The 119,244-nt window shown below is 33.8% G+C and overlaps 6 protein-coding genes and 1 non-coding gene across 14 annotated transcripts; 4 read left to right on the top strand and 3 right to left on the bottom strand.

Annotated features, from left to right (window-relative positions):
• The first annotated feature begins 4,487 nt into the window (after positions 1 to 4,487).
• On the top strand, positions 4,488 to 85,144 carry chas (chascon). Of its 4 annotated transcripts, none has more exons than XM_053753327.2 (12): positions 4,488 to 4,713; positions 19,965 to 20,068; positions 31,412 to 31,448; positions 31,682 to 31,851; positions 32,999 to 33,068; positions 33,496 to 33,671; positions 73,596 to 73,748; positions 74,166 to 74,267; positions 74,479 to 74,629; positions 75,029 to 75,115; positions 80,206 to 81,427; positions 83,479 to 85,144. In XM_053753327.2, the coding sequence occupies exons 2-12, from the start codon at positions 19,985 to 19,987 to the stop codon at positions 84,656 to 84,658; spliced, it is 3,432 nt and encodes a 1,143-aa protein (XP_053609302.1). In that variant the 5' UTR covers positions 4,488 to 4,713; positions 19,965 to 19,984; the 3' UTR covers positions 84,659 to 85,144. The 4 variants fall into 4 exon arrangements, with proteins under 4 accessions (XP_053609302.1, XP_053609301.1, XP_053609300.1 ...); XM_053753326.2 differs by lacking the exons at positions 4,488 to 4,713; positions 19,965 to 20,068 and adding exons at positions 20,893 to 21,072; positions 30,960 to 31,332; XM_053753325.2 differs by lacking the exons at positions 4,488 to 4,713; positions 19,965 to 20,068 and adding exons at positions 20,893 to 21,072; positions 30,943 to 31,332.
• On the bottom strand, positions 71,729 to 73,384 carry LOC128674624 (N-terminal Xaa-Pro-Lys N-methyltransferase 1-like). Its single transcript, XM_053753328.2, has one exon. It carries the CDS (start codon positions 73,382 to 73,384, stop codon positions 72,680 to 72,682), a length of 705 nt encoding a protein of 234 aa, XP_053609303.1. The 3' UTR covers positions 71,729 to 72,679.
• Positions 85,145 to 86,268: 1,124 nt separating the features above from the next.
• Positions 86,269 to 91,652, top strand: LOC128674803 (BTB/POZ domain-containing protein 6-like). 2 transcript variants are annotated; one of them, XM_053753706.1, is made up of 7 exons: positions 86,269 to 86,682; positions 87,100 to 87,304; positions 87,881 to 88,126; positions 88,323 to 88,422; positions 88,575 to 88,591; positions 89,156 to 89,463; positions 90,042 to 91,652. In XM_053753706.1, the coding sequence occupies exons 1-7, from the start codon at positions 86,417 to 86,419 to the stop codon at positions 90,169 to 90,171; spliced, it is 1,272 nt and encodes a 423-aa protein (XP_053609681.1). In that variant the 5' UTR covers positions 86,269 to 86,416; the 3' UTR covers positions 90,172 to 91,652. The 2 variants fall into 2 exon arrangements, with proteins under 2 accessions (XP_053609681.1, XP_053609680.1); XM_053753705.2 differs by having other exon boundaries at positions 86,270 to 86,682; positions 88,575 to 88,804.
• LOC128674804 (BTB/POZ domain-containing protein 6-like) lies at positions 89,582 to 98,161 on the bottom strand. Of its 4 annotated transcripts, none has more exons than XM_053753709.2 (8): positions 97,799 to 98,160; positions 97,125 to 97,329; positions 96,452 to 96,679; positions 95,984 to 96,074; positions 95,237 to 95,463; positions 91,767 to 92,071; positions 91,250 to 91,376; positions 89,585 to 89,897 (listed from the first exon to the last, which is right to left on the bottom strand). In XM_053753709.2, exons 1-7 carry the CDS (start codon positions 98,056 to 98,058, stop codon positions 91,250 to 91,252), a joined length of 1,443 nt encoding a protein of 480 aa, XP_053609684.1. In that variant the 5' UTR covers positions 98,059 to 98,160; the 3' UTR covers positions 89,585 to 89,897. The 4 variants fall into 4 exon arrangements, with proteins under 4 accessions (XP_053609685.1, XP_053609684.1, XP_053609683.1 ...); XM_053753708.1 differs by lacking the exon at positions 89,585 to 89,897 and adding an exon at positions 90,805 to 90,945; XM_053753710.2 differs by lacking the exon at positions 91,250 to 91,376 and having other exon boundaries at positions 89,582 to 89,897; positions 97,799 to 98,161.
• Positions 98,162 to 99,553: 1,392 nt separating this feature from the next.
• LOC128674876 (UDP-glycosyltransferase UGT5-like) lies at positions 99,554 to 103,253 on the top strand. The gene is made up of 5 exons (XM_053753856.2): positions 99,554 to 99,683; positions 99,767 to 100,004; positions 100,492 to 101,090; positions 101,260 to 101,482; positions 101,724 to 103,253. Exons 1-5 carry the CDS (start codon positions 99,681 to 99,683, stop codon positions 102,233 to 102,235), a joined length of 1,575 nt encoding a protein of 524 aa, XP_053609831.1. The 5' UTR covers positions 99,554 to 99,680; the 3' UTR covers positions 102,236 to 103,253.
• Positions 103,254 to 111,513: 8,260 nt separating this feature from the next.
• On the top strand, positions 111,514 to 113,195 carry LOC128674934 (uncharacterized protein). The gene has a single exon (XM_053753944.2). It carries the CDS (start codon positions 111,788 to 111,790, stop codon positions 113,057 to 113,059), a length of 1,272 nt encoding a protein of 423 aa, XP_053609919.1. The 5' UTR covers positions 111,514 to 111,787; the 3' UTR covers positions 113,060 to 113,195.
• A 111-nt stretch (positions 113,196 to 113,306) lies between these two features.
• TRNAA-AGC (transfer RNA alanine (anticodon AGC)) lies at positions 113,307 to 113,379 on the bottom strand. The gene has a single exon. It is a non-coding gene; the product is annotated as a tRNA-Ala (tRNA).
• Positions 113,380 to 119,244: the final 5,865 nt, after the last annotated feature.

The following is a 119,244-nucleotide window of genomic DNA, read 5'->3' as shown; positions in this document are numbered from 1 at the left end:
GCAAGTGGTTAACATCTTAGATGGGTAGATACATTCGCCGCTAACTCTTTTGTAATACTAGACACACTGCGTAATGGAGAGGTGAGGATAATGTTGTGCTGTGTATTTATCTAATATATTTATTTAAAACTAGCTTTTGCCCGTGACTTCGCCCGCGTTAATTTTCCGGAATGAAAGGTACTCTATGTCCTTCTCCATACTTCAAACAACATGTATGCAAAATTTCAAGAAGATTGGTTGAATAAATAGAGCGTGAACAGGTAACAAACAAACTTACTTTCGCATTTATAATATTAGTTAGGAGTAGGATAGGATTAGGATTTTATCCTAAAAAAATATGCACAGTGTTTAAATTCCTTGCAATTGCAAAACAGTGCTGGGTTAACATGTTGTTGGTACAATCAGCTTCAAAATCAAACTATATTGTATATTGTGAAATAGCGATAGTTTTAAACATTTCTTTTGAAAAATGTCGTAATGCAGAAATTTACGTTGCTCTAGAGCACGGGTAACTGTAAGTCCATTATACAAAAAAGAGTTTTTAATAATATTTTCAAACTTATAAAAGTATGAATCTTTAGTGAGAAGCCGCAACTCCTCATCGTGTGTACGCGCACCTTAATGTCAGTTGTTACGTTATTTATTACTGTATTGTGTCAGGTGTTTGATCAGCTGACGAAAGTGACGTGTTTCTCAATGTTGTACATCCAATTGAACATGGTTATTATCAAATGATGATTATTAAAAATGGCAAATGTTTTCATAAAATACAAGCTATTGCCGGCGGCGTTCCACTTTCTCCTATCTCCACACCAAGAACCACCCCAATCCAATAGTCCGTTTTGACATGGAAAAATGACAAACAAACACTGTCACATTTATATAGTATAAATTTATTAGTAAGCATGGATATTCTCTTTTCAGGGAGATACATTTAAAAACAAACGTAAATCATTTATTGCTGTGAATGCAAGTGACCTCTGCTTAATATTTAATTTATGCATGTATTTTGTATATAGTTATTTCATTTTAAGTGAAATTTTAATTTGTTATGACAATAAGATCTTGGAATCGAAGATCTTATTGTCATAACATTGCTAATCTATACTGAAGGTTGGTGATAGTGTAAGTATTTTAATGGTCTAATCCTTAAAAGGGAGCAAAAAAATTTGCTACATTTAAACTTCAAGATTTAATTTCAATGTTTGTAACGCCTTTATAATGTAATTATTTAAATGTGTTCTTTAAATTGATACTATAAATAAAGAAACTTGAAATAAATAAAGAAATAAAAGAAATATGCACTAAATGAAGGAAGTCATTTAACATACCATTTACAACCTACAAATTGAGAGAACAATTAACTTTGCTATGATTTTGTTGATTTTATGCTGAGATCCGGACTAATTTCGATTAAATGAGTTTTAACGTTACGTGATCATAAAACTAAAAGCTTTTAATCAAATAGGTATAATAACGAATTTGATTCTCTTTCACTAGAAATGACGTGCAAACTAATCTTGTTATTCATAAAAAAAGTGAAGGTATATTTTAAGCTGAAGTATGTTTTGTCAATATTGCATTTTACAAAAATACTTTCGCTTGGAGTATACTTGATCTTTTTTATCAATGATAGTGTAAATCTATAATATTGTTTATCAAAGTTTTGGACAAAACTGTTTCGATTAATTATTTATATTTTTCACTATTTTTAGTATTGCTCACTACTACAGGAAGAAAATCTGTGAGCAATAGCCACTTAATGTTAGTTTATTTGGCGCTATCTCGGTTAGACTGCAACGTGTACGATGTAGTATTTATTTGCCATCTAACAGTTGGAAGCTGTATCTCGACACTTAGTATTGAATATACAAGCGAGCCATTATTATTGACATAATTTACTGCTAATTGCAGTATTGGATACTGTGGATCGGGTAAAATATGTGTACATAATCATCGAGAAACAAGAATTTACAATTTATATTGAGTTCACGAGAAATGTAATATTGATACGATGTTGTACGAATGGTGCTGTTTATGTGAATTTTTATATAAGAGAGGTTTGTATATCATCACATATATATAATGAAAAGACAACTATCACACTTAGGTACCCAGGAAACTATTTGAGTTGTCCCTCGTAAAAATAATGGTTAGAAAGCTTTTACAGAAATAAAGAGAGTACTATATTTTATCGCGTTATATTATATGTAATTTAACTGAATAAAAGGAATAAAGATCCTCATATAAAAAAAAACACTGACAAAGATTTATAAATATATAACAATATGTATGTGCTGTATGGTTTTCCTCGATGGTTAAATTAAACTTAAGGTGAAACCGTGGGGTTCGACTAGTGTCTCATAAACTCGATAATTAACCTTCTCACGCCAGTCTGTCTCTGTACCAAGATCAAGGATAAGCACATCAATTCAAACGACTGTAGATGGGGCAGATAACGATTTCATTATAAATTAAGAAGGATATACAAAGTATATTCTCACGTTAAGTAACTGTAAAGTCTTTTACACGAACATATAGTGTATTATATCTATCTGGCATTTTATCTACGAAATCGGGCGGAATGCGAGTCGAGTGGCAGTTGGCGAGAATGATGGCTGAATATTATGCGAGTCGCCTACACTCGTAGAGTCAATGTATTTTTCTTGGTTTGTAAGTAGTAGATCGTGATTTGAAAATAAAATACGACTACGTTTTACGTGTGCTTCGATCATCAATACCTATAAAAGGTCACAGTTGTAAACTTTTCGTGATGGAGTAAACTCAAATTGCTATTTAAAATAACGTGCGTATTCTAGCTGCTTATCATTCTTTCCACTTCACTTAGGTGTAATTAGGTCAAGGAATTAATTCCTTCTTTTTCTCTTCAAGAGCCATGCTCTTGTTAGCAACTTGTTCTTCAAAACCGTGCAGTTCTATACTCTATTCTCATCTAAGAATAGAAATTCGGATACGAAATGATTTCTTCCGTTAAGTAGTCGTATATGCGCGCTCTATATAAATTAGTTACTCTAACACTCATTGGCTTGCATCTGGGCTGACAAATGTGCCCGGTTCACCCACTAATATGAAGGTGCTCTGGTTTGTACCACGCACTGTTTTTACCCTTGTAAAACAGATTAACAGACATGTTACTCTTTACGGTTTCATTAAGAATTATAACTAACCGAGAGGATATGTCTCGAGCTGTCATTTTTTGTACGTGAAACTTTTTTGGTGGTAGAATTACAATTCCATCAGTGAAATCTAAAAATCGAACCCCGGACCTGGGAGCTTAAATGTGATTATGTTTACTTTAAGTGTAATTATACAGCAGTGACATATATAAGATGAGCAAAATATTTATGATAACAAGTAAGATTTTATTTAAATTTTCCATTTTAATTAACACTTTGAAAGGAAGTTAAAATCTACCACAGGAAATAAATAGCAAAAATAACGACCCGTAAACGTTAGACAATGTCACATTCTTAGTCATTATAAGAACGGAGGTAGCTTACCTCTATTCATATCGATGATTCACTGTTTACTTTGCCGAGTATGTTTTAATCGATAAACTGGAGAGCAAGATTTATCAAGATGACTTCATAAAACGATTGACAAATAACGTTAAAAGCCACAAACCTGTTCAGCCAATCCAGCGAAACCAGATATCGTTACCCCAAGCGTTTTAGACAGACAATTTTGTGGACTTCTTTGGAGTTTTTGGTTGGTTACATTGTCTTTATCTCTCTTAAAAGTATTTTGAACACAGTTTAAACCTTTGTAAATATGTAAAAATGATAGGCACTACGCCAGCGAAGGCATCGATGAATGGTTGTCAGTAGCTTAAATCTACATTACCTATTAATAAAAATGACAATCACAAATAGTTGCTTTGTCACACTTCAAGTAAATACTGTGTCGTGTATCTTTGGTATGTGGATACGTTATGAAATTTAGTTGCGTATTTTGAAGTGTTTGGTGATATCGAAATTTTTATAGGGAGTGGTTTAATTAGGGTCTGGTGTATCTTTCTACTCCTTTCGTAATATGTGTAATCCGAAGTTACTTTGGTACCGAGAATGTTAGGTATGAATATAAAAATAAATCGTTTATAGTATAAATATTTATTTTCCACGTAAACTTAACGATATACTGTGAAATTTTAAATGTTAGTTAAATTTGTGTTATTACAGTACTTTCATTGTTAAAGAAGTAAAAGTATTACTATTAAGATGCATGTAAAATTACGTGATGTTAGGAAGTCAATAAATCGATGCACGATTTGGATTAAATATCAGGACAAAGCAAATTCCGAGTTACTGTGTTGATCAACATGTTGATAACCCATTGTCATAGTAAACAAGATTAAATCGTGATGATTAAACATGTGGCATAAAACATGTATCCACAAAAGGCTGCGTCCACGCAAGTTTTTGGTCCTTGCTCCCCACCACCGCGCGAGGCTATGTTTCCGTACTATGTCATAGCTATCTCTGTCGACGGCGCGCGCGCCCGATCGACCTTAAACGAAACACCATCGATTCATTTTACGCGCTTTTCTGAATGAAAAGTGTACGAAAATATTAAGAAAAGTGTCTTAGTTTTTGTGTTGTTACATAAATTGATATTGTTGTTGAGTATCGTGTTATTGTGACAGTTTAACAAGTGTTTGAGTTTCGCCGGTTGGCGAGTACAATTTACATAAAGGTAATTATGAGAATCAATAATATTACATTAAAGTATTTACATAGAATATAAAATAAATTTTTTAAACCGAGGTTCAGCAGCCAATTAGTAATGCAAAATACAAATATTTTGAACGTTGTTTATGTTGTATTACAATATGAGACTGGTGAGACGAGTATTTAGGTATTGTATTGATTATTCTTTTAAAATTCGTGATTGGTCGTTTATTTTTATACCTAAAAATATAATGAGTAATATATTTTTGGGTACATCTACATTTTTCAAAATAATATCCACTAGACGGGTTAAGGCATTAGATAACTATAAACATTTTTTTAAATATTTTTGGTTTCTTTGGTTATTATTCGTACTGAATTTACCTAAATTATTGAATTTACATAGAAATAATACATCATAAAATATTTTTCAAACATATCACCATTTTTTTCAATACTTTCAATATTTCATTATCTGTTTACGCAAGATGTCGCTACACGCGAAGCAAACCAAACATGTGGATGCGCATGCGATTACTTACACGGTTTCAGCAGAATAGTAATGTCTGATTAACATCACAATTACACCAGTGAAGGGTAACTGGAACAAATGTATGCTATGATTACAATACATATTGGTGATTTCCAAAATTCCGAACCATTTGTTTATATTATTGTTTCCTCTGAAAACTTTACCTGAAATTTACCCCATCACGTGGTTTCAATGCATAGCATATTTGGATCACACTATCTATATGTGAAAACCGAATGAAAATCCGTGGTGTAGTTTTTAAGTTTATCGTGAACAGATTGACAGACGTGACAGAGGACTTGTTTTATAATATGTAAGGATAAGTATGTACTTAAATATATAGCAAGTTAAAGAAGCCTATATTAAAATCGGAAGCGGAGGTCTGGAATGTATATTTTTAGACAATTCAATAAAAAGTTACAGAACAATAGCTATTGTGTTCTAATAGCGTTCAGCGTTTGTGGAATTATTTCAAGAGTTTTCGATAAACATGCAGTGGGCAGTACTTATATGCACTGACATTTCTTGTAAGGTGTTTGGCGTATCATGTATCTGACCTAGATTTTATTTTATTCATGTTAACTATTAACGGTGAGGAAGCGATGGTGGTCCTATGGTTAAGACGCACGAATGTGAACTGAAAAGTCCCAGGTTCGAATCCTTCTCGTGCCACATGTTTGTATACTAACCTGACTATAGAAGTTTTTATCAATAACCACTTGCATCCGATGAAGGAGAAATATCAATATTTATCATTTAGTATGTAAAATAAATAATGTAAACCACTTAGAAATGTATTGTGTGTGTTTCACGTAATGCAACGTCCTCAGCCACGAGGAATACGACTATGAAAGACTATAAAAAGAAGAAACAATAACTAGGCGTTACTTATTTGTCCAAATGACGCAAAATGTCCAAATAGATTTTCCGGTGAAGATATGGCATGCTTGGCAATGACATAACTTACCCACATAAATACATAATAAGACTATGTTATAACATTCATACATGTATGTAGGTGTCGTCCTAAATAGCGACGAAACTAGTCGATTAATAAAGTATTAATTTGTTATATTGTAATATTGTTGTTAATAATTAACTTTATTTACTGTTTTAATACTATGTGAGTGACATTCCTGCGAGTTAAGTCACGGTAAAACGCTCGTTTATGCGATATTTTATATGTTATACAAACGGATTTTCACTGAAAATATTCTCTGCATTGAAAGTAGGATAAATCCATAGAACACTAATTGACATATTCAACAACCTATATTATTTCAATATCTATGGGATTCTTATTATATAATGCAATGTTCACACATGATGATGTACTGTGATGATCAGGAAATGAAAAAATATGGAGGTTAAGTATTAACTTGCAATTAGTTATTGCAAAGCTACTAAATTATGTCTTATCTCATAGTCTCGTCGCGTTATAAAATGTTAAGTAGGCATTCAAGTGTCAAGGAATAAATAAGGAAAATTCTTTAGCAAAATTAATTCAATATGCGTGCGGAATAACAAAGCGGATAAATATACAACATTTATAGACCGATTTTTTATTTTTGGAGAGACGATGAGTTGGGTTATCAGAAAGCTATGTTATGACGCACTATAAAAAAATAATAACAAATATACTTTATTCGCTCTTTACAAAATTTGCTTGGTCTATGTGGAGATCTTGGATCTAAAGCTAAATAGATTTTTTGCATTGGACGATACAAAACCGTGCGGCACAGTCTATGAATTTGATATATGTGGGAACAGCTAAAGTTTACTGGATACTATTATTCGTAGACATATGAAACAATTACATACTATAGTAAAATGTATAATGTTATCACTGGCACTCATTCATTATACTTGCACAGAGAATGAGCTTGAACACGATAGGCAGTTACGAAATCCCATGTGGTTGTGACACTACAATTTGATAATACAGGTGTGTTTGAGATCGGTATAGTCTTTTATGTTTGCTGTATGGATATTGCAATAGAAAAGGAGTCTATGTTTTAATAGAAATAATATTTTAATACCGAATATTATTTATCGGGTGAATTGTTACATACTTCAAGAGAAATCGCCGTAATTTTCGTAGTAGGTACATATAAAGAATATGTTCCTAATCATCCACCTAACTACCTTTGATTTTTCTATTTCTACAAGGAACCGACCGAGGAAAGTGTAATTTTTGTTTATTGCATTTTTTTTTTCAATGTTTCAGTTGTTTTAGTTTTCTTTCTGAGTCGTAAGTCATGGGAACAAATTGTAATAATTAAACCTCACTAATTACTATATTTATTATAACAACTCTTGTATATGTGTGCTTGTGTGCATTTCTTTTTATGTGCCACCTTTTCCTCATTAGTTAATATTCACGTAATAAATTGACGCAACCGGATCTGTCGGCCTACAAACTTTAGGAACCATCAATCGCAAAAGTTTTTCTTTTATTACAACTGGAAGACACACGCTAATTGAAAAATAATTAGGAAACAGATTTCTAATACGATCGATTGAAGGATACTGCCTATAATTTATGTACTTTTCTTTGGTTATTGACGCACGCGAATTGAAATATAATTTGTAGGTTTCCCAAACAACTAACTTCAAGGTTACGACTGCAAATAAAATTAATGCATCCTACTTATTACTAAATCCGCAAAAATATCCTGATAGTGTATTTACAAGTATAGTAGATTTGTTAGTATTACATACTCATATTTTATGAGTATGAAATGTATATTTCAAATATACATTTCACACTCATAAAATATGATATACGTACTCAATATAAAAAAGTTACCTTTCTCGTCAGTCTGTTTCTACTATGAAACCACGCAACTGATTTTAATGAAGTTTTCTTTATTTCCGTACGTTTATGCATAGGTACATAAATGACCAGTTCGCTAGACTAGTTACTTAAAACGATTAGTTTATAATGTTACCTTATTTATTTCAAATATTATCGATACATTGTTTCATAAAAAGAATATAATAACATTACATCACACAATTATTGAAATTACACAATTACCTCTTCTAAACAAGTCATTATTTTCTGATTATTGTATGCGTTCAGTCAGTAGATCTACAACCATTATACTCACGATCATTTAGGTATTTTTACAGTCGTCTCAACATTGTAATTATTTGTCTGTCTGTATATTGGCTGACAAAAAATGGACACAAAACATGAGTAGAGGCGTTATTATATTAGATTGAAGTTTAATGACGGACAGAGTTTGTCAGTGCGCCTACGCATGATAGATTTCACATAGGGCGAGTTTACTGGATCACTAACTTATTAAACTCGTCTAATCAACAATACTGTTATAAAAAGGAATATCAGATGCATTACGATATCAAAGGCAATTGAAGGAAAATGTTAGAAAAATAGATAGATAGTGACCGTATGTATTCTAAATAAAATATATAAAAAAACTAAAATAAAATGAAAGACGCATAATACAAGGCATTGAACGAGGAGGATTAACCTAAAGTACTTACTATTGAACGAGGACAGTTATATTATTTTTCTATTCATACAATTTCTGCATTTAACTAGACCAGTGTATTGTTTTATTATGTCTACTGAAAATAATTTTGAGTGACTTCTATTGTGATTGGAGCATTGATCTTGAATGAGTCAAGTTCAGATATATAATGTTCTTAAGTTTACTCTAACTAATTTTTGTGACTTAAATGAATAAGAAAAATGGAATTCGAAGACCTATCTCAGAAATATCTTTAAATTAAATATAATTAGAAAAGTGTATCAAAAGTACTTGTGTCGTATTTTTTGCACATTTTTTGGTTACACGTATGTGATATCAACAATAGCAGCAAAAACTGTGGTCGAAATTAAATGTCTTGCTTTTGGACGTCACGTGGAGCTGCACACTGGAAAGCAAAAAACGATATCATACGACGCTCAAGTACTGTTAATTATACTAATTCTGGGAATCAATATGATGATTTTGGAAGCTAATTCCGACTAATTCTTTTAAAGTGTAATATTCCTTTCATAAAATTTGTAAAAATACTAGCCATTTTTTCCACGGGAGCAGTTATTTTTCCGGGATGAAAGGTATCCCATATCTGTACTACAAACTACATGTATGGAAAATTTCAAAAAAATTGGTTGAGTAGATAAAGCTTGAAGAGGTAACAAACAAAAAATTCACTGATACAAAACAAATAATAATAATATAACTCATTGAGCAAGGGCGCAAAAATGCTAACATGATGATTAAAATTTCATGGGTCAAAATTTCTTATATATTTTTAGAATTATTGCAACTGTTGCTTAACAGGAAAATGTTGTATTTTATGACCATAGCTCATAGACACTTGTCAATGTTGGACAAACTTGAGTCACTTACATCCGCACGTGATAGATAAGCGATCATTTCTCAGAAAATTTACTTTAATTTATATTTGAAAAAAAGGTAGACTATGTTTGGATTCGGATCTTTAACCATATTCATGACAAATTTAATAAAGATCTATCCAGCGGTTTAGCCGTGAAAGCGGAACAGACAGATATTCACATTATAATATTAGTATGGATTTGCTAATTTGTCCACTTAATCCTTTTAAAAAGTTACTACATACATATTATAAATCCTGTTCATGTTGTATGTGTAGATAGAAAAAATATCCTTATTGTAATTCAAAAATATAACACCTTGACCGGGACCTAGATGTGGTGATGTGCCAACATTTCCCCACTTTCATCTAACCGAAACTACAAACACACAATTGGTCAACAACTTAGTCGTAGTTGACTCTATCTATTAAGATTTATTTACACAGATATGCTAAAGCATTAACGGAAGATACCGTTCCTTTGTCTACTAACAAACATAGATCATTATGATTGTACAATATAAGTTAAATCGGTCATCTCATTTGATCTGAATGAATGGATGAAAATCTGTATTTTATTTCCAACTAGCTTTTGTTCGCGAATTCGCCGGCGTGATTTTCCACGGCAGCAGCTATTTTTTTGGGATGAAAGGTACCCCACGTCCTTCTCCGTACTTCAAACTATATGTACGTATGCAAAATATCAAGAAGATTGGTTGAGTAGATAGGGCGTGAAGAGGTAACAAACAAACAAACTTACTTTCGCAATTATAATATTAGTTAGGATTCCCGTGGAATATTCTTTTGTAATGTTTCCCTACAAGGAACCACAAGGAATCTACACACCAAATTTTATCTTTCTACGGCAGTGCATTGTCTGTCAGTGGCGGAAGAATTTTATTCATATTGACGATGGTTGATGATTGATTTTTAAGAGTTCTGAAAAAGAGTCATTATACTTAATTTATTTAAACTTACTAACATTAGATATATGTCGTGGGTGCTACGTAACGTTATTCCGAGTTCGTTGCCTTCTTGCTTTGTGTTCGATACGATCTTGACTCATCGTTGGCAAGTAGTTAGCTGCATGACTTACTTGCTGATTTTGGTTGGTTTGTTCAGATTCTGTGGATATTGCAGTAACGATGGTTTTAAAACTTTGGAATGTTCTGATGAGTTGACAAAAGTTCTGAAGTATGATATGACAAAATTGATCAGTGAAGTCGAAACTAGATATACCTATTGAATCGTATGTAGCATACCAATTGGTCATTCATACGTAGTCTTTAGGCTACCCCTGCGGAAAAGAACAATATAAATTATATTTGCAACATTTAAATTGAAGTAAAATGCTACAATGGAGCTTTACTTCTTCACTTACGCTCTGGAAATGGGCAGTAGATAAATAAAGTAAATTGATGTTAAGATGGAATATATTGAATTTGAAGAAATTTCAAAAAATATTCAACGTAATTATTAATAACTTAGGATTAGGTTAGCAGTCTAAGTAGCTTCAGGTATTCTCTTGGCAATGTAATAACGACAGCAGTTTAGCATGCCAGAGGAAGAGTTATCTCGCACGAAATTATCGCTGTGTTGAAATCCATCGATATACTTCTCCCTCGGCAAGTGGCCCAGGGCAGATATTAGAGCACATTCCTTGTTCGGCCGCAGCAAGGTGACTAGTGTTGTTACGTTGCTTAAGAACACGGATTGCTACTTAAAGGGCAATAAACCATAGAATAATGAAAGTATAAAATAAGCACAATGTCGTACAGTCACTAATTGGAATGGATCTCTTTCTCTCTCGAATAAAAATAAAAATAATTAAATTTAAACACACTTCCGCGTACAACTCAATAATGATTTTAGCGCTTGTTTGTGTTGAGTTTCAAACACAGGAGCTAATACAGAAGCTAAATTGGTTAAAACATACCGTTACTAGGTACCGAATCAGTTTCATACATTATTTTAAGGTTCTTATACAAATCTGATCCTCCTTAGATAGTATAGTGGTAAAAAGTTGACATGTTTTCTGTCCTCTGTAGGTACGCGTCCACTAACTCTTACCAACATATACTTGGGAGTTAAGGTTTTCGATGATCTAAAAAGACATTGTATTGCAATTTACTTAATTATTTCGTTTTATTCCACGCATATGAAAGTATATGAAGTAAATTCCAGATCTATGTTTTCTTTAATTTGTAATTAAACTGTAGCTTTTAGAACGTGTATATATTTTATCACTCTGTATGCCAGGTTTATTGTTTTGTATGGCTTTGTATTGATGGTTGATTTATTTCCATTCGGAATGTTATGTTTTGATTGAGGTTTGAGGTTTTATAAAATAAGTAACACATTGAGGATAAGTTACGGGATATTAGAAGTTAATTTTAGTTGATCTTAGTAAAAAATAATTCTGTATCTGATAGTGATACAAAAAGTAAATAAAAAATATTAAAGTTGATGAAAACATAAGTTATTAATATCAGAACTTGCAAAACTAGAAATATCCAGTATTTACATACATTATCCGCATCCTAGTGGCTCAGCTAACACTAGTTAATACAATAACGAAGACATTTGAATAATCGCAGTGCTGGACAAACATAGTTAATGGATGCTGTTGTGCTCGGGCAGGAATTTCAAAACGAGTCGGTGTTATTAGCCGGATATTTATTGAGCCTACTCTTGATTGCTGCAATATGTTTTGAGGTGTAACTTTTTTTTTATTTATAAATAATATGTAAATAGTATGTTTTGTGGTGGTTTAACGATAAGGCATCCCATAATACGAAAATATAACGTATACAAAAAACTAGAGACCTGTCCCGGCTTCGCCCGAGTAAAAAACCATCCTCAGGAATCACATCTATCGGTGAAACTGCATGAAAATCCGTGCAATGTTTTTGAGTTTATTGGGAACAGACAGACAAACGCGGCAGAGGTCTTTATTTTGTAAGGATATAACTAACACTACATGGGGACCAAGCTAATTCTTCTTCTTGCAGTGCCTCTTATTCCTGGAGATTTTCGCTTGGCAAACTCTTCTTTTTCTTCAAAAATCAACGCCCTAACTGCGTGAAAGTTTCTATAAAAATGTTCCGTCTGTTTCGCTTTCGCAGAGTCAGTAATTCACGTGGGGGAAGCCGCAAAAGCTAGTTACATGATAAATCAGTTGTTCCAATGCATTGGATCCCAGGACCTTCGGCCGTCTGGTGACCGCAGAAGGCCTTGTCTTTGTTTTTGCTACTCCACTACTCAAGCGAAACCGCCTGATTTGTCTACCTTTAAGTCTTGTCTCATTGTCTAATGTCAAAACAAAATCATGCACAGAATTGCACTTTTGAGACAAAATTATTAAGTACAAAATCATTAGTAGTCAAGTGGTAGCCAATCATTATTATTTTAGTTACGATATTTATATTATTTTTATTAATCCTGTCATGATTAATACAAAAAATATAAATATCGTCTGCTGCATACCAGTTAGATATATTCCGTAAATTAAAACATAATTTAAATGATGCTTCATTATTTTTAAGTACACAAGTTTTTGAAAAAAAAAAAATATGGGTACAGGTAATGTCAATGAACAAACTCATGGTCGTTGCCAGTCTGCCTGAGATTCACACCAAAGATACGCGACATGCTTTATAAACGACATCTGTTGATGTCTCATGCGCTATTCCCGTCACGTCGCCGTGTCGCGGCCGTGTCGTCGTCAACTCAGTGTCGAGGCTGTGGCCTTTCTTTCTTATCCAGTGTGTTATTGTTAACACTTGTGTCAGATATATATATACGTAGCCATCGCATCGTCATCGCCATCTAGTGACGAGTAATCGCCTGCACACTAAACGTCAACCAGTATGCTGGTTCCTTCACAACGTTTTCCTTCAACGAAAGCATATGGTGGCCAATGAAAACTAATATTGGTAAATTGGTTTACCAACTCATGCGACATGAGGAGGATTTTAACCTTTCAGATCGTAGGCAGGCGTTTAACCGCTAGGCCACCACCGCTTGCTAACTGGTGTCTTGAGAAACACACAGCTACATGGAATCGCGAAGGCCACAGGTCTGACATTTGCTCCGCATTAGGAATAATAATGAGACTTGAAGGTTACTCACGGGGTAAAGAAGAAAATATTTTAGGTCTCAAAAAAGGTTGAGTTTAAATTCGATGCATTCAGTACCAAACAAATAATCGGTGCATCTCTATATAATTATTAACACGATTTCTCATACATATTTCAAGACAAGACCCGAACAAGTTTTATCTAAAAAGTCGTTATTGAGATAAAAAAGAAAATGTATATAAAAATGTAATAATTGAGATATGTCCACGGAATATATTAGACGGTATAAATATAAATTGAATTTTACACTTCCAATAGAATTTGAATAAATTTTGAATTAATGAGACACAAAACTCTGTCCATTGACACTGTTGTGTGAATTTTAAGCATTATTCAAACGGTATCTAAACCCGAACATTATAAATAAGCCACCAAGACTAATTAGGCTCATTTACAAAATTGCCCAATAAAAGTCGTGAAGTTCGCCATCAGTCTCTTTTTGTTTAAACTGTTATCCAGACATTGATTGACGTCACAAGTTGATTCATTATTACTTGGCAGTAATTTACACGATTTTTTATTTTAGATGCAAAAAACTAACCAATTCACCTAACAGATTTTGATAATATAAGTACTTTCAATCAAACATATTGAATAAAGAAAAATATGAAATAAAATAAGACACGTTTTAATTCGATAAGCACTGATTAATAATAAGTTGTGATATCGTGCACGATTATTACATTATTTAAAATATTAAATTCCACGATTATATCATTACTGTTTTAAATTTATAGCTGAAGATGATTTCTATTGCGATTTTAATGCAGAAACTTTAATATTATTTATCCTTAAAGTCTGCGTGATCTTAAAATAAATGTTAAATGTAATTATATTATAAATTCATTTTGCTACTTGACTTTGAATTAAATATTGAAACTTGGAAAACCGTACTATTAAAAATATATAAAATTACTATTACTAACCTATATATTATTCAAATAATGATTTTGCTGAGAAGTTCCCACGTATGATAGATGTAAGATATACAGTGTAAGATGATCTCTATCGTCACAGATATCAAGCGATCTGTCAACACTGGCAGGGGTCTCATTATCCTGGGCAGAAACTAAACTTGTGCAGCTAATAGAGTCAACACGACGACGCTTTGACAAAAAGTTTGCGTAATCAAATTACGTAACTTGCATCTTCGATGGTTGATAAAAACCCTACATTATCTTACATCAAACGGTTACTAATGATGTCCCCAAATCTTGGAAATAGGAATAGGCTTTCGTATCCTTATAATGATACGTAATCTTTTATTATTTGCCTTCATACATATACATACTAATATTATAAATGCTGTCTGTCTTTCTGTTTGTAAATCTGTCAGACTTTGACGGCTAAACCGCAGGACTTTGTTGAAATATGAAAGAGACATAGTTAATTAGGAACAGATAAATGACCTGAGGGCAAAAAGGCTATGGCGTTTGGAGCTGCGGGCAACAACTAGTATTTATAAGAAAACAAATGATAAAAAATTATGTTTCATTATAAATGTTGTATAATTTTAGTAAGAACTTACCAAATCATGCAAGTACCATTAGTTCATCTAACATATCACATATCAAACAAACCATCATAGATATCTCTTATAGTTTGTACATCATCGGACACACATGATAAATCTAAATGAATAAATCAAACACTTGTATTTTGATGGGTGGTGAAGCAATGTTGAGGAATGTTCACAGTAGATGACAGGATAATGACAGGCGGATGAGCTAGTCACGAGCCTTATGTAACCAAGGGACCAAATGTCAGACCCTTCACTGCCCAGCGAGGTGTACCTACCTTTTCACCGAGGAATTATAGATAGACATAAAAACTAAATATTCGAACAAATATTTAATAGGGTAAGAAAGTTACGGAAATAGACGATAAGTATATAGAACATAAAACCAGAAAATATATTTTATTATTTCTACATAAAAACATACAATTTCAAAGATTTGAAAAAATAAAAAATAAAATAGAACCGATTATTTAAAATAGATTAAGAATTTTTAATGTAAAATTATAAGGTATTATTTTGTGCATTGTATTTTGTGAATAAATCGTACATGTATGTTTAAATGCAATAAGTTTTTTTTTTTCATTATAGAAATCACAGGCATCAAGCAATAGGGAATAGAATCGTAACATCAATTGCCTGTCATTTATATTTTGATACAAAACCTCGCTTGATTCACTCTTGTGATTGTATTATTCTGTGATTGCCAAATTTTACACAGACACGTACAAATCAATGTTTTTTTAAAGTCTTGACTGACATGCATTGTTTGCGTTATGTGAATGTTCGTTAAATTATCTTGGATTTATGTATCGTGGAATGTAATATTTATCAATAGAGGTTAAAGGCGCAATATTCAATTAACAAAGAATTCAAATTATTGACACTAATATTGTCCACTAACAAATATCGTATAAAAATTTTGACCTAAAGCAATATTTTACAATCGACGCAAGAAATCAGTTTGTACACGATTTTTTTTGGAAGCCCGGAGTGTAATGCGGCTGGGCATATTTTTACAGAGCCTGCGAAAACTCGATTTGTATATGGGAGTCATAAATATTAATTCCAGAAACTCTATTGTGCAGTCCAAACCTTATAAATTATTCATCGATTCGAATCTTATATCGACGAGTTTGGTGAGATTTCGAAAATCGATCGCGCTTGCCAATGATTATTTTTGGTAGTCAATTATATTTTATTGATATGTGGCTTGAGACATTGAAATAGTCATTGATATACACCCACACTTCCAAATAAATCTTTAGCATATTGTTACTTCTTTTAGTGAGACATTTTTATGATCTATTCTAAAATGTTATTTAGATGTAAGCATTTTCATTATGGGCATTTCGATTTTGGTATATTTTTTGGAGAATTGCAATATTTATTATACTACTTAGTTTATATTTTTCTTAGCTTTAGGTATATGTATGTATGTATGTTCACAAGCTTCCAAAAATAATTGACACTGATCAGCGTCCATATTCACTGCTTCCAAATTAACGTTACAGCCTTCACGCTTAATTAGTTCTATGAATCGTGCAATTAAATTTACTGTGAGGATGTTGTAGTTTCGCAAGCAACATGCACTCCTACGCATGTATCTGTGAGAACCAGTCGGAATAGGGACACGCCTGGACCTTTCTGATACACACTTGAATACTTATTACGAAACGATAACTGTGTAATTGATTGCGCTTAATAGTTATAGTGCTGACTTCATTCATTTTGTCTATAAGTCGTGAAGTTTCCTCGCGTGATTATTTTTTGTTTCCTCAATATTGATATGATTAGAGGTCGTGTGATACAGATACCGAGATTTACTTTTTGGCACTGACATGTAAGTATTCAAAAGTATATTAACATTGTTTCGTCCCGTCGTTTTGTTATTAAACTCTACTTAAAAAATCAAATACATTGCATTCTTTAGATTTCGGGCCAGTTTAGTTAACAAATCATGAGTTTTATTTATTTTTGGTAAAAATAATTGTTTTGTTTGAACCAATATAACTTAAACATTTTGCAATACAATTGAATAATTAATGATAAATGAGATTGTTATTGGCTTTGTTCTAATTGTTCCAGAAACTTCCCACATAAAACTACCTTCCGAAATCATATTGCGGGTACTTTTTACCCACAATTCAATTACTGGATTATCATTTTTTATTAACAAAAATTTTTTTCACTTCAAAAATTATAAAGTTTCATACATACTCACGAGCCCTGTTTAACCTCTTTAAAGTTGCAATTTTCAAAATCCAAATAAGTAATGCTATTATTTTTTACTAATCCAAAATTTAAATCTAAAATTTCACGTATCTCACTTCAAATATACAACCTCTATTTCACCCCATTAGGGATAGAATTTCCGAATATCCTTAAAAAATATATTCAATACAATCCAAAAATATTTCACTTATTTTTTACAGCTGTTATCTGTATATTGTTGGCTCTATGACCAAGCAGCGGCGCCATGGATCAGAAGAAAGTGTAGCATTCGGCAGGTTTCCTTACTAGGCGTGAGGTCGCTCTGAGTCACCGCGGCGAGGTCTTGTAGGGCAGGAAGGCTGATGTCGATGTGTTTACTTGCTCTAAGTGTATTTTTACCCACGATGGAATGAAGTTTGTAACTGTGTGCGCATGCTAATTTTGTTATATTTAAATGTTTTACATAGTACAAAGTTCAACCTCCGTATGCATATCAAAATAAAAATATGTGTTGTTGGTTGTGCAACTATCATTTTCAACTTTGAAGGTTCAAATGTATACAGCCTCTATCAAAATTAAATTAAATTTTAAAACAAGTGATTTGTTAAAGAATCTTATTGGTAATGCCGAATTATTAACCAATTTGGCTTTTATATCGTGTTTTATGTTTTTATGTTTATTTATTAGTTGTAAACATACATGTTTTATCTCTAAAATGTACCGTAGCTGTGTCACTTTTAGCTAGTTTAGTGATTTTTTTAATATTAGGATTTCTTAGATATGCTAATTAAACGATCACAAACTTGTGTTCATGCTGACTCGTTTACTCAAATAGCTTGTAACTTACAACTTCCTTCATAATTTGATATGAATTTGAGTTTACACGCAAGTCGATTCCAAGCTAGAGCGTTTGAGTAAAAATATAATCTTTTATGTTATTTTAATGCAAGTAATAAATAAATCTAGGAATGTTGTGATTATATTTAATGTCTTATAAATATGTTACGGTTTCATGCTCTATAAGGTTGTGGTAATTTAAATACGCAAATGTACGTAATCGGGCAATGGTTTTTATTTTATTTTAATAGTTCTACGACAGCTGTTTGAAATCATTCTCCTTTCTTCTTGGGACATCCTAAAAAATGAAGACATGTGAAAATGTATGTTGTATTTTTTGTTTGATATTATATTCATTCTTTTATAAAATTGATCTCCATGTTATGTCTCTGTGTAATGTAGTGTTAATAAAAAACAACTTTGTAACATGAACTGGTTAATACTTACTATATTTCTTCTAAAAAATAAAAATAAAATAAAATTAGTGAGGTCCTTTTCCATACACTGTGGGTTAAGCAAACAGCTTATTATTATAGGCTTGTATTATAACTATTTTTATTAACCCTGTTATCAAATGAGCGATATTAATTGACTTGACTTAAAAATGACTTGAAATTTCGTAGAAATTTGGAATATAGGTGTTTACGTGGCAAACAATCGGTCTAGCTAGATTCTACGTCTGGGAAAATAGATTTTTCCATATTTTCATTAAATATCGAGTTACTGAAACGATCAGACATTGTAGAGCAGATCCCAGTTAATGTGGTGTCAACACAGGTTAGTCACGGTATCTTCGTTTATGGTAATATCTATTTATACAGTCGACACTTCGTCGCCATGCAAGGTCAACTAACACACGTCGTGATGGATCGTCTTAAATCGATTTCCACCACCTAAGATGAAAATATGGCATACAATTTATGATTCGCTTTACGAATAATAGATAGATAATGAAAAGTCATTATCTATATATTATTCGTAAAGCGAATCATAAATTGGTTACAGGAAGGTTTAATACAAAAGTGGTCAAGGTTTTTTATTGAAATAACTATTAAAATTGAAAATATGGACGAATTTTAAATCTAGCGAAGCATAAAAATATAATAAAATTAACAAATTATTACAATTCCATTGGAAGTTTAGAGGTTCCGTAAAGTTTTAAGTTGTTAATGGTTGGAAATTAAAAAGAAGATTATATAAAATTAGATGATGACCTAACCGACCATTATAACAATTTACATTTGAAAGTTACGTTCGTTTCTGGGTGGTCCTAATCCCAAATAACCCAAACTCATTTGATCAAGGACACAATAATCATGGCTAAGCCTCATATTATTCCAATACTGTTTTTTTTATTATAACGGTGGTACAATTATAGTAGTCTCGTTGAGATTTTACTACATTAGATCAGAGGTTAATTGGGCATTTATTAAATTTCAAGTTAGCAATTTATTAGTCATATTTATGTCATGTATTCTAAAGGTTCCATACCTAAAACCAAGTTTTAAGGATTCACTGGTTATTGTCAAATCAAAGTGGAGTGACTAGAACAGAATTCAAGAAAACAGTTTATCGCTATCTCAACATGTTGGCAACGCACCTGTGAACCGTGTTGCCCGATATGCTATAAAAAATCATAAATAAATCAAATATGTTCATTCCAGTGGTCGAGTGATGGTCTGAGATGCCGATCACCGCGCTGTCTCGGGACTCGCCGCCCGCGTCGCCGCCTCTCCAGCCAGTCTCCTACGAGGAAGCCTTAGCTACAGTAAGATTTTCTTATCACACCATAGACTTAGTTTCGCTATAATATCTGCTATAGCTCCCGAGGGAATTTAGGTATAAAGATGTCTTTAATCGAAAATATATGTTTTACCAAATGTTACCGACTTCTGTATAATTAATGTATGCATCCACATCGCCTGGCGTTTATTATTATTATCTAGATCTACATGCAATTTCCACAGTAAAAAAGCGAAAGTGGAAACAGTTTTCAGTGATATTTGATAGTAATATTACTGATACTTCAATTTCACCAAACATATTAATTGACTTCGTTGAAATTTTGATTACAGTGAGAACATGCTTTAATTCTGCTAAATGAAGACTGCAGACTTTGTAGGAATGCCCTCGAATTCTGTTCACACACTTTCACTTGAACTATTCCTTTCTTCTCTTCTGTCATTAATTTTGTGTCATCGTTCTGCTCAAATAACTTTGACATAAGTACCTTACTTTTTGTGTAAATTGGTAAATTTTTGTTGATTGACCCGCTTTGATGTCAAATTTTAAATACATTAATATAGCACGTGAAATTTAAATCTAATTACGTATTTATCAAGATTAAAAAATTGACCTCAACCTTTTCAACTGCCTATAATGGACCAGGCGGTGTAATGTTCAGAATTCTAGTGGCCTATGCGAGCAAACACAGCAATGTTTGGAGGTGATTCTTACACATTGATTTGCTATGCTAATTCTTCTGCCTTGACACGCGATTTGCACAGATATTGCCCAAAGCAGACGTTCAATGGTGCAGACCTCAGTACTGCATCGACTTGCCGCGTCGATTGCTCCACTGTGTGAATGGAAAATGTCCATAATAAGGCAAACGGACGTAGAGTACAATCCACCTGCATACAATAGCTTGGTAGTTTAGTACGATACACAGCATCCGACGCGCGGCTACCTCGTGAAACGTTTTTCAAGTAAAAATATTCGTCGCGGAATATGTAATGACATAAGTGCGAAGTGGGTGTTCGTTCGATAGTGGTATTGAATTTTATTGCGTCGTAAAAATCGATGGCTATTTGTTTTCTGAAAAGTGGTGATCGTTTTGTGTAAAATTAGCGTGTAAAACGGTGTATTGTGTGTCCTTGATTTTAAATACGATCCAATTATATTCAACTGTGGGTCAATCAACAATATTCTCTCGAATGTGGGATTGCAAATTATTGACCGCACGTTAGTTTGCTTCAACATTTTAGACTTAGAGTACTTAGGTATGTCAGTTGTATTTCTGTAAGACAGGATCGTAGAACTATTACGTTCGTATAGGTTATAGTGTTTAAGTTATATGCACTAAAACAAATATGGAATTTAAGGATTATTTTTAATCAGAATTCGTCCTTTCATGAATATGTAGGCACTTATTTACATTTACAGTTATATAATTATTTAGACTAGCTCTGGATAAAACGAAATTTAAGGAGCTGAATAATTAAGTAATGAATAAGTACATAAAGAAGAAGGGTCTTTAATATAATATTTATTTAATCAGCTATTTTTACCGAAATAGATATATAACTAAATCGTCAAATCATTATTAAATAAAAAATCATCTAATGATGTCCTGTCCTTTATCGCTATTTATCAGTAATAGTCCTTTTTGCAACTCCATCATTCAATACTTTTAATTTTGACATTGATTTAATATCTGTGAGTATCAAATGAAACGACGAAAGTTATTCTACACTTGATGAGATATAAAGCTGTCACCATACAAATAAGCTGAGCGCGTAAATTATAGTAAAGCATGAGTGAATTACGATGATAAATCGGGCATTACACAACATTGCAGGCTGTATACTGCACATGAACCTGCCCATATCACTTCTATTACCACCGCATAGTGGTCGATACAGTGGAACTTATATGCAGTTGAGTGTACATAGCGACAATTTAAGAATAGCCGGTTCACCTTGCTTGCGTGGGAGCGCCGTTTTATATGTAAATACTATACGACTACCGCATTTCTAGTTCGTGATTTGGCATTGTTTATACCCTGTATTATATATTATATATAGTAAATACAGGGTAAAATACAGTTTCTTTTATAAAAAATGTAGAATTAATAACAAATAAATTATAAAATAGGATTTCTGAATTTGCCAGCAACATTGCTTCAATTTACAACGCATATAAGTTTCTACACAAGCTTGCAAGGTTTACATAGGCGGAAGATTTCGTATGAATGCACTAAGTACCATTACTTACAACCATGTTACTTGTAGGATATTGTTCGACATGGTCTTAAAATGACCTCATCAAATATCTAGGGAACAAGAAGATTTCAGCCTTTTGGTGGTCTCAACTTGAGATCAGCCATGTTCGGTATAGTTAATACTAATAAATACATAAAACTAGCTTTTTCCGTGAATTTGCTTTAGGTTTTCACATCGGGACTTTCTGGGATGATATGTATACTCAAAATTTCATTAGATTGGTTGAGTTATAGACCAACAAAAAGAAAAAAAATAGAACAGATAAAGCGGAAAAATATGAAACAAATGTACCTACACTTTCTATTGACTTTACTTTATTTGACGTCGCATTTACAATATTGTTAGTAAAATGATAAACTTTATTAGTAAAATAAAATAATTGCATCAGTTGAAATGAAATGATGAATTAACTTTTTTTCTGTCTAGAATATATAGATCTGACTGTACAGTATATTGTATAGTCACCTTACTGTCGGGATCGCCTTGCGGTGACTCACTGCGATACACGACACCGCTTGCAAGGTTCTACTACCGAGAAGGATAGGTGTAGCTGATCTTTGACATCAGACATTTGCCAAGTTGATTTTATTCACATCAATATTATAAGAAAAAACGGCATATATGTATATTGTAATAGAAAATTCCCGTAGCACTTTCACAATTATAATGTCATAATTTGGATTAAATGAAACTATTTCTCTGGTGTTTGTCAGCGAATATTTTCTTTTGATAATATAGTTTTCTAGTTTCCTTTCCTGAAACTTTTTCACATCTCTGTTTCATGGCTTCTATTTTAGGCGCTCCTTTTTTGTGGCCTTTGAATAAAGACGCACATATGAATCATTCACACGTTCGACGTCCGAATTGAGTAAGAACAATAAATACGGAACAATAAAGAAACAATACATATTTATCAGTTGCCTTATTACAAGTTACGTCGAAACTAACCAACTGAAATGTAAACATAACGGTTAGGTACTTAGCAGTTACATTACATATTACTTTTTGGTCTCTCTATTGTAAGATTATTCTTCAGGTCACTTCGATAAAAGTATGTGGTATTGTATTAATTAAATCAGTGGTCACTGCGCTGTTTTATTTTAATGCTCATGCATGCATGTAATAAAAAAAACGGGTTGCATTCCGGGAGTGCCGGCAGAAGTGAAAACTGGAATATTAACGTCATACATTTTTAATGTCTTTCGAATTTTCGATGTCCTGACGCGAGTTTTTAATTTTTTACCCATAACAAAAAGCGCACAAGGCCGCTAAAGAAGTTTTCATATAAAAAAAGATATTCAATAAATTTACATGGATAGATATTGGCAATCGTGGTGACAATTTAAATTAATAATCCTCGCCATTGAAATATCCCTTGGCAGTGCTACATCAACTTGGTCAGTGATAGAAATGCAGTCTATAAATTGTAACACAATTATGAAATGATTACATCGCATTGTATAAATGGATCATTGAGTTTAGTTATATCTTCTCGTACTTATATCAGTTTCACGCAATAGTAGTGGTCTAGTTGTTTCTGTTTATATTTGCATAACTTCTATGTAACAAATCGACCTTTAAGTAATTGATTGGTTTTGATTGTTGGAGCTGGTTTAATCGCTGGCTAGCCCTACCTAAGTACTGTTAATTGACAACAAAATGGTTTATTTGTATTCTATTATAGCATTATGACACGAACTAGCGACAAGACTTAGTATGAAAATTAAAAATGTATATTTATAAAATTATAACATATATATATAAATATATATGCAGACCTAGTTTTTTTCTGAGTCGTGTAGTTCACACCATAACGGGCATTATATACGTACATGCCAAAAACCTTGTACAAAATAATCTACATCAACTATTGAAATATAATAAATTTATTTCAGTAATATATATCTGCAAACATTAATAAATTAAAGTCAGGTGCTCTGAATACCTCTTAATTATTTGAGCGAACATCAATTACTGATAATTATTCATGTACATCCGACAGCGAATGATTGTGTATGATTACAGTTATTACAGATAGGTTAAGAGATTTTAATGATAATGATGCAATGTTCCAATAGTGAGTCAAAGGCGCAGATTGCTGTCACGCTATAGTAATGTTTCCGTTGTTACAAGTAGAGGCGTCCTACGTGGGCTGGGGTCTTACTTACAGCGGTCGCAGATATCTATTGTTTTAGGTGTAGGACATGTAAGTAGAGGTAAAGTTGCAAGCAATGATATCACAAAACTAGATTGGAAAAAGTTTATGTGAATTATCTTACTTTCTTATATTTAAAACTACCTTGTCTGATTTACGTCTCACTATACTGCTTTGGAAAGAAGAGAAGAAGTAGTGATATGTTTATTCACTAAATGTGTCTACGTAGTGCAAAAATATAGGTGTAATACCCGTAAATATGGGTGTTCGTAAGGTACATTTATAAAAGCTCTTAATCAGTCCCATTATACGAAAAACTGCCTATTATGGCACACACATGCCAGTAGCATGTGAAAAATAGAAATGTTACCCATTAAAAAGCAAGGTTGAAAATTGAAGAAGCTGAAAATAGCTCGCTGGCTGCAAGGCTGGATGTCAGGTGGCGAGTGAACGGCCTTGCGAGCGAAGGGTCAGGTGGGCCGGTCAATGGGCCAGTTTACTTCACAATGCTCCTCCAACCACTCTCGGTTTCAAAAAGATTAGAAATTATGAAACTTATGCAATCGATTCCTATACCATTAAAAGTATAGTACTTCAAAAATGAATGATCGAGTTGCGCTGAGGTCAAGTTGCAAAGATTGATGGGTATAATAAATTGTATTTCAACATTTATTTGATTATTAGCGAAGTACTTAACGAAAGACAGAAAAAAAAACAACATTTTAAAGCTATTCCATCGGAATTACAAGACTGTCAATGGTAGTGCAGATGACATTATATAGGGAGGTATTCTGGGGAACAACAAAGGAAACAAATATTTTTTTTAAATGCTAAAAGCACTATTTTACATCTTTAAGAGAAACCGATCCATTTGTATATAGGTATATCTGATATATGCCATATGCAGGTATTGCACGAGTAGTTTATGTGTTTCGCAAACTTAGGAGCAAAGCCAAAGGTCAATGTTTTCCGTAATGTATTTGTTGAGTTTCCCACGTAATAACATTGTTCTTGAGTAGCTATTTGTAATGAGGACTGACGTACAGAATCATAATTTATAAATGCTTTATAGCCCACGGCTTCGCTCACGTGTATTGATATTTCATACTATTCAAGATCTTCATTGTAACACTACAGTGAAAAGGTATTTATTTGTAATTAAGAAAGTAGAGGAATAATTAATAATATAAAAAAAAAACTAAAATTTGGAATAATTGACACTGCAGCATAAAATAAAATATTTTTTTTATCTTTCAAGATTAAAAATAGAATAAAAAATCAACGTTTAAAATAATTATTTAAGTATCGACAAAAAGAAGTTTGACGCCCTGCAAAGGAAGTATTGGAACATAGTAATTTTTCCTTGAAAACTGAACTTCTGATTTGATTGATTTTTCCTTTAAAAATTAGATAAAGAAATTGTCTATGTAGTTTTTTTTTTTTGCTTTTTTAATATAATGTCTCCATTTGGATATATTTTTAGGGTAGGTTGTAAAAGTATAGATTGACTAATAAAAAAAAACTACGTAAAAAGACACATCAAACGCAGACACGTCAAATTATTTTATCTTTGATGAAATGGATAAAAACACTGGATAGACTTTTAATTCTAAAAATAGAGTAAATCTCTGAACTTGAAGGTGCCACTCCTTCCCTACCCGCCATTCTATAATTTAATAAAAGTTCGACCGCCGACCTTTACGTAGTCAAGGTATCAGTAAATTATTCTCGCTACTATTATTTTGGTAATCCATCTATCTATATTTAGCTTGACCTTTTTATTTGGTAAATGAGCCACTTATCACGATATTACTTGATATTTGAGTTCCTCATAAATTATATTGATTCATATTGATATTTGGTCATTTGCGACAATGGAAGTTTTTCGGATGAGATATCATTGGATATATGCGGCAACCAGTGATCAACAAAAAAGAAAAATATATGAATGACGGCAACCCATATCTTTGATAGTGTTTAATTTAATTTCTACATTGTTCACTAATACATGCCTCATGCAAGATCTCGGCTCCCAATTACATTTAGGTGTGCTATCAATTGTTTAATTTACGTAATCAATTCTTGTTTTATTAAATAAATAATTCACCTAACTCACACTATGTACTGAGCAAAAGCTATTGTGTCTTTCATTTACAGATTAGTTATATATCTAACTAAAACCCGTGATGTTGAGTTACCGACAGTTTTATTAAATTCCGTGGTAAGGTGTAGTAACCGTAGTAACCGATATCAAGACCTTCCTATGTTATATTTTGACAGCTGTCAATCCAGTTTCTGTCACCTTGACACGTACAATATCTCTCACTTTGCAAAATTGATCGATTACTCCGACAGGTAGAAGCTTTTGTCCTATCGTCTGTATGACAGGCTTAACGCCCCAGTCCATTACCACTGAGATCTTGGTATGATAGTGAATAATAATCTACTTACAGTTGTCACGTCATTAATTGGTAGCATACTCATAAAAAGACAATATATTTAAAACTAGCTGTTTCCCGCATCTCTCGTTCGTAGCCTATGTTTGTGAGCTCGGGTCATTACTATACCTACTTATTCCAAGTGTGACAGATAGACAGACTTTCGCTATTCATAATACCTATTCCAGTATGGAAGTATGTACATACAGCTGAAAGATTGTAGGGAAAATATATAATTGGAAAAATAAATTTTACTCTGGTTTTTATCTAATGGCAAGGTAGCTAAAAATGAATGTACGATTTATCTGATTCATAAATACCGTCGTTCTATAAGACAATATAATGTACTTAATGTTTTATCGACAAGGGCGTAGTACATCAATTGGCTGAAAGCCAATACAGAAACATGTCGACGTATATTAATGATGCTGACTGTACGTGAAGTTAGACTTAACATAAAGTTGGTTACACATTCATAACATTAGGTACACTTGCACCCACTCGGCATTATTTGCTTTCACGATCTTTTACTTTACTTTATCCTTACATCAAGTCTTTCAATTTTCCACCATGTAATTAGATCACGCCACTTTTATCGCCGAGCAATCAATAAAACTTTTGTTTTTATCTTTTGTAGTGGTAGTTTTGTTTGGTATAATCTGTTTATCTTAAATTAAATATTGGATGTCGATTACTTGTAAGTAATTATTTTCTTTCTTGCCTACCTGTCATTGGGTTTTATAGAGAAAATGTTAGATGAAAAAAAAATTGCTACAAGAAGATTCAAAAGCAATAATTTAATGTTCAGTTTAATGCTCGTTTTGTGTACGTGACCAGTCAAAACTCATTTTGATTCAAACCTGACCAGACGAGACATAAGATCATGTACATTGGAGCTTAATAAACTCTGTATTGTTTCACGTAAGCGTTTGGGCAAAATTGATGGTCGGGGCAGATAGTTCCCGGATTGGCCGCGGGCTCTCGCATGAATGCAAGGTCCGTGTCCGAGTTGTTTTTATTAATTGAATGCCATGAATCATATCCCATATCCCATTCTACAGCGATACTGTAGGTCATGTTCCTAAATATGAACATAGGTAATTCTTATGCACGTCAATGGAGGCAGATTATATCATTGTTAGTTGATAGTACATACGTATATGGCCGCCATAGCACGCATGCATACCAGGTTTGGATGTCTGTGGACTCTTACTGCTCAATGAACCTATATATATAAATGCAACGTATTAAAATTGCGTTCATATTTTAAAGATATATAATACCTAGCTAGATTATATTATATAAAGTTGAAGTGACAATCGGTAATATCGTTAAGTTTATCGATTTTTGGAGCCTAGGTGTCTTGCGATCAGAATAAAAAAAAATTGACTTGCATACAGTACTTGAGATTTAATGTTTCACTAGATAGAAATGTATATATCTATAAGTGTTCACTTTAACAAGTTTAGTTATGAGAAGAGAGAAAGAATAATCGCGCGGGAGCTTATATACCACTCGGGGGGAGGTATGAAGCGGGCGGCGGCATCTCGGGGATAGTCAACTGGACGGCGCGAACATCGATATTTTCATCCAAACATTAGTCAAGTACTTACTTACTTAATATTAGCTATAAGTACATTATTGTTTTTTAAACTTCGTGAATTTGTTTAGCTATGTCATGGTTAAGAATACATACTAATTACCTATATAAATACAGGAAATCCACCAGCACACTAGTACTAAATAATTTTAATGCAACACGCAAATTTTTCATTCACGCTATGATAGAATTGCATCCTCATGAAAAAGAAGAATTAACTGAAAACCTTGAAGGATAACACGCAAAGTACAATATGTACATGTAAATAATTGCAATGCATTAAAAATGTATTGTGTAGCCGTAGCCCATTTGAGTTGCAACTAAGTACGTCACTGAAATGAGTGCATCCACAATGCACATGCGTCTCGTCTCGTCGCGCTGCGTTGCCCACCGCTGGACAAGGGCACAGCCTTGACTTGACACGTGCATAATGGACCTCATTACGCCATTTATACTATATTCATATGGTATAGATCCTCACACTACGCGTCTATATATGTAGATGTGGTATGGTATGTCATTTTCATTTAATAAGAGCAAGTATAATTTAGATTTTCAACATGGAGAATTTAATCATAGGATAAACTAGCGACCAATTTAAACTTGGTCTTCAAGTTTAAAAACTTTTAGTGATGTTTGTCCCGTATGGGAAAAACATGTGTATCTATATCAATATGTGTGCAAATGCTTTAGAATTATAATAATAACGAGTAAATATTATATATTCATACTTAGAGAAAATATTTGTATTTTTGTTTGTAATGAATTAACTCAAAAATTATTACTGGACCGATTTTGATGAAATTTGGGACAGAGACAGACGAAACCTTCAGGAGTAACATAGGCTACTTTTTATTATGATTTCACAAGAGCGAAGCCAGGACGGACCTGTGTATAAAAAAACCTAATTGAAATTATGTCCTGCACAGTCATTACTCTATAAATCTTGTTTATTTATCTTTTGCCCCTTTCATTCCATATATTATATTTATTAGGTACTTGTTATTGTTCTAATGGCAAGTCCGTTCCTATATATTGTATAGCACCAAATAAATAATAATCATGTCCATAAATCAATCAGAGTATACCCGGCCGTGACCCGATAGCGCCGTGACATCGACACCATCCATCAGCTCCCGACAAATAACTTTTTTATTAACAAAAGTTTTTTTAACACAACTACTTGGCGCTAGTATCAGTTAATCTAATTATATTCTTATATAATACGTGTATATCACTGTCATTAAGTTGTTAGACTTCTATTAAATGTGCAAAAAGCTAATAATTGAGCTCCACAGGTCACAAAAACAATTACGTACTTTGTTTGCCTTGGCGCGATGTTTTTAATTTGTTTCTAAATATAAATATGTGAAACATTGGAAATTGTGTGCTAAAACAAAAACAGATGTTTCTGTATCTTATTATTTTATTACTCTGAAACACTGCAGTAAATATTTTCGAGTCTATTGCTAAGCTAATGTTTTGAATGGTCTTTTAATAGGTAACATTTTAATTTGCACGTCGTCGCGAGCACTGAACATAACTTCCGGAAGATTCAAAGCACGTAACAATTACTCCATTACCCCAGAGATTGACATAAATATAGCTTCCTACCCTATCCTCACCTATTTAAATATATTTGATTATATAATCAATACTTTCCTTTTACTTACCTGTTTATGACGTGACAATTTCATTGATTGGGATTGGACCGGACTTAGATACAACCGGCCTGAAAATAGCGGCCCAAAGCCGCGAGGGTTTCCGTATGCTGACCTCCAAACTTCAATTCGAAGATGGCATCCCATGATGATGATTATGAAATGGGATTAAGATTACAAACATTTATGAAATGGGATTGGATTTATTAACGAGATTTATTTAATTGCTTACCAAGACACAGTCCTTTTATCTACATTTTATATAATTAGTTATACTACATGGGGTTTTACTTAAAAAAATATATTAATTTTAACTAAACGCGTTTGTGTCGTTCTTATGATTGCTACGAGATTTTCTTTTAATTATACTGCGGCGCGAAGTTATTTTTCAAGCACGAAAGGTACACTATGTCCTTGTCCATACTTCACGTATATGTAGCACGTAGTTACGTGTATGTAAAACTTCGTTGATGTTTTGGTTGAGTAGATAGAGCGTCTATGTGAAGTTATATTTTGGTGTATTAATACTAGCCCTAAAAAGTGAATATCGTGATAAATCCACATGTAGCTCTAAAAGCCGTACACATGTAATTTAAAATATGGCATTCTAGATCGTTAATTAGTGAAAAGTAATATTTGACAGTTATTTCCCGGAATTGAAGCAATAGACAACTAACTTGCGGTCCCAACGGAAACGCGGCGTGCGCCCAGCATATTCATCGAACGTGCCGGGTGCCAAAAGAAAATGATAATCCACACAAGCATTACTTATTATATATTGCAGCTAACTTTTTCCCTCAGTCAATTCTAGTCAATGACTTAGGACGCACGATTTTCCGTCTTGTGATTCGACATAACTTATTTCATGAGTATTACTAAATTAACGATTGATGCTCTGAGTGGACATTAGAGACAGTGTTTAAAAATAAATATAGAAGTGATGTGCGACTATTTATATTTTAAAAACATATTAAGAAATATACGTTTATGAGTTATATAAGTGTTGGTGTAATTTTATTCACGATATTCTCTTAATTTATGTACTTTTTTTATGGTGACCGTCTTCGCATTAAGTGACCATGGCGCCATCAAGCGGCGGCCGCGAGTACTCCTACGTTTTCTCTCTGATACGTCAGAAACTGTAGACAGCGACTCCGTTAGTTATAACTACTCGGTAAGAGATGTCGCTAGTATATATAAGTAAAAAAAATAAATTTAAATCACAGAAACTAATGTAAAATTTTATATTTCAGGCAGAGCCGGGTGACACAATAGCAACAACCAAAGAAGGTAAAATATTTTATTTTATTATTTATTTATCAATTAATAAATAATTCTTTTACAAATATTTTTTATATTTATTATATTAATAACTATAAATAAACAAATTGCAATACAATATGTTAACAATCAAAGATAAAATGTTGTTTCTTGTGAAAAAATAAATCCAGCACACACCTTTTTTAAAACGAATTATATTTATTCGAATGACATATAGGTACTTTAACTTTTTTATTTTCCAGAGGAATGGGTGACTCGCAAGAAGAGTGAAGTGACAACGACCAGACAGATAGCGACTCGGGTGAAACGGGAGCTGGTGTTGGAAGATGGGCGAATTCTGAAGGATTCCGGGCCAAAAGTGTCCACGTCGGTCAATGAGGACACTCATACCACTAATTTCCAACAAACTGAAGTTAGTAATACTATTAGTATTTATTTTACTTATATTATGGATAGGTAGGTACATAGCAGTTACAGAATTAATCATTGATTAAAAGTAGCCCATAAATACGCCTTTCATGTTTCTCAGTAATTAGTAATTTATTTGAAATTTTGATAATTGCGAAACGATATACTGCAAATTAATTATATAAGCAGGGTGTAATACTTTATGATAATACATTATATCCTGCTAAGTATTATATGCAATAAATAGGAAGAACAAAAAGTTGTAACCCTTTTCCAATACAGGAAGTGATGCAAACGTAATTTATTTTCTATAAAGAACATGATTTAAAAATGAATAATCTAATATCTTTTTACGGTTACCTTATCAACCAAATTAATGGATATTACTAGATTAATATAATAAATAATACTTTCCTTACTATTTTTTGCAATTACATAAATTTTGAACGGAAATTAAATTTATGAAATAAGTATAACAACAACTTTCGATAAATTGACATAATTAGCTACGTCGTAGGTTTTTATACTTTTCGAGTTCCATCTTTATGCAATTCCAGGTTTTCGTCTACCCGTGTCACATAATGAATCCAGCAAGGTTTACATGATTGAGTAACGAGTGGCTATCACGAATAAATTCTATTTATTTGTTTTTCGAAGTATTCTTTGGCCATTCTCATAAATAATGGTGCGTAGGGTGCGGGACAGCTGTAATGTTATTAAGAAAATTAGGAAGATGGTAGGAGTAATATTGCATTGTTCTTCATCCAATACTGCAGTGACAGACATGTGCCGGTAGTTGTGCGACCAAGGCGGCAGTAACATTATTTGTAGTACAAAATTTCTGATGAGTTTTGATTTAAAACTAAACCATAATTTAATACAAGGTTATCCTGACATATTATGAAAAAGAAGTCTACCTGTCGCGTCTGTTTGTCTGTATGAACGGGATAAATTGAACTACCGGACGGATTTTTGTACGAGTTTCACGAAATTTAGTATGAATTCTGAGAAAGATTCATGTTATTTAAGTCTATATTTAGAGCAAAGCCAGTACAGGCCGCTAGTGTAATATAATTTTAATTTGATAATATGGAACTAATTGTTGATTTTATTATTTATTCCATTTTATAAATTAGATAATGTGTTTACAGCACCGAGTGCCCGACGAGGTCGGTAGTGATGCGCCGGACCAAGTGGACGGACCCATCGGCGCTCTCGATGGCAAGTATTTATTATATTCTTTTTCTTGTTTGTAATTTCTTTTTTTCTCTATAGAAGCAACCGGAGAACATTCAGAACAGAGAGAGAAGACTTGGAAGTCTTCTCTCTCTGTTCTGAATCTTCTCCGCACTTCTCTCTCTGTTCTGAATGTTCTCCGCAATGTTACCCATAATCAGATGCATACGGACCAATTGTCCACACTTTTCTTTACGTCCACTTTGTTGAAATAATTTTGTTATACATGTCACACATTATTTATAACTAATTTTGAAAATAATAATGAGATGAAAAATATCTGAAATCGATTGAATGAACCTACCCTAATTGAGCCTCTGTCTATCTGTCTACGGCGGGGGCTCAATTCCCGCTCGATTCCAGGATGTTTTCATCTCATTATTATTTTGAAAGTCCATTGTGATTTCGCCAGACGTGGTCGGCGAGCTGGCCCCGGCGGGAGTCAAGGTGCTGGTGTCGTCCAGCGTGGTGCCCAACCCCGACGGCAAGGTACGCGAGAGTCGCGACCTGAAGGTGCTCACAAAGAATGTGGTGGAGCGAGTCAAGGAGACCGAGGAGAGGTTCCACCGCGGAGATACTACTCATGAGGTCAGTTTTTGTCATGACTACTACGGTACTTTTTCAATAACATGAGATAATACTTTCTTGTATTTTTTAAATTTATGTGTGTATGGTACTTATATTAAATTTTGTACAATATGCTCGTCACATAGCAAACAAATTCCAGGAGTGCTGCCTGCGATGGTACGGCCACGTATTGCCAAATTACGTAGGGGACACATGTGTGACTATGTCGCTCCCATCTGGCCCTAAAAGGGGCCAACACATGAAATGTTAGCTTGATGTCATCAAGTATTATATGCGTGCCAACGGTCACGAAAACTAGGGATGCCGACGACCTTGCGAAAAGAGTACAAAAAAGTAGACAAGCGGACCCTGGGCTCCAATGCTCAACGGATGCGGAAGGAACCGGGAGAACGCTCAGATGAGAGAGAGAATTTTGGTGCAATAGTTATTAAAAAAGTAAACTAGCTTAGGAACGCGGTTTCACTGTTCCCGTGGTAAAATGTATAAAACTGAATACCAAACGAATATTGGGTGCATCTCATAATATAACATGTGCTAGATATTTCATTCAAAATATCACCGAAATAGTCTTAAATTATCATGTGCGATTACTGCATATACATTGCATATATATCCGTACATTTAGTAAATTATATATTTTCATACTAAGTCTTAACCCACGTACTATAAATATACATAAAGCATAAAGCACGAAACGCATCGACCAATAATGTATCATACTTATTGCTTTAACACGAGATTAGCAATTTACGAATGCTTTTAACTCCACACTGTGATGATGCGACCTATCTTCTCAGTGGCGTAGCTACCTAAGGGCAAGATTGTTATATACCGAGGCCTTAAAGCTCGGGGGGCCCTCGAATCCTGACCAGAATTTTTTAGATCGCATATAATTTTTAATAGTTGTGATCGAAATAGATCTGGGGCCAAATCTATTTTTAATTGTTATTAAACTCATCATTTTATATAATTGAAATAAGTGTCACTTACGTGTAATTTTCGATGAAGATATATTTTTGACTACAGTTCCAATCTTTTTAGATCCAAATCGTCGTATTTGAACTTCAATATATATTTGTCACGTTAATTTTACAGACGAATGTAACTTTATAACACATCCTATAACTTAACGTGTCCGTAAAACAATTAAGATATAATATTACGTCTTATGGGATAGACATAGCTTAATTTTGCGAGACTCGCCACGTTAGTTGTACAACGCCACGTTAGTTTTAATCAAGTAATTAAGCAGCTTTTATTGGAGTTTCCTTAGACATTCATTGCACCAGGCTACAAAGCTACGCCACTGTATCTCCCCCATAAGATGTAAGGACATCACGATACAGGGAGAGGGTTCGATTCTATACTGAAGATAAGGGATGATCCACGCTAATGGAGTGGGAATAGTCTGGGACCTTTTGAGCTATTCCTGTGCATGAGGACTTATTTTTAGCTCATTGACTTGACTATTTATATACAGTAAATATTGTTTTAGAGGCATGTACATATGTCTCAAAAAAATATTGTCAGGGAATATTTTTGAAATACTAATTAAGCTTAAAATATTTTTGTACAAGTCCAGTACTTAATATAGAGATGTAGATAATCTGTGTGCGTTTAAAGTTACAAAACATAAATATTATTAGTTCCATGACCTTTTACATTTATTAGAAATCTATTGAACATTGCACACATAGTATAGCGTATTCACGCGTTTATAGAATATAGTATTTATTTCTTGAACCATAATAACTTATCGTTAAGTATTTAATCATAATACGGACAATATGCCCGATCGAAATATGATTCTCGTCATAAAGTTTATGTTAATTAAAAAGTAATAAAGCTTTTGCACGCTTTATTTACAGCGGAAATGAGTCGTAAAAAGCTGCTATTGATGAACCTTTAATTGCCGTCCGCTGTTAATGACTTGTTTTTACTGTTGCCAATGTCCTTGATTACTATAAAAAAATATTTTGACGTGTTGAATTAAAATAAGTGTTTTTCAAAAATATGGTTACATGCATATTTACATTGCAAGTTAAAAAAAGCTTGAAATGATCGAAAAATTAAAAGTAATAAATGAAAAATTTAATAGTCTGAAAATAAATCTAAAAATGGAAGCATGTAGTCTGACAATAGTCTGAAAATATTTAAATCATTTATGTTTGTTCTGACATTCATTTTAATTTTTATCTTTTTTAACGAGAAAAAACATCATTTATGGTATGGTACAACTATTTTTTATTACTTTTGGCCTTTTAAAGCTACTTTGTAAAAGCCTTCTGGGAAGCCTGTCCATCAACGTTCACAGTTTAGTGGCTCCCATTAACATTGTGTTTCCAAACAATCGAATCATTGAATGCCTGTTTTACACGTTTCAAGACGTGAGTTCCGCTGGCTGAGGTCGCCCGTAGGTCTGTTGGCATTTCTGAACAGGTCATGTAAATTCTGAAGGCTTTGTGTTCATTGCGAGTACCTAGCTGCAATATTCAAACAGCACTCGAAGTTAATATGAAATATTAGCGAATGAACTTAGAATGTAGTCCAAGGATAAACCCGTTGTAGATATAGGAATATCTCTACATTTTAATGAAAATGGACGATACAAGATTGTGCTTAGTTCTCTATGATGCCGCGGAAGCCGCAAAGAAAAAATACTTTTGAAGATTCGGCTGTTGTACGACATCCACGGGAAGATTGGAGTGGTTCTATTCTAGGGCACACACAAGTTTGTTCTTAGTCGACGTAATAATGCTTATTTTTATACCCAATTTTCCCTGAAGCCCAAAGATAACACTGTATAAAATAAAAAACAATAGCAAAAGACGCGTAAAATAGAGCGGCTTTTATTCAAATGAGCGGCCATATAAATTGACGGTGATTCTGAAATTATAATTTGTTCAGATACAGCGCCGCGGGCGCTGCGCCTACGCCGCTTCGTAAAATAGCGAGAGTGCACAGTTAAAGTATACTTTGTTTACTTTGCTATTTTTAACCTAGCTTGTTAATTTTGCATTCAAAATCGTCCGAAAAAATAATATACTTCAATGTTACAAACGAAATTAATACATTTACTACGAAAAATATGGCGATTCCTCATAAATCTTGTTCTACATTTTACTATTATTAGAAACACAAATACAAGTTCTAATGTTATAATTCTGTTTACAAAATAATTTCATGTTTACTACTACATACTATTTGAAATATAATTTCTGCATTAGTTATGTTTTGTGTCCACTCTGCGACCACGATACACTTTACCTTTCATTTATGTTATTTTGATACAGATGCTGTGTCAAATGAAGATGTCGGAGTAAAAATTGTTAGCAGGATAGAGTGGGTGTTAGTAAATGTTTTGCTGAATAGAAATATAAACGGTTTATATATAGCTTCAGCCAATACAATTACACGATTCCTGAGTTAATTTTACGGTTATTTGGTATTTTTATATTTCAATGGAATATTTAAAAAAAATAGTAAATAATATAAAAATGGTGCGTAATCTATTTTTCTTAAAAAAAAGAAATCCATTTTAATTTTCGGAACGTTTTCTAAGCTTTTCAGAGAAAAAAATTACAACCTTGTGCATGACTCAGAGGAATAATAAAATATTTTCTGCTATTTTGAAATGTCGAGTATTGTTTGGTTTATTTAATTGGAAATTTGGATTGAGAATGGTAGGTGTGTCCGATGACTCAATAATCGAGATTGCTTGCTTGGACCAGATTCAAATCACAACAAATGCACGCATCAAATGCAACTTTACCAGAAAACGAGATCCGCGTTACAATTGTGCATTACTTAATGTTAATTACATATATATTAATAAATATTACAATCGATAATAATAGGTTATCTTCACAGAATCCAACATTTATTGTTAACTATGAGTCGTATTACATTACAGATCAAAGTGTATAATAGGTTCCAATCATAGCAACTCAGAGTGTATTGTAATAAGTTCGTTCCACAACCGATTTTATTATTATTTATTATTATTAATTTTATTTATTTATTTAATCTTTATTTATCAAAATGGCACAAAGGGCTGAGTACATGCTAAAAGCATTCTCAAACTTCGGGAAAAACTGAAAGATTATTAACTTATTTTTATTATTCAGTTTTGGAAGATAGCTGCAATTAAATTAAGTATTGAAATCTTCATACACCACTTACCCATTTTATCGAGCATACTAGTATTTACAATGCAGTCACATTGAAAACTATGTTCAATAAAAGTGATCGTCGCTATTTTCAAATGTAGTTGCGTCGCTCGTGGCAAATGACTACAAATCCAGACATTTTATGGAGCCTACAGTTCTAACTATTTTACTCGCTTTAAGTGCTGTCTGTGCATGTTTATAGTCTAAAAGGTTCCTAGAGGCTGTGGCTAATTTGAACCCAAAAATGGAACGCCTGTGCATGGCGGCAAAATCATTTAATATTCTACCACATGTAACGAAGAGTTAACAACATCTTGCCAATTTTTCATTTGGTATTTGTTATTTATTATTTTATATATATTTAGGTATTTGTTAACCTGAAGAAACTGAACAATGTCGTTTTCTGATATAGTTGCGAACTTGCCATATGTAACCTGAAATAACATTCAAATAATACTAAACATCTATATAACTCTGCAATAGATATGGTGTGAGTTATTTATTGCATCCGTTTGTTATTATTTATTTTACAACATAAAGCGAAGATTTTTCTAGCATACCATTATTTCAATTACGTAGAAAATTGTCAGCGTGCGAGTAAAAAAGGAACAAAGACGTGTAATAAGCCTGGTCTTTGCTGGCTCGATTGGAACACTTGCAATCCCAATACACCTATTTTTTATTCTCGGCAATTTGAGCTCTAAGCATTCTACTACATTAGCTAGTAATTTGACCTCAGAAACATTAGCAGCACAGAGCCGCGGCCGCTTTCAACACGGATGGTAATAAAACCACAAAATATGCGCTTCGATTTAGAAGAGTGATGCCCATTGGATGCGGCCTCTTGTGGCGCGGTGACCGGTCACGTGATGTCATAGACTCTAAAACGATCGTATCTTGGTCGGAGGCAACAATAAAACAAACCAAACTTATTTCATTTTATCACACTTATTTTTTGATTTATGCGACATTCGCAATAAGCAATAAATTAAAGTTTCAGAAATAGGTGTAGGCTTGAAAAATATACCTCATCCAGCGAGTCTTACGCTAGTTTATTTCGAGATTATAACCTGGATGAGTAGCCCAGGACCCTGGACAATAATTTAAGATGTTTAGATAGCATCTACAAGACCTGCACGGTGTGCCTAAGAATTCATGTGATCACCTTCAGATCCAATCTTAGATATAGCTTTACAAGGTGATGTTAGGAAAAATTATCTCCTCCCTCGAATACTGTATAGACTATACCTATACGTTGTAGTGATCTTCGCGACTTGCGTGCTTATCGTGACCATTAGTTTATTAATATTTATCGATAGACCCTAACTGTATCGTTTGGTACAATTTAATAGCAAGGTTATGCGGTATTTAATAGTTGCTCGTAAGGCTATTCAATTTAGCGCGAATGACTCGTTTGATATAGAATGGTTATTATTTATTGGCGATTGCGATCATATAATACATGAAAATACCGTTAGGTGATTGGCTGGATTATTTATGAGTGCATGGCTGCAAATCCTATTATTTAATTTATTCCGAATCTGCGCGAGAAAAGGTATTTCTACCTTTCCGGAACGTATCGAAAATTAATAAAGCTTTTGTAATCTAGATCGATTTATCGCGATTATGACTACCTTGTATATTATATTTTATAAAGTTCACACACTGATCGTATGATCAGTGTGTGAACTTTATAAAAATTACCTCTATGTAATTTATATATTTCCGTCAACCAATAAACATGTCACTTTTCTGCTGTATCTTTCGGTTCAATTTGACTCTTTATATAGCAGCAAGTAAGGCAGCGAAAAAAATCTCTTCTTGTAGCTGGTTAGGTAAATTAGATTACCAAAGTGGACGAAGGGAGGAAGTGGAAATAACTTTTTTGTAAGCAACTGGCTACTATTACCATATGTTTGAGTATATATTTTTTCCAAATATAAACAGTATATTGGTGATTTATTGTGATTTTAGCTCGAATACAATGTGTCAATAATGTCGACGGTTGGCCTCTGCGCAACCTCTGTATAACGGGGCAAAACGACCGTCACAGGTCATTTTGCACTTTACTGCTTTCTGGTGTTCACAAAAAGTTACCTCGATAGTTCAGCGGTCCATGTATGTTCTTCAGATTTCTGGATGGATGTCGACCAGATATAAAATTATTTATTCAGAAATAATATTTAGGCCAGAAACCATTTTAAATACCTATAATTATTATTATAAAAATATATGCAAGACAATTTCCTTAGGAAAAACAGAAGGAAATAAATGTAGCAACCGCCAAAAGCTATCTCTGATATCAGGTAAATTGCTGCGAAATTAGCATGATGGATTTTACCGAATAAGTTTCCGAACTGAACTGAACGAAATGAACCGTCATTATACCCTTAAACCCAGCTTGCATTTAATCTCGATTTTAGCATCTAAAAATGAAGCACAACAAAAAGATTAATCGAATACTTGCGTGAGTGAAGCAATTTAGCCCACGATGACTGACGATGAGTCTATCCGACAATAAGTTACAATATTTAAATAACAGAAAATCTCTATCCACACAGTCACAAATTGACTATGAGTAATTATATTTTTAATGAAGAGTAGTGATCTTGCTATTTGTGCGGTCGGTGTTATGAAATAGAAATAAATTAAAAAATAGCAAAAAAGGAGCGAGACTAGCTTCAAAGGCGGCAAATGTTAAAAAGCAATTTAGTTACAATTAAAATAATGTAATAATAAGTAAATGTTGTACGTGGGAACATATAAAATGCTTATCAATAAAGAGATTAAAATAAAACATATTCATTTAAAATTATACGTAAATATGCGCAGTAGGAAAACTAAACCGGTGGTGAGTAGTATAAACTTGATACTGTGAATGAACCAGTGGTAGAGGCGGCACATCATAGCCGGCTTTTACTCGGCTATTAAAAAGTGAATTCAGGCGAATTGCAAAAACATGTAAGCAATTAGAGTTAAGCACCAGGTTCAATTCCTTGTTGGCCGAGCGAGGGGCGGGGGGCGGGAGTGACTTTCCTATTCGTAATAGAAGAGCCGACCGGACCATACGTTATTATCCATTCAAACCCGACAGATTGCAAGATATGGTCTATTTAATAATATAGGTACCGAGATCCAGCGCAGTCCCGGATTCGCAGCTCGTTCCAGCTTAAACTGCTGTAATGTTAGTGCGAGAGCGTTAGCGGTATCGTTAGGCTTTATTGCTCAGATCGTGTTAAGAGATTTGGATTTTGATTTCTGGAAAACTGTTATTACTAGCCGGCTCGATTTCCCGGAACAATTTGGGTCGAGCTGGTGTGGGTGTGCTTCCTACAAAGTTAATTATCTGTAGCGGCCGCTCCTACGTATCTCGACCGTTTAATTTTTACTAAAACATTTTACTCTATTTATCAAGTTTTTAGATAGGTATTTTGGTGTATATCATATATTTTTTAAACTTATTCACAGACTATTGCTGCTTTAGGCTGTCATCGCTTTAAATGTTTGAACCAAAGATTTTATTTTAAGAACAAAATTGTAGCCGATGAGTGTTTTGACCTCTAGCCATTGTTTTGACCTCTATTTCTATTGCCACTATTTAAATGTATGCTATTCTTATTTTTTTCCTCTGTTCGATTCTGTTATTTGACTTCTTGAGTTGTTATTCAAGTTATCTTGAATACAAGATGGCCAAATATTTTTCCATCTCTCGAATGTATAATTTCTTTAATGGTCTAATACTTCTAGATTATTCTTATCTTTAGTATATTTTAGTTCATTATAAAATGTCTGAGATCGTTACCCTTGAGTTCTTGCCTGGCTGGCACCACGCCTATGCACGCGTGCTTCGGCAATATATTCCGTGAGGATGTACAATAGTTTGCGCGTCAAACACGCTCCTTTGTGCGCCTGCGCCGTGCGTAGCTCACCGCCGGCCATTCCCGACATTACAACGATATTAGGGATTTAAAACAGGACGTGAAATTAAGATTTCCATTTCCTAGCATAGTAGTTTTATCACATAAAGCAGACATACAGACAAACTCGATTTCATAGTAATGTAATTTTTGATACTCTAATTATCTTCTTCAATTAATGTCCAAATAGTTACTTGAATGAACGTATAATAAACTTATAACACCGGTGACTGACAATAAGCTTAGAATAATTATGGAAAACTGTTTTTTTAATAAGCGATTGAACCATCTTGCCTACCCTTCTCTACCCTTATTAAAGTTAATACCTGGAATGGCACTGTCGATGGTAAACATACTAATTCACTGATTGCTACTCTCTTGTAATCAGTGACTCAATATGCTCAGCTCATAATAAAATAGCGTAACTAGCAACTCTGTTTCATTATAACATCAGAAGAAGTATCATTTATTACTCTTTGATGAGTTTATTTTAATGTTCTTGGACGTCTTCAAATAGTAATTGCCAGAAGCAAAAATAATGATGGGAGAACTTAATAAAATCCAGTTAATATTAGAGACTTTCATTTCGTACAGTCAACCGCACGTCATCTTAATGAATATCTATGCGTGTCGGTAATAGCGACGAATTTGGAATGAATTTGGGTGGATTGATGAGCTGTCGACTGTACTTCTCTATTATTCTAGCTTCTATTTAATCTTCTATTCTGTTCAATTGTTATCAATTGGCATATTCCCATAATCGTTTTACATAACAGTTTTACTAGCTATTCATCAAGTTGATATAAATGACCAGCAATGGTCTCGAGACGTCATAAATTTCTACACTTCCCGAAGCAAGCTCGGGGAGTACGTGTAAGCAGCAAATAATTGTAACACCCACAGAGGTAGCGGGTAATATACGAGCTACACAGAGAATAAATCTCGATTGAGACTCGACGAGATATCGATCATTATTCGTGTTTGAAGTGATTCTACACAACGAACCTTTTCTCTTGTTCAAAATCGAATAATGCATTGCTAAAAGTGGTAAAGTTTTATTATATTATGACCTACTTAAATGACTTAAGCAAGAAGTAGTATGCAAGTTGCGTGGTAGGTATTTATTTTGTTCTATTTATATTTACTTTGTGGTTGACATTTCAAACACTAATCGAATAATAACATGCAAACAATTTCTTTTTTACCTATTTATAAAGTATTATGATGTGTATGTGAAAGAGTATTTTCATAATATCACCAAGTATTTCGATGGATTTTACCATTTATTGGATTATTTCATCATCATTATCCCTTATTTATAAGGGCGTAATGTGATGCGTGAAATGCAAAAGGGAGTCAAAGGTTTTTAGTAAAATTATAAACCTGATATTTAAATATATTTTTTTCAAAATGAAAGTGACAATGAAATCGAACCTCTTTTGGTATAAATCGCGGTTATAATCATCGATTTGCGTCGAAGTTCGTGTACACATCGTTGTGATGTCTTAAGTTGAATATTAGAACAACGCTTTTAATTATAACCCTTGACCCGAAAGTAATAAAGATCAAATTTGCGTATTAGGTTGTTCTGTGCAATTGTTTGCAATATAAAGTAGCATTATGACCCGTGATTGTATGTCATTTAGATTGTAAGGTGTAAATGTAAATACATAATGTATGAGGTGGTGGCGATTAATATACTAAGTGTAAGTTAATTTTAAGTAGGTAATAATACCTACCTAGAGAAACAAGTCTTCATTTGATCTAATCAAACTAACTTAGACATTACGTTAAGTTTTGATGAGCGCAAAGCTTACTAGATTTTATATGCGATTTTAATAGTCTCTACAACAATTTAAACAGGAACATAAATATTTATTTTTGAACTTTAAATAATGGTAAAGATTCTTCGCAAAGAATATTTTTTTCCTTGGATTATGCAGCTGGTAAGCAAAGAATAAAAAATTTAATAAATAGAAACAACTACCTTACCCTACCTTAATTTAAGATTTTGTTAATGACCGACGTCGGAAGCTCCGACATTCGTATACAAAGAATAATTAAAGCGTTTCAATTTCTACGAGTAATTCAGTGTACAAAAATGCTCAACATGCAAGCAATTTGATCCATCATAATTAAATGAGTAGACAATGAGTTTGCCACAATGGCGACCCCAATGTGTCGTGGAAACTGACACAAGTCTGCTTTCCATTAGTATCGCGTATTCCCGCCTTTCTTCTTTTCATCGGTGGGTGCGCAGGCGCATTGTGAGCTCAACGAAAATTGCAAGTTGAAGAGAACGAATTCCCTTATCGAACATTATATACCACAATTGATATGAAAACTAAGCTCTAGGCCTCCTTATAGCCCCATACATCGACTATTATCAGCGAGATTTGATATACATTGTTTATTTGTTCTTTGCATTCACACACGCTCACATTATAAATTAATCATGTGTACATTGATTAGGTTGTACTGCGAGCATGGCCATTAAAAGTGTTGAAAAAGCATTTATATATTCGACTCAACACGATTGCCCAGATTAAAATTCAGAAATTCTGAAGTTGATAGTGATTAAAGTAGTTTAGTTTCTATGACACATTACATTTGTTAGAAATTAATAAAAATTAATAAAGAGTACAGTTAAATTGCGAGGAAATGCACAACATATGAATCAAGATTAAGCAATGTCGAATAAAATACAGGTTAAATAAGGTCGATGACACAACAACCCATGAGATTAGATAACATTTAGTAGTACAGCGCCTTAGACGTTGTTGGGTACAAGGCAAGAAATGCTGCTTGTGTTACAAAACCCTTGTTTGAGGAAATGCAGAAAAAGTGCCGACATCTCGACTTATTATATTTGTGGAGAAAAGTTGACAATTAGCATGATTCTGTCAGTTTATGACGTTTAGGAGTTGAATATCAACAAAAATGAAAGAAAATACTTTATTTTTCACGTTTTTATTCTTCAACATTTTTTAAAACAAAATACTCGTGTATTGTATACATTACACGAGTATTATAGTTGAAGTTGAACTATATCATGTACTACTTTTGTTAGTAATTTAATTAACTATTTGTTCGTGTCTCAGTTGATGAAAATAAACTTCTTATCTATCTATCTATCTACATTTTAGGCCATTTATCACTGTAGCACTGAACAAAAAGAACATATTTTTTATTGTACAGTTGTGTGTGCTCGCGTACGCTCTGCATATTAGACCACGGCCAGAGAATTAACTCAGTTTCGACAAAGACTCGGACTGGAATAGTGGAGGGGCGTGGGACCGCGCTGTAGTGAATTGTACTCTCTTTTAATTACAAGAACTAGATCAACGCACCTTTATAACATAACGAAGTCCATGTTAATTTTAAACTGATTGGCAATTATTATTTAATAGACCAGTTACGTGGATCGATAAACTTTTTACAACAAGCGTGATTTATTGCTCTCTTTGAAAGCTTTGTTTTTAGTGATATTGTAAAGCTGTGTGTGAACACATGTATACGGTATTTTTCATTCAATACAAACATGTATAATAAGAGCAAGAACTGAATAAATGCATTTGAGAATGTTTCTTCAACATCGTAGGATAAGATATAGATATCACGACAACAGTTTCTCAGTAAACCTCACCAAGATAAACACACTAGGTTTAATTATAAAATTGTCCCTTTAAAAAATATAAAACAGAGGAAAAAACTCGCGAGATACTGGCAAAAAAGCGAGACGCATAGGCTCGCACCTGCCAATGGCACGTCGAGATACGGCGTTTTATATTTAGAAACCACTTTATTTAAACTCGCCGCCGAGCTTGAGGCTCCTGATAAAAAGGTTAACTTAGTGCTGTTGCGGTGCATGCTTTATTAAGAACCATTTACTTTTCACCATGATTGTATCAATCGACCGTGTGATCGACCGCATGAACAACGCTGGCTGGAAAAAGAAAAGAATCGCAGCATTAAAAATGAAATAAAACGAAATTCGAAATTTGAAAAAGATTCAAGGGTATGTGCATCGCATAAATAAAAAGGCGAAGTATAGAGATGATGCTATAGTATGCGTTATCAGGAAACTTGGAGTTATTCGAGGAGATAGTACACGGCCTCGCCGCTTTGGGTTCAGTACTCGGCAGGCCAGCGCGGTGAGAGCGCGTTGTCTGCGCCCGTTGATGTCTTCTACAGCTTTCCGGCTAAGCTTAAAAACCTTTATATAAACTTAAAGCACCATTCAGTGATGTATTAAATACTTTTAATGTGACTGGTGATTGTAATAGTGATCTTTTTTCAAATCAAAGTGACATTTGATACTGTTTTGACTTTTCAACATCTTCGAAAGTGAACTTTGGGTGAGTTATTTTACTTTGTCATTGCAAATGTTGCAACAGACTATAGTAATAGAAAATCAATCGTAATATTAATAGAGCTTTAACTTTGGTAGGCATGGAAGTAATAGTAGACATAATTCTACGTATAAACTCTTAAAAATTTCATCGAAATTATTGATGTAAAATGTAAGAAAATGTAAGATCCAGCTTAATCTAAGCTTCTGCTTTTGTTTTCCGGTCGGCCGCAGGTGTCTGGCCGGATGCCGGCGAGTGTCCAGCAGTCCACTGGCTCGGCCAAACCAGACGGTTCTTAGAAACCTTTGAGATGCCGCGTCTACTCCTTTATTTGTGTTCTATGTAATTAGTTCTTTGCAAATTATTGGGTTAGTGCCTACTTTTGTTTTCTCGTTCGAAAACAAAAGATGATGTATTACAGCAGTTTTTCGACAATATGGAGAATTAAGATTATATTGAAGTTAGGTGAGAAATTTGTTTTGATTACTGGGAAAATAAGAAAATTTAGTAAATAAGATGTAAATAGCCAAATAAATTGACCACTGAATTTTCATTTGCCTTGGCAACTTAACTATTTTTTTTATGAAACCTTTCTATGAAAAAAAATGGATCATCTTTTGTAATGAAATTATTAAAATGGCAAAGCAGGGCATTATTTTGAAATGAGCCAAACTAACTTGTCTTTTCTATATTTCTCAAAATAATATTAATAACAAAATATTAATCACGTTTATTTACTAAAAAATCTTGATGATTACTTATTATTAGACACTTAAATTTTATTTGGACAAGTACAAACCTAACGTGCTTACAAATACTTTATCAGAAAACTCCAGTAAAGTAATACTATTCATATGTGTAACAATTAATTCACTCTGAATGTGATCGCGTCCCCGCATTAATGCCTGTTCAATAACAAAATCCTGCCAGAGCTGGTGTTTCGAAAGCGAACCACTTGAGTACCTGCATTCTTGCTGCCGCTGGTGCACTCCACATGCCACTGATAATTTGACCTTCGTGTCTTTCATACTGTTTTCAACATTGAACGATATGTACATTTCTTATTGGCGTCAAGAATTACTTATAATAGACTTACTTAGAAGGAAATTTACGCAACGATCTTGCAAATCCTTCTAAATTAATTTTGGGAACTGGACTTCTAAAATATACAGACTTGGTTGGAATAATTTTCTAATTGCAGTGTTATTATGATTTAAAAGGTTTTTGTTTGAATTTCATTGATAATGGCAATAACACATTTAGCGGAAATATTCAAATTAAGTACAATAACAAAACATTTCCACACACATTATACTAGAATACCTTGTCTATTAGAATATTTTAAAAATATATTCATGCAATAACTTTGAGTGTAAAGCTTCGACAAAATTGTTTCGAACACTTATTTATCACTTTCAAGATTTTTATTTGCATCTATCAGCGTTAATGTCAAAGTCATTATGTCTTTTAAAACCAAAATCAGGAAACAAGCTCGTGGACATATAAGGACTACACTTCTCCATCTCGTTTGACCGGCACAGTGAGGATCCCGCGTCAATATCCCTTTTTGCCAAGTCCTCAAGGAGAAGAGGAGGGGTAGTTGAACAGGTCTGAATTAGTTATTGGCAGCGTGTGAGGTTATAATAGGGCTATAGACGTTTTTATGGCCGGGCTTAATTCGGTGGGATGCCAATATAACTGTATGTTAAATTAGATTTGGCAGCACCTTAAATCCTTTGCACAGTATTGCGTTTTTCAATTGCCTCATTTTTCTGAGAGAATAATTAAATTTTCAACAGCTCAATAAGTAGACTGTCTTACGACTGAGTTTATATTCCATTACTATTAAGCTACTGGGTTAGAAAAATAAAGTAAATTTGATATCCACCTACGCTTAATGCAGGCGACATTTTAAAATACAGGTTTTGTTATAATTAAAGGTACTGGTTGGAAAAGTATTATATATTTAGAAAAAAAGCTCGTTTAAAAGGAATAAAAAGAGACATAGGAGGAGAAAATGTCACAGGTTACGCAAGTATGAGTCATCGATTCTGCATTGAAAACTGGAAAGCTATGGTAATATGTCCGAATGTACGCAGACTGCACTTCGTTTCACCACTTTCTGTTTGAACGGGCAAAAAGCATAACTAAAATTATACAATGTATTAAACAATGTACGAAAGCTATTTATGTTTTACAGCTTCATACAGTATGAGTTTTCAAATTAGAATGGATGTTGTTTTTATTTCATCTTAACTACGATTATTATATTACATTTCGAATATAAATAACGTCATGATTTTTCCTTTATTGGCTAAATTGGCAGGTCCGAGTTTAACCTAAACTAGCTTAGAAGAGTTATTTTGAATTTATAATGAAATCACTTTTAAATCTGCCCATGATTTGGTTTAATATCAATTATAATGGAAACCAACGAGTTACAATTTATTGACTACAAATAGTATTCAACTTATTTCTACTCTTGTGGCGATATTTGATAGAAATTAAAAAAAAACGGTGTAATGGCGATAGGAGTTATTTGGGTATTGAATAATAAGCAAGGGTGGTTTATTTTAGTAACAAAATTAATATTTCTTCCAACTGAGAAAGCTTACAAAGCTGTTGCCAATTACTATTCAAAATCAAACTTACTTTTTTCTGCGCAGGATAAAGTTATCGTCAAAGTTGACTAGAGCAACCCACACTAAATAAGAATATTTTCCTAAACGGTGACATAACAATGTTATCAAATTGGAGGTGATAATGACCGTGGGCGACCCAGCGTGACGCCGATCGTTGTGTAACGATAAAAACTAAACATCGATTTTGTACGTTTGTGATTATCGAGTCGTTTTTATGTTTTCGTTCGATTTTTCTAGAACTTCATTAGAAGTTATTAGATATAATTGCTGATGTAGAATGGATATTACTGAGCTTTTATACAAATTAGTCATTATAGCAAGTTTAACTAATTTACGTTATCACTTCTTCAATATTCTATATTAGCAACAAACAAGTTTTGAGCTATATATATAACTAGAAAGCTATATGATAATAAGTCATCTAATGCGAGTAAATAAAAATATATTACTCGTATAAGCTTGGAGTTTAAAGTAAGCTCTTGAGTATTCATTTTTCTGCATAAATCATTGGTATAAGAACTAAAGAAAGCTTTACTTATGGCCTATGGTTGTTAAATAGCTACAATTATGTTACAATGTAATTACATCCGATTTGCGTCTTATCCTTACCTGCTAATCCACCATGCCTCAGTCCATTATGGTTTTCCAATAAATAGACGACTACTAGCCTTGACGGTCAATGTACGCGAAACCTTATAATCATGCGTTGCGTTAAAACTGGCTCAATTTCTGTAAATTGTTAACTTTGTATACCAATTTGTACAAGTTTTATTTAGCTTAGAAAAGCTTATCGCGTACCTTAATTTGCAGTTGGCAATAGAAGATTATTGTAATAAGGACAGGATCGGAATTGTTAATATTATATTATATGAGAACATATTGATATTAATATATATGTTATTAATTAGTTTCTCGATTGTTTCGAGGACGATTAGGGACCATTTAAATTAATAAAATCTAATACTACATCAACAACATTCCATAAAAGGAGGAGAAAAGAAAATAATCCCCAATGTAGCTGTAAGGGATTCTAAAAATTATTTTTATTACATTACATTTTATTTATTTTTTCACTTAATACCAAGTTTTTTCGAGGACATACTGAAATAAACGCCGAAACTAAAAATTTTCCTTGTATAGGTATACTCCGGATCCCAAAAAAGGTAACAAAAAGCATTTTAGATACTGTGGCAATCTGTTAGAGAAGATTTAGCCTTGACGGTCAACGCACTGGAAGCTGGAAGTTTCGTGATTGCTATTGCGTAAAAGGCCGGTATAATTAACAAGCTTTCTTTGAGCAGTCGGCGTTTTTTATTTGTTTATTATGCGCGTGTATATAATTTCGATCCGTCGATCGTGTTGATAGACTGTCAATTTTTTTGGCAATCAGATTGTTCGGATGATTAGAAAGACGGAACTTTACTTTTTCTTTTCTGTAGATCGTGTGTTAGTGGCCAGTGCTATCTTAGTAGTTTTAAAACTCGAAATTATAGTGTTCCACGCCAACGCCACGCAAAGCCTAGCCACAGTTTCAATTTTTTGTTTTTTAAAGTTGAATCAGAAAAGATGGAGGTGCATAAGTAAAAAATATTTATAGAGTTTGGACATTGTGTCTCATAATGCTGCTCAGAGAAGAAAAACAAAAGTTATACATGTTGACAGGGACGAAGATTCTAATTGAAATTGTTATATAAAATTACGTTAATATACTAAATTAGTTCACGTATAATTTGGTAATATCAGATTCGATATGTACAATTAGTGATTTTTTCCTCATTTAATATTAAATCTAACTACAAACAAACGCTGAAAGAATCAGTTTCGCCTGTAGAATCGAGGGCCACTTGTAAATGTTCCAGCAATAGGTCGAGCAGGTCGTCACGACTCCGCAGGCTACCATTTAATAACGCCGTCTGTTTAGTCTCATTACCTTACTTGTGTAAACTACAAACTACAATGCTATTTATATAAGGTTTCTTCTTGAAGCATATGTTTATCAGTTTTGTGCGGAAAATAAAATATAAACTCGTTCAGTAAATGTGTTATAATCACATTTTGTATTTTTTGATCGTCCCTAAAATCTCACGCCTACGGATATACGAGTAGATTACAGTCCAGCGCAGTTTGGAATTCAGAATCTCATTAAAAAATAACTTGCACAGAATATATTTCAAGTTAGTTATTGTTTTGACTACACTGTAGCTTACAGTAATTGCTGAGTTTAGTTGCAGGCGACACACACTAGATTGTATCTGGCTGATGTATCGGTAACTTAGCCTGGAGCCTGCCCTTATTGATAGGGTAGCGGCAACCGCCCGCAACAAACTTCAATGTAGCGTGAAAAATTATACAAATTCATAACATTGTTGCTCGTTAGCGAGTGAGCTGCGGTTGGATACAGGAATTCATTTGTCAATTGTGACATTATTTACTGATCATTGGTAAGATATTATAAGTATAGAAAGAACTTGTGCATATTTTGGTGTTGTATTTACGTAGAATTGCAGATTTATAGGGTATTCAAAATAAGTTTTCGCTGTGTATTGACTGACTTCAGGTTAGGTTAGGTCTGTATAGTTTTCCATTGCATAAGATAGTCACAATTAACTAAATCTAAAACTATGGCCACTAAATTCCTTTTAGTCTACTTTGACCACATTGAAAGAATATTTTTTAATTTTCGCTACAAAGAAATTAATAAAAATATGAGGTGGCGCTAGTGTGCGCGGGCTAGTGGGCGGGTATCGCCTTAACAGTAGCGGTGTCAAATCTAATGTCATAGATTTTAAATTACTGTTCGAGCTAAATTAGTCCTATGAAATTAAATCCAATGCAAAGATTGCTGTACTGTAGATAAATCAATCTATACTGACAGTGGCTATCATTATGCCATTGTTATTGGAAAACATAATATATAAATGTCACAACATCCTAAGTATCATTAAGAATAATCATCATTAACTTCTTTATTCATTTAGTATTACTTGTTAATATTATGAGTATGTACACTTGCAACAGCGCAACGTCTAGTAAGGTCTTTAGTGATCATTGGTAAATTGTTTTATTAGATCATTTATCTTATGGAACTTACACAAAAATAATTTAGAATTATGTACGGTGTTATAGGTACAAAATCTTTAAGAAAATATAGATCTATTTTATACGCTATTTCGTTCGCATCAGTTTTATTGGACTACTTCTATTATGGTACTACGTCGAGGGATGAATCATTGAAACTTATTTCAGATAATTTATATCTTCACACTGATCCTTCATACCAGTGTAATGAGGTGGTGAAATAAATTTCTTTTAGTGTGTATTGCCCACTATACATTATCGGGAGACAGTTCGCCTTTGGCGGATTCAGCATACATAGCTGGGTTTTCCTTGCGGTAAATAAAAGCTCTCATACAAACTACGCAATGCTTAAGAATTCATAAGTTGGCATCTGTCTGTGTTCGGCGATAGTGTGTAGCGGCGTTAAACACTTGACATCGAGATAAATAGATGAATTGTTTTAGAGTGTGGGTGTTCGTGAAAGTGATTCTTGTACGATCAAAATCGTAGTGGGTGTCGCATGTGTTTTGGATGTTATCGCACCGCTTAGCGATATAGTAGGTATTGTATTGCTTAACCGAGGTTGTGTAACAAATAGTTTGGAACATGTTGGCTTTGCACGAATTATTTCTTTGAACACTTTCACGATTTATTGTCATATATGTACATGCCGAATGCATGTAAATCGCAGTGTGGAATACTTACATAACATTAAATGTATTTATCCAATAAGTAGTAGAAGTATGGATATTAGTAACTCTTTTAATCTATATTACTGAAAGATAATATAATGTTTTGGCTATATGTTATTATTTTCTTATAATTTATCTTATATATCTTAATCTTGAATGTTGTTATTTTCTTATAATGTATTGTTGTCAGATGTAATAGAATTTTATGCGAAAATGTATTTGTTCGTAATGTAGCCTGCTTTTACAGTTTGTACAATCTTTGCTAAAAGTTTATTAGCAAATATTGTATTTATGGGTATAATATAAAGCTGAAAGTAAATTAGTATAGAATCTTCCACATTAATACAAAGCCATCTCATATAAATAGTCTATGAAATGCTCCAGGCTGAAAACTACCTGTTATATTATTTTAAATTTTCTATTCAAAATATGTCCACAAATGAATTTCAAGTTGTAGTCGTAATTACTAACGGTGCCTGGAACATGGTTTTATTACGGAGTTCGTCAACGAAGCATGACTCGAAACAAAGGGGACCACAACTCCGCAAGATTTTCGCCACACTTGATTACTTCGCGTCCAAATGAAATGACGCGACGCTATGGCTCACAGCGCTTTTCTTTCTTGTAGTTTAGTTTCACTTATCTTGAAACTTTAAATGTAATAATAAATGTATAATTAACATAATTTTGAAAAAAAAAAGGATATAATTAAAATAAATATAAGAAAAATAATATAAAATACCACCCCGAAAGGTGCCCGGTGCAAAATGACTCTCTCGATGCGTTTGCTCTCTGAAAAGCGATAGATTCAGTTTGAACCTGGTACCATCCAGCGCGGTAGTCAAAACCTCGGTCTGATAAATAAGTACTAATAAATTTTTATACAGATAGATGTGTCCATGCAATCCTTAGCTTTGTTCAGATACTTTTATTGTAATTTTCTCAAATTTAATTCTTTCATTCATTCATTCATTCATTCACAATCGCTTATATGTACAGAATATAAATAGATGTTTAATTTTTTTTAAGTCAGGTATTTGAGCCCTCTTTGGGTATTGCGATTCTTGAAAACATAAATTATTGCTAAGAGCATATTTCAAATGACGTCTGAACCGTTTATCCGTATACCGTAATCTAAAAAGAAACTTATTGTGTGAAAGCAATAAAAGTAGCAGTCATTACCGAACATCAGACAATAATAAGACTAGAAAATATTAGTTATTTGATACGATCGGACGTGATATCATTATAGTAGCAGACGTAAAAATACATTCCATTCATGATCGCTAGCTTTCAGGTGCACAGCCTTCTCACATTATGTGTGAGTGATAAAAAAAACTAGCGTAAGCTTTTTAGAATTGTTAGCAGAACAAATTATGTTCTTTTAAGCCTTTTTACATTCTTCTGTTCTCAAACATTCTAAAACATAAATTCTTTAATGACTTGATTTTTAATTAAGAGAAATAGGTCAGAATATATTGTAAAAACCATATATAAGTATTAATCATATAAAAGCATATAAAATATTTTGTATAGTACATTCCAACAACAATGTACAAATATTGGTCATCTCACAGTGCAAGGCAATGACAGACAGTTGATATATATATATATATATCGCCAATACTTTTTAATCTATCTGTGTGGCTCATATTTGTGAATGCATAGAAGTAAATATGCTTCATATACCTAATGATACTGTCATTTTTTTGCAGTGGAACCAACTAAAGCACTTATGATATGAATGTGGCCTTATCGAGTATGAATTGTTATAGGTTACGAAGATATGGTGTATATTTAATATCAATCAAAAGCTCAATAGTGTCGATCTTGCTGCTAAGTCGAATCTCTTTTTTGTTCCTAGTTCGTGTTGTGCCCCCCGTAAAGTTGTTGTTATATAATGTTATAAAAACAGAAACGTGCAAAAGTGACTATTTTCGGTGAATTCATTGAATTGAATCTCCAGTTTTCAATGAATTGTGATTCAGTCCAAGCAAAACATAATTAATAATAAAAGAGAAAAAAAACATGAATAGGGTTGGCTAAATAGAAGATAATAATTGTTCTAGTACCAAAAATCGATGAAATATGTTTTTTTTTTTACTTTTATAAATGTACAATAATATGATAACATAAACTTATAAAAACGTAATTTATGCAATTAAATCAAATATATGACAGCTTCACCATATTTATATGGTAATAATAAATTTCATTAACACGTTCTGGTTTGATGAGGATCATAAATTTCGACGTGAACTTGGCACATGCAAATTTAAAATTCCAAAGCAAGTTAGTGAGTCAAGCAGACGCAATATTATGCAAGCAGCCTACTTACGAAGAATACCTGTAATTTCTAGCTTCACTTTTTAGATGCTAATTGATATGAGCTAAGGCAGGCCGGGAGAAAGCGTATTGTGCAATCATTTTAAATATTAATTTATCATATACTTACATGTTATAAGAATTGTAATTTGATTTGAGTGTAATTTATGAACGAAAGAAAACTTTTTCTGCGGCTTTGCGATCGTGAATATCTGGCCAGTGAATATCGAAACAGTACTTCTTATGCAGGGTAAAAAGTGACCCATGCACCTATTGTCGAAATATTGTATATATCTATTATATGAAATGTGGATGATTGGTTTAGTAGATATAGTGTGAATAGATAAACAAACTTTTTAATAATTTTTTACTTTTATAATTATGTTATAATTATATTAGCTTTGTAATTATATTAGTTATTAAGTTTCTTTTGATAGGACCTAAATTAATATTTTACCTTTTATGGATCAAAATTTTCGAAAATTACAACATCGTATTTTGTCTCGAATCTCGATAATTTCCTACAAAACCCTCAAAAGGTAATAATACATAGGTACTTACTTTCAATTCAATAATTAATATTAATTCGTATCAATTTAGAAATCAAATTTTTTTAACATTCATCATAAAAGTAATAACGATGTAAACCCTTCTCATTACGTAACTTAATTAACAGTTTTCGTTTTTATTTGTAGCCAGTGCCATTTATCTTCATTGGAAAGTGTAACAATGTATTGCGTTACGACAGAAACGAACGCTTAACTAGCTGGCAAAGTTGTAAATTTTAATTCTTATGAGATCAACTATTGTTATACTCGTAGATGTTACGTTTTTTATGCCGCGCTTAGGAGTACAAAATATCCACGTGGCTTTACATGCGTTTTATGCTAATTAGATGTGACAACCATTTTATTTTTCATTTACATAATTTATTTTCATTTAACTTAACGTTAATTTCATTTACATGAGAAAGATCTCAATACAACACAGAAAAATAATACCAAATTCATGATAAAATCGTATTTTAAAGATTATTAAATATTTCTTTGATTGCCTCTGATTGCACCGTTACCGTGGGTCACTGGCCTGTAATCAACTGTAAAGGTAACTGTAATCAAATATTTAATTTGTACACCTCGATTCTGGCAACACGTACAAAATTGAACTATCATCAACATGTAACGGCTTTTTAAAGGTGACTCGTTATCTAGCAGGTAGAATGAATAGCCGGACCAGTACATCCCGTTTCCGTATAGGTACATGCACAAGTTGTGCTTGACTGCCTACTATTTTTAGAATAATTTACATTAGTAAATTACAATATATATCACTATTATTACAAGAAATTCACAGATATTTTAAAGGTTTAATAGATGGTAACACTCTATACGACTGTGTCGTTGAAGGACCAATGACACTATATTGTCCTTAGTTTTGCCCACTGAGTTTTGTCGTACGTATAAAATTATTGGGCCGTCCTAAACAATATACATTGTATTATCTACTCTATTTTTGTCAATATGCGTTAAGATTTTCAACCTAAGATAAAAATTTGAAATTTGACATGTCATAATAGTATAGCGTACAATTTTGTTAATGTAAAAAAATTGTCTAATTATAAGTTTTTTTTGTTTCCAGGTAAGTTTGGTGATATTCACATTTATTATCTGCCCTAAGGTACGTGTGCAGAGGATATTGTAGTGTCTTGTAGTATTTTTCTATGGGGACTTCCACATTTAATAAATCATGAACTATGAAGTTGCCACTAAAGACATACATTTTAGTTTGAAACCTAAATTTGACGATTTTGTATATTCTAAAAGTTTGCAGAGTGGGGTTATTTTCTTGTTCCGATTGTTTATTCACCCCGAGCTGGTTAGGTTAGTTAGGGACGAGAAATCGCAAATAGTTTTCCTATGAACAAATTGAGATGTAACTAAAGATACGAGTATAATCAATTGAATACTTGCATGACTAGTTGATTAGATTATCGATACATAATAATTGAGACTGGTTAAATATACTTTCACTTGTCAATACGCTTATGCGAACAAGTCCCTATGAAACGCGATATTGTATGTTATGAAAGCCTGCAGAGTAAGGTTCTGTCATGTTTTACTGATCAATACATATAATATTACTATGTCTGTGCATAGGAGATATTAAAGAAAAATATTGTTTGGGGTCTTTATGGGACTAATAGAATATTCTCTATAATCGAAGCCCAATATTTTTTTAAAATTATTGTTTGTTCGCGCATAATTAATCGCGCAAAAAGTACTGGATGAATTTGGATGTGGTTTTCACAGTGGTATATTAGATAGTCTAACTTAAAATCTGGTATAGGTTTCACCACGATACGTTGTTTAGAATCCTAGATATTGACAATAATAATTTATGAGCGGACGCACAAAATAAACGCGGGTGAAGCCGCGGGCAAAGGCGAGGATAATATTTAATTGAATACTTAGTTTTAACTATATTGTAAATAATTTCGACAAATCTAGTTATAGAAGATAATTTCAGAAATTATCACGTAAAGTCAGATTTAGAGATGTTGGGTAATTTCATTGGGACTAAACAAATTATTTAACGAAATAAAAAATACTTAAATCTAGAAAAATTGCTATAAATTTATATTTCTAAGTTTAAATACTCGCTTTAGCATTGACATGCGTGTGTTCGCAAAACGAGATACAGACACTCATATAAAAGTTGTTATTCCACGACGAGGAATTTCATCAGTTCATTCATCCTTAATCCTGTGAAGTTGAATCTAAAAATAGCCCTCTGTCGATAACCCTGAGAAGTGGACGGACTGGCTCCGCTCCACAATCAGGAAGCGCCGGCGGTTGTCGCGGCTGCGGCCTCGTGCGGCCATCACGACAGCCTTGCTATATAGTTCCTACGGGTGCACCTTAAACATTATATTATTTACATCTTTAAAAATGATGTATTTAATCATCTGTGAGACTACTACATGGGGTTTTTCAAAAAGGGCGTGAAGAGATTTCTTCAGGGTCGGCAAAGCGCACGTGATGCCCTTGGTGTTGCAGGCGTCCATAGGCTGCGGTGACCGCTTTCCATCAGGTGGACCGCGTCACTGTTTGCCTACTTAATAGTATAAAAAAATCTGAATTAATGAAAAAATTAGCTGAATGTTGGTACAAACAAATAAGTTTTATTAAGACTGAACGAGACATATTTTAAGTACATACCACTAACATAACATATAAATCTTATATACATAGTATGTTTATTGTCGTTTTAGGTATGCTTAGATTTTGCGGGTTTTTTAAATTATAATTTCTGAGGAAGGTTTAGGTGTATAATTTATTATCATAATTTTATCCGAGCGAAGCCGGGGCGTGCTGCTAGTTTTAGATATTTTGAAAATCTCCGGAGGTAATAAAGCTGTAAACTTTACCAGCCGGTCCACCAGTCGGTGCAAATAATTGCACCAACTTCTATTATTCTAATGATATTTAAATGCGGTTATCCTTTCTGAATGGTTCTATTTACATAATAAGATTGCTGTAATCTTACAATACGAGAGATTGCATACAATCAGATCTATAGCTTTAGATAGCTTCCAAATTGAAGGACGAAATATCTAAATTTTCTTATCTTTATCAAACAATAGACTAATATCTTTAACAGCGATTCTTCGATATAATAAAGATCATCTCTATTTACAAATAGCTTTTACACGCAGCTTCACTCGGTTGAGTGTCTCGTCCACCCTTACAGCACGGCCATGTTGTATTTGGGTACCTACGAGTACTTCGTCCATATCGTATTTTACTCGTATGTAGATAGATATGCTAAATTAGCAGGTTGTGATTTTCAGTCTCCATCAGAATCGATAGAATTATTGAAATTTAATAGTAATGCAACATGCAGAAAAAACACGTATTCCAATCACTACAGGAAAACTAATATTATTATTAACCTGTGCGGGACCCGCATAATCAGGTACTGTTATCCCAAAAGCATTTATTTTACACGATAACACGTTTAAATACATATTATGCACACTTGATGCCGTCACGCTCGCCGAGTTCGACAGTGAAACCCACGCGCGGTCACTCTTCGGAAAATAGCTCATATCGCGTGTTTACCCCCATCTGATAAAAGTATCGTTTACAAACATTAGTCACGGTATTTACACATTTCACACGCCCCGAAATAATGTTGTTGATGTAAATTGCTTATCCGTTCGCTTTATGTAATTGAATAATTATATCCTAACAGTTAAACGTTTGCGTTGAGTTTAAATAAAAGTGTTTATAACTTAGTTACAAGCTTTATCTAAAAACTTTGGGGTTTTTAAGAACTGACAACTCTCGTATAGTGTCATTTCGACAGTGAACATAACGAAATCAGTTATATTAGTAGTATCAGTTATGTTAGTATGGACACTAACTGAGATCGTCTTATAAAATATTTCTATGGTCTAGTAAAAATTGGACTCCGACTACTTTTGGTTTAATTGCTAGCTGCATTCCAGTCTTATTTTGGTTCCATTAAAATAAAAAAGTGCAGGAAGTAATTTTAATTCTTCTATAATACCGGCTCCACATTATAGGCAAATTTTTGCGGCTTCGACGTACATTGCTGGGTTTTCATAAAGTAAATAAAGCTCCCATAAAAACTACGATTGTTAGTGCATGCACATCGGCATCCGTCTGAATTCGACGATAATGTTGTAGCCCGCATAATAAATATAATATTTCTAATCAACATATAAAAGTTATTATTAATAAGTACACTTATGTAAATGGATGTAATAATAGACCGGAGCATCACAGAATAGCGCATTGAACAGACTGTCACCGCCTCAGAGATGCTCACATCAGATTGCCGTCAATGCTCAAGCCAATGAGCCAATTACCCGCCTATAGAAAACAACCATCAATCAGACAATGCGGGATCCCACCCGTGGGCCGCAGTATACACTATACATATGCACACACAATTTAATTTTACATAATTATGCACAGTCACACACACAACGGCGTGTCACGTTGATGGCTTTTGTTTCTATTATGGGAACATTGAAAGTTTACATCTGTTATGTATTTGTTACCTCACTATAAATCAAATTGCAGGAAGTCCACTGCCGGACATAGGCCTTTCTTTCTCTATTGCATGCGCGGTTGTGTTGTGAGTGTTAAGAAAAAAAATATCCAGAAAAGTTATCGTGGAAAGCTTTTCCGAATACCGTATGCTAAAAATAGAAAATTATATTACTACATGTAGTAGATGAACGTAAACGCCATCACTGATGATCGCTGGTATACAACCCACAATGGGGGTGAGCAACCTCGCGTCTATTGTCAGCTGCATCAGGTGCATGTGAGAATGCAAGCACAACACACTGGGAGAGATCACTGGCTATATAGTTTGAGAAGTCCAATGCATTACGTAAAGGCCCAGAACTCTTCTCGAATATGAGAGACATGTTCGTTATGTCTCTTAGTTAGTATGTAAAAATAAGAAGCTTTAACTACTGATGTGAAGATGTAAATATTATGTCTGATAGTGACACGAGTAAAACGAAGTTAGTTAAGTGTATGATTCAATTCACACACACACACACAAAATATATTATTATATCCATATTCGACCAGAATGTTAAGAATATATTTGCCCATTCAACTCGCCCAGTATGAACAAGGTTAGGAAGCCCAACTACAAGAACTACGCCACGGGCGACCATAGTAAAGTATTCAACATGTTTTTGCGGTCGGTTTATGGAGTTGTCGATAACCTCAACATCATACTGCTATAACTTGGCAAACATGTTCACGTGACCACAGATCGAGTTTGAACTTAACGTATGAAACGAAACGTGAATCGTATCACATGTATTATATCACTGTTGTTTAATTCAAACGCACAAATTTTGTATAATTTAATAATACTCTTAAGTAATTAGTGAATAGTGAGTTTTCTGAATGAGGCATGCTGTTGTGCGTATTAATATAGCAGAAAATACGGTCAATATTTAAAAAACAAAGGAAGAAAGCAATTTTATCAAAAAATATCAAGTAATACCAAATCCCACCTGATGGAATGTGGTTACCATTGTCTATTAACGCCTCTGGGTTAGGAATGTTACAAAGGCTAGATCTTGTGTATTAGTTGAGATGGAGACTTCAGTCGAGGTCATATTCGTATCGATATCGCGGTCATCGATACTCGACTTGCACTTGTGTTGCTGACTTTCGATGAGGTGTACCTTGACACGTATTATATGCTAATATTAGTATTCATATAGTTTGGGTGACTAATATCACAATCTGTTAGAACTCCGTTTTTTCTCACAAGTCTTAAAGTTAATAATGTTAATGTCTTTTCATAATTTTTTAAACTATTTTCATCGGTAATACATATTTTGCATTAGAATGTATTAGTTTTAGGTAATATTTGAAAAAACAAAATTCAACAATATACTGTGAATATTGTTTATATGTTAGGAGTCGTTAAAAAACGGAGTATACCTAGTTGTAAATCAATTAATTAATTCTGTATCACGGCACATATAATGATGTATGGGTGGCGTAGTATTGATTTTCACAAATATGAATAGCCGAGTCGACACGCTAAGAAGAAGATAAAAATGATTGCTTGAATTCAATTTGGAATTGTAAAAAAATCCGTTAGCAAGTGTTTGCAAATGAATTCCTCTCGTGTATCTTTTGAATAATCGGAAATGTTGTTATGATGGGATCTCATCACCACGCAGCTTCCTTGTGAATTTCTATTCATCACTAATTGACACAGGCTGCATATTAATTATCGTTATTATAACATTAAATGCCTTTTGTTTTTTTATTCAGAATTTTCATCTACATTGGCTAGTGAAAATTGCTGCAAATAATAGATGCCTAAAGGTTTGAGAAATAGAACTTTATAATCAATAATGTATCAACATGCTCAGTCGACGGTTCTGAATAACTTTTCGTATTGCTTCCAACCTTGAAATATGGCAATGGCTTGAAATATTCCAACTTTTAGTATGGGATTAACTCTGAAATCGCGAAAAAAGTCAGCTGTTCTATACAAAACTAAATACCTAAGTTGTGGAAAATGTATGGATCAGATTTTATTCGCGATTTCAGAGTTAATCCCATACTAAAAGTTGTTCAGAATCATAGACTGAGTGTGTAGACAAAATATTGCCAATGTATAAAAAGTCACCCTGTATAAGACAATAATAATAATATAAATATCTCTGTGTATAAGAAATACATTGTTACGTGATAAAATTAAACAAGTAATTCGAACAAAGGCTCGTAATTTTACAGATGTTTATACAATGGAAAACTAGTGTAGTGTCATTGTCGTAGGTTGAATCGCATGCGTTTATGTAAAACGGTGCAAAAATTTATGACTGCTATTTTTCACGAAAAAAACCTAAAATCGAAGTCACTTTAGATGTTCTCCCGCGTATGTCATTATAAAATATTTACATTATAAAATGTACGTGCAATGTAACCCAATAAATATTTTTATTATTTATATATGCTCTATATAATTTGGACCTGCATCCAGAGCTTTTCAGTAGCGAAAAATTAACTCTACCAATTAGGTGTAGAAAAGTGATTTGAAAACTTAATGTGAAATATTTTTACTAAATAGACATTTTCTATTTTCAACTAAAACGACCTAAGTATACGATATCTAGAGTAATTTTTATTTAGCATCTACTCGTATATGCTTTCAAATTACTATTAATAGAATTCTTAAAACAATTGACATAAGAGGGACACGTTTCCGGAGATGTTGCGACGTTATGCATAACAAGCGGTGATATACACTCGCTTCTTGAATAGCAATTTTATCGTTCGTGTATCTATGTTATACATGTTTGTGATTATGGTGATTATGACAATCATAATGTGTATATATAGTGATTATGAAAAACAAAATGGTGGTAATTTTATCTTATTCCTATTAAAACTACTAGTAAGGCCATAATGTAGGATATAAGACCTCCCCCTAATCCTTTAATCGAACATGAACACAAATTGAATATTGAAAAAGGATATCAAGTTTTAAGGGTTTAATCTTATATAGCACTGGCTCTGTATAAATCTAAGAGAACTTTACCCTATCTTTCTGATAGGGAAAAATCTGTTAGACGATTAGGTACGTTCTTTATAGCCATATCTATTTTTATATCTATACTTGTCGAAAACACTCCACCTCTTCTTCGGCTTTCCCCACTTCTTTATCCATTACATTTCAAATCCTGTACCCTTTTCACTACATTATACTCCTTCCTTCGTAAACCTACAATCACCGACTAATAAATCTGCTTATTCGATTCTCTAGAGAGGCTATTTACAGACAAAGGGAATAATTTGCCCACTACTGGTATGCAATGCTGCGCTCTCTACTCACTCTAAGTATATCTGTGTGCTCTTAATAACCCGCTTCTCGTAACGGGATCGCTTCGTTATTGTACTTCCTTCGCGACTGCATGGCCATAGAGATTCCCACTTATTCATTGCTTATTATTGCGTGTGAATGCGCCCTATACCGTTTTCAGAGTATTTCAAACACAGAAGGACAACTTCTTTGCATGGAATTAATTAAAAATAAAAAAGATCAACAATTGCACCATTTATCGACCTAATATTTCGACCTATCAAAACTAGATCTTTTTTCTCTAAGGTGATTGGTTTATCGATGGGTTCGTTTTTCGTATAAGCTTAAAATCACGTATCTAATAAATATTACTGCCAAGACGGTATTAACGCAAATACTAGTCATTTAATATATCTATGTATTGGAAAAGATAAAAGGAGACAGCTAGTAGACCGGTTTTCAAGAAATTTTACTTGTGTGATACCTAAGGCTTCAAAAAGTATCGTAGTAAGTAAAGAACAGATATTCGTTTTTGAAATTCCCACAATTTAATTAAATAAGATTCTTTCAAGACGACAATGTGCAGCCATACTTTCTCGGGCCTTACGGGGCTCGCTCACCTTGTCCAGACCAGCAATTTCTCCACGTCAATACGCCAATACCTTTTCTTTCTTCGCCACTTAAGTAGGCCACTTGTAATGACTGGTTTCCTCTCTTTTCTAGTATCATTAAATAATAGCGTTAATGTTTGCTATGCTTAAAAGGGATGTTCTTTTTCATTCGTGTAATTTTCAGCTTTTACATATTTTGGTAGGACGTAAACTACCGGTACTTAACGGTATACCTTGATGAAGACGCAGTGCAGTTTTACGATTCATTATACAAAATAAGTAGTTAATCAAGCGTCAGGCAGTCATGAAAACGAATCAATTCCCTCAGAGAATCATCATCTTTACAGCTTGTCTGAGAATCATCTCAGTTAACAGAAAATGTAACTTTTATAACCGCAGCTACAAGACTTAGTTTTCATGTCTAAGAAAATACGAGCACTGATGCATGCACATATACTTTCAAAATACCATATCCAGTTTTTGTTCTCCGTTCATTTATAAATCATGTTTCCACCGGTGCGGTGTAGTTCTCAACAAATAATGTTTAAGATAAAAGGACTTGTCACAAATGGTACAAATTTGAAACTGTTGAAAGTGATATAATCTAGAGAGGACGATGCGCAGCGGGACCCCCGTGCACTACCAATGTCGAAAAGTCATTGCAAATATTATTTGTTGGCATTACAAAACCGTTTCTATGAATGTAGCTACACCAAATGTAATGTTTGATGTAACTAGTGGGATTATTATTTTTGTATTGACGACCTCTGTAGGCTTAATGTTCATCATACCGGACTGATATACTGGAGGTCCAGATTCGATGCTCAATCAGGCGAAAATGGAAAATGAAATTTGGTGTGGGGCTCACACTCAAACTGTGTGATTATTAGCATTATTAGTGTATTGGACTGTACGACTGGATACGTCGCTTAATCAATCGTTTAGATTTAGATCATGTCGTCTCATTGAAAAGCATCTTGCCCATTTCAGTCCACTATATCTACACAAAATCATTTATCATACCTGCAATATTTACTCATTTTACAAAAAGCAAAAATTATTCCTAACAAGGATTTTCACCATCGATGTCGACTTGTTTATGCGTCTCTCTTCAAACAAGTGCAGCCAGCTGGAGTAGGTAGCTTTCGATCTAATAACTCGTTGCAATTCAACGGATGCTATTGGTTAGTAAATTACTAAACCAAGGTGTGACTAGGTTTGCTGTCAATGTAAACATTCACCTGACTGGTTTTAGCAGAAAAATCATGACTGTATATGCAATAAAGTTTTAAATGGATTCAAATATTTTTATTAGGTAGTTCTATAGCAGGTAATTTGTAACAATTTTGCAAGCTGGGAATTGGTAATATTTTTTATCTTCGCTAAGAAACAGATCATCCAAATTTCTGCAGCAGATTTGTTTAGACTTGTATATTTTTTTGTTCTTCCTTACTTACTTGAAAGAAAGAACCTATTGGTTCTTTTTCCATACTAAGTGAGTTATTGCTCACTTAGTATGGGAACTGATATTTTTGAAGTTTTATTGTAGTCCATCAATACTGAGAGTGATGTGCTTGGTATATTTAAACAGCCTGTATAAATCCAGCAAATGGACCATGAGGCACTAACACGGATGCACAAAACATCAGGTGCGGGAGATTTATCTTGAGTTTTGCGGCAATAAATATCACGGCATAGTGCAGAAAGGTTAGCGGCAGCTTTCTCAAGGCCGGCGCGGGTGCAAGATGTGCGCTCGTAAAGTAATAGAATACAGAAGTATACCTCATGTAGAATTAATGTTTAGTTTAGATTTCCTAAATACTTTTGAAAATATTAATAGTACTTGTAATGGCCACATGTACTATATGGATGTTCATCCACATGAAATGTTATTTATGATATGATAATTAAATCGCAATGATACTTTACTTAAATCGCGGTCCCAGATTTAATTTTCTTAAAATAAGACTTAGAGGTTACGGTGCGGATGGTAGTAACATATTCAGCAAATTTTACTGATGTGTAATGTAATGTTTCTGTAATATTTGCATTTTATTTTCGGGTCGTGGGGACGACCTGTCTGTACGTGGTGATGTTTAGTCTGAGACTTGTAACCACTACTAAACCTACGCTAATTATAAGAAGCAGAAGCAGTAGACTCTATTTCGGTTGATTGTGACTGCTTTCTATTATTCAATTAGCTTAGGTTTAGTAAATGCTGCCTTAGGTAACTAAAGGGTCAAAATGTTTATTTTAAACCTGATAAGAATTTTAATAAAATATTGATTGAAACATGTCATAACAATACCCTTGGGCAATTCCCACCACTGATTTGTCGCCAATTTGTATCACTGCGCCACACATTTACGTCACGGATACAATCTAATTGTTATTTATAGATGTGTATCGTTTCTAACATGTTCCAACTTTTAATTGTTTGTACGTGTCTCAGTTGATGCAAATAAACTTCTTATCTATCTATCTATCTATCTATCATTAGAATGATTACTCTGTATCATTGACGAAAGAAAAGACCTTCCTAAAATAATATAAAAGGAAAGGAAACGTTTATCTAAAAGTAAAATAACTAAAGTTATTTCTACAAATCTTATGTCGAGTGTTGAAGCTAGAGCATCGTGTAGCTCTCAATCGAGTTTGTGATAAGCAGAATAAAGCAAAAAGTCTGCATCCGTAGAATGACTGTGAAGTTATTTCCAAGTTCTGTATCGCGTGTTCAATCTGAGGCAGATGTCGCGGGAAAGCAACGATCGGGAGATAACAGCTGTCGGGTTTATTGAGTTTCTAAACGCGCATTCTTAATTCGAAATTGTTTTCTTTTTTCTATATGGCCAGTATAGTGTTAATGACAATTTAGATGAAAGTGCGTTCTGTTATCATCAATTTTCATTATTTTCTTTTCTACGTAAACATATTTTAGACTGAGTGAGTACACTCAGTCGCCTACGTAAACTAATTTTCATTCAAATCTACAGTTTCCGAGCGATAGGAAATTTACGCAAATGTATATTCGAATATTTATCAAATTGTAGCTTGTGTAAGTGTGCAATGCATGTGAATGAAACGACTACGCGCGTGGGTTTATCGCTGGATAAACCTGACAGTATTCATTTGTAATAGGTCCTATTTTCTTAATGCCGTTGCCGAATGAGAATCTGATTCTATTCTAATATTTTGTAAGAATATGAAACAGAGTGTTTAATGAACATTATCCATTATTATTATTTACCCCAGCGCCAGCCATTTGTATTGATTTGTTGATCATGTAGATAGTTTTTTTAACTCTTACGATCTTAGTTTTGAAATGAAAAGTGTGACTTTTTGAAATTAAAATTTTTAATTGGGTATTTCAAATTAATTTATGATATAATAAAATAACCAAGTACCTAACCTCTGTCTTTAATTCCAAGTACTTAAATAGGAACACTCTAATAGTTTTAAAATGTGAAGTGATTTTTTATTGAGTTAATAAAATTTATTAATTAAATACTTAAATGTTATGACTGCTGAAATGAATTGACGATCATCGCGAACATTTATTGTCTTAAATTACTATAAAATATGCGATTACATTAATATAAGATAGCGTTAAACAGCGCCAGTAACCCCTACTAGTAATCGAGGAATTAAATTCAATAAAGTGTAAGGAGGCGTATCTAAGCAGAATCCTTATTCGAGCGGTGACTTATTTATGGCTGCAAGTTTTTCATTTAATTGCTGTCGAGTAAACGTGAAGCAAATGGCGTGACACATCACTAGGGTCCGTATCTGTGACAACACTTAATAAAATAATGCGTCCTGTGCACGGCACCATTGCTTTTTGCTAACAAATAAATCTTAGCGCGATAATACTTTATGGCAGCCAACGCATTTTAGATTGAATACCTGAGAATTTGAGTAATTTGTTTGATTTTTCTGTCAAATTGTAAAGTACTTTTATTTTGCCACCAGAAAACTAATTTTGATTTTTTCTGATATTGTCTTTTCCAATCGAATACCTATGTAGATTGTAGATATACTGAGGAAAAATGTAGATCTTGTAGGTTTCATATATATGTAATTCCTTAAGGAATCCAATCTATCTATAATCATCCGCCTACGATTATCACACTTTATGTGGGGTTAGATTTTATGCTGTGTATAAATATTCACAAAGAATGATGATTCAACGGCCGGTCACATAAATCTAAGTATAATAATAAACAAATCTTAGTAAAAATCCTTAGACTTGGTTTCAGATTTTACAATACTTCCAGTAGATTTACCTAAAGTATTTATTAATTACTAACTGCGCCCCGGGGCTTCGCACCGTAGGGAATTTAGAGATAAAAGTACCTTATGTTTTATTCCAAGATATATTCTACCCATGTACCAAATTTTATAACAATCCGTCCAGAAGATCTTGCGTGAAAGACTACATCCTCACAAATTATCGCATTTATAATATTAGTAGAATTATACATAAACAAACAGCTTCATCAAAACTTAGCAGGTTTTTTACAGAATGATTTTGGTAGGATTACTATTTTCAAATAATATCACGTCAATAAAAAAATCTGAATGTAAGTCAGTTGAGAAGCCAACTGAAGGTGATCCCGGCTCACTAAGTGGTTAGTCGTGTAGTCCCCCACTGGTCAGTTTATTGCGCCAACTTTTTGCTCCTATTTTATAAATGAGATTGCGAATTGCGAACTAATCTTAGAAATGTTTCGACTAGCGATGTTTACGACTTCCGAATAGTTCAACCAATATTCGTTTTATATCGGCAGCGCTACTTTTTATTTTATCATTAAATACATTTTTTAATATTTATTTTTTATCATTAACAAGCAAGGATTTTGCCGACAATAGAATTGTTTTCCAGATTTTTATTTAGCATGACTTTTCTGGTCGTTCCGAAATGCTAGTAGTTTAAATTTCATAGCTAATCTTGAATTGAACTTACGTGGTATGAAAAGCTACCCGTAAAGATCTTACTTCTGTCTGAATGAACCTCTTATATATATCATTTATTCAATAGGTCACCAAAAACATCTCAAAACTTCAAAACTTATTAGGTATTCCGTTTATTTTCATTAAACGTTTTATTTCCAATTAGAATTGGACATAACTTCGTATTTTATAGAAAATATCAAAATCGTGCCCCATGCATACTATCATAGATTTTATACAGTTACTTGTCAAGTAATATAACTTGGTACTATCATGAGCTATGAATAGCTGATCAGGGAAACTAAACTCGTAAAATCGAGGTTTCATATACTTATCATGGGAGAGTTATACGTAGAAACTAGTTTAATATTTTATGTTTACCACCAGTTCTAGCACTGGATATGTCCTATTGGGGTTCAAACATAAATATATTTATTAAGTTATTTACATATTTAGTTTTGTCTGAAAAAAATGTGTGGACTGTAATCGTGGAGAAAGCAAATCTATAGAATTTATTAGTCGGATATACACAAAAAAGATTTATTTAACCTAATTATAATAATATAAACATATATCCGACATCGCACCCGGAAGCAATATTAGTATATTAACCATCTTCTTGAATGTATTAGGAAGATATCGAACTAAAATTATGCCGTGGATACGAGGCAGATTTTCTAAAACGACCTATCCTATTCTTGCTTTTCCTTCTTTAATTAACTTCCTTCACAATAATAATGAATACTTAACATAACTAGTTATATATAAACTTACCTTTGCATTATCAAGTTAATATTAAATAGTTTAACCAAAAAATTCACAGAAAAGTGATAAGATCTCGGCCTTTCGGCACACTTATGCCATGACTTTACATATTATTCATTTTACGCCAAAATGTAGTTCAACAAGTGAACTCGGCTCATTTTTACTTCCAACGCAATCTCGTGATGACCGTTATAATTGTTGATAGTTACACTCACTTTTGAATGCTTTATATCAGAGTTATGAGATTAAAGTGAAAGTTGTATTTTTACCACATATTGACATATTAACATTGACATATTAATCATCTGTAATTTTCTAATAAATTCCACATAAAAAAACTATTGCGAACTGGCTAGAATAATCAGCGGCTCAAGACTCCGCACGCAGATAGGGCCCAGACAAGACGCCTAACAGCGGAAAATAGTCTTCGAGGGAAGTAAGAAGTTTAAAGTACTTATAAAAAAATATACTTTATATCTGGTATATTGTTTGCCTGAAAAAAAAAAGAAAGAATATAAGGACAAAAACTGATGCATCCTTGCACAAGATGCTAAACTTTGGTCAAGTAGGTAGAGTATTTTGCCAACGAAATATCTAACTTTCATTGGTTTAAGTGAAATTGCAATATTTTGCAAAAACGGGCCGTTTGCCACTTAATTGCGAAACTTTCTATGTTGGAAACCATTGGAACTAGAAGTACGTTTCTGCTATAAAATTTGCCGTGGCGACCCCGCACAAAACATGTGCTTTCTAGCTGACAGCAAATATATAGTGTGGCACGCGCATGTGTTATGTTATGACCCACATGCAATTATTTATTGCACTGGGCTCCGTGTGCTCAGACATTGCAATAGATAAAGAAAAGTTATATGGTCATTTCATTTATTGATACTAGGATTAGAAAAAAAATATGAACGTTCTAAGTTTGGGGTTGATCTTTTTGTATAATGTTTGTAACTTATTAACTAGCTGCATCGCGGGGCTCCACCGCCGTGGGATTACCGAGATAAAAAGTAGGCACTCTATATGTCTCAGGAATTGTAACTTCTTAAAGGTGAAATAATTTTGGAAATGAGTTCAGTAGTTCCGTAAATAACACACAAATTTATTTAAAATACTTCCTCTTTATAATATTAGAGAGGAGAGATTAGTATAGATATCATTAATATATTTCATAATTTCTGTGATATATCAACCCGTAATAAAAATATATGCGATGTAGGATCTGGTGTAGTATGGTAATCAAAATTCCTGTTCGTGAGGTTATTCAACTTAAAATCGTTAGCCCACCTTGTATCTCAAATTCTCGACCGACTACTTAAATCAGTGTAATAGAATTAAATATACTTAATGTGGCATTCATGCGAAATGCAAATCAAGCAACTACTTAATTCTATTTCTGTGAATATTATCTTTGAGACAAAGATTACTGTAATTCTTGAGTAATTTCATGATACCATGCTACCAAAATAAATTGAAAGAGTTTTGACAAGAATGTAGCATATTCGGTGACTTGGCGACAAAGTAAAGTTCACAATTATAATATATCGGCTATACACTATCAACTCGGACATTTGCCTACGCGAATGCATGAACATTGCGTAGTTTGTATGAGAGCTTTTATTTACCGCAATGAAAAACCAACAATGTATACAGAATGTGCAAATTTTAGCAAACTGCATCGCGATAATGTGTAGCCGGTATAACGTAGCGATATAGCGAAATGAAATGGTAAACATTTTAAAAACAATTCACGTCGATATAGCATTACGGAGCAATAGGTACACGTACCTACTTGGTCAATTCGAATATTGTATGCGAACACGATGCAATAGTTCGAATCCATGACATTTAAAATTCAGTTTGCGTCCGCCTTTTCCGTTTAGTTTGAGGTCAAACGTAATAAAGTTCTTTGAAGCTGTAACAAGTGCCTGTGTATTTGGCGTTGTTTAATAAATTAAATAGGTACCTATTTCATTTTTGCAGTACTACCAGTAATCAACTCATCTATGCTCCTAGGAACAGCATATATCGAAACTCTGTACTTACGTAGTCTTTCGGTGATATTTGAAAGTATTTTTTTTTTAATTTCAAAAATATTTAAAGACTAGATTCATGAAAGCTGGAATTAAATGTCCTAAATTCCTAACGTTAAACAATTTATCAACAACAGCAATAGGTACCACATCAAAAGAGAACTTAGTAACTCGTTGAAATATCTATGGAAGCAAAATTCAGAGTCAGACAATGTAAATTCTAGGGCAAATGAAAACTCTCAATTTGCGAATGTAACTGTATAGAAATTGCCGGGCGTCGATACCACAACTGAGACGGCCCTAATAACAGAGCCCCGTGCGATATCAATCGCTAACTGTTCTTTGATTGAACATCAGATCGACGAATAATTGTCAGCGATATGCCATTATTACTGAAGATAAATTTAATTGAAAGCTGGCTTTAAATTGATTGGCAAGAATAGAGAAACAGAACAAAGGTTACTATTTCACATATCCCTATATCTAATAAACCCTTTTAATACATTTTTGACTAAATACCTATATTAACTACATTATCGACGGAGCAAAGACGCGATAACTTTCTGCTATGATAATAATAGAAAACTAGTGCCACTTACACTTACATTATGTACGTCTGACGAACGCATATAGGTACTAAGGTAGAATTGACATGTTTTTAAAATGGTGGCTCCGCCGCAGAGCACGACATAAATATTTGTAAATGTTCTTATAGATTTTTTTTTATCAATATGTCTTAGGAGCAACCGAAGTGAAAGAAAAGACTGACCTAACAATACATGTGGTTATGGATGGGTTCACTCATGTAATAATTTCATAACGTTCCGCCAACAACGGTGAATTCACCCGCAAATGCTGTTCACGGCTTAGCGCAGGATCTGCTTTATTAAATGACACTATCACGAATTGCGCACACGATTCGCCACTCCATCAAAGATAAACATTCATTCTATATGAAATGACCTGCATTATTTTCGCCCGAGAACACGCAGAATGGTTCTAGTTGGTATATTACGATTACAAGTAACTAACTGAAATAACACTAAGGAAACATTTGGACAAAACAGACACGCAGAAAATTTGAATCATATAATTTACGATTTAGATTCAGCTTTATACAATTTCAATATTACTAGGTTCCATTGGAGCTAAAGCAAACATATGAACTGGATAAATATCATCTGGAAAACCGAGCTGAATGTCAGTTTTTAGGATCTTTAGACTAGCTTCTTCAATTATTTGCTTTATCAATTCGTATGGCCTCGTAATAGAGGAATCATTTTCATCGTAGTCCACTTCGTCTGTGGTCGTTATGTTTTCTTTAACAATTATGACGCCATCTCGGGTTAAAGCATCACTGCATCTTTCGAAAAAGTTGATCAAATCAAAATCATTCAAGTGCCCTAGAACCCACTGACACCAAATCACGTCGTACAATTTCTGTGGCTTGAAATCTTGAAGTCCAATTTTATACATTGTTCCGAGATGACTATTATTTTCGCCGATCAACATTTTGGCTGTGTCAATGAACTTCTCGTCTTGTTCTACTAGATCTACTTTATCGAATATAGGAATTAAAAGATTTTTACTGATTCTTCCTATACCAGCACCACAGTCGAGAGCGTGCTGACGACCAGGTGGATTTTTAGAAGTAAAAATATTCTGTAAAAATGCTTTTGAACCTTCGATGTCAATGTCCGAAATGTGGCCAAAACCACCAAGTACTCCGTCTATCGTTGCCGGTACATTAGCCCAGTAAGAGGCAGCTCTTTTGTAAAAACTACTTTCCGACATTTTTTGAGTGACATTAAATGTCATTCAAAGTTTTTATTATTCGTATGTATACAGAATAAAGACGTAAGTTTTACTGACAATCTCCCTAAATTGTGTAAAATGATGCTATTTTCACGAATAATTCTTATGCGAAATTTTAATATGAACTTTGGTTTATATTGCAATTAAATTGCATTAAGTTTATTTAAAAATAAAATGTGCATTTTTTTGTTAAATAAATTTGTGTTTGTCCCAGGCTCTCATATCAGCGGTGAATGAGACCCCCGAGGAGGACATCCGCGATGCTCTGAAGCAGCAGACTGAGCAGCAGCTGGCTCTGGTCTCCCGAGGCCCCCAGCTCGTGCGGGACACCGTCGCCTACCACACCACCATCGATACTGACGACACGGTACGATCATCCAAATAGTCAATAAAATTTTTCGTAGATAGTTCCATATTTTAAAAATTTTAATGTTCTGAAATTGCATCTGCAATATTCTCCGTATCTATTATTTCAGAATATTATAAGCGAGTCGTTCTCATAGTGATTGATATTTTGGGACTACTGTATAAAAATAGAACAAAACTATACATACAAAAATTCAATAATTTTGACAGTTAAGTTTTGTAATAAACTTAATTAAGTTTATTAATTAAGTTACAAAAAAATTCCATGTACCTACGTACGAGTATAATATTATACGTGTATGTTATATATTGTGAAATAAGTAAACATAATAATGAGGTTTTGACGAAGCATAATCAGTATATCATATATCTATTTCTGATATGGTCTGTCATGACTAAATGGATTTTTGTTCCTTAGGAGGAGCTGAGAGCGTTGCGACCAGATGGCACAATCGTGACTGAAACAAAGCACACCAAGGAGCAGGAACGTCTGTACGACGACGAACTTTCCAAGGACGAGGTCAGTATGTCAGATTATCTTCTGCTTATCCGACAGATAGGCTAGTTAGACATTTATTGGCGTATGGGTTTGCCGTAGAATAGGATCAATATGGACGCGTACTGCGGAGATTAAAGGGACAAATAGCCTTGGCAGCCAATAGGTAACACTAACTCACATAAGTAACTATCTTATCTATGTTATTCAGCGTAATATTCTTCTTCTGAAACAGGCAAAATCTCTGGCCAGTGACAAGAGCATAGTAGACGAAACTGGCGGCACAGAGCGGCGCAAGCGCGTGGACGTTGAACGCAGTACGGACCTGATGGCGGGTGGCGTGCGGGTCGCCACGCATCTGCACTCAAGGACACGCACAGAAGAAGGTTCGTCTGACCATTTTCATAGACAGGCTCATCATTATCTTAGTCACAAGTCCTCAGCTGGACATTGGCTTCTCCTAAAGATTTCCACAAAGACTTTAGTAATGTCATCTTGCGACTTTGACGATATAATCAGACCACTTATCTGGTTATGGCCGCAATTTTTAGAGACTTTCTACCTCAACAGCCAGCAGTTCTACGTGTTGTGTATATGTGTAATAATATTATTATGTACCGGCATGGCAGTGAGATAACCCAGGTGTAACACTAGTTTGGAAGGGAAGTTTATCCCTTTGTGGCGGTTGACCATGTCACCTACCATTCGCTGCAGCTGTTCAAATCAAGCTACATGAGATAAAAAGTCTTATTGGGCTTTATTTTAATTATCTTTTTCTTTTCCAGCCGAGAAAGAAGGCAAACCAAACATGGATGATGATTGGGATAGCTTATCTATTCGCATGCGACGACAGCGCCGCCTACGATTGAACGGTGAGAAAAGGAACCATTATTGTTCAACTCTGAAGATAGAGGGTGTTGATTTAACTATTCGTCAATAGATGGCGTTTTATTTTATAGCAGCTACTCAAACATAGATGGCAGTAGTATCGCCGACAGAAGCATGCTTTTTGGAATAGTTACCTTTCATATACATATATAGATGTCGCACTTAAATTTTAGTAAATTTTTTCTCGTTTCGAAAATTTTGAGCTATTTAATAATTGTGAATGTTAGTAATAATTAATAAAAAATAGCTTATACTTACCACCATCCAGAATAAAAATGTTGTCAACATATAGTCATAAAATTGTAACAACAAAACAAATTGCATATAGGTACCTAAGTACTTCATTAAAGATGAAACAGAATATTCTATATTTAACAAAAAGTTTCTTGTTAATTGCGCTCAACGTTCTCCGTCCATGCGTCGTCGGTTCAATGCAGCAATACGCAGAAATTGTATGAAGTTTTGTCAAAACCTAGCTACCTACTAATTCCATGGTCAAACACAACAATCGAACATGCGTCGTGGCAACGGAGCGCCACTGAACAATGAGGCAGGGCATGGAATTTTTTAGAAAAATATAATACATGCAAACTAAAAAATTTTTAATTATAACAAGCAATTTATAGCGAGCTTTTATACCTATTTTAGCTAAAAAAACATATAGGTATAAAAATAGAATCTTGTTGTAAGTAGTCGCACTTAAAAAAGAACATAGCACAGGATTAGACAATACTTCCAGTAATGATAGTATTTAATAGGTACCTACTTATTTATCGCAATAATGTTTGAATTGGCTATTTGACTGTGTAAAAAACAAAATGCAAAAGTACCTATCAGACACGATAATTAAATGCAAATGTAATTAATCAGTTTTATTAATTACGCAAATTACTTGTTTTGAATAAAGTATATTAGAAAAGTAAAGTATCTGATTTACTTGTTGGAAAGTAGTCATTAACGATTGCTACGAGGAGCTACGCCGTAGCCGACGAAATTACGTTAAGCAAATTATTTAAACGATGAAAAGTGAAACGAACGAGCTTGAATGCAACGCAACGAACTTTGAACGCAATTGTTTTGTTAGGTAAAGATATAATTTAAATATTGTGGCTCTTACTTCTATGAGTACTAAAATCCAATACCTAACTAAACCCTACTTCAACCACACTTTATGAGAACTTTCGTAGGAAAAACAAATCGGAAAATCCATTACCTAACAAAGTCAAAGCATAAATTATACAGAAATTTGACATTCACAGACACCTTTCACGTCAACATTATAATCGTGTAGTATTTCTCATAAAGCTTCAAATTACTGGCACAACAAGCTACTATATGTTTATAGTAGGTACATACTTACCGGCAAATACTCTGAATCTATAAGTAGCATGCTAATTTAATGCTTTTAAGATTAGGCCGCGATAACAAAGTGACCCTTATTTTATAAAACTGATACGTACCTATGTTCGATCTTGACGATCTACCTATATAACTTAATGGTTATAGGCCGGCAGCTAACTATTTTAATTTTAGTGTCGTCTGGTCGGCAATCGTTCAGTTTTGTATTTGTTTGTAATGTTTAGATACAGTGCTTACTAAAACAAGTTTTAAAATAGTTACAAGTAAATCGAAAAAAAAAATTTCAAAACAATAAAGTAAGTAAGGTACGAGCGAATGGAGTACTACCGACTGCTACGCACCAACGTTATAAATCGACAATTTTTTCTGATGTTGTGATTGTTCTCTTATCGACAGGTGGTAGTAGGATCTTTGTCGTTGCTTAGTAATAAGAGATTACATTAACATTGGACATCAATAAGCACCTCCTGAAGATTTATATAGTCAATAAATGCGCCAAATTAGTCCAGTAGGTTTTGAGTTCAATGTTTTGTCGTTATATTGATTTATGGCATAAATAAGTTGTTTAAAATCTCTTTATATTACTTAGTATAAAAACATCACATAAGCCAAATTATAGTTATTAAGAATCCATATTTGAAAACCAAAATGATTGTATACCTACCTACTATTACATATATATTATTAAACAACGTATTAAATTCAACAATAATTGACATACACATACAATCATTATCTTGTTAGTATCGTCGCGATACTATAGTGGTATCAATATCCCACACTTCACTGATATGCCGAGATAATTCCAAAGACAAAGGAATTCAAGGAGTTATTGATAGATAGATGCGATATTATTCCCACAGAATTTAGAATACTGTTAATAATCTAAGATTGTTCTTTACGATTATATTCTCTAAACATCTCAAACCTATACACTATACATAAATAAATGGATAATTTAATATTAAACATATTAATAAATACAAGGTATGTTGTACGTGACCATAGATAGTCGGTCTGCCCACGGCGCCCGTTCAAAACGTGTGACATGTCTGTTCATCTATGGTAACTAGTATCACGAAGTAATTAATTGGTTTAAACATTCGCATAAATTGTAGTTTTTGTATCATTATAGGTTCGTTGTAGTAATTGGTTGGATAAAATCATAGATTTTATCCAATTTATTTTTGTAGCCGATGTGGACTGTATTTCCCAATTTTGAATCTCACGTAGATACATATGTAGAAGAAGGCCATTTTGTTTATATTAACCATCATCTTAATCTTTACGAAAATAAAAAGTAACTCAAATGAAATTCAGGTCAAATTAAAATATGATTTTTTTTAACCGATTAACTTGAAATCTTAGGATGCCTGAAAATGCAGCAGATTAATAGGTAATTTTCTTACAAATAGGTATATTGTCACCAGATGTCGGTAGGTAATCGTTAAAGTCAAATTTAACTAGGCGACTTGAATAAAATCTGACACCACTTTTAGCAATAACAAACACAAAGAAGAATAGATTATTTCTTGTCGTTGCGTGATCCTGTTTTCATTTGCGGGCAGTCTTCTTTGGTAAGATTCTGTTGGGTAGGTACTTATCAGTTGTCGAGGCTTTATTTATATTCTTTACTCACCTCTTACATACACATTTACTTCGCATTATAGGTTGATTCTATCCTAGGGCGGTAACCACACGCCTCAGACGTAACAGATACGTGTACCTAAGTAGTTATTATTTGTAATATGGTGTTTATTCCACTGAGGCGTTAAGATTTTTATTTTTCAAGCAAAACAAGTCCATTTTGCGAGGCATATATTGTTTTCTAAAAGATGAATGACAACTCTTTAAGTCTCAGCCAGTGTACCGTGGCATTTTAATTGCAATACACGTAATGTGGCCATTTTTGGCAATGCTACATATTCCGGCCTTGCTCAGTCATTGTTGCAGCTGATTGATTGTCATTTCAGGCCAAGATAAATTGTTTACTGTCCTTCCTTATTCAAGAAAAGACGACTTAGTCATTATTTGAATAAATAATAAATCAATCAGTCTATTCATACTTTGTAATAATAAATTACAGCTGAAAAACTTTAAATCGGAAGGTAAGGTCTTACAATTTGAACACAAAATGACCATATTTTTTCTCACTGTATTTCTCTCATGGAGGATTACGTAGTTAATTACTTCCCCGTCCTTTCTGATAAGATATCAAATTTACAAGATGGCCGTAAACCTATATACCATTTGATAAGAAATAAATAAGTATCAAAATCAAAGTAAATTGCATCTGAGCTTGCTTTTTACCACAAGGAAATACCATCAATATTCATCAAAAACTAAAGATTGGCTTAATGTTTAACGATAGTACGTGACCGGCATTATGTTGTGACATATTTAATCTGTTATTCACAAAAAAAGTTCAAATAGTATGTTTTGTTACTATCGCACTTAACAATAATTGACATTGACCGAACGAGACATAACTTTATAAAAGATGTTTAGGTGAAATTAATTGTAGGTATCTGCCCCGACTGTACACTCGTAGGAAATAAACTGAAAATCAAATCAATGAAGTTTCATGCAGTATTCTCAATATACAATCTAAGTAATATAGGTGTAGTTGAGGTTTAGCCCTAGTTGGTATAAAATAAAGTAGATATAGTTACATAGTTTATCTCACACTTATCTCGTTAAATAAGAATATCTTGACCTTCATCGCTATTTTGTTTACTTATTTATTTATGGAGATAAATAACATTGTGCGTGAGGAAGAGTTAAGATGTTCGCAAAGAAAGTGAATTTATAAAACAGTTTCGAATCAAGTTTCTCTTTTGGTTTTAACAGACTTCAAAAAAGGCGGAGGTTCTCAATTCGTCGCAAACTTTTTTTTTTATAAAAGACCAAATTAAATTCGTAAGTGGCACGTAAAAGGAGAATCAAAGTGGGCAATTTAAGTAGCCATGTTCATCTGCCGGCCCGATATGGACAGTCATTGGGCCTACGCTACGGCCGCCGACCGCCGAAGTCGGTGGTAGCTTGCTGCCACGCGTGCCTCACACAAGTTTGAGTTTATTTTGGTTACATAATATACTTATTTAATTTACAATATAAAAAAAATAGGTTAACCTTGTGAGATTTATTTCTATATTTAATATTGTGGCGTCTATTCACATATTATTACACTCATACAAACATAGTATAAGTAACTGGAATTTTAATGAAAACTTGTGACTTACCTAACACCCGAAACCAATATATGTCACCATAAATCGTATTTCATTGTAATTTATATTATTTTACAAGCCCATAACGGTATTATAGCTCATAAGTTTTTAAAAAGCCCTTGGTCTATTCCGTTACTCAGTATTAATTAATTACTTAATTGATATTTATTTATTACTTTAGCAGTTAATGACAATGTGACATAAACAGCATCGTGCTATCGTGGAGTAACTGTGACCTAGAAATTATAATACCGTAAATAATTTGCCAAAGCACTGTCACACAAGTTGTTAAGTAAAGATGTCTCGAGTGTTTACACCTTACTGACCTTCAATGGTTTGGCAAATTTATTGACTGAACGGTTACGCCATAGCATGTGTGCGAGCGACCGCGGTGATGCGGCCACTTCACGCACAGACGCCGGCTGCGCGACCGTATCGTGTTGTCCTGCTATCGTAAACGTTAAATACGCGTTCTTTGCTTCCAGATCACGACAAAGATTACGCCAAACGCCCTCTGGACTTCGATGTAGAAGAAGAAACGCGCAAAAAAGAAACTTCGAAGTGGCTGGAGAGCCACTTTGGTAGCGAATCAAGATCCTCTCATGATTCAATCGCCGAAGAAATTGGACGACGTCCTGAACCAACTTTCTACAAGAACAAAAGCGCTGAAGACGAAGGTTACTACGGGAAGACTTCATCTGTACCACAACCCCCAGTGTACGCTGATCGGGCACTTCGAAAGACCAAATCTTCAACACCTTCCGATGAACGAACTGCTGCTCCAGTGAATAGAACAGGCGGCTATTTTAAAGGAGTTGCCGATTGGTCCCAAAGACGTGCAAGTAAGCCCAGGATGCCAGAGCCACGTAGCTCTTCCCCCTCGCCACCAACTGTTCGCTCGCCATATGCTAGTGACGATCGACTAAATGGCTCCTCTCCGAGACATGTGTACGGGAAGCGTGATTCGCCTCAGGGAAGGTCATCGCCGATCACACGTCGACCTCCTCCCTCGCGCGACGACTCCGCCTACGTATCCTCATCCACAATGCACAGTCCACCACGTGGTTCGCCATTCCGTCCTCTTGAAACAGATCGTACATTCCGGGAACCGTCAGTGGAAGATGATTACAGGCCTGTGGCACCAGAAAGAAAAAGACATTCAAAACAGAGACTCTCTGAAGAGAATAGATATGACAGTGGTTACAGAAGTTCATCTAGGAATGAAAATTCAGGAAGGTCCAGAGACAGTCGAGAGGAAGGTGCTGTAGAGCCTCCACCTGATTATTCTCCCCCAAGGGACCGGAGAGGAAGTTCTGATAGAGATAGAACCCCGCCGCGGCGTCGGGACCGGGATGAACGTAAACAGAATCAGAAGACGCGTTTTGCGGATAACAGTCGGCGCCCATCTCCTATTCGGAAATCAGTGGGGTCAGCGATAGGGAACTCAATAAGGAAGTTAGTTGGGAAGATTCGCTCGGCATCAGCAGAGCGCCGCGCGCGGTGGCGAAACTCGCGGTCGCCGTCGCCTGCAGAGCACTCGTCGCGCACATACAAGCAGTACGGCGGCGAGCTGGCGCCGCCGGTGGCCCCTACCCACCGCTACTACCTCGGGGAGGACCCTTTCGCGCCCAGCATCTACGGCCGCGAGCACAAGTACGAGGGCAGTCCGCGACGCGCAGCTGCTTTGGACGCGCGTGACAGAGAACGGTGAGTCCACTCACATTTAATTAACCTATAATTGCACATTATAGTCTCCCATTTTCTAATAATATTAGATTAGAAACAAAGCAATGATATTACTTTTAATCTTTAATTAAATATAATTTTTTATGATTAATGTAAAAAAGTATGAAAAGTAGGTACCAGCTCTCAGTGTACTACATAATCGTAATCTGCCAAGAAACAAGACAATACTTACCGTAACAAGAATAGCAAACATTGAGTACCTATATGTTCTTTGTGAACTGTATCAACATATAGTAGCTTGGATTGTTGATGAGGTAGTGTGTCCTTATAAAGCACTGCTAAGGTGAACAGCTAAGCCATATTAATTTTCGATATACTTAGGCAATTAACTAATATAACGATGATTGTAAGTAACAAAAATATAATCTGTTTTTACAATTTTTTCGATCTTCGCCTACGAAAATTAGCATGCTTATCTACACCTAACGAATTTTTATATATTAAAAATTCGTATTATACCTGTTTGCAATTATCATAATATTATGGTCGCATGGACTCACGCCATCATAATAAATACGCCTATAAAAGTACATCTGTATAATAATATTATATATATATATATATATATTTCCCTCCGAACAGTAGTTTTTGAGTTTATCAAACTAAAACTAACTCAAAAACGCTAAACTAAAAAACAAAGTCCTCTGCCGCGTCTATACGCGACTTTGTTTTTTAATACGTAAGGTTGAGGATATAAGAAAAATACTTTTTATAATAAAGAAGTCATTTATACGAATTAACGCACTGCATCATTATGCAACAAAAAACAAAAGGGGTGAGCTAAATAAAACCGTTTAAAAACATACAAGGATCTGCTAAGCTGTGTGAATGGCATAATTTATTTTAAAACTATTTGTCATTCAATTTACACAATCATTAAGGTCTAATAAGAATTCAGAAGTTTGATGCAGTGATCCTTAAAAGTAGCTAAGAGAAAGTTAGTTCCGTTCCGCATTAGTTGTTTATACTGAGATAATAACGTTATACAAGAACAGCGTTATTTTAATTAGGCGAAAAGGTCCAGAAAACAGCGTTTTAGTATATAATATAATTACCTATATAAAGACGAAAAGGTCCAGAAAAAATAATAAAAATTTTACTGGAGAACTTGCCCATGCTAATATTATGAAGAGAAAAAATACATATTTTTGTTTGTTATGAATAAATTTCAGAAAAGATTTTATGAAATTTGGCACAGAGATAGATGAAACCTTCTGGAGTGACATAGGCTACTTTTTTTTATTATAGTTTTACCCGAGCAAAGCCGGGGCTGGCCGCTAGTCTTAAAATAACGTATCAGTAATTGTAATAATAAACTTTCAGCACATTATTCCCTTGATTTGAGAGACTTTTTCAATCACTGTAACTGTAATGTACTGTACTGTAGTAACTGTAGTAACTGCAATGATTACTGTTTGTTTCTCAGCTAGAGTCGAAGTTTAGGTATTTATTTATGAGATTGAAGACATAGTTTTAAAACAAGTCACAAACACAACGTTCCGGCATATTTTGCCTTTTCCATCGACTAGTGTCCATGAGCACCATATAGGGAACATAAATTTTATTCGCAACAGAACCCTTATTTAGTGAATGAGTCATGGCAGGTTGAAACAGTTGTTTTATAAGACGTATCGGCAATGACATTGTGAGTCATTGCAAGGAAATGTTCAGCAGAAGGTGTTCTACGGACTAATTATAATGGCCAGCTATGTAAATTAGTGTTATACTTTGCAATAAGATCTATTGAACTCCTACACAACTAGACACCTGTTATTATTTCCTAGATAAATAAATCAGGTACTGCGCAGTGAGATAGCAATTATAAAAAACTGTAACTGTTTGTTTCTTGTAAACAATGCCGCTTCGTGAGTGGGACGAGATCCCTATTCAATCTAAAAGACGGCAACTTTTTGCGATTACAAAAATGATAAAATTACGACATGTGGGCGTCACTTGTTTTGTCATTACAAAATTGTATAAAGACTTTTGTTGATATTGATTTCCAATTTCAGAGGTCAGTTCTCAAGCACATTGGGTCGATTCAGTCACTCCACCAGTAGACTGAACCCGAACAGCGAGCCTGAAGAGGACTACACACGCAGCGCGCAAACTCTGCCGCGCAAGCTCCACGATAGGAAAGAAAAAGTCGCTGAGAAACCAAGTTCCAACAAATATTGGCACCGGTTAACCCCCAACAAACGATCCAGCAGTGCAATCAACATTTCTAATAACGTATCTACTTCGCCTGAAGGCAAAATAAACGGATACCCACCTGGTCCCGCTAAACCAGCGCGGACGTATAAAGCGCTCAACAGAAGCAAGAGTTTTGCTATGGGAGCCCCTGAGCAGGAGACTCACCCACGTTACGTCTCGAGCATGAATCGAAATTACTCTACAATGTACAAATCAAACCCTCACTTGAGTCGGTTGGACGAAACACCAGAACAACTAAAGAGTCCGGGGATCGTGTCTATTATAAACCGCAGTCAGCGCGATCTGGCTGATGCTGTTTCTCGAGAAACGGAGCGGAGGCGAGACGGTCTATTCGGAGCTCGGTATGGTAAAACTACACCGATAAGCAACGGCCACTCAAACGGATACGGAAAATCGTACGACGAAACAGATAAGAAGAAGATATTCCTTAAAGGTCTGCGAGAACGCGCTCCTGATTTATATCAAACACTGCATGCGGATGATGAGTCAGATGGCAGTAGGTTATCTTCACGGTACGGTACTCCGTCGCCTCATTACAAAGATCGTATATCAGAAGAAAGGAAAGTACCACTATATAAGACAGAATCACTGAATAGAGAGTCGAGTCCTTTTGTATCTCGATTGGAAACAAGGTTAAAATCACCATCCCTTAGACGAGGAAGCAACAGCAGCGACAATTTTTCAGAGACATATAGATACCAGACTCGTTCAGGTGATCCCGAACGCCCAAGTGTTACTGACACAGTGGAAACTGTTAGTAAGAAAATAGTCCCGACAAGAGATGGCCGCGGAAAAGAAATAATTGAGTCTAGAGAAATAAACTCTGTGACTAAGAGTAGAGGCTACAAGGAACCGGTCTCTAATGTAAAGTATATTGAGAATGGTATACGCTCGCCTTTGGGATATGAAACTAAAAATGGTTACACCGAGCGAAGGAGTAGTAATTATAAAGTGATGGAAAAAATTAGAGATTATTAGAGAGACTCGAATTATTACAGGAAATAACGTCTTCCTTGCTTATTCTATGAATTGGAAAAGAAGAGGTGTGATGAGGACCTTATTATAAAATATATGCCATATTTCGTAAACTTTATAAAGCAGAGTCAAATTTAGACTGATTCTCTTATTTTATGTATTAAACTTATGAATTAGTTAACTGTAATAAATAATACATACGTATATTGCAATTAAATAAATGTTATTCATAAGACGCTTTATAATCATGTAAAAAGTCATATTATAGCCTTACTAATTTAATGCTAATAGACACTGATCTGATTCCGTCCAATCTAATAAATAATTTAAGTACTTACTAAGTAGTTGAAGCATACCTACTTATTGACTTTTCAAATTGTGAATAGTTTTACGAATCCGAATACGACGTACTTACACGTAAGACATTAATTTTTGAGAACATTTGTAATAAAGCTATATCAATAAAATAATGTGTTAATTTCCACTAAATCCGTTGGTTTTATTAATTTTTTAGGCTGGTACTAAGCGCATACATCCTTTCTTTAGTATAGCTATGGCACAATAAAAAGCTAAGTGGTAAAAAATAAAATAGCTAGTTTGAAAGAAAGCCAGCAGCAGATATTAGAGAGATACTACAGACCTATCATAAGTTCTACCATAATAACTACATATATTATGTAACGGGACTAAGCATAAACCTTTTTTTTACCGCTGCACTAGTTTATATAAAGTAGTAAATACTCCGGTCTGGCTGCAACCACGGCGACTGCAAGGTTGTAGAAACGACAGCTACATTAATTAGAAAAGGTTCGTTCGTGCTAAGTCCTGTTACTATGTAAGTAGTTATGAGTACTATGTAGTATGTTAAAAGGGCGAAAGTTTAAAAACACCTCTACCATAATGCTTGCATCACTACCTTAATTTGACCACAATAAAAGGAGGCACCTAGGTACCTACTTAAAGCTCCAGTGACAGATGCGATACCTACCTATCATGTCTTCATTCCTTTCAAGTGGGATAGGCAGTTTCAAGAGTTGTAAATCTCTAAGCCGTGTAGGTTACCTAGTTGGAAAGTGGGTGTTTTGGTTTTGGCGATCTGTCTACATTTTAATAATACTGAAACAGTTGGGGGTTACTTACCCGTCTATCGCTTAATTCATAAAATTAAAATAACTTAAATAATAATAATAGTAAACCAAAGAAGTATATACTTAATAGGTATAATTCATTTTTTGACATTCATAATTTACACGGGATTGCGGAGGGAGAAACAGCTGGCAGCATTACTCATGGAATTAGTAGGTATGTACTACGCGTACTACGAGAACCTATTAATTTCATGGCAGGCATTACTTCAATACCCAGAATATAAGAACATTACAATGTAATTTTCTTATATGGTTAATTAATGTTTTGGAATACTAAATCCCCAGCATAATAAATAATCCAAATCTAAATATTTGTAGTATTTCAAGAAGTGGAATCGCAGACCGACAGATCACAAGAACATTATTTTTCTTTTTTTTTATCAAAAAGCCTTTCCTTTCTTCTGTGTTTCCTCTATTTACGCTTTTTTAGAGCTGACAACATTGCTAAACCCATAAATAAATCAATAAGATTTTGACAGGTAGGACTGTCTGTTTACTTTGCGCATGTTTACGTTTTTGCATTTTGATTTTTGTGGTTGAAAATTGAATTAACTAGAAACTGATAATATATAACGATACCAAATTTATGAATCGCTACGTGTAGGTAGAAAAAATGGCAAAAGCACAAATCGAAGAAGACTGGCAATCAAAATGCGGAACTGCAAAAGAGCGAGGATCCTATCTTTTACAAACTGAATCGTGGTCAGATTGCAAATTTCGAGTTGGCCAGCAAGTCAAAGTGTATTTTAGTGCCCATAAACTAATATTGGCAAGTTCATCACGAGTATTCGAAGCAATGTTCTACGGTGACCTGGCAGAGACAAGGGATGTAATAGATATTACCGACATTCAACCTGAAGCCTTCAAGGCTATGCTAGAGTAAGTACAATACTTTGTTGAAAAAAGGTAAATTCGATCTTCATTTCTTCATTCTGGCTACGGATGTGGGATTATGTATTCACAAGTAATCACAATATTTTGTAGAAACTATAATTCACCCATATGAAGACCTGACTGACGTCAACCCGTTATGGCAATGTTGTTGTTGCCTATCAACATTCCAGCCTTTTTATACCTTGGTTACCGTAGACATCCATGGGAGGATATGGGATGGACTGATATTGTGTAGGAACCACATGCCATCTGCCATGAAGGATGATATACGAAGGAAAATGGTACAAATATGGACCCTGAGCTCATGACTCTGGCGGAGGATGGAACTGGGAAAAAATCAAATGATAGAGATAGAGTTCATATAATAATATAAAGTTTTTATTTTCAAGATTTTATTTTCAGGTACATCTATACAGATGTGTTAAAACTGAAGACTTGTGATGAAGCTTGTGCTCTTTACCAGTGTGCTGACAAGTACAACTTGAAACGTTTGTGTGAAGGATGTGTAAAGTTCTTATTAAGCAATGTGAAGCCTGAAAATGTCTGTCAAATATTTGAGTTTGCCAAGATGTATAATGAACAGGGTTTAATAGACAAAACTATTCAAGTAGGTACATTAAAATATTCTATACCAGCTTCGCTCCGAGGCTTTGCTCCTTTCGCAAGAATTCGGGAATTTCGCGATAAAAACTACCATATGTGTTATTCCAGGTTATATTCTACTTGTGTACCAAATTTCATAAGAATGGGTCTGGTAGATTTTGTGTGAAGTAGTAACAAACTTTCGCATTTATAAGATTAGTAGGATTTAATTTCTGTAAGATTTGACCAAGTTCAGTCAAATTATGAAATTATATAATTCTTTATGTTATGTCTGTAATTAATTAACCCAATCTTACTTTAAAAGCCTTATTTTATTAGCTTTCCTTATGACTTATTCTGATATTATTATTTTTATGCTAAACACAACTGTTGGTTTTCCTAAATAAATAAATAAATTATGACTGAAATCTTAAGTTACTTGCGGTATGTATGTTGAAAATTATCCTTTAAATTAGAATTGGACAAATTGGTGTGATTTAATAATTAAAATAAATCACTATGTGTGGGATGGAAACTCAGGGTAGGTACTTTTAGATATAATTTTGACAGAATTTATATTTTCTATTAATTGTCATTTCAGATCATACATGCCCACACTCCAGAAGTGCTAAACAGTAATGCTTTTTTTGAATCGAAACCGTCTACAGTGGTAGATATATTTTCACAGCAAATTTTAAATATAAAAAGCGAAATTGAGTTGTTTGATGCTGCTGAACGTTATGCTAATTCCTATGGTGACATTGCTGAATCTAATAATGGTAATAATCGAAAGAGGAAGCTCTTTGAACATGTTTCCCCCAAGAATGAACGTGATATTAATTGCGAGGTAATAATTCTAAACCTGTAGATGGGCTTGGTTCTTTGAATTTGAATTATTTTTTTCTTTACTCACGGGTTTGCTGGAAGATAATTCTTTACAAATAAGCAGCCAATGCATGTGTTATTTGTCAGCCTAAATATGTATTTTGTTTTGTATACATGCATTTATAATTTGAAAAAATCTAAATTCTTTTGTTTTTCAGAAAATTGTTGATGATAGTCGGTCATCTAGTCTGTCATCTGGGTCATCTAGTCTGTCATCTGACGGGATGTTTATTTCCCAACAAAACAATATTGAAATAGGTATGTATGACTGAATCACGATATAGTAAAGAGTACACTGAAAGCTTTCTACCTAATAACAAAAAAATATGTTAATAATAAGCCTGGGTCAATTAGAATTTTGCAAATTTTTAACATAAATTTTGTTAAAGTTAGTTTTGTTTTTGTTCCAGATGACAACAAGAAAGAGGTATTCCGTCATATTGTATCAAAAATTTTGTTTTTGACTATGACGGCCGAGCAGTTTGCGAACAGAGTGGTCCAGTCTCCATACATGACCCAAGACGATTGTTACGGTTTGATCATGAACATAGTTTCTGAAACCACTAATGTGCCATTTCCACTTGGTTTCTGCGGGTACAGGCGCCCGCGATACAAACTCATTACTGAGTCTGACAGCCATGTATGTAAAAATTGACGTTATTTCATTATGCCATAATGTCAGCGGTCAGTCTTGGGCGGTTTTAGAGGATGAGATTTATTTTATTTGGAAGGCTAACAGCGACAGCATACGTTATAGATACAAAACTATGATGATTAGGTCTACGTCTATGAATGCTTGTCACTTTTGCCGTTTATAATTTATCGTATTATTTACTACTCCATAGATTTCCATATAGATAGAAGCTTCCATATTGCCCCACTTCTTCTGGTTGACACCGGTTCACATAAAAATGTTCTGAAACTATTATATTTTCATAATATTTTTTGCGACGATCTTGTATAAAACTATATGAACTTAATAATTTTCCAGGTTGATCACACACCAAACAAAGCACCGACGAGACCCGAAGCAATATTCGCGGTTACAGTGCCGACCTTTAAACAGTACCGCCATGTATCCAAACCGTTTTATGTCAGGAACATGAAATGGCGTGTCGCCGTGGACCCTCAGCCCAATATAAACGATCCAAAGCAAATGGTGCTTGGTATCAATCTGATGGCCGTGTATCCCCACAAACCAACCTTCACCTGTTCAGCTGAAGTGGAGCTTGGCATAGCATTGACTCTTAAGCCGAATACACATCATGTCTTGAAGAAGACTACGCATTTATTTACCATGTACGTATCTTTTAAGACTCGTGTGGTGGGTGCTCCCGCCCTAGAATAGGACCACTCTAGTCGCTTAGTCGCCTCTTACGACATCTAAGCGACATAAAGCTTTGGCAGCTGTTAGGTAACAATGATATTCCCGAGAGGGTTGACAGACAGTCGGCCGGTCGTAAAATCACAGCAGTCTTCAAAGTTGTAATTTTTTTTTCAAATATGCTTCTGTCTTTGAAGCCATGCAATCCTTAATGTAACAGGGAACACACGAGGATGAGCGAGAGAGAAAGAGAGATTATCTTTTAAGGATTCTACTCTATTATATGTGAAACATTGTGAGACGTTTGTTAGCCACTTGTCCACGGACTCTTAGTCGTAATTATTCACGGTGCGTGGGCAAGAGGTCTCACTGTTGAACTACTGGACGTATTCTTGACAAAATTTATAACCTGAAAGAATACAAAATTTTTTCTTATTATCCCAATGGTCTTGTCCCTAACCCATCCCAAAAAAGGGACACGTAAATAATTCAAGTACTTATTTTATGTAGGTAGTTTCATTTTCGAGTTACTAATAATAGATTTAATTTACAGGAAATCAAAATATGTTGGTGCTATGATACCATTTAATGATAATTTATTCGATCCTTCTATCGGATGCGTGAAGAATAACTCGATAACCATAATCGTCAAAATAAAAGCCAATGAAGTGATAGGAGTTTAAGCATTTTTGGTCATCAGCATCATCTATATACACTCTAGTATACTATTATTTATTAAGACAATTGTTATGTTAAAACATAAGCAAAATCGGCTTGGTCTCTAAATATTTTTAATTATTTTAACTGTAATAATATGATTATTGCATTCGAAGTTGTTATTGTTATGTTGAGTGCGTAGCTGGATTTGAAATCTGCCGGTATGTGATATGTTTTGCTATGTCACATACATGTGACTTATATGTATATATATTAAATGTTATAGGTATATTTATTAGTTTTTGAAAATAATACGGCAAGTCAAAAATTTGAGAGTAACATTGCTGTTTCTAGTAAAATACATATAATATTGTATCAATATGCTATTTCGTGTTGTATCTCTCTCAATCTCAATGTTTGATATAAGATAAAAAATAGCTGTTGTTTGAATAAATTCACTTATAATCGTGCATGATATAATTATACTTAATTAGTAGGACTGAGATAATGCAGGATCGAAAGGGCCATATCTAAATTCGATGATACGATTTTTTTGGAATCTGGTTGATTTAGGTTAAAAATATCCTAAGGTATAGTCTATAATTCAGATTTTATTAAGTTAAGAAAATAACTTTAGTAGTAATGGACTGGTTAAATATATTAGGTTAATGTTACATCAAAATCATAATCTTAGAAACTATCCCCCGAACTCCCCTTTAACATAAAGCTCGGGGGGATGGGTTGAAATAGGTCCCAATATGTGGTGGTGGAAAAGTCTTGTGGTGCGCTGTCGTCCCCAACTAAGTAATAAGAAAAAAAAAAGTATAATAAGTTCGTATTACTATTTTCTGTATTTATCCTTAAAATTTGTGCTTGGAAATGTTAATAAAAAATGTGTTTTATAAAAGGAGTGCAATATTTTTCAAAACGAATGTAATATTAGAATATTTTCAGAACAATTACAATTTTGTTGATTCACAAACGTTACAACGTTTCGTTCGATCGCAAAAAACAACATTTTTAGGACTGTTGAAATTATTTAGAAAAATATAATGATATCCGAACCCTACTTAAAATATTGTGTTCAGAATGTTCTGCTCATACTTAAATTCCACTTGGTTCGCAAGCCGCTAAGTTCACTTCAATTGTGATTGAGTCATTTCTAATGTAACCATTTTTTGGGTCAAGAATCTTCTCCATCAATATGCCTGAACCACGATTTTTGTCCGTGCTGGAAACATACATCAAAATCTGTTTAATCATTGAACTAATCAAAACAGTGGTAGGTATTTAAATTTTATCTATTTTAATATAATGCCAACATACTAACCTTTCAACTTGCCAAAGTTTTAAAATTTAACCTGTATAATTAAGTATTATTATTATACTGAATTGAATATTTCTGGAATAAATTACCTAATGTTTATATGTCTGTAACTCTAAGTATCTTATATGTCTGTGGTAACTCAATAATATACAAAAATAAAATATAATATTTCTCCTTTCATGCCAGTCTAGTTATTTTCCTCAAATAATATAATCCTAATTCAATACATATAGTAATTATGCCATTATGGTAGGTAATACAATATTATAAGTTTACAAAATTAAGTATACACACCTCGAAAAAGTATGTTCAATTTTCTTCAAAAGGTGAACAGCGTTGGATTTATTTGATATTATACTTATTTCGGCTCGTGCTGAACAAGACCACGTGGCAGCCTTGTTCACATGGTCACAATACAAAAATATGGCCAAGCATTCTTGATCCAGTTTGACTTCTGGTCTGGGGTTGATGGCGATTCTCCAAGACAAATTTCGAACTACGAATGGGATGGAAATATGTTTTGACTTTCGGAAGTCTGGTATTATAAATCTGAAGACCGTCTGAGAGCGAGCTTTGCTTTTGTCTAATCCGAGATCTTGCTAAAAAAATACAGTCTGGTTAGCACAGATTTTGTAGCAACGTATTCTGTGTATCATCATTATCATCATCTACAGTCATTTAAACGTTCCCACTGCTGGGCACTGGGGAACTGTGCATTAGGGTGGGGTGATTTTTTTTTTTTTTTAATCTTGATGTTCCTGTATAATAAATCGATGACCTATAGTTAAAGAAGTATTAGTGTAAAATTTCAGCTGGATTAAGAAATGCTTTGAGGTGGCGCATTGACATTGAAGTTTTGAAAAAAAAAGCTAATTAGGATTTCAAAGAGGTATTTATTAAAGAAAATTTATAAACTAAATGTGCAAAATTTTTAACTGGAATTAATAAACTAACTAGGAACTCTAAAAAATAACGTATTTTGAACCAATATTTCATAATCTTTAAGGAGCCACATCATCTTCTTTCTGGTTAAAAAACTGAGATTTGGTTTCAAAATAAGGCATGTCTTGTCTGGATTTTATTCTGGTACGTATGAAACCATCTCTTGCTTCCGGTCCACAGACAGCTAACGAAGCTTCTGTAACAGCTTTACGCACCTTTCAACTGCTTGCGTGTGGCAAGGATATTTTTCAATTTGTAGCCAATTCTCGCCTGCAGAATCTTGAAGTATGCTTGAAATTTCTGTTTCGCTATATTTCATTAACAATGGAGGCTCTGTTACCTTCTCTGACGCCCAATCAATCAAATCATAATAATTACATGCTTCGACTCTAAGTTGTGGAAGGTGGAATTCGCGGACTTTCTTTCCTTTAAGTTCTTTTTTGGCCTTTAAAACTCTCCGAAGTGCCAATTCTCTAATATGCGCCGCTTCGTCTTGTAACATTGTTAACAATATATTTTCAGGGTGGGCGAAGAAGGCATTTCGTTGTATAGTCTTCAGAACTATGTTTTTCAGCTCATCTCTTAAATAAAGACATCTTTTGACCATATTATATAAATGAATCGGGCCATATTTGCAAGATGGTTTTGTCTTGATGTCAAACCAAGTTGGTGCATACACATTCATAATAAAAGTAGCTAGCTCAGTCAGATTTTTCGTAGGTTTGTCTGTTCCAACATAAACACGGAGAATTCTATTCGCGCAAGTCAACCACCTGGAATGTGCTAGCTTCCCAGGATCTTTATTTGCTAAACTTGGTGAGACCGTACCAGCTGAAATTGCAGAACACATTTGGTATAGATATTTTTGGTCAGTACTTAGCAAATTAGTGTCTATTTCAGGCAATTGCGAGGAGATAGGTTCAAATGCCTCCACTTTGTAGTCAAGACACTTCTCGAGCATTTTTCCTATGCTGCCAGCAAAAGTGTTAGGGCCTTTTGTCCCGCCGTCGAGATTGGAAAACAAATGGCGAAGTGGCAGTTCGTTGCAATGTAACAAACATACAAACCATTGCAAAGGTCGATTCAGGTGTTTTTCTAATATAGCAATTATGCCATTTTTGTTTCCTGTATTAACAGCAGTGCCATCGCATCCTATCACTACCAAAGACGAACGAAATTCATACTTTTTTTCAAGAAATTCAAGAATATTCTTCTCGATTTTTGCTGCTGTCCCAGAATCAACAGAAATATGACCTAGATATTCAGAATTGGGCTCTGATATGATGGAAATATGCTCTTCTACGATAGTCTTTCTACGCGATACAGTGCTTATTTTATTCACGACTAATGTCTTGTCTTTACGACCATCAAAATAAACTGCTGTTATAGACTTTGAACTACCAAAACATTGCAAATCTTTTCGTGCTTTTTGTCGCTCCCGCCGGATTTTACTTCGGTCTATAACTTGTGCAGAGTTTTCAGTACTAATAACATTCAAATCTAACAGTGCTGAATTTACAATAAATGCTGCAGATCGATCAGACACTCCCGTCCTATCACAAGCGGTTGCAAGATGTTGCAATTTCCTTCTCATCTGTTGAGTTTCTTTACTGACTCGTTTTTGCGTTTCTAGCCTACAAGTCTCGTAATTTTCTTCATCTGTTGAATCAGTAGAGGAACTGCCAGATGTGTAAACTAACGCTGGGATTGATGATGATGTACTTGGGGTAGAAATGGATTTTTTCACAAATTCTTCATATTTCCTTTTCCTGCTTTCGCTTCGCCGCATAGTATTTGTCATCACTTTATCCACCGAACCAATATACATTTTGCGATCATTCCGTTGGTCGTTCAAAAAATCTTCTTCAGCAACAGGCACTTTCGTTGTACATTTGCATACAACTCTTGACAAACATTTACATATTGCAATATCAAACAGCTTTTTGAGGGAATCTTCATAGAATGCGTGCTTTTTTGGTTCACATCGCAATTTTTTACAACTTTTATATTTATTGTAATAAGTAATCAATCTAGTAACTATTTGTTGATGGCTGATTATAGGAATTGATGCTTTATACCAAATGTTTTTGATGTCAGTAGCTATTTTTTCACATATTTCTTTGACAGAAGGATCTTTTCCATTATTTCGCTCAATCATATCGTTTCTTATCCACAAGTAATATTTAATAACATCACAATATGTTGGCAACATAATACCACTTAGGATACAAGGATCGCCAAACAAAGGACACCGCAAATCTTTTCGTGTTTTAGGCATTTTGGAATTTTGTGATCGCGTTTTCCTTGAATTTTTTCGGTAAAATCACTTGGTGTTCATCAAACTATTAACCAATACTACTGATATTTGAATAAGAAATAATATTATATGTGCTATTGCAAGACTTTACTATAGGTGAAAACAGATTTAGATTGTCAAATATAACTCAAATAATTTAAATTCGGGGGTATACGTAAGAAGTAAAAATTCAAAAATTTAAATATTTTTCTTCGCAGTGCGCCACCTGAAAACAATGTCGTAGACTACTAATTTTATGAATGAGTAAAGCTTTCCAATAGGATCAATGACTAATGACACAGGAGATTTAAAAAACAATTTTTTTTTTTTTTTCATTTGTTTCACTCCACCCTACTGTGCATATAGCATAACCCATATTTTGGTCGATGGGTATACAATTTCTTACCCACAGTGTCAACTCAAAGATCAACAAAAAATAAAGAATGCTAAACCTACAGGTATTGTTCACAAAAATAAAAAATTGATGAGAAATTAAAAAGGTAAAAACTACGACAAAATTACTTACATTGTTTGCAGGATCGGCAACTACTTTGTACCTTTGTTTCCTCGATTCATTGAAGCCTTCCGGTATTGATATGTCAGTATTAGTCGAAGCTATGTTCATAAGAATTGCAAATACTTCATCTCGTGTTATAAATGGCGACTGGGCAACCTCTTCGGCAAATTGTTGTGGTGTAAGAGTTAAAAGTTGAATATTACCTAGTAAACTTCGAAAAATTACCTCTTCTGCATCTGTGATACATGTAACAATGAAATAATTGATTATTATACACTATTTTCCTTCCTCAGCAATTCCTAGGCCTGTCTATCTGTGATAGATAATGTAATTATAGGTAGGTACTATCTATCACAGACGGAAAGACGCGGCAGTTTGATTTGTTTATAATGTGTAAATTATTGCAAAAAACACTTATTGTTCTACGCAAAGTGTTTTATGCCATGTATAAATGAATTGCATATTCAACGTAAATAGATTGTGTGTGCTAAACGAACACAAAATCTATTTCGTATTCCAAATCCTTGTTGACGATGTCTGCGAGGCGACTAAGGGGCACAATAGCCTGGACAGCGGATAGGCTATGATAGCACTCCCAAAGAGGGTTAAAGTCAGGCCGGCGCCTAGATGTAAAATTGTAGCCGAATATTTTCTAGATTTTTAGGTTAGCTTTTTACGCTGACCCCGGGCTTCGCGGAGTCACAGCCCCGAATTCGACTGGGAACACATAAGGATGAGAGAAAGAGAGCTTTATACCATGTTTCTCATTTTCGTTCTCATTTTTTGTATCTTGTAATTTAATATCTTTATTAAATTGGCTTTGTGGTGGCGTACTTTCTTCATTATCCTGCAATTAAGAAATTTTGTAAGTTTTCTCTCCTCACTCCTCTAATTATGTATCTCCTCGCAAAAAAACATTGCTGCCGTTATGATGTGAAAGAAGAACAAACAAAAACACTTTCACATGTACAACAGTATTGGTATAAGTAGATCTCAACTAAGCATATTCTCAGGTTCTTCCTCGGCCTGTGTGTAGAAGGCTAAGGCCAGATTTCCTACTTTTTCGTCTCCGCTTCGCATGTTTGTCGGCATTCCTAGTTGTCGAGATTATTGGCACGCATAACATGCTTAACGACATCAAGCCAGCACTTCTTGGGTTTGTCCGTTTTTTTAAGGCCACACGCATATAGTTTGGATTTATATAACATATATTTTATAATCTACCTTTACACATTGTAGGGAATTTTCTTCGTTATCTTGACCTAAACTTTCGTCACAATGGTCAGAATATGTTACACCATTTTTTTTAGCATAGCGTTCAGCAGCTTTGAACAGTTCTAGCTCGTTGTCGATGTTTAATGGTATGAGGCTGAAAATATACTGGACTGTGGAAAGATTCGCATCTATAAAACTTGTACTGTGCAAGACTTCAGAAGTTTGGCGTTGTATCAACTGAAAAATTAAGAAAATGCGTCTTGAACAATTTTATAAAAAGAAAATAAAAAGCGAAAGTCCTCTATTCAATTGAGTTTCATTTAAAGAAAATTCATACAAATCAACAGTTGAATATCCAAGTTGTATAAATTGTATTTGTAGCTTAGTTGTTGGATATGATTGGCCAAAACGGAATAAAAAAAAACAATTGTACCTACATAGGTACCTTTATTTCATTCATTTGATAGGTAACTTTAGCAAAACAATTTAATTTACGTCTATATCTGGTCTTATTTTTTATTTATAATACTTATCAATAGGAATGCATTTACGATACATATAATAATATAGTAGATACCGATATGTAAGTGTTATATTTATGTAAAATTGCTTGCTGTATGTGATATTGATCTATGAGTAGAAATTCTGATGTAAAATAAAATTGAAATATAATGGTACCTACCTGTAAGCATGTATCCATCAGTTCGTGTTCATCGAACATTTTCGCAAACTCATAAGTTTGGCACACGTTGTCCGTTTTCAGAGTGCTCGTTAAATATTTAACGCAGCCTTCAATTAAATATGGCAACATATACTTATTTGCATTGTAGTATAGTGCCGAAGCATCATCGAAACTGTTTATTATTATTTTATCTGTATAAATATACCTGTAATTAATCAATGAATGCAACAGATTTTGAAATACTTGAGAGTTTAAATAGATATACCATTTTAAATGGAATAAGTATGTACCATGGAATTAGTAGGTACTCTACACGCAGTAGGTACCTACTAATTCCAAGGTAATTCCATGGTATGTACAGTTTTAATTTTAAATGGCATGGCGTTATGACATTTTTTTTATTAAAAAAAGTTAAATGTCTGTCTTTAATAAACAATGGAATTAGTAGGTATACCTACTTTGTACAAAAGTTCTAGTGTGTAAAAAAGATGATTTTCAAAATGGGAATATAAAATCAAAACCTCATTTTTATAAATAGATATCGATTTACTTTTTACGATATCTATATCATTTCTCTTCGACATGCATTTTTGTATTTTTTCTCATTTCATGGTGAAAAATTGCCTATTACCTAATGCAATACCTACTTAATATAAAATTATATCAATGCTTACTCTAACATAGCTTCAAACGAATCTGGAGTGCTATCAGGAATAAGAATAACATCTTTTTCGTCTAATACACCATAAAACATCGTTTCAAACACCGGGGAAGCCATAGCCAATATCAATTTATGAGCATTGAAATGTTTTTGCTCCATACTTTGTCCTACAAGGAATTTGCAGTCAGCCCACGTCCCAGTCTCCAAAATTTGTCCACTGCGGTCTTTGATCACTGCACATTTCAATTGCCAATCTTTTTGTACCTGCGTCATGTTCTTACACTGGTGAATATTAAAAAAATATCGCACAAGCCACAAGCTATTGTCACTGTATCGAATACGATAAGTAAACGTAGACTGGCCTTGTTTGTATTCAATGATAATGATTATGTTATTGACTTTGGATAGGTACGTGTTGTGAAGTAGGTAGGTATAGCCAACGTCAAACCACTCTTTTTTATATTTACGAGTATATGAGCAGTCTAGGTGTTCAAAATGTAAGTTAAGATATCATTGAACACTTTGACTCCTCATATAAAGATATTATAAAATGTTTTGAACATCTTGTGTGATTACAACAATACGATGATGCTAATTGCGTAGGTCAAATTGCTGTTATGTTTTTCATATTATTTTAACGCTAACTGTACCTATGTATCTATACTTTTTAAAATATACCTAACTTGAGTCATAAGACAGTAGGATGAAACGATGCATCGAAAGAGAGTGACAGAGAAAGATGTATTATTTTCTTACTATTTGACATCTGTCATTAATAATAAAGTTATATTTTACAAAGTATAGCTAACTTCACGCAAGCATTGATATTTTCATACTTGCGTTAAAGTTTTATCTTGAAGTACTTAGTCATTATCACACTCTAGGGTAATAATGTAGCTAGAAAAGCCCTAGGGCGGTAAGTAATTAAATTTCCGGCTGCAATTGATGCCTTATAGCCCTTGGCTACTAATCTACTATTAACAAATTTCTTGTATTTCTTTTCTACCACATCATTATGTGGTATCTATTGTGTATAAGTGGGATCTATTTGTAATTGCAATAAATAGTTGTGTGTCTATTAATGGGCAAACTTATCAATTTTTAGGATTCCGTACCTCAAAAGGTAAAAATGGAACCCTTATGGGATCAATTTGTTGTCCGTCTGTCCATCTCTCAAGGACCTTTTCTCAGAAATGGATACACGTATAAAGTTGAAATTAACATGAAATATCCAGGTCGTTAGTCCCTTGTAGCTGTGTAAAAAAGAAACTTGCAAGTCAACGCGAACAAGAGGCGCAAGTGTCTTTCGCGCAAAAGCACCAAATTCCTAAATATCCTTCTGTCGATGTCGTACGAGGAGACTAAGGGATAAACAGCCTACGAGTTAATAGGCCACAATAGCATTCCCAAGGTGGGTTGACGTCAAGCAGGCCGGTTGTAAAATCACAGCCGAATCTTCAAAATGTTAAGGTGTTTTTATAGGTGTTAGTTAATTAGATAAGTATTGAATAAAACAGGAGAGAGATGGTTGGCGTAGACGAAGGAGTATTATGCACAGCATGGCCCAGCAGTGGGGCACGGGAGAGCCGCTGATGATGATCCCAGCATAATATGATGAAAACCCACATACCTTTATATTCTTTATGTGTGTGTATATGAAGAATGTGGGCGTATAATAATATGCACCCGAATACAATATATTTATGTATAATATCATCATGAATCTAGGAATAAGATAATTATTAGGTACTAGTAGATAACGACTAGTTATACTTGTCACTTGTCTCGTAAGTGAATAAGTGCGTGTTATTCACGTGAGCCTCATTCATAATGTGCCAGTAGTTGGTTACTGTGAACGTGTTGACAATCACCTGTTTTTTGTTTTAATTTTGAAAATGGTACTTATTTCAAGTCTTTGTAAATAGTTCAAGTAGATAAATGAAATTATATCGTACATATTACATAATTTATTATGTTTCAGTTTCTCACAAATGTCTATTTGTTAATGGTGGTTTTGGCAACATTTTGTGATGCAGCAAACATTTTATATGTGATTCCATTTACATCTAAGTCTCATTACATATACCTAAGGCCAATTGGCCTCGAGTTGGCCCAAAGAGGCCACAATGTGACAGTGATAACGGCTTACAAGGAGAACAATCACTCGGACACGTATCATCAGGTGATGGTGGACAAGAAGGAAATCTGGGAAGTGATAGGTGAGCTATAATTATTGTATTTAAATTTATGTCAAATAATTTTACACATAAGCATTCAGCGTTTAGCGTACAATAGGTAGATATGATAAACTCTGAGTTGGTCACAAGTTGGTTTAGAAACAATTTAAGTTTAATTATGTAAAACTGTGTAAGTAAAACTCATTGGTCAGACGGTCAAATTTAAATATCTGAAAAGAACAATTTGGTAATTTGCAGTGTTAATTTTTTTTCTATTGTGTTTTGTTTTCGTAGTTCTGATGAGTGTAATTTTTTGTGTAACAAAATACACCAATCATTCTACGAGTACATAACATCAGTCATTTTGGTTCGCACGCTTAATTTATGATCTCAAGAATTGTTTGATGATTCCCATTGAAATTTATTATTACTACAGTTTTCGTACGTCGTTCTAGGAAAAAATTAAATATTTATTTCAACGATGTTTTATATTCGTGTGCATATATATGTACCTGTTTCTTGCTTCCAGGGGGAGAAAGACCTAACGTTTTTACTATGGTTGGCTTATCAGCTGAAGAATTCCACGACAAGATTTTATGGGGAGGAGGATTAGCTTTTACAGAAGTAGCATTAAATTCTACACAAGTGCAAGACTTTCTGAAAAACGACCATAAATTCGATCTAGTAATATCAGAGCACTTTTTCCAAGAAGCTTTGTATGTACTTGCTCATAAATATAATGCACCTTTAGCATTAGTTACGACTTATGGCAATAGCATGAGGCATAATATTATTACAAGGAATCCATTGCAACTATCAACGCTAGTCTCAGAGTTCTTAGACGTTAAAGAACCTACAAGTTTTTGGGGCAGAATGAGAAATCTTTACTTTGCCGTGTACGAATTTGTTTGGTTTAAGTATTGGTATTTGGAGAAACAGGAGGCGCTGGTTAAGAAATACATTCCTGGCCTGAAAGAACCGGTGCCAACTCTTTATGATTTAGAAAAGGACGCTGCTCTAATGCTTTACAATAGCCATTTCAGTTTTGATAATGCAGTGGCGTATGGGCCGAATATTGTGGAGATTGGTGGAGTTCATTTGTCAAAGAGTGATGCAGAATTACCTAAGGTATGATCTTCTCAATAAACTTACGTCATTACGACATTACGTATTGGTCATTACCAATATTAATTTTTTTTCTGTAATGTTTACATCACCATAACGATATTGAGTGCATACAATGAAATGCATAAAACAAGTAGGTACAGTATTTTATGTAGATCTTCATTTGTTTTAGGATCTTAAGGAAGTTTTGGACGGCGCTAAATATGGTGTCGTGTATGTAAATTTTGGCTCCAACGTAAGAAGTTCAGAATTACCATTGGAGAAAAAAAATGCATTCCTCAAAGTATTTAAAGAACTCAAACAGATAGTAATTTGGAAGTGGGAAGATGAGAAATTGGAAAACAAGCCAGATAATTTGGTTATAAGAAAATGGTTTCCACAGAAAGAGATTCTATGTGAGTTCCTACTAATCTAGTCGAACTGTTACAATTAGTATTAATAATTTTATTACAATAATAACTATTACGATATTCAATAGAGCAGTTATAGTAATGTTTATATCATAAAATAATACTATTTGCATTTTATCGAAATATATTTTTAAAGTTAATGAACGTACCTACTTATCAATGATAAATTCTCGTATATTAATGTTTTAATATCAAATCAAATTTAACTTGTATAAAATGTTCACAGCTCATCCAAATGTGAAAGTATTTATATCGCACGGTGGATTGATTGGAACACAGGAAGCTATTTTTCATGGAATCCCAATCATAGGTATTCCTATTTATGCAGATCAGTTCAACAACTTGCTGCAAGCTGAAGAAATTGGATTTGGACAAATGTTGCTTTTCAAAGACATCACTGAAGATAACCTCCGTAAGATGCTTAACAACGTATTGAAAGATGATAAGTATGGAGCCAAAGCTAAGGAAGTTTCAGCAAGATTCAAAGACAGACCAATGAGTGCTCTTGACACCGCAATGTTTTGGATTGAATACGTAATTAGAAATAAAGGCGCCCCGTATATGAAAAACTCTGCACTGAAAATTGATTGGATAGCTAGCAATATGTTGGATGTTTACGCTTCTATTGTTATAGTGTTATTAATTGTTGTATATATTTTTATAAGAATTCTAAATATGTTGAGATCACTCGAAATTGTTAATGTTGACAGAAAAAAAGGGAAGCAAAAGAGGAATTAAGATGAGTCTGTGCTTCGACGAATATAGGTACCATTTATTGAGGGCTGTTTGCTGGATCTTTTTGTCTTGAGGGAATATTAATTATAAACTCACAAGAACTGTACATTGCAAATACGCACATATTTTCATATGTGTTTACACATCACAAAAAGAAACCCAGACAAAATAGAAGTGAGCGGAAACGGAAATTTCGCGGAGACAATAAAAGTATTTTTTCATTTTAATTTAGGTAGATTCAGATTTATTTATTGCAAGTAACAACTTTGAAGTTGTTACGTAGATAGACAATATGTTCAAGTAACGCCCTGCAAGGACACAGCAAACATGGCAGCTAGTTCCCACTTTACTTAAAAATTAAATTTTACGATTCACTGCTCAAATTACATTTCACACAAAGTAGAGAAATCAAAGTGGATTTTTGTTAAATGTTATCGAAAAATTCTGATATTTCATAATTATATTTATAAATGAGGTTTTTTTTTTGAAAAATGTGAATTATTTGTAATATCTTTTAAATAAATAGGGATATTTAATGTTTGTATTATAAACAGCTAGATGGACAGACACGTTCGCTTGCATTTTATCTCAACAAGGATATCTATCACAGAGGATACCTAACCAATTAAGTACCCATTATTACTTGTAGTTTAGTTTTAATTTGATAGCGGACATTATTCATTTTTTTAAAGATCCCTAAAACTATTCTGAACAAAATAATTTAAAATTGTTCCGCCACTAAAGTGTAAAAGTTAAATTCGCAGTAAAAATTCAGCAAATTCTCTCGGTCGGGTCGAGACATAGTTAAAGTTACTTTTGGTTATATTATACAAATACTTATGCTCCCAAAGAGGTGTAGCAAAGTTTAACATTGTTACAGAAAACTGCACAAGACCCAAATTCTACACAGCCACAGTTTGACTTCGCGTTTAAATTTCAGTTGTGTTGAATCAAAATCTTTTAAGTAATATGTACATAACTAGCATGACTGTATGAATCAGTAAAGAAAAATATCATTTGTCACATTTTTTTATTGTCGGGTGGGATCGATCTATAGATCTTGTTGTACCTATGTCATACCTATGCAGTAAACCGTTGAGGACTTCTCACTTTTTCACACCGAAAGCTTATCAAAAATAATGCGTTATCCAATGATAATGCATTATTTCTGATTAAGTAATGTGAAAAATTTCAACGCTGTGAGGAAAATTCATATTGCAAGATTTGATTACAGTCCGATGGAAAGGATATGCGAAAATAAATAAAATTTGTAAAATAAAGAAGAAAACGTCAAAATAAGAATATTTTTTTATGAAACATAGGAAGATAAGTAGGTACATTGTTTAAATCATTAGGTTAAAAAGTATGACAATGTTCTGTATTTAAAGAAATATTTTTACTCTTAGCTCAAACCACGTTCGAAGAACGACGTTTGGTCGGTTGTGATTTTCATTCCGATGTTAGATACCTAGGTGCTAAAATGTTACCTAGACAAAACAGTGGCAGCGTCCAGGTATAATTAGACAAATATTTGAACGAAACATTGGTGTTTGAACAGGCTGTATGAGCGGCGAGGCGACCGACGACGCGGCTTTTGTTCACAGCTCGACTAGTCGCCACAAAACATTTAGAACATAGAAAGGATGCTTTATACTTTAATAACTAAAATGCCAACTATTCTTATAGGAAAAAATATTTTGTATTATGAGTTGGCGCCATTTCGTAGTCAGATTTCATAGCTGACTTAGCTGCATTTATTACAACAATAAATACAACAGGTATCGAAACGTTGCTTTACTATAAATTTTAATAACATAAATGTCAAGTTTTAAAGAAAAATATGTTGTTACGAGTTGTTGCCGGTTGTTTGTGATGTGACTGCCTTCAACTCGGACCATTTCGTAGTCAGAATTTGAGTCATATCTAACACAACAATAGATACAGGCAAGTGTACTTACTACATATAAGTATATGGATTAGGCAGTCGGGACAAGCACAGCGAGATTTCCAATCAAACCACCATTGACAGTGGGTTTGGCTTTTACTCTACTTGTGTTTCAAAAGTTATCGGAATTCATTGTTTTTTTTTTATATTTAACAATTTTTTCTCTATCGTCTCTTTAATTTTTGACAAAGCTCTAATGGCCGGGGTTGGAGTTATGAATTCAAAATGTGCAGGCCTTGACATGTCTACATTACATCTCCCCTTACGCACATAGTCGTTTTCAAACTGTTGATTTAGACTTGAACATATGCCGTTTTATGAAGAATGCAGCCTCATTAAAGAAACGGGAGACGATCAATCGCACATCAGCTAGGCCTTAGTCGTATCCTAATGGTGTTTAAATAGTATTAACATGGAACTCAATTATCACTACTATTGAAAAACCACTGAGACACGATTTTCACTAATTTAAAAGTAGCAGAATTGAATTTTACAAATGCAATGTCATCAACGCCGGATAGAGGTTCAGGTAAAGTAATTTAATATGCAGTTGTGAGGCGTGTGGAGGCATGTTTTTTCCCAGAGTTTCGGGATGTCACAGACGCGCAGATGCGGATAGATTTATGCAATATCTTTCTACAACTCGAATATTCTTAAATCGATTTATGTTTCGTATTAACCATCAATCAGATGAAAATTCACAATTACGCTTTTTTCATGATGCGCCTCTTGATGCTTGAAATAATTTAAATGACTGAATCACTGAGCTTCGAAACAGAACGCGAGCAATATGCCTCGAAATGAATTAAACGACCAAAATAAATTGTTTTGAATAATAAAATGTGGTATAATACTTTTTGTGAATATTTTGTCCAATATATTTTCCACATTTGGACATGCGCAATAATCTCAGTATATCAAGTAGATGAAAGTAAAAATGATCTCCATATGTATTATATGTATAAACCAATAGGTACCACAGATTATATAATACTTCCAGTACCAATATAGTGAAACTGTGGGTGTAGTGCTTCAAACCCAATGTGACTTTATAAAAACTAGTTCGGATAGTGTGATTGTTGTGAAACTGTATCCACGACTACAACATCACACCTCAAATCCTCCAGTCTGGCTGCGACCACGGCGACTGCAAGGTGGTTAATACGTCAGCTAAATTGAATAAAAAAATGTTCGTGCTAAGTCCCGTTACTATTATTATGTATTAAGTTAAACTGTAATTCATTGTTAATTATGTTGTTACCAACATTACACAGTTTTGGTTATATACACTGGTTAATTAACAGTTAAACTTCTGCGTATGAGATTACTTGACTAGATGCGGTAGGTAGTCGTAAAAGTCATGACAGGTGTCTTTGCGCGACTTAAACAAAATTTGGAAACTGGACCCGCGATCGGGGCCCTTTCTAAAGCTATGCTGACAACAGTATTAGCAATAAACACCTCCTTTTTTGGAAGTTGGTTAAAAATAAAGAAAGATGATGTCCTGTTATTTATTGATAGGAACAGAAACAATGTTTACTGATTTTGCGTGCTAATTAAATAATTGATGGCAATTAACTACCAGACAACAAGTCCGGTGGGAATCTACGAAATAGTGCACCTATTTTAGGTCTATATACTGTCGCCCACCTCATTAAGAGTTTGCAATTAAAACTTCTGAATCTGGCGAGCATTCAGGGAGAAATTAAAGCCGATGCGAAACATTCGGCAAATGAAAACCAACCGAAGCTACATTGGAGTAATTTCTGTACGTTTTCACTTGGATATTAAACAAAACGAATTGACATCTTATTAGGCAGCTTTTGACGACCTCGCTAGCGCAGTGGTAAAGTGCTTGCCCCTGAACCGAGTTCGATCCCCGGTTGGGTCATGATGGAAAATGATCTTTTCCTGATTGGTCCGGGTCTTGGATATTTATATATATATATATATATATAAAATATGGTATCGTTGAGTTAGTATGAGGTAGAACTTACTTTGGGGCTAGCTCAATCTGTGTGATTTGTCCCAATTTTTATTTATTTATTATAGCTTGCCCGCGGCAAATGTAGGTATCTAGTGTTTATGGAAACATTGTTATGCTGGCTATACATTAGCGTGCAGGTTTTTTATTGCTATGAATAAAAGCTTTGATATAAACTACGCAATGCTCATGCATTTGCGTTGGTATTTATCTGAGTTCGGCGAAGGTGTGGCATTACACCAGACTTAATTTTTGTTCCTAGAGAGTACAGTACATTTTTAAGTTTCTCCATTTACTGGTTGCATGCTCTGCGTTGATGAAGTATATTATACTCGTACAAGCTGTTACCCGTGGCTTCACCCGCGTAAATTTTCCATGGGAGCAGTTATTTTTCCGAGGTGAAACACAATTTCGAGAAGATTAGTTGAGTAGATAGACCGTGAAGATGTAACAAACATACTTTCGCATTTATGATATTAGTAGTAAGTAGTTAGATTTTTTCAGTGGTGGAATTAAAACTAGCCTAGCACAGTAGCTACTTTTTATGTATGGTAAAGACATGTACTCTCCTTATACATATTACAAAACCGCGCGTCTGTCTGTCTGTTCGCGATAAACTCAAAAACTACTACACGAATTTTTATGCGGGTCTCGCCAATTCAGTATAATTTATTATGTTTTACCCGAGCGAGTACCGCTAGCACATATATTGTCAACTCCTTACTTAAGAGATCATTGTATCTACTACATGTGTCTTGTTTGCTTGAATAAACATTAGGTAGGTACTTTGTGGCATTAATATTAATTAATGGTTTTATTTGTCGTCTATTACGGCGACAGTTGAATATTATAAATATCTACCACTGACCCTTTAGCCTTAAGGCTAAATAGTCTGGATTTTTACCTACTGACTACCCACCATAAATACCTATTTTGACGACATTTGCATACCCATACCTATTTAGTAAAAAATGTAAGTTATCTTTTTAAAGCCAATTCGTATGTATTTAATTGCGTACAAAATGGTAAGTATATAATAATATTGACATCAAAAGTGGGTATAATATATTTGAACCTAATAAACAGTTGCTTTAGGGTGCGTTTCCATGAGAGATAAGCTATGCAATGCAAATTACGTTCCACTGATGCTGAGCTAGAACTAGTGCCTACCTACTTAAAACAACTTTAATTCAAGATAAATGGTGATATATGAAAAATCTTAAGCTATAATCTTAAGCAAGTTGACTTGGATCACATCAGTTATTACAGACTTTGTATCATATGCTTTTCTTACTATTTTATGATACCTAATATACCAATACCTATACATATAAGAAAACTGTAAGGGGGCTATGTTTGTTCGCGTAAAACGTAAAAACTACTGGTTGGAATTTGATGTGATTTTCACAGTTATATAGCGGATGGTCTGACGTAAAATCTGGTATTGGTTTCATCGCGATACGTTGCTTGGATTGTTACCCGATATATTGACAATAATAAGTTACGAGCAGAGCGGACGCACAAAACGCGGGCGAAGTCGCGGGCAAAAGCTAGTTTTTAAATAAGCCAGTATCATAATCTAAATCTATTGCGAAAAATGTTGGGACTACTAAATCTGTGTGGTTTGTGTTCAATTTATTTATTGTTTCTTGTCCCATTATGTGACAAGGCGTTTGCTATTCGCAGCACAAAAACTGCTTTGTGAACGTTGCTTGCTACAGTAACACGTGTCGTTGACGTCCCGTCCCAGTTTGTTTCGCTTTATTTATTAACGTGCGTCGACAGACCATAGCTATTGTGTTGGATTATTTACGTCGTGGCCTGAAATCCAGTCTGACAATGTTCAGGTTGAACTTTTCTACGAAGTACAAGGTGTTATTTGAAATATCTGAAAAAAAAAACAATATGTCCCTATTTAACTAAGTAGATAAAAATATACTTAGTTAAATAGGAACATAAAACTTCGACTTTCATACTTCCCAAGTCCGATCAGCTGATCGGCCAATATTTGTATAAGAGAGAAAAAATATTTTCTTGATATTACTTAGATTTCTTTAGAAACCTGCTCAATTTTGCTTTGTACGGGAATTTGGCTGGTGATAAAATAAGATTTTTACGAAAATGACATTTTTGACACAAGCTTTCATTCTTGTGAGAGAGATCTTATTGCATTCAATGTGTGACAAAAAATCACGTCCGTGCAACAAACCGTTGTGGAGTTCCCACGTCTGGAGCCTTCCTGGGTGCACCATCAGATCATGCTTATCTTAATAATGGATCGTCATCTAAACTAAATGTGTATGTAAAATTTCAGCTCAATCGGTTGAAGATATCTGTATCAAAATTAAGTTGCAAGAATCCACCAGAGACAGTTATATTGCGATAAAAACTTCTAAAAGCATTGTCTTAATTTTACAAACTGGCTAATGTCATACATATTACATATACTCGTATATTTACAATCGCAAAAAAAGAAACGTCTGGTGTAAATACTTATTTATGAATGTAGACGTAAGTAGGTACTTTTGATTTTAGAATGCCACTTATTCACACATTAGAAGCGGCGTTCCAAAGTTTGCATTTGTGTAGACAGTAGACACCTAACTACTTAGATTATTTCCTATCTCACTCCAAGTACACGACTATTCCATTTATTTTCGCGCTGTTTCGCATGTTCTAATTCGGGGATGTCATTCAGTGGATTGTTATGCAGCGACTAAAAGCCGGCAAGACTTATCTCTTTAATATTTGATTGGACGATGCCAGTATAATGTGTCTGGTTGAGAGATATTCTTTTCGCAATTATTTCTCGAAAGGTAGGCATTTTTACGAATACGAGAGAATAATTGTTAAATAATCTTTTCACAAATTTAATAGGTATCTAATTACTCACACACACAAAAAACCTTTTAAAAGTTTATTCGGACATCGTCGAATAAAATTTTAAAAGCCTTCATAATTTGTTTCTGCTCTTCAATTTAATTTTTATATTTTTTTATAATTTTAATTTTTACCTAAAAGTTTGACAAACTATTCGATGCCAGTGTGGAGCCCACATTACGTTTTGGCACTACTACTGAAGGTTTTGTATATTCTGTAGTATTTCCAATAATGATTATTTGAAGAAAAAAATAGTAATAGTTAAGAGTGTATATACATATTTATTAGGTCCGTAATGTTTTTATATTTGTGATTAGGTATACCCACTGTTCTAATGTCTGTGGGTCTATCTAGCTTTACAAGTAGGTACCTAAGTACCTATACCTATTTTCGTTGATTCTTTGAACCAGTAAAATATTTATACAGTCTGAAAATGTGACTTAATGAGAACATACGCACACCTTTTTCTTGTTCCGGGAGATATAATTTTAATTACGACGTGCTCATAAATTTTAATATCGCAGTTAATTTCTGCATTAAACGTCTCTTTGCACATTACTTCCTTCATTACGGCGCAATTTAGACAGGCAGACACAAAGGCCTTTGGTACTGCCGAGACAAAAATGTCAGGTCCGGAACGTTTCGGGAACCGATGATTTAAAAAATAATGGAAATGGTTCTCACAGCATTTAACCTATATTTTTAAGGAATAGGTAACCAAACAGCACAGTCCATCGTCACATTTATCACCAGCAAGCCTTTGACGCTAATGGTTGATTGATAATTAATAGTCATTGATGCGTTGACGACTAATCGTTAGATAAACTAAGTCGGGCTCACAGAGCTCTAACAATTTCTGCTATAGTATAAAGGTAAAAAAGTATTTATTAGTCATATCAAGTAAAACGCACCTAAAGGTTTGAGCCCCAAATTCACATTGTTAATAGCATCACCGTCGGGAGTTAGGAATAAAATATATGCTAATGTGACATTTGCATATGACTGGGAAAAATCACTAAGCCATTAAGGGCCCAGTGCCATAGAGTGTGAAAGGATAGAGTGGCCAACGACAGTTAACCCGAAGAGGTCCCATTAAAGGTCTAAGACCTTCCGTGCTCATCGTTTGTCATGCAAATAGTTAGTGAATAATTTATAGGATATTCCCTCCTATAATATCCACATTGTTGGCGAAATCGCGCGCTGAGAGGCTGCTTATTGTTGTAACTTTTTGTAAACTTTAAAATACTTAATTACATCATTTTTATTTCTGTGTATGTTTTGAAAGAACTTGAAGGTTGACTTTGTGTGAGTTACACCAGTCTACTTTAACGCTTGCCGCCGACGTTCAGACATATGACGTACTTTGAGTTTTTTTGCGCTGGTTAATGTTAACGTCTGAGTTGACTGGTGCAACCCAAATTAATTAATTTACATGATTTTGTCACTGAATAAAACTGTCAAAATAGAAAAGTTATTGAAAATGCGTGAATTAATTATTCACTGTGACGGGTTTGCCCTAGGCTAGGACATAAATCGACACACCGTTTGTTTGCAAAGTCCAGGCTAGTCGGCGGGCCATTTTTTATGTACGTTTGTTTTATTTAACTTTGTGAAAATATTTCACCGTAATTTTGTCGACTCGATATGAAATATTGAACGTTTGGTACTAAAATAAGAGTTCCTAAATTAAAATTGGTATTAAAAATGTATAGAAGAAAAACCAAAATGCATTTACTTACCGACCTCTGCCGCGTCTGTCTGTCTGTCCGCAATAAATTCAGAAACAACTACTCGTATTTTCATGCGGTTTTAGTGTGATTCTTGAGGAACGTTTAGTTGTATAATTTATTACGTTTCTACTCGAACTACAACGGAACGAGCCGCTAATAAATAAAAATATTGTTACTAGTTAGTAAATTTTGAAATTAAAAAATAAAGAAAAATGCAGACAAAGTTCTACGTTTGTTTTGCGTTGAGTGATCAGGTACTTTTATTAAAATGTTTAATAGTGAAATTCCACAGGCTTTAATCTGTCTAAATCTGATTTATAGTTAGATTCATACAAACATCTTTTTGCAGTCGATATTCATAGTTAGCTATATTTTTCGAATATGTATTATGACTTTTAATTATGTTACTCAATAACAACGTGAGATGTTACTAAGGTGATTCAACTAATATGACACAAACAACATTACTTATCTTATTTGCTTTTCTTAAAACAAATCGTGTTATGTTTTTGTGAAATGCACACATAAATTTTCAACCTTATTCTTATTAGTAATAAAACCTGCTTTGGTGCATTACAAATCAATATCAAAGTACAAAACGCACACATAAAACTTAATACTTATACACACACGTTAAACTTATCTATTTGCGTGAAGTTGAAGTAGCATGACGTTAACGATATGATGTAATAGCAACAGGAATGACTAGAGCGAACATAGCAGCAAGTGCCATGCTATTTTCATTCAATGTTGTCAACATTACATCAGTAGATAGATAGTAAGGTTAGGACTAGTAAATATTGAATTATTCTCTTTAATTAGGTAATATATGAAATAACAATCTGTGCTATATATTTTTACAGTAAATGTATATAACTACATGAAAAGCATGAAATTTAAAGATTAGTTGCTACGTAATAGAAATAAAGAAATTTGTAAACATCTGATAAGACAATAAACTCGTGTGTGTTCATTAAGTGTTCATTGATATAGTTATTTAAGTGAAAATATCCATAATGGCTGTGTCTATGACTTCCAAATTTGTTTTATCGACTCTAAGTAAATATGCAAGTTTGAGGGCGTTGTCAACCACATGTTCGAAGAGCGCTAAAGTAAATTTTAACTGGGAGGATCCACTGAATTTAGATGGACAATTACAAGACGACGAAAAGGCCATCCGGGACTCGTTCAGGGCTTATTGTAAAGAGAAACTATTGCCAAGAATAATCGAAGCGAATAGAAAAGAGGTTTTTAATAGAGAAATTTACAAAGAAATGGGTGAGTTAGGTGTTCTCGGCTGCACTATTAAAGGATATGGTTGTGCCGGCGTTTCGTACGTTACTTATGGATTATTGACCAGAGAGTTAGACGGAATAGATTCAGGCTACAGATCAGCTATGAGCGTACAGAGTAGCCTCGCTATGGGATCAATTAATTTGTATGGTACTGAAGAACAGAAACAAAAATATCTACCAAGAATGGCCAAAGGAGAATTAGTTGGATGTTTTGGCTTGACTGAACCAAATTTTGGTAGTGACGCTGGTGGTCTAGTTACGAGAGCTAGGTATGACTCAAAATCGAAAAGCTATATCTTAACAGGTTCTAAAACATGGATAACAAATGCTCCAATAGCAGATATCCTTATTGTATGGGCGAAGGATGACGAAAATAAAATAAGAGGTTTTATAGTGGAACGGTCGCAAGTTAAAAAAGGTTTGGACACACCGAAAATCAATGGGAAATTTTCGTTGCGCGCATCGGAAACCGGGATGATATTGCTGGACGAAGTGGCTATACCGGAGGACAGTTTATTGCCTAACGTAGTGGGACTGAAGGGGCCGTTCGGATGTCTCAATAACGCGCGGTACGGGATTGCCTGGGGCGCTCTCGGTGCGGCCGAAACATGTTTGCGGATTGCTCGACAGTACACATTAGATAGGAAACAATTTGGAAGGCCCCTTGCTTCGAACCAACTGATACAGAAGAAACTAGCTGATATGCTAACAGAGATTTGCATCGGGTACCAAGCATGTTTACGAGTAGGACGGCTTATAGATCAAGGCCAGGCAGCTAATGATATGATATCAATTATCAAGAGAAACAATTGTGGCAAAGCATTGGAGATAGCTAGGAGTGCTAGAGATATGCTTGGTGGCAACGGTATATCTGATGAATATCATATTGTAAGACATGTAATGAATTTAGAGGCAGTCAATACTTACGAAGGTACCCATGATATTCATGCGCTCATTATTGGCAGGGCTATCACAGGCTTGCCAGCATTTTAGGATCTTCGAATTACCGATAGAACTATCTTTGCATTTACAAAATGAATTAATAATTCATACATTAATTTTTTGTATTGCAGGTATTGCAGGATATTATACATCTTCTATAAATAAATTGTTATTTTGTTAATTAAAACTTATTTTATTTTTATTGCTGTGCCATATTCGTGATCGATAACGTTTGCTTAGTTAACTTGTTAATTGGATAAAAAAATACATACGTACTTTTTTGCAAAAATGAATTCCGTGGAGGCGCCGGGTATCGATCCCGGTACCTCTCGCATGCTAAGCGAGCGCTCTACCATCTGAGCTACGCCCCCCATGCTGTAATTATTGAAATATTAAAATACTTTTTATTCATTTATCTTTAACATAGAATGTGCATTCATGTAAATTGATTTTGAAGATAACTTGTGGGTACTAATTTTACCACTTTATTGTTTTAGGTTAGGTTACTCTGTTCAGAGGTCTGTTATCTAGTAATTAATGAATGACGATAAACGAGTTAGCGTTGAAAGGGGATAGATTTGTTTGTCTATTAGTAAAATGTCAAATTGATTTGAATCAGGAATCGGGTATAGAGTACATTTTCTAGAAATTATATAAGTAACTAGAGGTCCACCCCGGCTTCGCTCTTAAAGGTTACTTTTCGGCTCGATCGTTTTTGAGTTTATTCATTATCATTACAAAAAAGATATATATTTTTAATATTGGTGTATGAATTATATTAATTTATGATCAGTATGTAGAAAATGCAAGCTATATTCATATAACATACCAATTTTCAGCTACCTAAGCTAAATACAAGCGAGTTCATATATAACAACTTCACTTAGATATATCTTAGTTCTCTTTTTAAATACATATCATTAGGTAAACCGACTTCTCTCAATGTAAATTAGGATGGAAATTCAAAAGAGCACTTAGTTTTAAACCGGAATCAGGCTACTTCAAGTATTAATTGCTTTTCTGGGCTCATTGTGATTCAGGCCGGTGCGAGGGATGCAAATGGTGGAAACTTTCAAACTGCTCCACTTTTCTAACGCCAATGCGAAAACTTTCATGGAAAAACAAATGCTAGTGGCGTAGAAGAGCCATTGAGTGTACACAAAAACTATTTTTGTTTGGCAACGTTCATCATGCGCTATGGAGTGATTGTTGTCTTTTTTAGTTGGCAAATAAGTATCTGTGTTTGTTTAGGTTCGCAGATTTGTGCCACACGAAACTGTTATTTGGTATTTGCTATGAGATGTGACATGACTAGATTGTCTTTATACAATAAAGATAATGTTGAAAAACAACTAATAAATAAATTACAGATGAATACGATAGGTTTCATTTTTATCGCTTTTAAGTGTAAGAATTAGAATAAATTTGAAAATTCTATTTCTAGATAAATAAATATTTGAAATGTATTTCTATAGGTACCTAGGTAGTTTCGTGTTGTGATATTGGCTCATAATGAGAACTCAAATATAATGTTCACTACCAATATAAGGTACAATTTACAATATATAAATGAACATAACATGTATTAATATATTTATCAAATATAAACGCCTGTCATTTTCTGTAAAGCAATTTTAATGTTGTCAAATGAAATTTTCGGGGTGTTAGCGATGAGACAATATTGCGGCTTCTGGAATATTTATTTTAATAAGATAAGAGAACAGGGAGAAATGAGGGTCCTGGAAATGATAAGAAAAAGTTCTATGGGCTTATTATTTTTGTGGAGTCAGCAATTTCTCATTTTTAACTAAGCTTTGCACACGCATTTGATGTTATTTTATAAACACCCATAAATATTTAGGACTATAGAAAAAGTAAGAATCAGCAACAAGAATTGTATTTAAGTAGGTATAGTATTTGTATGAAAAAAAAACATCACATCGTCCTTAAATGCAACGCAACATAATATAATAATCAGTACCTACTTAAATTGCTACTATTGGTACCTACTTGTTAATAAAAAATAATTTTTATCTAAACTTTTAATGTACAGTCTGCCACAGAGAAATCTAACACCCCCGGGATTTGAACACCGTAGTAAATACTTTTTTTTATTTGTCCTCCAAATACCAAACCAAAAAAACAAAATAACTAGACAAGTATACGATAGAAATTACACCTCTGTTGCATTGCGCAGTACAAATTAAGTTGACTAGATGAGTATACTGTATAAGATTGTACATAACCACAACACTTATTGCAAAAAATAAATAATATAATCAAATTCAAATTTCTTTTATTCATAAATCATTTAGGTAAAGTTATCGAAAAATAAGTAAAATAAGCAAGTATATCTTATTGTAAAACATAACCGCTTACAATCTACCATACATACTATTAACAATGATCACACATAGAACATAAATCAGTCCCCCATTAAACCACCCCATGAAATAAAAACAATTTTGTCGCGACAAACGCAACCCACAAAGCACCCGTCATAACCTCAATCTCGCAGCCCGTTATTTAAAATATTTATTTTAATAATGCGATAAACCGTTGGGGAACGAAAAAATGGTTTTCTTGAAACACTGCGGCAGCTTTGTGGCTTCACAGGTACTTATTTAAATACGATGATGCAAAAAGCGAGTTTATTTCTGTGTCTCTCCTATTCCTCCGTGTTTTTGAACGACAACGTTAATTTTGTTTAATTGTTGAGGGAAAAAGGATTTCTTTAATTCTAAGATTCTTATCAAATTCAGAGATCAGACAAAGACGAGGGGAGAGGAGAGAGGAAGAGTCGACTCTGGGTTTGTGAAACGCCAATGCATTATGTGAGACATAACTAGAATATTTACCTAAGAAATATGCACTTATATGTATAACAGTGATCACGTAATGGCCTGCAAAGAACACCGCGAAGATATTTCTTCACGTGTCAAATGGATATAATCAAACGGTTATGTAAGTATCTCTTTAATTTTACACCAGACACCATGTCCTGGCTGCAAACACGGCGAATGGTATATAGCTGCGTAAATAAGTGTAGTTAAAGTTAGGTCCAGTTGTAAAATGACTAGCTTTGCTCTGGGTTTTTTACTTATATGGATTATATCAGGAAAAAATCAAAATCCAGCTGCAGCCAACGCATTAAAACTTTCGCATTTTAATATTGTTACGATATGGCATAATATACTCTTAGAGTTTTATTTGGACTGAATTCGATTATATATTACGAAACATAAAATTATTTATTAAAATGCAGAATATTTGCTCGTAATCCTTTTTAAATAGGCATTCGGACAGGGTTGTCAATAATACATTTCAATTAAATGTGAAATATTTACGTTCTCATTAGCCACTCTGATCGAACAGCTGACATGTACAAAACCAATTTCCACGCAGTACGTTGCATTTTGCTAATTATCTCTTTATTCGCTGAACACTGATTGTAAAACATTTCTGCGATCGGGAATTTATTACTGTTTCTGATATTTCGGTCGGCATCGAAACATGTTGCTGACAAATCATGTTTGGAATATTTGCTGATGATTTGTTTGTTTACACGTATACAAATGAGATATTTAGAAATCATACTTGCAACTGGTATACATCAATAATTTTGTTTCGACAGTTCTTTTTCCGGGGTGAATACACTACGTCCTTATCCGTAATAGGCTTTTTTCCAGCCAGTCAAATCTTGAAGATTCTTTTTAAAATATATGGAATATGCATTAAAGTGATGTTCCAGTGAAGTCACAATCCAATTTTAAAAATTATTTTATAGATGGCTATTGAAATCGTGACGAAAATATTTTTCATAATCTCACAAAATCCCATCTGCATCTGTCTGCGGTCGGGAAAACACATAATCAAGAAGTAATTACTTTCGATTGAGGGCAGGAAGTAAATTAAAAAATAGAATTTCTCGGTACCTAATACAGGCTACTCCACTAAACCCTCATCATTGAATTAAATTTGTGAAATTTATTGGTCGGCCTGATAAATTAAGAAAAAAACAACAATAATAAAATGCTGAGACCTTATGTGTTTCTGAACTGTCAATGTGAATTTAAAAAATATGCAAGACGGGCAGCACTGATGATTCGCGTGTTCCATATTTAAAATTTTGTTCGTTGCTACACCGATAGAAAAATATCGGATATTTAATACAAATCTAGCGAAATGAAAGTAGAGTTTGCCACGATTTAAAGTTATCAATTCTAACTCGTATTGCCTAAATACTTAAAGGGAACCGATGTCTTTTGAACCAACCATTAAATTATTTTTACTTGAACCTCTTTGATTTTCTTCATATCGGTTATATTTCCCATCAGGTCATAAACCGGTGCCATTAGCCTTTCCAATGCAAATTACTATAAATCCTGATCCTAATCATTGTTTGAAGTTGGTACATTTCGAGCCAATTGCCCATTTCCACGGAGCGCCTTTATGTCGGTACACAATGAGATTGCTTGTTTAATTTTAACAATTACCATATTTTTTAAGTTAACATCTGTTGGCTTACCCTTTGAAGATTTTAATTATATTTTTTGATTTACGACAGTTGCGGTACAGTTTTAAGTTATTTTTAATGAAAACTTATTAATATTTTGGATTTATGACAGTTAGCCAAAATTTTAAATTGTATGAAAGTAAATTTGACACTTTTACACCATACATTATTTTGGTCATATATATTCACTATAAGGATACATTAAACATTGAAACAATATTTGCTCGAATTTAATTTCAATCGAATCAAATCGATTCAATCAAATTATTCAAATTGCTAAGACAATCGTGTAAGTTTCATGTAACCAATTTATTCATGTATATATAGAATTCATTTATTTAAAGCTTACTGCACAAAATGTTAGTACCCACTTAAAAGTACAAATGTGGATGCAAGTAAAGACACATTCCCAATTTCAATATATATATTGTCTCAACCACAACGGCATATTAGGTTCCTTCCAAAAATCCTTTGAAACTATGTGGACAATCCAGTGAGTGCAAGGCTTACCATAAATAAAGTTTAGTGCTCGCCGAGAGGTGTTCCAATTGCTTCCACGTGATATATCCAGCCCGCCAAAGTACGTTTAGCCATATTGAATTTTTAAGCAAAGACGCCCGTAACCTCCCGCAGCACCCCTCTTTTTGTGGAGGTCGTAAAGTGAGGCGTTTAAATTGAGATAGGTCGGGCATGCAGGTATTTTATGATAACTGCTAGCCACAATTTTATGTCTTTTCGTGCTTAAAGTTCAATATATATTTTTTTGGTTTGATCTGTAAATGATAAAATTAAGCAGCTACATTGCATAATGTAGCTGCTTAATTATCGCTGCTGCATTTACATTTATTTTTAAATAAGATTGTTTTGGTATCATTACAAAAATAATCGTTTGAAAATATCTACCTAATAAGAGAAACTTGTCTTCCATATGACGATTCGATTTATAAATATTACTAAAACAGATACAAATCCAAGCTTTAAAAAATCATAAAAAATATTTGAACAATACAGGAACAAAGTAAGATTCTGTCTTAGCAGATTGTGGCCTAAATATTTCATGCTGTTCCGTACCTGAAAAAGCACGCAATGAATACGTAAAAAGAAGGCCACGGACAGGGTTGACAAAAGCGGGAATAACAAGCGCAGCCCTTGAGACAAAAGAAAATTCTAAGACTAACGATGCCACCCTTTGCGACTTACATACTTCAGTATTTTCAGGATTTTATTTTTTGTCTATGTTACTTTATATGTACGTCTCATTGACGCTTTCGTTTGTTATTTAAGAAAAAATATGACGAGTAGGTAAGTAATGTAAAAATGAAAAGCATTTAGAAGTATTATATAATTTATGCCAGTAAATAAAATATTCTTCTATTTATTTACGAAACTACAGTTTATTTGTTTATATTTTCTAATTCAACAACCATATTTTCGATTAGTATATTTTTTTTCCGAATGAATACCAGAGCTTAAACAAATACCAAAACAAGTTCATATGACTGCATAAGTTGGTGCAAGTCTGCGAAGTTTGAACTGCCACTATTCTCTAAGGCCAAAGTAATTTTTCAAAAGCACATGAAATTTTATATTTTTAAGTCCGTGAAACTATGCAATACTTCAGGGAAATCTATCTAGATTAAATTTTTTGTTGACCTTTGTATTTTATATTTAAGGATATTCGTATATTACCGTAACTGGGTACTACTAAATACGTAGACGG

Source organism: Plodia interpunctella, chromosome 13 (genome assembly GCF_027563975.2).
Source record: "Plodia interpunctella isolate USDA-ARS_2022_Savannah chromosome 13, ilPloInte3.2, whole genome shotgun sequence".
NCBI lineage: Eukaryota > Metazoa > Arthropoda > Insecta > Lepidoptera > Pyralidae > Plodia > Plodia interpunctella.
The sequence above is the reverse complement of the archived record's forward strand: the minus strand, read 5'-3'. Positions and strand labels throughout refer to the sequence as shown.

Excerpts from the sequence above, each read along its gene's own strand:
- chas (XM_053753326.2), top strand. The coding sequence starts at position 31,210 with ATGGTGACCGTCTTCGCATTAAGTGACCATGGCGCCATCAAGCGGCGG. Across the intron at positions 33,069-33,495 it reads ACCCATCGGCGCTCTCGATG|ACGTGGTCGGCGAGCTGGCC; the intron begins GCAAGTATTTAT and ends TGATTTCGCCAG. Across the intron at positions 74,268-74,478 it reads ACGAACTTTCCAAGGACGAG|GCAAAATCTCTGGCCAGTGA; the intron begins GTCAGTATGTCA and ends CTTCTGAAACAG.
- LOC128674624 (XM_053753328.2), bottom strand. The coding sequence starts at position 73,384 with ATGACATTTAATGTCACTCAAAAAATGTCGGAAAGTAGTTTTTACAAA.
- LOC128674803 (XM_053753705.2), top strand. The coding sequence starts at position 86,417 with ATGGCAAAAGCACAAATCGAAGAAGACTGGCAATCAAAATGCGGAACT. Across the intron at positions 87,305-87,880 it reads TAATAGACAAAACTATTCAA|ATCATACATGCCCACACTCC; the intron begins GTAGGTACATTA and ends TTGTCATTTCAG. Across the intron at positions 88,805-89,155 it reads TTACTGAGTCTGACAGCCAT|GTTGATCACACACCAAACAA; the intron begins GTATGTAAAAAT and ends ATAATTTTCCAG.
- LOC128674804 (XM_053753709.2), bottom strand. The coding sequence starts at position 98,058 with ATGACGCAGGTACAAAAAGATTGGCAATTGAAATGTGCAGTGATCAAA. Across the intron at positions 95,464-95,983 it reads GAACGAAAATGAGAAACATG|ATGCAGAAGAGGTAATTTTT; the intron begins GTATAAAGCTCT and ends CATGTATCACAG. Across the intron at positions 92,072-95,236 it reads TTGCCGATCCTGCAAACAAT|CAAGATCTCGGATTAGACAA; the intron begins GTAAGTAATTTT and ends GTATTTTTTTAG.
- LOC128674876 (XM_053753856.2), top strand. Across the intron at positions 101,091-101,259 it reads GTGATGCAGAATTACCTAAG|GATCTTAAGGAAGTTTTGGA; the intron begins GTATGATCTTCT and ends CATTTGTTTTAG. Across the intron at positions 101,483-101,723 it reads TCCACAGAAAGAGATTCTAT|CTCATCCAAATGTGAAAGTA; the intron begins GTGAGTTCCTAC and ends AAATGTTCACAG.
- LOC128674934 (XM_053753944.2), top strand. The coding sequence starts at position 111,788 with ATGGCTGTGTCTATGACTTCCAAATTTGTTTTATCGACTCTAAGTAAA.